Source organism: Cryptomeria japonica, chromosome 9 (genome assembly GCF_030272615.1).
Source record: "Cryptomeria japonica chromosome 9, Sugi_1.0, whole genome shotgun sequence".
In the NCBI taxonomy this organism is placed as follows: Eukaryota; Viridiplantae; Streptophyta; class Pinopsida; order Cupressales; family Cupressaceae; genus Cryptomeria; species Cryptomeria japonica.
The window spans coordinates 699995932-700140110 of record NC_081413.1 but is presented as its reverse complement, the minus strand read 5'-3'; the positions used below and the strand labels follow the sequence as shown (position 1 = coordinate 700140110).

The 144179-nt window shown below is 37.9% G+C and overlaps 2 protein-coding genes across 4 annotated transcripts; one reads left to right on the top strand and one right to left on the bottom strand.

The window, feature by feature from the left end:
- Positions 1 to 43906: 43906 nt before the first annotated feature.
- On the bottom strand, positions 43907 to 55084 carry LOC131073937 (cullin-1). 2 transcript variants are annotated; one of them, XM_058010459.2, is made up of 21 exons: positions 54800 to 55084; positions 54255 to 54314; positions 53435 to 53635; positions 53104 to 53203; positions 50170 to 50355; positions 49958 to 50005; positions 49626 to 49829; positions 49439 to 49516; positions 49092 to 49181; positions 48905 to 48985; positions 48726 to 48788; positions 48541 to 48576; positions 48258 to 48344; positions 47991 to 48140; positions 47844 to 47899; positions 45949 to 46069; positions 45687 to 45848; positions 45461 to 45604; positions 44903 to 45121; positions 44634 to 44801; positions 43907 to 44517 (listed from the first exon to the last, which is right to left on the bottom strand). In XM_058010459.2, the coding sequence occupies exons 3-21, from the start codon at positions 53572 to 53574 to the stop codon at positions 44416 to 44418; spliced, it is 2235 nt and encodes a 744-aa protein (XP_057866442.1). In that variant the 5' UTR covers positions 53575 to 53635; positions 54255 to 54314; positions 54800 to 55084; the 3' UTR covers positions 43907 to 44415. The 2 variants fall into 2 exon arrangements, with proteins under 2 accessions (XP_057866442.1, XP_057866443.1); XM_058010460.2 differs by lacking the exon at positions 54800 to 55084 and adding an exon at positions 54658 to 54791.
- Positions 55085 to 60742: 5658 nt separating this feature from the next.
- LOC131073938 (uncharacterized) lies at positions 60743 to 114443 on the top strand. Of its 2 annotated transcripts, XM_058010461.1 has the most exons (5): positions 60746 to 60895; positions 61167 to 61267; positions 61380 to 61512; positions 113342 to 113422; positions 113648 to 114443. In XM_058010461.1, exons 3-5 carry the CDS (start codon positions 61443 to 61445, stop codon positions 114016 to 114018), a joined length of 522 nt encoding a protein of 173 aa, XP_057866444.1. In that variant the 5' UTR covers positions 60746 to 60895; positions 61167 to 61267; positions 61380 to 61442; the 3' UTR covers positions 114019 to 114443. The 2 variants fall into 2 exon arrangements, with proteins under 2 accessions (XP_057866445.1, XP_057866444.1); XM_058010462.1 differs by lacking the exons at positions 61167 to 61267; positions 61380 to 61512 and having other exon boundaries at positions 60743 to 60895; positions 113350 to 113422.
- Positions 114444 to 144179: the final 29736 nt, after the last annotated feature.

Below are 144179 nucleotides of genomic sequence, written 5' to 3'. Positions count from 1 at the left end.
TCTATTTTTTGAGAGATTACCCGATTGTTCAAAATTTTTGGCCCATCTCTCGAGAGGGCATACTTGTTAGACAGTTCAAATAACCGCAAGACAACTGAGAGGGGGGGGGGTGAATCAATTGCCACAAATTACTAGAACCATTAGCAATTAAAAATTTAATACCAGAACCCAAAACATTAATACCGAAATAGCAGTTAAACCAATTAAGCATAGACAATAATCACAAAAAAAATACCATCCACATGACACCAAGATTTATACGTGGAAAACCCGGTAAAGGGAAAAACCATGGTGGGAAGCCTACCTACCCACAGTCAGAAAATACTTCTGCAATAAGTATGTGAATTACAATTGAGCAGCTTGCACTTGCAGGAAGGCCAATAGCCTAGAGCGCACTGCTCATCACAAAAGGAGCCTCACTAACTACATACAAATCGATACTACAATCTGGAGAAGTGTTGAACTGCAAAAGATAGCATCTCCTATGCCTGAGTATAGTTCCGGTTAAGCTCAATACCGGAGGACTAAATCCTCTTACATAAACCCAATTCGATCTCCAATGATTGACCAAATCCTCTGTCTGAATGATATTACATTATTCACACATTACATATCCATTTTCCATTCCTATGATGATCTACAATGGGATCTTACATCTATATGTACAAACCCTCGACCATAAACAATCAGGTCGGCCACCAGACAATAAACCAATTACATAATTACAAACCATGTCAACCTTAAACCAAATAAATAATATCCAACACATATGACATCTCGGAAACACATCAAGAGGTCCAATCCACACGATACAATATTCACAAAAATCAAATTCAAGAGCACAATTATACAACCCCTAAATAATATTTTTATTATTCAATGTCCTTAGACCTATCTCACCTATATGGCCCTGTGATATGGTGAAAAATTAGTTTGACCAAAAGATGTGATCAAACCTCTAATTTTTACTTAGGGACCACCACATCAAAGAGGGGTGAATCCAATAGATCTAGCCTCAAATCAACAAGGATAGGGCAGAGAATTCTGATTAGATTCATTGGTTGGAGTTTGATTCCCTCTTTTTAAGTTGAATTTTTGAAAAAGTTGAAATTGGGGTAAATGTACTAAAATTGAAGTAACTATGCATAAATAGTGAGCTACAGTCTTCAAACAGAGCCACGAACCTCAATTTGAGTAATATATGAATGTTTGGACCTATTCCTAGAAGGCCAATCTGAATTGTTGGGACAAGAATGACCATCGCTCTAGTCCTCCGCACTTTTCACCGCCTAAAGGGGAACTTGTTCGTCTCTGTGAATTATGTCAATCTTGAAAGTTACAGCTTTGCACCTATTCCTGCACACAGTAGAGAAGGGAAAATGGTTGGAATAGGGGTTTGCTTAATTCAAACCCCAGTTTAGGAATTAACCTTGAATGAATAAATGCAAATACTGAAATAAATAATGTTAAGATATGCCTTAGATCTGTAATTGTTGATGATGATGATTTGCTTCTTAAATGTAATCACATATGTTGTATTAAATAGAATGAACATGACAAAACCCTAATCACACACACATGCTTGCATATGAATGATGTAATTTTGCTCCATAATGGTTAAATAAAGGATATGCAACCTTGAAGAGTTCTAAAAATGCTTGATGATGAATGATTCATAGATGCAAGAGTGTTGGATATGTCAACTTATGATTCTTGGATGAAATCAGGCTGATCAAATGTCTTTATATAGGGGTATCTAGGTCTTTTACCGATTAGGCCAACCTTGGAAACGGTAATAGAGAACCGCAAAGTTGAATTCTCGTTGGAGAAGTGAGACCCTTGCCTCATTTTGAAATAGGCCCCAACTAAGAGGGACCAGGGCGAGGGCGCTCTGGTCATAGTTAGTTAGGGACTTTAATTTAGCCCCAGGGAGAAGGATACCACTCTGGGAAATCAACTAGTGGGTGTAAATGGCATCAAAACTAAAGAATTAGCACAAATTGGACCTAGATAGGAGATGAGGAGGAGACATGACAAAGTAGGGGCACAAACATAAGGTGTAAATTGGCTCGATAATAATTTACGATGCTACAGGCCCATTCTTTGGTTTCATAGTATTTTTTCCTCTTTAAGTAACTTTTAATAAAAATAGGAACTTGCTTAGATACCCAAAAAGGATAACCATAAAAGATAGACAAAATTATTCTCTTTGTTAGATCGATTTCAATGATGAAGATGTAGATTTTGTAAACCCATTTATTACAATAATATAAGAACTATTACACTAGACAATGCATGCATCTAGCTAAATAGAGTGCCAACATGAAAAGTCATAGTGAGAGTAATAGCTCCTTGCACCAACTTCCACCCTCCACTAGAGAAAACAACCTCCACAATCACATCATTAACTTTTATAACATAAAAGGTTTCATGCCCAAACAAGTATGTGCAACAAATAACTGATCCCCTTTACTCATCATTAGGAAATCAAATATAAACTCTACCACAACTATTTACACTCAATTAATAATCAACACTAAGATATACCTTCCCATCATCATATTATTCATACTTTGGAAACCACCTTAAATGGGAGGTCATATGGAAGGAAGCTCTAGATTTTGTCAACCACCCAACCCGCGTTTGGATGCATGAGTTACAAGTGCTAAGAAAAGGGCATCTACATCATCTTGAGAAGAATTTTTAGATTTATCATCTAAAACTATTTTTCTCCTATATTTGGTCTTTATAGAAGTGTCTAGTCTTGCCACAATCCCAATAGTAAACCTTGGAATTTCTAGGGGATTTGGATCAAGGCTTTTATTTCTTTTTGTCCTTCTTTTTGCCTTTCCCTTTTGGTCTTCAACAAACTATTAAGTCTTCCTTAATAAATTCAAAATATATTCACATCTTCTCGAAGAGTGAAGCAACCACTACCTCATCAATTTGTGTTTTGAGGCAATAACATTCATTGTTGTTACCAAGTGATCTCACTGTCTAGGAAAAATGTAAGTGTACAAAAAAATTCCCGTTTTCTATTTTCACTTCAACATAATGCAATTGGTTCATAATTGTTAGAGTTATCTTGTATTAGCTAATAATTATTTATTTAATTATTAGTCTATTATACTCTACGCTTAAGCTAAACTTAGCATTTAATAATTATTCTAATTATTAAATACACTTTGTCCCTTTAGGGTTTCTTTAGGGTTGCATATTCTCCTTTTATAAGGATTGTATTGTACTTTTCTATTCTATTCCCTCTCTGAATGATAATTTTTTTCTTTAGAGCCATTATTGTGTTTTTTGTCTCCAATCTTCTCTTGTGATAGATATTTTGCTTGCAGGTGCTCTTGGGATCTTTGAAGTTGTATTTTCTCAACTTCTTCATGGTATCAGAGCCTACATCTTCTACTGCTTGTTCTTGATTTTTCACAAGATGTTTTTTGGAGGCAAGGGTTTGAGTTTTTTTTAGAGTTTTATTTATTTTGGATATGGGGTGCTTCTTTGGTTCTGGGCATTTTGAGCTCAAACAAACCTCACCATTGAGCTCAAAATACCCAAAAACCCCCCATTTTCATATAAAATTTGTCCAATTTGGACAAATTTGGCTCTAGGAATTTTTATTTTATTTTGGCCCTTCAAGGGCATGTTTTTCGAGAAAACTCAAAAAAAAATTATTTAGGCAGTTTTATGGCTTGCCTAGACCGATCCGATCACAGTTGAGCCATTGGCAATCTGCAAACCGTTGGGGCTAGCTTAGCAGTTACTACGCGTTGGGAGTTACCCGCCGGCCTCAAGCGGTCTCCTTAGACTTCTACCGGCAGTCTTTAAACTGCCAAGACCGCCAGCAGTCGAGATTCATCGGCCCCCACCTCACTGTTACCATGGTGGTCAACCAACTCTACCACCCCCATGAGCCGCTCTCCACCCGACCGTCGCTCGGGGCTAGCCCACCGTCGCTCAACCTAAACTCCACCTCCCTGCCACCAGCAAGGGGGCCTTTTTTTCTTTAAAGGGTTTTTTGACAGGCTATTGGTTTTTTTGCCAAAACTTGGGCAAACAGAATCAAGTTTTGAAAAATATTATATCACCAGAAAGCTCTTTTCAAGCTCTATTCAGATCTGGAGGTGAGATTAGTTGATTTTTTCATTTTGTACCTTCTTTTTGCTGTCAAAGTCAAAGCTCTTTTTTGCTCTCCGCGAGCCATAAGTTGGGCAAACGGACTCCATTTTCGGCAAACAAATAGGCATCAGAAAGGTCTTGAAGAGCCATCTTCAGATTTGGGGTTCATTTTTTTCTAGAAATCTTACCAGGTACACAAGATATTTGTCTGAAGCTTTATTTTCTCTTGCCTTTCTTTCTAGCTCTCAGATTGTACTGGGGTTTGGTTTTTCGTCTTGTGGGGGGTGTTATTTCACTACTTTCTGTAATTTACGTCAGAAAATTAGAACACCTAAAACTCAAAAAAAAAAACCTTCTGCATCCTCTGTCTAGTCTGAAAGATCATTTAATTTAAAAAAATCAAGAGTAGGTCCAGGTACAGGTACACATGGAAGATTCTTCAGTTGATCTTCTTACATCCCAGAACTATCACCTCTGGAAAGCTCGTATGATGAGGCATCTCATATCATGAGGGTTGTGGTCCTGTTTGGATGTGGATCAGCCTCAGTTGCAGCATCTTTTTGAGATTCTTTAGCACAGGAATAAGATGATGGAGGCTACGAGTGTCATCTCCTTACATGTTTCAAATAGCTTGCTTTTTCACCTTGATGGTTTTCTCACTCCTCAGGATATGTGGTCCAAATTTGATACTCTCTTTGGTACTATCAATGAGTTTAGAGCATTACAAATTGAGGCAAATTTCTATTCCTTGTTACTTGAGTCCTTTCCTCACATTGAGGACTTTCTGAAAAAGTTTAAAACCACCAGATCTATCCTCCATAGTTGTCGTAAAAATAAGATAGACACAGAGTGTATCTACTTGATTCTCTCTAAGCTTCAAGGTCCCGATCATATATTTGCTTCCATATTTTATTCTACTATGGATGCCTTGGGTACACGCTTCACCGTGCCTAGTTTTGATGTGTTCTGTGATCGCCTGACTCGTGAGAAGGCTTACCTATCTTATTTGGACACTCTCACAGGATCAAAGAACAAAGCATTGGTTTCTTAGACTTCTAAAGAGAACAAGAAGCAGAAACTGGAGCCTAAGAAGGATTCAACTGGCAGTGAGAATTCCTCCAAGCCACCACCTAAGTCTGATTATAAATCGAAGTCCTATCCCAAATAGGAGAAATCTTCTAAGTCTGGTGAGTCTTCTTCCAAGATTAAGAAGAAATTAGATGAACTTTGCAGTTTCTGTGGCAAGGAAGGACATCTAGTTTCCCAGTGTTGGAAATGTTTAGAGGCTTTGGAGGAAGCCATGCAACAACATCATATTTCTTCTCCTCAGCCTCCATCTTCCTCTTCTATAGGGAAAGGACATTCTCTTTCTGCACGATCTATTACTTTGACATCCACTTGGATTATTAATTTAGGGGCTTCTCACCATATGACACACTCACAATAGCTTGTTACCTCACTTGCTCACAGTGATACTTTACAGATTGCAGTTGGTGAATCAGCACAACTTTCAGTTTTAGGTTCAGGTTTTGTTCCATTGACAGGTGGTTGTTTTTTAGGATGTTCTTTTGGTTCCTGACATTTCGATGAACCTCCTCTCTGTTTATCAAATTTGTCATTCTGACTCTGGTAAAATAGTTGAGTTCTCACCACATTATGTGGTTATTAGAGAACTCCATGATCCTAATTTGGTTGTGGCTACTAGTAGTGTTGATCTCGACTCTCAGTTATACTAGTTCAATGGATTTGAGAGTCCATATGGTTTAGGTGTTTCTCTTGTAGCACATACAGATTCAGTGAGTAGACTTTGGCATGAGCTTTTTGGCCATGTCAATTACAGATACTTACAACAAATGAGCACACAGGCACTTGTGATTGGGCTCCCTCAGATATCTTGTACTGGTGGTGTATGTCAAGGTTGTGCACTTGGCAAGCATCATCGGGATCCTTTTTCTATAGGTAGAGCCACATGTGCTAAGGCACCCTTGGATTTGGTACACAATGATCTTATGTCATTTCCGACTCCCTCTTTTTCAGGGTCCAAGTATGTGCTCACATTCATTGATGACTTCTCCAGGCGTACATGGGTGTACTTTCTTAAGTACAAGTTTGATGTCTTTGATTTATTTTGAGTCTTTAAGACATTTGTAGAGAAGAAGTTTGGTCTTTCTATCAGGAGGATACACACAGATAAGGGAGAGAATATGTGAATCAGGCTTTTATAGATTTCTGCACAGAGCATGGTTTGCAGCATTAGTTATTAGTTCCTCACACTCCTTAGCAGAATGGTGTTGCTGAGAGAAAGAACAAAGCACTATGGGAGATGGCCAATCATATGTTTCAGTCATGTTCTATGCAGCCTACTTTTTAGGCTAAGGCAGTTAATTGTGCCACTCATATTTAGAATTGGATGCCTCATAAGGCATTGCGCCAGATGACTCCTGAGGAGGCTTGGTCCCATGTCAAGCCTGATGTTTCATCATTCTAAGTTTTTGGTAATGAGGCTTGGGCACTTATTCCATATGCTCAGAGGAAATCCATGGAGAGGAAGAGTCGACCACTCATATTTGTTCGCTACTATGAGGATGTGAAGGCGTACAATTTGTTTGATCCTGATTCCCGAGAGGTCCTATTTAGGCGGGATGTCCAGTTTGATGAGCGCCTTCCTCAGATAGATTCTCGAGCACCAACTTCTCCCTCACTACCTCCTCCCCCCTCTTCATCTTTTGAGGATTACTTATTCTTTGAGGATGATGCAGATGATGGTCCACCATCCCCACCACCCACAGGTCAGCCTTTTCCCAAGTGGGTCTGGTTTTCAGTTGATCTTGCTAGTTCTATGGTAGGTGATCCTTCAGACACTCATTGTACTTGTGCAAAGACATCTGGTTCTAGTCTTCTGAGTCATGCCATTTTAGATGATCCTCATAATTTTCATAGGTGACAGGTCACCCAAAGTGGGATAGGGCCATGGATGAGGAGTATTCTTCTTTGATGAAGAATCATACTTGGGATCTTTGTACTCTTCCAAAAGGAAGAAAGTTGGTTTTGTGCAAGTGAGTGTACCATATCAAGTATGTTGCAGATGGTTCTATTAATAAGTATAAGGCTTGTCTTGTTGCGAAGGGGTTTTCTCAGGTGGAGGGTATTAATTACTCCAAAACCTTTTCTCTCATCGCCAAGATGAGTTTTATTTGCTTTGTACTTTCACTTGCAGCTTCACAGGGTTGGACAGTTTTTCAGATGGATGTGAAGAGTGCCTTCTTGCATGGAGACCTTCATGAGGAGATCTATATGGACCAGCCTCAAGGACATGTGTAAGATTCCTCTTTGGTTTGCAGACTTTGGCATTCATTATATGGTCTCAAACAGGCTCCTCGGGCTTGGTATGAGAAGATGGACTCTTTCTTGCTCTCCACACTCTTCACACGTTGTTATTATGATCCCACAATATATATTCAGCATCAGGGGGATGATATAGTTATCCTTGTGCTCTATATTGATGATCTTATCATTACTAGTAGCTCATCCTCCTTGATTCAGGATATTCAGAGAACCTTGATGGAGCAATTTGAGATGAAAAATCTTGGCCTTTTGCACCATTTTTAGGGCCTACGGGTTATTTAGTCTTCCGATGGGATTTTCATACTTCATCAGAAGTGTGCTCTTGATATGCTTCACAGATTTGACATGCTTGCTTGCAAGCCTGCACCCACACCATTTCAGTCAAGTGTTCTTTTGTCTGCCACTTGTTCTACATCTTCCATGGATCCTACCTTATACAGGCAGTTAGTTTGTAGTTTGTTGTACCTGACACATACTCATCTGAATCTTTCCTTTGTGGTTGGTCTTGTCTCTAGGTTCTCCCATGATCCTCATGAGAGCCATTAGCAAGCTACCAAATGTATTTTGAGGTACATTCGAGGCACTACTCAGTTTGGCATTCACTATACTTCAGGATCCCTTCACATTGTTGGCTTCACTGACTCAGATTGGGCTGGTGATGGTCATGATTAGAAGTCTACTTCTGGATTTGTTTTTTGCCTCGATTTTGGTCCTATCACATGGTCTTGCAAGAAGAGATCCGCTATTGCATTATCATCTATAGAGGCTGAGTACCGAGCAGCGGTGTTAGCTAGTCAGGAGGTTTTATGGCTTCGATAGTTGATGACTGATTTTGGGTTCCCTCATGATAGTCCCACTCTTCTTTGGTGTGGCAATCAGAGTGCCATTCACATTTCCCGCAACCCAGTGGAGCACCAAAGGACTAAACACATTGAGCTTCACATGCCTTCATCAGACAGTTGATTCAAGATGACTTTCTCATCTTGGAGTACATTCCTACAGAGGAGCGAGTTGCTGACATCTTCACTAAACCTTTTGCATCTTCGCGCTATCTTCAATTTCGCTCTATGCTTGGGGTGAAGGAAGTTATCCTTGGAGGGTCTCATTAAGGCCTTCCTTCCTTCATGTTTTTTTATAGCATGCTTTTCCCATCTCTTTTTGGAGTAGAGTTTTTTCCCATGTGGTTTTCTCTATTTCTCCGGTTCATAGAGATTTGGTTGTGATTGGGTACCTCATCGGGCCTTAATGTCAGGACCCAAATTTGCCTTCTCATGTAGTTGCTTTTTGCTTTCATGCATTTAGTTTTTTAGCTACTCCTTAAGTTCATCTTAAGGGGGGGTGTTAGAGTTATCTTGTATTAGCTAATAATTATTTATTTAATTATTAGTCTATTATACTCTATGCTTAAGCTAAACTTAGGCATTTAATAATATGGTAGACATTTAATATGACAGGTTCTTATCTTGGTATTTAATAATGTGGTAGGTATTAAATACACTTTGTCCCTTTAGGGTTTCTTTAGGGTTGCACATCTTTAGGGTTGCATATTCTCCTTTTATAAGGATTGTATTGTACTTTTCTATTCTATTCCCTCTCTAAATGATAATCTTTTTCTTTAGAGCCATTATTGTGTTTTTTGTCTCCAATTTTCTCTTGTGACAAGTATTTTGCTTGCAGGTGCTCTCGGGATCTTTGAAGTTGTATTTTCTCATCTTCTTCAATAATCATGTTGAACATGTTTAAATTCTCAGATACAGAACCACCATCATCAGTTGTCAAGGTTAATGGATTCTTTCTTAGGAAAATAAATTTAACTAAATTTTAAGCTTGGTACAATTTTTCTGATTTCTTCTAAAGAACTTGTGTGGTGGCTTCTTGATATAAATTCATTTAAATAAAATCCTCCAAATAGAGCATAATCAATCCCTTTGCCTTTTTTTCTAATAGATACTAGTTGTCTTGTGACATCATAGTGGATTTAGATCTAGATATAGTATCCCATAGATCTTTACTACAAGTATGTCTTCCATCTTAAGATTTTACAACTCAAATTTGGTGTTTTTGAACCTTTATATATCTATCTTCAATTAGTTTTCTATTTTCATACAACAAGGTCTCCTTTTAAGCAAGCTCCCACTCAAACCAAGTTTAGAAAAACAATATTGTCCCTAACACTTAAGATGCAAAATGATCAGGCCTTGGTGCCAAATGAAAGGAAACAAAGGTGTGGAATATGCTTCCTACTCTATATATTAAAGTTATGTGAAAAAATTAAATTGATTATACAATTAGAAAGAAATAAACACAAAAGCAATATTTTACTTGGAGAAAACCCTTTTGGAATAAAAACTGACAAAGCAAAGTAACATTGTGTATTATTTAGTAATCAATTGTTATGATGCACACATAGAGTCTATTTATTTACAAGAGTATTACCAATAAGATATCTAAATCAATTATAGTAGAATAACAATAGCAATAAAACTCACTATATAACCTCCATTTCAACCACCCAATAAAAATGGAAATAATATATGACACCATCAAATGGCAATTAAGAAACCATGAGTTAAATCTGCCAAAAATATGACACCCAATCTAGTAAAATCCAATGAACAAATTCTAATTTTATCCATAGACTAAAATAGCATACTCCTTCCACCTACCATAAGCTTGTCATGAGGAGCCATTCAAAGTTCTTATCTGGGAATGTCAAGGCCACAGGAGGAATGGCGATCTTATGGAACCCGAGATTGATTCAATTGAGTTGATTTTATAGGAACATACCTGGTAACTTATTAAGCTGAACCCATATTTTTTCAATCTTGTGATTTTTGTCCTGAATGTTTATGGTCCCAATCAAAATCATAAAAGAGAGTTGTGGACAAATCTTTTTGCAGTCCTAAAGGATGTAGTGGACAATATTTTCTTAATTGGTGGGGATTTTAATGTCACGGTTCAAATTGATGACAAGAAAGGGGGTAAGGCTAGTTTGGGAGTTGTGCAGAGGGATTTCTAGGAATTTATGACTGAAAATGGTTTGTTTGAAGTAAAATTTAAGAATGGCATTCTCACTTGGAATAGCTGGAGGCCAGGGAGCTGTAATATTGTGAAAAAGTTGGATCGTTTTCTTCTATTTGGGAATTAGGCTCTAAATTCGCTAATTTTTTAGGCATGTATCCTCCCATGCCCTGGTTCACATCGCTTTCCTATCTCAGTTCTTCAAAAGGATTCAGTCTCAATTAGATGCTCATTCAAGTTCAAGCATATGTGGTTTAGAGCTTATGGTTATTGAGCTCATTTTAGAGTGGTGGAGGAACTATCCTGAGTGGAAAAATAAGAAATCTTTTATTTTTTAAGAAGCTCTAGTACTTAAAGACCAAATTAAAGGAGTGGAATCAGAGGTTCATTTTAAGGATATTTTTTAAATTGAAGGAAAAATGGAAGTGCTCCATAATAGGATTTCCAAGAATGGTATGGTCGAAATTGATTTTGAAGAGGGAAAGGCTTTAAATGCTATGTATTCAAAGGTTTTGAAGAGAGAAGAGATCTTTTGGCATTAGAAGTCAAGAGAATGTTGGTTGAAAGATGGAGATTGTAACACTAAGCTCTTTCATAATATTGTTAATGTGAAGTGGTCCTGGAATCATTCAGATGGGAAATGGTAAGATGATAAGGAGGATATTAACATAGAAGTAGTATCTTACTTTCAAATATTGTTGGCCTGTGAGGATGGGGATCGAGCTTTACAACAGGCTGGCATTTTGAATGTTATCCCAAATCAAGTTTCTTTAGATCAGAATAATATGTTGTTTGCCAAAGTGACTTTGAAGGAATTGGAAGGTGCTTTGTTTTCTATGGGAAGAGAGAAGGCCCCATATTAAGATGGTTTTTCTACAATCTTTTTTTAGAAATTTTAGAGCATTTTTAAAGAACATATTTGGGAGGTGGTTGAAGAATCCAAAACTCATCATGCAGTCCTAAGCAATCTTAATAATACTTTGATTGTCTTAATTCCAAATAAAGAGAAAGTAGAATCTTTTGATGACTTTAGACAACTTTCTTTATGTAACATCATTTATAATATTATCTCAAAGGTGATTGCTAATAGGTGAATTAAGGTTCTCCCTTCCATTATTTCTAAGGAGAAAAGCAGTTTCGCCCCTAACATGTCAATTGTTGAGGGTATTATTATAGCGCATGAAGCAATTCAGTCTATCAGGGTAGCAAAGATGAAGTGAATGTTTGTCAAACTAGATATAAAAAGGGTGTATGATCAAGTTAACAGAGGCTTCTTGATGGAGGTTTCAGAGAGGTTTGGCTTTTGTTAGGTGTGGGTGGATTGGGTTTGTGGTTGTATTGATAATCCTCGATTCTCAATTTTGGTCAATGGAAACCAACAATGTTTCTTTCATTCAACAAGAGGTCTCAAACAAGGAGACCCACTCTCACCGTTTTTGTTTATAATAATGCCAAAAGCTTTTGGGTGCCTTATTGCTAAATAAAGAGAGTGTGTGTAGTGGAACAGGGTCAAAGTAGCTAAGAATGTGGCGGTACTTTCTCATCTTCAGTTTACAGATGATACTCTTTTAATGGGAGAAGCTTCTTTAAGGGAGGCTAGGTGTATTAAGGCAACACTAGATGCTTAAAGTATTGCTTCAGTGCAGAGAATTAAATGGCAGAAGTCAAAAAAATTCTTTTTCAACATAGGAGGGAAAAAACAATGAGATATTACAAAAAGCTTGGGCATCACACTTGGGTCCTTACGTAGGAAATATTTGGATATTCCCTTATTTGGTGGAGCCTCCAAATCTTCTTTGTGGAAACACTTGGTAGACTATTGTCTCAATAAATTGGAGGAGTGGAAAAGCAGATGGCTTACTTCAGCTAGGAGAATTCTCATGTTGAAAATTGTGGTCTCAACCATTCCTATTTTTTCTATGATGTGCAATAGAATTTTGTCAAAGGTCATCAAAGTTATTGAATAAAGAATGAGAATTTTTTTTGGAATGGTAAACAGGAGCAAGATAAGATTTCTTTGTTGACATGGGACAATATTTGTAAATTGAAATTAGCAGGGGGCAAGACCGAGAAATTAGCAATTGATGAACAAAGTCATGGGTGCTAAACTAACATGGACTATGTACAGTAATCCAGAGCATTTGTGGGTACTAGTTTTGAGTGAAAAATATCTCGGCAATCAAGTGAGGGAAAGAATAGTGACCATTCAGAATCCTTTGAGAGGATCAATAATATGAAATTTCATGATCTTATGCAAATCAACTATCACATATTTTCTTGGTGCTTGGGGGATGGGAAATCTATAAATTTATGGGATTATTCTTGGAAAATTTAGTGGGTCACTAAAGAAAAGTGTGGATCGAAGGTGGTGGATTATTTGAAGAGACCCTTGCCCTTTTATTCAGGGCAAGGTGGAATGGAATTGGAAATTAGTAGAGGAATCAAATATGGATCTAGAGAATACCAAAGCCTTTCAAAATATTTTTAAATCTAGAAATATGTGTTTTTTAGGAGCTCGAGAGGAACTTGTGCAGTGTGGACCTAAATCTAGAAAGTATTCAGTAAATGTTAGGTATAAATTATTGGAGGTGGAAGTAGATATGGAGTATTGGCTGCAAGATTTGTGCTGGAATAAATCATGTCTTCCCAAAGTTGGCTCTTTCTCATGGATAGCTTTGAGAGGTCGTGTTTTAACAAGAGAAAGATTGAAAATGTTTGGCTTTATTGGTCCTTTTAAGTGCTTTCTTTGTAATGAGGAAGATGAGACTCTGGATCATTTATTGTTTTATTATGAATTTACTTTAGAATGTTGGAAGTATGTCTTGAACAAGTTGGGATGGGAAACTCCCCTACCCTCAACATTAAAGGATTTTTTAGAGGGTTTCGATCAAATAAGATTTCTACTTTCTCTAGTATTTGGCAAGTCTCCCCTTCGACTGTAATCTAGAAAGTGTGGAAGGAATGCAATAGAAGAAAATTCCAAGACAAATCGGATTCATTGAGGAGGATGTGTAGAAGAATTGAAACAACTATTTCTGAGTTGGTTAGTTAGATTGCATCTTAAGTCAACCTTAATAAGATCCATTTTACTCAAACGGAAAGAATTATGCAACTCAAATGATTGTTGATAAAATTTTGGCCCATTGATGGGCTTCCTCGAGTTGATCCGAAGTGTTAGGACATGGCCAAAGTGGAGTGGAGGAAACTGGATCGATGATGAATGAAAATTAATTTTGATGGTGTGTCAAAAGAGAATTTGGGTCCATCGGAGGTTGGATATGTGGCTCCTGATTGGAAGGGTGATATTCTCGCCCTTAGCACGAGATGGCTTTCGGTAGGGGCGAATAATGAAGCCAAGGTCCAAGCTGCACTTTGGGGAGTGAGGATGGCCAAACAACTTGCAGTTTAAGTTGCATCTTGAAGGGGACTCATTAATAATTGTCAATGCCTTAATGAAGGAGGACGCACCTTCGTAGAGATTAGATAAATTTATAAAATTATTATTAAAAAAATTAAAATTTCACATACCTTGCAAGAGCGTAATACCAATGCAGACACTCTATCCAAGGAAATATATCATTAAATGTCATGCAAGGAGAAGAGATATGTGAGGTTTTTTGAGGGATTAAGATGGCATACAAAGATGAGAGTATGCACCAATGTAGATATAGTGCCGATGGTGGTTGTGTGAGGTCTAAAATTGGGCAATAAGGAGGAGGTGGAGTGGGTGCTTTGAGCTTGCGTATCGAAGGTTTATCTCTTCAAGTTGAAATATTTGCTTACGAGAGAAGTCCTAGGGAAAGGCTTGTGAAGGAATGTGAGTGAAGGCATTTGTACTAGTGAAGAAAGTGCAGAATCTAGGCCTTTCATTTTGTGGAGGGATGGTGAGAATGGAGAAGAGCGATGAGAGGATGCCCTAATTGGTTGGGAGAGTCTAAAGAGTTCATGCATGAGAAGGAGATTTAGAGGCAAATGGCTTGAGAGGAATTAAAGAAACAAAGTCATCAAGGCACGGAATGCAACCTTGAAGATTATTGGGATAATGGCCTAGGTAATCCAAAGTTGCAGGGTTCCCGATGAATGGTGCCAAATTGAGGATGGAGCTGGTATTTTTTTTTGTCCTTAGTTTTATTAGCCCTCAATTTTCTAATGTTTGTAGGGTTTCTGAGAATACGTGATATTTTTTTGGTAGGGGGATTCAAGGGGTAATGTTTTAAAAAAAATTTGCGGTATATGGAGACCATTTTTATAAGAGGTCATGTGTTAATGGCGTAATTGGTGAATAACTATGTTTTTTGTACAATATAATTGATAAAAATGTATATGGGTCGGGGTTGTTTTGGAGGGTGGCAAGTCTATAGGGTGTTCTTTGTTTTAGTCATAGAGGGTTTTGGACAGATATGTCTTTGAATATAATATTTAATCCTTTATTTTTATAAATAATAAAAATCATATATTTCCAATTTAAAAAAAAGAACAATCTACTATAAATTCAAAATTATAATTGTACTATTATGCAAGGCATTATCATTTAACTTATCCACATTGTTACAAAAATTTATTACATGCTTTATTTCACAAATGTTTGGTTTGCAGGACAAAATCCTCCACCTCAAAACAACACAAATGTTCCTTCTAATCAAGGTCGCATCACATCTCATGATGAACCTAGACCTCGTCAGCAAAAACAGAAATGCACATACACTCCCTTAGGGGAACCCATTGAAACAGTGTTGCGACAACTCATTTCTCAAAATTTGGTCACTCTACCTAAGCTATCAAACTATGAGCCTCAGGTAAAACCGGCATGGTGGAGAGATACTGAACACTGTGAATTCCATCAAGGAAGAGGACACAAGACAAGTAATTGTCACCGATTGAAAGATCTCATTCAAGATCTTATTGATCGAGGAGAAATTGAAATTGAAGGACATAATCCAAAAACAACCAATAATGATCATCTGATGTTCAAAAATCCACTTCCATCACAAGATCAAAGGGATCCTTCCACTTCCAGGCGAGGCACTGATACCACAGATTATACGCAGGCTGCATACAATTACATCGTAAATCATCTGTATGATGCCAATGAACAAGTTGCAACTATAACCTTCAAAAATCCCAACTCAAATTGCAATGTTGTTACACGCCGCGGCAAAGTTACCATAAAGGCAGCTCCACAAGGCACCACCTCTATCCCAAAGCAGTACAATCTTGTGGAACAATTAGACAAAACCCCTGCGCTTATATCCATTTTAGAGCTTTTGCGTCTATCGCCATCTCATAAAACTATCTTGGATCAAGCACTCCAAGAAGCGTCAGTCCCCGCAAATCTAAATACGGACCAATTTCAAGCCATGGTTGGAAGTCTAAAGTCATCACCTTGTCTCACTTTTTCTGAAAGTGACAACTCTTCCTTCCAACAACCACATAATGCCTCACTCCACATCGAAGGATTTATTAACCAGCATAGGATCAAGCGAGTCTTGATTGATAATGGAGCAGGCCTGAATATTTGCACACTACAGTTGGTCATAGCATTGGGATATGCGGTCGAATCAGTGGATCCTCATCAGAAGATCACAATCAAAGCCTATGACGATGCGGAGCGTTCATCCAAAGGAGCTGTGGTACTACCAATCCGAGTGGGCCCCATGGTAAAGCACATCATTTGTCAGGTTCTGGACCTTCCTCTGCCATACAATCTATTGTTAGGAAGACCTTGGATACATGCCATGCAAGCCGTTCCATCTACCTACCATCAATGTATCAAGTTCCCACATAACGGTGTAGAGATCACAATTCTGGGCGATGCAAACCCCTTTACATTTTGCCATAATATCAGCCATCAACCAGAGATTATTGTTCCTAATAATAGAGAAGCCATTTCCTCCACATCATATATAAGTCCAGCCTCTCTTGCCAGTTCGAACACCACTATACCAAAGCAAGAAAAGCTTAAGATGAAAATAGCAGAGGAAGGTCCCAGGGAATACAACTTGAGTCAACTCTTTTGTGTGGGACAGATGCCCACTTCTCCTAGAACTCATGGTAAACCACAGCAGGTACTCCAGCAACCACTAAACATATCAGCATGTGCTTTGACACCTTTCGTTCTTGGAAAGAGTCAAGAGGAAGAAACACAAGATGAGGACCTAGCGGAATGGATCTATAAAGATCCCATCACCACTGATAAACCACGAGTTACACTTCCTATAGAACAGTATGGCAAAGGTCTCCTCATTATGCAAAGAATGGGGTATGATGGTCAAAGTGCTTTGGGATATTGCAAACAAGGACGACATGAACCCCTGCTGCCGGAATTCAAGCCCAAAGGTAATACAGGCCTCGGCTTTGAAAAAGAGATCTTTCCTAAACTCAAGTTCAAAGGAAAACCCAGCAAACCATTTTGTCCACCTACTGCAAAGCGAGCACCTTTCATAATCAAAGCACCCTCAAGCACCATCCCAACAGCCCCACTGAGGCTCAAAACCCCAACACAACTATCACCAATGCCACTCATCCCATCAAACGAACTCGTCATCTCATCAGTTGCACCATTAGTAGCAGTAACTGTATCAGCACTCGCAGCAGCATCTATAACACCAGCAGTCCCAACAGAAGCAACGGAATCAATATTACCAATACTCCCTATAACAGATTCCTTGATCCCCCTCAATCGCCCTGCAGCACCGATCATTACAAAGGTACATCAACCAATCACACCTGCGGTATTTAACTCAAAGGACATCCCAGTATGGTATAGTAATCGGATGCTGGAAAGTGATTCAGAGACTGACTCACATGAGTGGGAATTTGATTCTGTACAACTTAACACTTCAGATGAGGAAGACACATCACCACCTCCACCACGCAAAGATATCCCTGTTTACGGAGAAGCACAGATAAAGACCACTTGGGTTCCTGAGTTGGAAACGTCTTCCACAGACCCTACGTTTCATCCTACGCCTGATTCTGACAGGGAGAGTACCATTAACGACCTTCACCATAATGTCTTAACCCTCACTGATACATCTAACACACTTAACCTAATCGATGAAGTAATGCCCATTATCCACCCTGAACTCATCGAATGGAACCAACCAAATCCCCCATGTCTTGACTTCTTCCAAAACGATGAGGCTATCATTGACTTTTTGGAATTAAGGGATAACCTACCAAGCGGGGATCACAAAGCTGGATTCGCCATTGAACTTAATAGCGCAGCATACTTCGGGGCGGATGCCAAACCTTTCAGCTGCAAAAATATAACACTAAAACATGGATCTTCCAGTGAAAACCACACTGTGGCACTGTTTGATCCGACAAAAGTAAAAAGAAAGAGCGTATCCAACGGTGAAAACCTCTCTGAGGCGCTTGAGGATGAAGGGTTTGACATTCTCCCTGATAATACACAACAGGAACGATCAACAATTCTCATCGAGGAAACCAAAGAGTACAATGTGGGGACTCCTGAAAATCCTCATATCATACATCTGGCATCTCTTCTCACTCCAGAGGAACAGCCTGAATTTATAGAGTTCTTCCAGAAGCGTCAGATCAACTTCGCATGGTCATATGCAGACATGCCTGGGCTTGATCCTGATTTAGTCATGCATCACCTCACCATCGCAGAAGGAGCCAAACCTGTCAAGCGGAAGCTTCGTAAGATGCATCCCCAGATTGCAGTGCTAGTCAAAACAGAACTCAAGAAACTCTTAGATGTTGGTTTCATTAGACCAATTGATTATGCAGAATGGATCTCCAATATTGTGCCAGTTGGCAAACCAAAAGGGGGCATCCACATTTGTATTGACTTCAGAGATCTAAATAAGGCCTGTCCTAAGGATGACTTCCCCCTACCAAATATCGACATCATAGTGGATCTAACAGTGGGACATGCCATGCTTTCACTCATGGATGGCTTTTCAGGATACAATCAGATAAAGATCGCACCAGAAGATCAACATAAGACAGCCCTCACATGTCCATGGGGCACATATTGCTGGAATGTAATGCCCTTCGGTCTCAAAAATGCAGGAGCAACCTATCAAAGAGCAATGACCACCATCTTCCATGACATGATGCATACTATGATGGAAGATTATGTGGATGACTTACTAGCAAAATCACTCACCAGAGAAGGGCATCTCCACATCTTAGATAAAATCTTTGATAGACTGGAACAATACCATGTTCGACTCAACCCAAAGAAATGTGTCTTTGGAGTAACCTCCGAGAAACTTCTAGGATACATTGTCTCAAGCAAAGGTATTGAGGTCGATCTAGCAAAGGTTAAGGCAATCATGGATATGCCACCTCCAAAGAATATCAGTCAACTAAGGACCCTACAAGGATGACTTCAATCCATCCGAAGATTCATTGCACAATTGGCTGATAAGTGTCACCCATTTACACATCTGCTACACAAGAACATCCGCTTTCAGTGGGATGCCCGATGCCAGCAAGCATTTCAGACGCTTAAAGACTATCTCATGAATCCACCATTGTTGATGCCACCAGATCCAAGTAGACCATTGTTACTCTATATCTCGGCAACAAGTACAGCATTAGGTGTATTACTGGCACAAGATAATGTAGAAGGCAAAGAGTGTGTTGTATACTACATCTCTCGCACACTAGTTGGCTATGAACTCAATTACACACCTATTGAGCGAGCTTGCCTAGCAGTGATCTTGGCAGCCACAAAATTGAGGCACTATCTGTTGACACACAAGGTACAACTCATTGCAAAGATTGATCCACTCAAGTATTTACTCAGCAAAGCAGCATTAACAGGTCGCTTGGCCAAATGGGTGATGATTCTAAGTGAATTTGACATCGAGTACGTGGACCGTAAAGCTATCAAAGGTCAAGTTATTGCAGATCAGTTGGCTGATGCACCTCTCATAGGCGATCATCCTCTTATTTCCAATTTTCCAGATGAAGAGATATTCATGATCACAACAACACAACCATGGAAACTCTACTTTGATGGCTCGTACACTAGGCATGGCTCGGGGGCAGGCATTCTGTTTATCACACCTCAAGGTGATAGCATCCCGAAGTCTTACAGGCTCACATTTCCATGCACAAACAATATAGCCAAGTATGAGGCCTTGATCACAGGACTCAGGTTAGCCATCCAATGGAAATTACAAGAACTGCAAGTATATGGCGATTCCCAACTAGTCATTAGACAAGCAACAGATGAATATCAGACCAAAGATGATAAACTCATGCCATAAAAGAAAATGGTGGACACTCTAAAGACATCATTTACTACTATCACTTTTGAGCAGATACCAAGAGATCAGAATCGAGCTGCTGACGCCATGGCTACCATCGCATCTCTACTAGATCTTCCACAGAATTCAACACGCTACGAGTTCTTGGTAGAACAGCTTTGGATCCCCGCTTATGATATCCCTGAATCTGAGATGATATGTCACCTTGTCGGTTCTTAATCCCCATGGTACGGTGAGTTCTACACCTATCTTCACGATCATACCCTTCCTCCCAACCAATCGAATAACCAACGAAAAACCTTCATTCGCCAAACTGCTCGATATACCATTATTGCCGAAACCCTATACCGACGCGGTCTTGATGGTACTCTCCTTCGATGTCTGGAACAAGGTGAGATAACAAAGGCTTTGGAAGAGGTGCATGAAGGAATTTGCGGGACTCATTCAAGTGGTCCGTCACTAGCCAAGAAACTCATGCGAGCTGGATATTATTGGCCATCTATGGAAAAGGATTCCTACTACTTTGTCAGAAAATGCAAGAAATGTCAAGTTCATGGCGACCTGATACATGCACCAGCCCAGGAACTGCAACCAATCACAACACCATGGCCTTTCTGTCAATGGGGCCTTGACCTTGTGGGTAAAATCCATCCATCTTCATCCAATGGCCATAAATTCATTATTACCGCCACCGAATATTTCACAAAGTGGATCGAAGTTGTTCCACTTACCCAAGTCACTGGCAAGCAGATCGCCTCATTCATCCTCAACTACATCATCTGCCGGTATGGTGTGCCCATGTCCATCATCACAGATAACGGTCTCCCTTTCAAAAATCAGGATGTTCGTGAACTTTGTGAGAAATTTCATATCCAACACCGCTTTTCCACCCCCTATTACCCACAAGGCAATGGTCAGGCCGAAGCATCCAATAAAAACATATTAAGAATCCTCAAAAAGATAGTCAATGATGTCGGCCGTGACTGGCATGTTCAACTAAATCCGGCACTATGGGCATATCGAACTAGCATTCGAACCCCTACAGGTGCAACTCCTTATTCATTGGTCTATGGTGCAGAAGCTATCTTACCTATTGAGGTTGAGATACCATCATTACGGGTTTCCTTGCATAATCTGATAGATGATGAAGCTTACAGAGTCTCACGATTTCAGGACTTAGAGTTACTTGATGAGAAGCGACAAGCTGCATACAACCATCTCAAAGCCTATCAGCAGCGCATGAGCAGAAGCTACAATCACCGAGTTAGACCTCGTACATTTGAGGTAGGTGATCTTGTTCTACGAGAGAATCCTCGCAACCAACCAAACCGAGAACATCAGGGCAAGTTTGAATCAAACTGGCTCGTCCCATATGTTGTCACTGCTGTGTTCGGGTCCGGGGCATATCAGTTGGCTACATCAGAAGGAGAACCGCTTGCAGATCCAATCAACAGCATGCACCTCAAACGGTTTTATACCTAAGCTGCACAGAGCATCAGGCTCCCCTACATACCAGAAAATACCAAAAACATTCAGAAAAATGTCCTGAAGAAAATACAAAAACATTCAAAAAAGTAAAGAAAAATCATGCATCCAAACGGTGAACAACCACTCCGGTGGCACCTTGGGTAAGTACGATGGTGAAAACCTGGCAAACAGGTGCCACTCGTAAAGGCTATGGCTCCATTGTCTTTCAAACTTGTTGCGATCACATCTACTTCATACATACATCCATCCATCCAAAAACCATGGCTTGTTATTTCTCTGCAATTAGGATAAATACTTCATACGTCTAAGCATCCCGCTTTTTCATAGTCATGTCTAAAACTGGGGGCAATGCCTTTAACCTATTGATGGAAGTGGATTCTACATTGTCTTATGATTCATTAAGTTCTTCATTCAAGCAATCATCAAAATACCAAAAACATTCAAAAATGTCTCAACACAAAATACTAAAAACATTCAAAAATATCTCACAAAATCCAAAAACATCAGAAAACATCAAAAATCACATAAAAACATGGCAACACCTTGTACATACTCATCCATGCAGATACCAAAACAAACATTGACAAAATACTCACACAATGACCATTTACCAATCAAACCACACAATCAACATCAACACTCAAAATTGTCTTCAACAAGGATGCATCCTTCCTTACCAAAACAAAGACAAAAGTGACGTTTTCTTTGACAAGAAAATTATGTTAAGCTATCAAATACTTGGGTGATTTGTGAGTACAATCATTCGTTTATCTGTATCAGGATCTTTCAGCATCGTTTTGTTTACGCATTATTTCCGATGAAGTTCTGGGGCATGTCCTAATGGTGTCTACGTGGGAAGTTCACCAACCTACGTGATCTTATGCCAAATGCAGTCATAGATCATTACGGCTTGCTGACTACAGTGTATACCTCGACCATATGGGCATGCACCATTACCAAGGATCCTTATTCTTTATTCTTTATGTATATACTGTTTGTTTGCAGGTACAATGCTCTTCCTTTGGTTCTTCCTACCTCATCCAAACTAGATAAAGGTTTTTATCTCTTAGTATGGTATGCACTTGTCTCAGGATATGATCAGCCTAAGATCAAGGAGGATGATCCAAGTCATGCATGAATAGAGATAATCCTTGTCTGTTCCGCAAGCAATACTCTGGTCAACTTGATCCATTATATCAAGTTGCTTGTATTAACTTGCTATATCAAAATCCATGTAAGAAATACTCTGGTCATCTTGAATCTTTATGTCAAGTTGCTTGTATTTTCTTACAACATTTTAAAGCTCAATGATGAAAAATAAAGCACCATGGATCATCATTCCATCTCATTTGTATATATTGCATTCCATCCATCCATACATTCATAAATAGCTGCATATCATTCATACATAGTAATGACAATGGATACTCTATTTTCCTCTTCTTCCATAGGAATGTAATAGGTCCTCCATTTCTTCTATCTAACATTGAACCCCCCCCCTCACCCTCCCTATCTTGATCATCAACATCATCCTAATCCCTTCATCGCTTCCCATCCTCACTCATCCACAAAATTAAGCCAGTTACTCTGTCTACACAGATACATCGACTCCCACACACCTAGACTATCAACAGATACTCTGATCAAGTATCTTCGGATCTCAATAGGTAATCGATCATGGTAATCCTAGACTACAGCAGGCATTTATCATAATGACCTAGTCTCAACGGGGCTGCTATGATTCACCACAATCATCCATCCCACGCACACACTATCAATTGATCAACCAATCAAACACAATCCAATGGACAATTACATCAATTGTCTAAGTCTCAACGAGTATTTTGCTTCATATACCTTGACTTCATCGGGCAATTACATCAATTGTCTAAGTCACATCAGGTCACTTTGATTCACTTACTCAGACTTTATCATGTCCAAGCGACCAACTGACATCAACTGTCACGCTTTGACTTGACCGAGGCAATTAAACCGATTGCACTAGATTGTCTAACCAATTTTGATCAATTGTATAGCATCAATCCAAACCCCACACTACATCTGCTATGTATCTCTTGCATGACCTCAGGGTACCCACTGGCTTGTTGTTTCTTCATATTCACTCCATTTTCTCCCATTCTTTCATCATTAGTTCTAATTTCTTCTATTCTATCTCCTCTGCACTTTTCATTCTTTTTCGAGAGATCGCCCGATTTTTCAAAAAAAAAATTCGGCCCATCTCTCGAGAGGGCATACCACCCATTAAATTTACATTTTATGGGGCATTTCTTCACACCTTTTTTTCTTTCTTTGAAACGACGTGATAAACCGCACCGTCTCAAAGAGGGGCAAATGTAGTCACATAAATCTATCCACTTAATTAAATGAATACTTAGTATTTATTTGATTATTTAACCATCAATTAATAATTAATTAAATTAATTAATATTTAATTAATTCATCTTAACCCTCTTCTCCTATTAATTAAATAAATTATTCAATTTATTTGATTTAATTCACTTAACCAAATTCAAACCATTAATTAAATAAATAAATCATATTTATTTAATTAAATACTCTCTCACATTAATTAATTAATATTTATTTAAATCCCCCAAAATCCCACCTCTCACATTTAAATAAATTAACATTTATTTAAATCACCTTTATCCTCTACCCACTTGTATTTTCCTACAAAAGCAAGTTGCACAATTATTTTAAATAAATAATTTATTTAAATCACCTTTATCCTCCACCCACTTGTATTTTCCTACAAAAGCAAGTTGCACAACTATTTTAAATAAATTATTTATTTAAAATCCTATTTATCCTCACCCACTTGAAACCTTTAATGATTTCCCTTAAAGTATTCAAACTTGATGGCTTTAAAGTCTTCAAACTTGATGGCTTCCTTCTATAGTCTTCTTAAGACTTTAATGGTTTTCCTTAAAGTCTTCAAGCCTTTAATGGTTTCCCTCAAAATCTTCAAGCATTTTAATGCTTTATCTTCATTTTTCTCATTTAAATAAATTAATATTTATTTGAATATTTATCCAAATGCAAATTACACCATTTAATTGAAATAAATGATTTTATTTTAATTGAAAATACCAAAATTTCTCCCACTTGCATTTTCCTACAAAATCCACTTGCATGCCTAAAACCCTTCTAGAATTTTTTAATCACTTCTAAATAACCTAACCCCTTCTCTAAACTTTGTCACATTCCTAAGCAAAAGGGAAGTCACTTCTCAAACCCTCAAAGTCTTTGATAACCATTAAAGGCTTTCAACCTTCAACCACTAAATGGCTCAAAGTCTTTGATAACCATTGAAGGCTTTCAACCTTCAACCACTTAATCCCCAAAGTCTCCAATAACCATTAATGGTTACCTCAAACCCTCCCACATGGTTAAAACATTTGTTTTGACTCAACCTCTACCCAACCCAAAGGTCTCATCAGGCCATTAATGCTTTGACCATGATTATCTCTTAAACATTTGCACAAAGGTTTATCCTTGGATTAACTCTTAATCTAGTGGGTAATCTTAATTTGGACTTGACCCTTAGCCTCTAGATAACCATGAGGTCTTCTCGGGCCTTTAATGCCTCCAACCTCTTCTCTCAACCCAATCCTATGTTGACACTTGTCACCATTTTATTGGTGTCAATTGTGCACATGGATCCCCAACTTTCAAACTTGGCCCTTGATTAAACCATTCAATCTTAACCCTTCATTTCCCCATTTCTTCTATAAATAGAACCCTTCTCCTCAAGCAAAAAAGAGAAGCATTAGAGTATTGTTGTTATACTGGTACTAGCATAGAGCTTTCTCATAGCATCACTATCTACACTTGCATAGCATTTGCTTATCATATTCAACTATCTTGAATCTCCATATGGCATCCATGGCTAGTGCTAAAAGCTGAGAGCTACACTCATTTGGGACTTGGAGAGGAGAGGAACAAGGGAGGAGCAACTATGAACATCTTGATTAGCTATTTTATTCTATGTTTATATGCTTTCTATTTCATGCTTAATATCTCTCTTGATATGCCTGTTTAGGATAATCTTTTGTTGCTAACACTAACGTTTGTTTCTTGTGCTCTTGTGTGTGTTGCCATCAAACAAATTTTCTAATCCTTTTTGCAGAGCATCAGCTATCAATAAAGTATATAATATAAAAATTCAAAAAAGTTTAGTACAAATCCACCTCCAAGACATAAAAGCAAACTGTCAACTCAAATCATGATGAAGCAGCAAAAGCTATGAAGAGTGGGTTGAGAAAAAAAAATTGTACATGAAACTATTTTGAAATCTGGCTTGAGTTAACATGATATTAACCGCGTAAAATTTAGTGGACTTATGAGACATTGACCATTAGTGTGATGTCTAACACAATTAGTGGGTTTGTGCTATTTTCCACTATTAATCATCAAGAGATTTCACAAAAATATAAATGCTAAGTATATATAGTTAAGAACTCTTGCTTGTGACCATGTTTTTATATAAATATATATCTATATATAAAATTACATAAATATATATAGTTACATAAAGATTTCCAAGGAACAATAGCTATCAATAAAGTATAATTTATAAAAATTCACAAAAGTTTACTACAAATCCACTTCCAAGACATAAAAGCAAACTATAAGCTCAAAGCAAAAGTTGTGAAGTGTGGATTGAGAAAAAAAATATTTGTACATGAAACTAGTTTGAAATCTGTCTTGAATTAACATGATATTAACTATGCAAAATTTAGTGGACTTATGAGACATTGACCATTACTGTGATGCCTGTCACAATTAGTGGGTTTGTGCTATTTTCCACCATTAACCATGAGATTTCTCAAAAGTAACTGTCACTTTAGACAATCCAAGTTGTGAGTTCAGCTTCAACTGTTGCATTAGATAATCTAGGTTGTGAGTTCAGCCTCGACTGTCTAGACAATCCAAGTTGCAAGTTCAGCCTTGTCTGTCTAGACAATCTAGGTTGTGAGTTCAACCTCATTTGTCACTTTAAACAATCCAGGTTGTAAGTTCAACTGTTGATAACAACAATAGCTACATAGTATAGTGAACCTATGGGTCGGTTCACTCAGCCTCTGACTATCGCTTTCTTTGGACAATCCAGTTTGTGAGTTCAACTCTTGATTACCGATGGGATCTACTACGCACCACCTGATAGTTTATAAGGAGGGTTCCCTTCCGATTCTTCTGTCGGTTTCTTTTAAAAAAATAAAATCTCCTTAGTATAATGTGTTGGAAAGTATGTCGGTTTCTTTTTAAAAAAAAAAATCTCGTAGTATAGTGTGTTGGAAAGTATGTTGGCAACGGTAGTTAAAAACGGAAGAGAGAGAAAAAAAAAGAGAGGTGAAAATGTTAGTTACGATAAGCGTGCAGATGCTATGGCAAATCTATGGTCCTCCAATCCACATAAGTCGCTCAAAGAAAGAAAACCCGAAATGAAATTTCCAATCTAAGCTAATTAAAATTTTGGAATTTTACGTCGAATGTTAACGAGATAGAAGAAAGTCATATGGAACATACTTCGTTCTTAAATTTCTTAAGTTTTGGCTAAGCCTGGTTGATCTAAATGAACTGGTTCAAATACATGAAATACAAGAGAGTTTCACTTTTCAATGTACAAAAGATATTTTCCTTGTGATTTGGGAAATCTAAAAGACATGGAAATGTGGTTTCAAGAGGAAGGGGAAGATCACGATCATGCGAAAAAGCTTCCCTATGTTTGAAACGATGGCATCTAGATTTTAATCCATACAAAGACCTTTTCAGTAACTTCGGTTGGGTTTAGATTACCTATCCTGCATCTGCAATTTTGCAGTGCCACCAACCACTCTTCAATTGGTAGTTCCTTAGGGGATACCCACTGCAATATCAGACAAATTGAATTCCATTTGCATTTCATCTTTGATCGAATTTTTGGCTCAAGGAAGGTAACAAAAACTGGAAATATGAAATAATTGCTTTTAAGGTGCAAAATCATGCTACACCGTTTTGTCCCTTTTTGGCGAACATAAGAATTGAAATAAAAAATGATCAATTATACCTTTGCAAGTAACTTGGCTAACAGCTACATTTTAAGATAGTTAGGAGTTGGGGTATGTTATACAAGCTTGCCAGGGATGGACACGCCAATAATGTTGGAATCAACCAAGCGCCAGATGGCCTTTTTGCGGGGAGATATCTGACAAACGGCTGTTAGCAGTCATGGCCACCAAGCATCCCTTCATTCTGCATGTTGTGAAAAGGATATTGGGTGGGGAATTTCTCAGAGCCTATCATCGGTATCGGGCGAATTCTGATATCCCGGCCATGTTTGTGGCCATGTCGATCTATATGGGAGTGAGCAAGCAGCGAGTCAAGAAAATGACTCAAATGATCTTCAGACAATGTTTTTTTGGGTGAAATTGACACAATCCTGGATATTGTTGATGCCAATCTTCGCACCCCACTGCTACAAAATTACTATATGTCTCTCGGAGCGAGTGTGGAGGTCAAGAAATTCGTGGTGGTGCAAGCTCTTGACCAGGTAAGTCTGGTCGTTGAATGGGATGTTAAGGACCGGAATATCTCCTTCCTGTTAAGGGCTATTGGCATACTGCCCAGGTTTAGCAAGTCATGGAAAAGGCAGTATGTCTTGGTGGAGGATTTGCATGGTAGGCAGGACATCGGTATCCAGGAAAACGACAAGGTAGACCCGGATAATGATTGGCGGTTTGGTCGCGGGGAGGAGTGGAATCTGGATGACGACCGACTTTCTAAGGAAATGGCGGACTCAAAAGCCCATGCAGATTGTGGACTGGAATGCTCGGTGGTCCTGCGAGTGGTCTTGGTCCAAAAAGCAAAAGCCCAAGAGCATAGCTCGGAGGAAGAGGCGGACGACGACCCAAAATTCGTCAGCCCCGACGATGCGGATGTAGGAAACACTTGACCCAGAGGATACAGGTTTTTTTTTCAATTTTTGTTATGTCTTGTTTGGCCTCTATTGCATATAGCTAGGATGTAGGTTGGTCAATTTACGGACTCTGGCCATGTAGCTTTAGCAGGGATAATAGCTTTTAGTATATAGCAGGATTTACAAATCTGGAAGACAATACATCGTATTAATCTTTTTATATTAATATAATGGGTGCTGCCCTTCTTCAACTATTTTCTTATTAAAAAAAAAAGTTAATTTGGCTAATAGAGTCAGAATAACAGGCAATTGTCTATCCACGCTTCAGAATGCACATTTGACTGGTATTTATAGTGAAAATCAAAATACTACTTTTTTATTTTCAATTAATTAATACTAACAATCAAAATGCACATTGGAACATAGTTTCCCTCCATAGAATTTTAAGGCTTGACTGCCCCCTAATATTCTAAAGGGCCCCCTAATCCCCTACAATTCTATGGGGGAGGTAGCTCGATCGTAGGAGGCTAGCACTTTCAAAAAGTAGGGGGTTTCCTTATACCAAATTCTATGGTAGTTCTCGATTCTAGCCACTATCGAGTGCCCCGCCCCTAAAATTTGATGGTAGGGGCAACACAACTTTGAGAAGTTCTGCCCAAATAGATATAGTTGCATGGGCATGTTACGTATAGAATCTCGTCATCACTCTAGCAAGCTAATTAATTAGGGGTGGAACTAGCCTGAGCCTTTCGATTCTATGCGTAACATGCAAACTTTGTCAGGTTGGGTGGTTGAATAGGCCTGGCTAGGAATAGGCATCACTCTAGTAGTCTACTCAACTCGAAGGCTACACTGTAGGGGTTGGTGAGAGGAAGCGGCAAAGGTAGGACGCGTCTATTCTGGCTCCAAAACAACACTGTCGTACAAATGACATGCATCTGGAGCCCATTGACATACATCCCTCCCATGTCCACTTGCTAGGATGGCGTGGAGGTAATGGACCCACACAACCTATGACATGGAGACATATGGCTCATCTGAGGTCGGGAAGTGTTAATCGCACTGTTTCCGTCCGGTTAGACTTAATGGGCAGCATGCGTCCACCGCTCACCGGTGTCGTTGCCGGTTTTTGTGCGTTTGCAGGGTAACGTAAACGTCCCGTCCCATACTCCGCCTTTTTTTTTCATTTGGGCTGTGGGGTTCGGGACGCATCTATTATGGCTCCAAAATGGCACCATCGTACAAACGACATGCATCCGGAGCCCATTGACAGACATCCCTCACATGTCCACTTCCTAGGATGGCGTAGAGGTAACAGACCCACACGACCTATGACGTGGAGACATCTAGTTCATTTGAGGTCGAGAAGTGTTAACCGCATTGTTTCTGTGTGGTTAGACTTAATGGACAGCGTGCATCCATCGCTCATCGGTGTCGTTGCCGATTTTTGTGCGTTTGCGGGGTAACGTAAACGTCCCATCCCATACCTCGCTTTTTTTTTCATTTGGGTTGTGGGGTCCCTCACCTCCCGGCGCTTTATTGTTTTTAATTAAAAAGCTTAACTAAACCTATTTAATAAATTTAAAATTTAAATTTAAAATAAATTAATAAATTTATAATTTAAATTTAAAGTAAATTAAAATAATATAATATTATATTTAATTAAAATGAATAAAAATATGAACTAAATTAATATCATATATCTGATTATGTTAAATTATTTTTGGCCATCTCTTATTAATATAATGGTAAATTATGTTTTTTATTAGTTAATTATAAGTTTTTTGGTCAAAATTTTATACTATTTCTCTATCCTTTTTTTTTAATATGTAGGTAATCAATGTGGTAAAAAAAGTCAAGCTATAATATTTTTTCTTGTTGATAGTTAATGTAGTCAAGATGAGAAATATTTTATAATAAACTTCTATTAATTAATTCATAGGCTTATGATAGCCAAAGTTATGGCAAAACAAAAATTTCATATAGGTCTTTTAGTAATATTTATGAACAAAATTGATTTTAGATGTAGTCCTAAAATTTGATCCAAGAAATAAGTCATATGTATATTTAATTATGTTCAAGGATTATTGGAAAGCAAAATTATAAACCCTAACAAACTCAACATTGTATATAATTTCCTTTCCATTGAAATCACTAAATGCAAATATGCAACTATATCTAATGAATAACCAATTCATATGTTTTCTTTAAAACTCTAAATATCATATATGAACTCATCAATTTTGTAGCATAAATACAATAATACACCAAAGTGTACATATAAGTGAATCACAATAACTTCATTCATCCCATAGGAGGCAACCCTCCTAAATCAAGAAGGTGATAATTCAAGAGATATTGAGTGAATAAGACAAAGAATAAGGTATAGAAGCATACCAAAATTTACTTAAAACCTTTTGAACAAGCTAGACAAGGAAATTTTCAATTCTCTTTCGATATTTCTTAAAGAGAAGAAAAATAATGCACAGATCAACATAAATTATGGTCAAGAATATGTAACAAAATATCGAATCACTACAAGCAAGGGTTGGACCAAAAGAACACTTATGAGGATGTTCTTGTTATTCTACTAGGCACTTAATTAGTTTTTTAGTATTTTGTATCACACTTCATTGTGATTAGCATGTGGTACTTAAACATTGTGTGAGATAATTGGATTGAATTTATTATGATTTTAGTCCTCTTCTCCTCCATCAATTGATAGCTAATGTTGCAAGTGTGACTCTATATTTTGTGTTGGTGTAAATAATTATTCATCTTGGATATTATTACACTTACTTAAGTTTACTTAGGAAATGCATTTCATAGTAGTTTGGGTATGAGACACTTGGGTGTTTGTGCCACATTGGGATAGTGTGTGTAGGAGAAATTCCACCTTTTATGGTGTTGATCTTGTTGTTACACTCCACATTCAGTGGGTGATCCACCTCATGTGGACTATTATATTATTTCTCCTACCTACCCACACCTATTTCCTACCTACCCTTGTTTCTTATTGAGCCACATGTCATGTTTGTGTGCTCACATATCCCTAGCCTTGCCTATATAAGCAAGCTCATCTACATTGTATGTAATTTTGACATTATTATTGATCATTTTCTATTGATGATAATACAGTTTATTCTTGTCCTATATTGTGTCTCTATTTTGTACATTTCATTGAGCTCTTGATCTTGGCAAGATCTCACATGGTATCAGAGCCATTGGGGCTTCATTGATTCGTCTTGAAGAGGCATTATTGCGACGTCAAGAGGCGGATCTGAGGAGCAGTATCTTTTGGAGGCGTCCTAGACCAAATCCGACCCCGCCATTGCGTCCAGAAGGCCGTTTCCATGAATTTTGGTTATAAAGTCGGCCTATTTTGGTGAGAAAAAAAAATTTCGCCAATTTTACTATTATTGTATGAATTTCGAAAAAAAATTATATTTTCTGAAAAAATTTCAAAAAAAAAAATCAAAAAATTTTCGAAAAATTAAAAAAAAAAAGGCAAAAAAAATTTCGGAAAATTTCTCAAAAAAAATAAAATAAAAAAAAGCAATTTTTGGGGGGTCCGCAGACCCCCCCGTGACTTGCCGTACCCTGCAGGTCTGCAACACCGGTCCACATCACCCGTGCCGCTGCCACCTCCGGCGTCCTTAGCTGCGGCCCCGTCCTCCCGTCAGCCCCCTCGGCTTCCGTTCTCCCATCGGTCGCATCACCTGCCGCCGCCACCCGCGTTGGTACTTGTCGGTCTCTGCTCCGGCCGCTTCCACCCCGCCGCCCAGCGATCGCTCGCCTGCGCCACTCTCCGACGCCCGCTAACACACGCCGCCAGCGAAAGTTTTTCGACGACCACCCAGCGTCCGACCCCGCCACGCGGAGCCCAGTCGGCTACCAGGACCCCGCCACGCGGCTCTCGCACAGTCGTCCGTACGACACGTCACCCGCCACGCAGAGCCACCAGGTCATCGCACACGTCACCAAATCTGTACAGTACGGCCTGCATAGTCATCTACCCAGTCAGCAGTCCATACAGTACAGACACCCAGTCAGCAGGGAGGCGAAGTTTTTGCGACAGTCATACGGCCGTCAAATTTAACCCCGCAGTTTGCTGATGTCATCATTTTTCAAAAATTTTGCAGGCCCCTCTCATTTGCATTTCTGATTTTGCAGTTCAACTTCAAACGATGATATCTTACTCATTTTTGCTCCTTTTTTCGAGCAATTTTTTTTTAAATGGGCTAGAATTTTGTGCTCTCCACAATGGTGAAGAAATTTTTTGATTTTGATGCACTGATTTTTCAGAAAATGCAGTTTTTGGTGACTGTACCTGAGTAATCCCAGTTTTTGCAACTTCAGAGGCTTCGTTTAGGGTCATACGACCTCCTTTTCAGGTGTCATTTTGTTTGAAAGTGCGTATTTTTTCATCTACTTTCACATGATGCTATCAGATTGATGCCATTGTAAGTAGAAATTGTACTTTCAGATTTTGGCCATTTTTGGCTCTCTTGGTACTTGTATATTTGCTTGAATCTCAGTTAGATTCATTGCACTATTGATTGAAGTCTCTTGTATCTCATTTGAGAAGTTGTAAAATTTGCATCATAAGTCCACTTTGCCTTGTTTTGCAAGTGGCTCATTGTAATCGCACTAAGTATAAAGTGCCAAAATCATCACTTTGGGGGGGTACTTTGATTGAGTGAATTTGGGGGGGTGTCTCTTGTTCTTTTGTGCTCTTGTGTTCCTTCATTTTTGTTGCTATGGGTTCTTCTAAGTTTCCTCTCTTAACTCCTCATAATTATGCTACTTGGAAAATTGATGCATGGAGTAAACTTATGGAAAAAGGACTCACTCATTACATTGATGGAACTATTGTTGCTCCCACTGATCCTAAGGTTGATCCAGTTGGTCACTTGGATTGGCTCACTAAAAATATCATGGCAATTGGTACCTTAAGAAAGTATGTATCAAAGGATCTCATTTTTCATATTGAGAAGTGTACTCTAATCAAGGATGCTTGGCAAAAGTTTCAAGACTTGTATGGTCAAGTTGATGAGATTAGGGGATATCAAATTGATAGTGATCTCACCATGTTAGATCCCAAGAACTTTGATACTATACAAGATTATGTCACTAAGGCAAATGAGTTGAGGGCACAACTCAAAGATTGTGGCATTGATAAGAAGGATACTCAATTGATATTCAACTTGATAGGCAAGCTTCCACAAGAATATGCAACATTTGTTTCTAGTTTCCAAACCCATAGGATGACAATGGGTTCAAGCTACAAAATGCCTACATTTGATGCTTTCAATGAAATGTTGATGATGGAACAAACTAAGTTGATAAGCATGGGCATTCTTAAGGCTTCTAAGTCTCAAGCATTAGTGGCAAATCAAGGGAACAAAGGAAATCAAGGAAAGGACAACTCAAACAAGAAGAAATGGCAATCAAAGCCTAAGGACAAAGCACCATCTTCTCCACAACAAGGAGATTCATCCTCTTCCAAGAGAGATAATTCACCAAAGAGGGAGAGACCTACTTGTGCTTATTGTAAAAAGATTGGTCATGAGGAGCATCATTGCCATTCTAAGAAGATTGATGAGCTTACACATATCATCAGAAAACATAACATTGATTTGCCTAAAGTCTACAAGAAGGATGATTCATCAACTTCCACTTCCTCACATTCAAAAGGAAAAGGGCAAGCATTCATGGCTTCTACAAGTGGGAAGACTCACTCTTTTGGAACAAGAAAAGGAAAAGCTCTATGTGCTACTATTAGTCATAATTCAGAGAGATGGCTTCTAGATTCAGGGGCTTCTCATCATATGGCATCTTCGCAGTCTATGTTCTCTACATTTGAGCCTTGCACCATGCCACATATTTTGATGGGCAATCATACATACATGGATGTGATTGGGAAAGGATCTATTGACATTGGGGATAACTCCTTCAATGATGTGTTGTGTGTACCCCACTTGACAAACAATCTCCTTTCTATCTATCAAATCACACATGGCGCAACTAAGAGAGTTGTGGATTTCACACCTGAGTCAGTTTTCATTAGAGACTTGGAGACTAGAGCTATCATTGCGACTAGGGTGGTTGATCATGCATCTCGGTTATACTCCTTTTCAGATTTTGTTGATGATGATGATTTCACATTTGATGATTCTATACATGATGATCACACTTCTTGTGATGGTTCAGATTTTGAGGAGAACTTTGGGCACTTGAACATGGGGATTCTCACATGTGACCCCATTCTTGAGCCTTGTATTTCATCTCCTCATATTGATATCACATCACCTATTGCACCTGATGATGTGGATAGTGCGACAGTTTTGCCTTCATGTGATTCAGTGCAGCAGGATATTCATTGTCTTCCAGCTTCAGATTCATGGGATGATTACTTGACAGATATTGCAGGTTTGTTTGTGGAATCCTACATTGCAGATTTGGGAGACATCATTGATGACATTCATCTTCTCTTTGATGAAGGTGATCCTTCTTCGATTGTTGCGAGGGCACACTCTGACCCTCTTATTCATTCTCTACATGATCATTCTTTTGAGGTTGACATGATTGTGGATACTTATGTACAGCAGTTGGAGGAGGTCTCTTTATGTTTTGAGGAGACATGTGAGTCTTTGGGGACCCATCTTGCATTGCTTAGTTGCATTGTAGACTTAAGTGCATTCCCCTAAGTTGCACTTAAGGGGGGGTGTTGGTGTAAATAATTATTCATCTTGGATATTATTACACTTACTTAAGTTTACTTAGGAAATGCATTTCATAGTAGTTTGGGTATGAGACACTTGGGTGTTTGTGCCACATTGGGATAGTGTGTGTAGGAGAAATTCCACCTTTTATGGTGTTGATCTTGTTGTTACACTCCACATTCAGTGGGTGATCCACCTCATGTGGACTATTATATTATTTCTCCTACCTACCCACACCTATTTCCTACCTACCCTTGTTTCTTATTGAGCCACATGTCATGTTTGTGTGCTCACATATCCCTAGCCTTGCCTATATAAGCAAGCTCATCTACATTGTATGTAATTTTGACATTATTATTGATCATTTTCTATTGATGAGAATATAGTTTATTCTTGTCCTATATTGTGTCTCTGTTTTGTACATTTCATTGAGCTCTTGATCTTGGCAAAATCTCACATTTTGGGTCATAAGAATATTTTTCCAATAAATTAAATGTTCACTATACAATTCACAAAAAGTATATTTAAACAACTAAAATTGACACATCATCATTCCAACTCATCTATTGTCATTTTATTTCTAATTAATCATTTGTATTTGATTAATTATTTTATTTTCTTTCTAAAATTAATTAAATAATAAAATTTATTATTATTGATTCCTATTTCTAACGTTTACTCCACATCATTTTTCTATAAGCTCCCTTAGGTAAATAAATCTCTATCTCACCCCCATCTAAAAATTCAATAAACACTAGAATATTTAATTAATCAAACACCTAAGAAAAATTAATTAATATTCCTAATCATTTGTGCATGCCTAATAATAAATATTCAAATATATATGTTCTCAATTTCTCAAGTAGGTGCATATGTCATATCACTTGTACACTTGCAATACTTAAGGCATAGGAGTTATTTTCACATCCCTCAAAAAAAATACTTTTTAGATCCTTACCATCCACTCTATCCAAGACACGTGTCACTCACCCTTGATTCCCCTTGAATCATGGAGAGACATTGAGTTCCTTAATTACAAGCATGAAACTTGTTCTCTTCTTATGCTCCCAATCCTCTCAAGCCATGAGAACCTTTGGTCTCTCCAACTAATCTAGGCCCTCTATTTTCTCACACAAAAATCTATAAATTTGTTGCAAACCAATCCATTTGAACGAAATTCTTAGATGTTACACATTGTTGTATTGTCATTATGAGAATTTAATATTATAGTCTACCCAATTTATATCCTTGGATATGAATATCATAGCTTGGTGCATTGATAAGGCACGGTGGACAAAAATATTTTGTATGCTTTCATTATATTAATTTTCTTTTGTTGTGACTAAATTGTGTGTCTATGTGAGCTATATTGGTTAACTTCATACTTTAATTGTCTATGTATAGTCACATTTTTGTGTATACAGCATATATAATCTTAATCCTAAATATGCACAAATGGTTTAACATCAAAATTGATGGAATCACACACACACACACACACACACACACACAAAATCATTTCTTATCTTTGATCACAATTGGACACACTAATATGTGCCCCGATATTCAATATCTTGGTGACAAATCTCCCCTCTAGTTGACATCACATGTTGTTGATAAGTGAATTCATTGTCTCATTTACACTCATCGTGAATGTAAAAACTACAATCATGAGCTTGATTTCTTTTATTGCATGGTGTTTTTATTTAAAGCTTCAATATTATTTCTTTTGAATGAGTCTTTCAATGACATAATCTACACTTGCTCTAGCCTACAAAATTTTATATTTTTCTATAGACGTAGCTAATAGAGATAACATGTAACCAATCAATAGAATCTGAACTTGTTATTTGACTTCTAAATGGATGATATGATGATGTTCCTATGGTTTGTTTAAAGATCCTTCAATTTTGTCTCATCTATGCATTTTCAAGGCAAGAAGTGTCATGTTAGTAGAGGTTGTAAGTTGTGTTGAGTGTTTTGACAAGTTGAAGTGAATACAATCATTTTCCTTCAAGCAATTATTGAATTTAAAACTTTCCTATGAATCAATTATATACTACATGTTTCTAATTTGAGTTGCGAATGAAATTTGACCTCCATTGAAGTTGATTGTGATTTTAGGATAGCAAGTAGAATCTCAAAATTTTAGTGCATCACCTCCTAGGGCTAGTAGTTTTCAATTCAAAAGCAATCTTTCTATCGTTTTCTCTTGTCAAGTGCAATAATTTTAGGAGGTTTTCCAAGGGAAGTATCCCATAATATGGAGGTTCATCCTTGTTTTAGGTCACTCATAGCTTGAGAAAATCCCCATGTTGTGCAAGATTACTGAGTTTTACATCTTAGCATTTGGGCACAATCCTTAGTAACAATAGCAAATTCAACTATTCGTCGTTTCGCGGGGCAAAAGGAAATGGCGGCCATGCAGCCTACAAATCAACAAAAGCAACTAACACGCTATGTTAGTCGAATCTTCCACCAACACGCTACGTGCCTAAACAATGTTCCATGAATCTCTCTCTCTCTCTCTCTCTCTCTCTCTCTCTCTCTCTCTCTCTCTCTCCCCCTCTCCCTCCCATTCTTTATCTCTGAAGTCTCTCCCTCTCATCCTCTCTCTATCTCACTCTCCCCTTCTCTCAGGTGTATCTCTCTCTTATTCTCTCCCTCTCTCCTCCCCCTCCCTCTCCCCCTTCTCATTACCTCTCTTTCTCACTCTCTCCCTCTCTTCGCACCTCTCTCTCTCTAGTCTCTTATACTCTCCTTCCATCCCTTCCTCCCTCTCACTCAGACTCTCTCTATCTGACACCCTCTCTTTCTCTCTCTCTCACCTTCCCTCCCTCCATCTCTTTAGTCTCTCTTTCTCGATCTTGATCACGATCAAAGTCGCAGCTAAATCTGTTGATCGCGATCAATGATCTATAATTTTTTTTAAATTTCGTGTTATTGACTTTTTGTTTGATTGACGTGTGGTTTTGGAGCCAGTTTAGCTGCAACCATCGTATAACATGAAGGTAACCATGAGATAACATTTCCGATTATTGACTAGATTTCGTATAACACGAAGGTTGCTATAGGATAACATGACAGATTATTGACCATATTTTGTATAACACGGAGGTTTTTTACATGAAAAAATGGTAGACTGCTCACAAGATTTCGTAATATAGTCAATAATCTGTCATGTTATCTTGTAATAACTTTCGTGTTATATGAAATCTGATCAATAATCTGCAATGTTATCTTGTGGTTACCTTCATGTTATATGACATCTTGTCAATAACCTATCATGTTCGAAGACTGTAATATATCCCAGATCTGAGTTATGATGAACTCAGCATAAAAAAGAAGAATGCATGCATAACACGAAGGTAAGTTGAAAATAACAGATCTCGACGAAGTTTATTTTTTGAGTTCATTATATTCTTATTTACTTTCTGAGTTCATATTTTGAGTAGATTTAGTATTTCTCTCCTCTTCTGCATCCCTCCTCTCTCTAGGTATCTCCCTCCCTTTCTTTCCCCCTCCCTCTATATCTCCCCATCTATACATACCCCCATATCTATCTTGGTACCCCAGACTCTTTTATTTTGTCTTCCTCTAGTATTCTCTCTCTACTATCTAGGTCATCGCCTTTCTCTCCTCTCTCTAGGTCTCACCCCCTTCCTCTCCACCTACCAACCTCTGCATCCATGTCTCATTACCCACCTCTCTATCCCCCTCTATCTATCTCAATCCTCTATCTCACCATCTAGGTCTCTCATCTCTCTTTCCCCATCTAGTTCTCTCATCTATCTATTTGTCCCATCTGGTTCTCTACCTCTCTCTCCCCCTCTATCTCCCTCCCCCTTTACACCTATCTATTTCTAAAATATCTCCTTCTCTTCTCTCTCTTTCCTCACCTCTTTATCTCCTCCTTCCCTAGGTCTTTCACTCCATCCATGTCTACCTCTCCCTCAATCACTTCTTAATCCTCTTATTTCTCCTCTTATCCATCCCTCCCATTTCTAGGTATCTTCATTCCTTTCTTCCCTTCTCCCTTTCTATATTTTGAAGCTTATTATAATAAGAGCAACCCCTTACCACATTTTATAAGGAAAGTATAGGGCATTTTATAAAACAATGTGTTTCAAAACATAGTGTGTTTCAAAACATAACGTGCTTCAAAACAGTGTGTTTCAAAATATAACGTGTTTCAAAATACACTATTAATCTGCATTTCACAACATACCCAACATCTATTATCTATGCAATTCCAGCTCCAAGTGCACATTCCTATCACTCATCTCAAATGATTGGTTTGGTATCACAACCTTCCTTTTCAAGTATCAGAGGTTTGCACACCCCAAAAAAATGAATAATATAATTTTTTATTTTTAAAACATTATTATATTTATTTAATATGAATAAAATATTCCTTCTTGAGGTCTTTGAATCACTCCCTCCCTCATTTTATCTATCTTTCTCTTTATTCTTCCCTCTCTCCTCTTATCTCTCCCTCCCTTGTATAGGGTTTAGATAATAGGTTGCAGGATATAAGGTTTGTGGTATAGGGTACAAGGTTTAGAGTACATAGGGTTGAGGGTATTGGTCGTATTAAAATTTTTGCATGACATATTAATTAATTAATTGGACGTGGCTTAATTAATCAAATTAATTTATCCAATAGAGGTATGTGCACCCCAACAAAAGTGTATTCCTTAGGGTAAGGGAAATGTGAAATATTCTATGAATGAAAGGGAAAATAAGATGTAAATATAGCATACTGCAACACATGTACAAGATTAGTTCATGATCTATCAAGCTTAGCATCCACACACATGTCTTTTTTCATGATGGCTATTATATGTTTTTTTTTACCTACAATTTACAACATACCTAACCCATGTGAAGGAGTGGAATGTGAGAGAGAACCTTGAGAGAGAGAGAGAGAGAGAGAGAGAGAGAGAGAGAGAGAGAGAGAGAGAGAGAGAGAGAGAGAGAGAGAGAGAGAGAGCCCAAGTGAAAGAGGGAAAGAGAGGGAGGCTCAAAAGGATTAATAGACCAAGGATTAAAAACAATGTGGAATACACTTTTATGTAAAACATAATGTGGAATACACTTTTGTGTAAAACATAATGTGGAATGCACGTGTGTAAAATATATCTCAAACGATTGGTTTGATATAACAACCTTCCTCTTCGAGTAATAGAGGTATGTGCACCCCAACAAAAGTGCATTCCTTATTTTATGTTGTTGTATGATAACTAACACATTTCTCAAAAAAATGTGACTTGTTCATAACCCTAATATTCAAACTTCATATTGTGAGGCTTTGAGAGTAGCTAAATTTAATGAGATGAGGCTTCAAACAAATTTTCATAAGCAAGAAGGGCAAGAATTTTGTTTTCATAAGCAAGAAGGGAAAGAAATTTGGTTGAATAGGTCAAGAAATTATGTTGGATGTAGTTCATGTTAGGTTATTTTTTAGTTGGCTAAATTCCTCTATTAACCAAAATGACTTAGGACACTTGGTAATCTTGAGAGGTAATCTTTTAATTTATGATTATATGATTTTTTGTTACTATCTAGAGTATTATTTGAAGAGGTTACAAAATATGTTTCTCTACTATTGGTAATTTGAATCCTTCTATTGAAATTTTTTCTTATATCCGATTTCTTGAAAATATGACAACTTTTAAACATTTTTCAACTATTGAGATGCCCATATTAATATAATGTCTCATTTGAACTTTTAGCCACTAAAATCTAATTTTACCCATCATTTTTATCCTTAACCAAATTATATAGACAACAAAAAAATCTAAACTATTTCAATTACACGAGTAATAAAAGATTATAGAAAATGTGAGAAAGAACAACTATATTTCTTTGTGCTTAAAGATACATAAAATACAACATGAGTCATTATTCACTTTTTATTATCAAATGAATAAAAATATTATCTTCAATATCAAATACTCATTTGTAAGCATCAAATGCATAAGATTGTATAACCTGTCACCACTACAAATGTGCTTTTTTCAAACCATTTATGCAATCAATATTTATTCTTCCATTATTAAAAAAGAGAAAACGGATAAAATCACAACAAGAATTCACTCCTGCAAGCACTTTTCACCATTCAAAAGCCTATCATATACAACATATCAAAACAATTTTTTGTGTTGTTGGACCTGATAATAACCATGTCACACACAACCCACAGAAATAAAAAATCTGACAGTTGTTTAAATGAAGATGCCACTAGATATAAAATGAAAAAAGCAAATCTTCTTTGATTTTCTTAAAAAAAATTGCCACCATTTTCTACACCCATTCTTTGTATTTACCTCTCCATAATATGCACTCCATCCAACGAACTTGCCACACCTTGACCCACAAATCAGTTGTGCATCATCTTTTCTCTCTATGCACTCCATCTTTGTATCTACCCAATATTGACCCACAAATAGTCTCCTCTATTCCATCCTACAAACACCCCTAAAACATACTCTCTTCTATTCCCTCTGCTTAAATATTTGAATATGCTTCGCTACCATTTTTATCCGCTTGTGTCCCATATTTTCTTACTCCCATCTAGTTTTCTTTTCATGGCTGCTTCTTTGGCATCCCAAATGGCAAAGCATGGTTATACAATGAACGGGTTAGAATCTATAAAAAAAATTGATACTTATAATTAATTTTAAAAAAAATCTTACAAGAACTTGAATTTCATGTTTCCTAAAACAATGTCCAAATTGTGGCATAGAAGAAATTTGACCTGCAACAATAGAAGCATAGTGGTATTTGCATCCATTAAAAAATCAAAAACAATACATTTATAAAATAAAAATTTCCTTTCTAAATGCAAAGACAACAAAAAATAAATTAAAAAAATCATGTTTCAATGGCATACCTGCTTTCAGGGTTTCATGGCTCGCTGCTGCTCGTGACCGTGAGAGTGGCCGACAAATGTTAGCCGCGTGCAAATGCTTTTTCGCCAACTGCAAAATGGCAACATACCTCCACGTCATCCCGATGGTGGGTTCCAGAATGTGTCTCATTGCATCATGAGAGGGCATGCAATTTTGGAGCGGCATCATGACATGGCATGCCGTTTTGGAGCCAGGATAGCTACAACCACAAAGGTAATGTTGCACAGGTCACCAAATAACAATAACAATTTATTGCTCCTTCGAAGATTTTAACAAATCTGGTTTATTTGGCACCATCTATATCCCGCAACAATTTATTGCTCCTTAAAATCTAACAGACGCCACAATTCCTATTAGCTTGAAAAAACTATGGTTTCTTTTGAGGGCCCTCTTCCTCTAGACATAAGCTTTTCCCGAAGGGAGATTAAGGCAACCTTCCTCTGCTACTAAAAGTAGAGGAGTCTGCTCATCGAACTAATTTGATATCTCATAGGCAACTCATTGAAGATTCTAAGATAATAAATTTGGCAGGCAACTCAAATAATATACTTATCCTCTAAAATAGATTTAAGGACCCATTTTAGATGACTCCATCCCCGAGTTTTTTTGTTTCGTTTGTAGTTTCTATTTTGTGTCTTTAAGGGATTATAAGGATTAAGTTGATTAAAGTTTGAAGTGGTTGTCGGACCTCTTTCCTTAGATTGGTTGGTTCAGGCAAGCTAATGAAAGTATAGCTGAAATTGTCTTTTGACAATTAATTTAAAGGAACAGGGGCTCTCTCTTTCCTTAACTCAAAATTGCATTACCAAAGAGTAGGGAAAAGAAGCAAACTCTACTGCAAGCTTTTAAATCTTGTTTTGATTAGGTTCAAAACATTTTACTTGCGATGAAAAACCATTTAACATAAAATGATTGTAGTGGAAAAACGTCAGTACCCAATAAGACAGAAGTATCAATATATGTAACCAAATGCATGTGTACAGTAAACTATAATTTTGAAGCATTGTATGTAAACTCTGCTGTTTGTGGACAAAATGCAGGAAATAATAAATGTTAGAAAACAAAACTCTGAATTTTAAAAATATAGAGTTCACTCCGTTGAAAGATTCACATCCAGCATTCAAATTTGGCCAACCCATAAGTTAATCAATATTAATCACAATTGCAAACAAAAATCAAAATAGATCGAAAACTTCATGTGCCATACATAATCTTCTGTTAGATCATTTTTAACCTTACTCACATCAGACCACAATACTAAAGCAAAAGCAGTTATCAGTAACAAACAAACTTGGACGATAGTACACAACCAAAAACAAATTTGATTAGTAAAGGTCATCTTTAATGGTGAATTTCTGACAACATTAATGACTTGTTCATCCAATCGGCACAATAGCAATTATCGACGGTTTGTTTGTACCATTTTTTATTAAACAGACGTTGTAAGCGCAAAGGGTGGAAACAAAACAAGGTAACCTGGGTCAATAACAGACATCTATTTGGATGCAGAGGCAATGGCTTTTGCCTACTAGAGAAGGGTTTATATTTTTTATATTAATTTCTGTTAAATATTTATTCTAAATATAAATTACATCTTGAGCAACTTACTATTCGTTCAATTGATGATCTCATTATTTCGTCAGAAAAAAAAGATTAATTACTATCGACAAATAAGGTGAATTACACCACCAGCACATCTATGTAATGTTTTCCAATGCCTACTAAAACATCAGCATTCTGCGAAAACCGAGGCCATTTTCAAGGGTACCTTCAGCTAAAAATGGACACTTGCATGTCTTTTAACAGTGATTCCAACAGCAGAATCGCAAATTAAAAAAATATTGGTTTCCAACATAACAGACTAAGTATTTGTATATATCATAGCCCATCACTAGCTTTGCTGGCTGGAATACAAGATAATATTATTGAAATCGTTGCCCAAAATTCACATTGCTTCCTTCAGTACAAAAACCTCTTTTGAGGTTTAGAAAGTATAATGGTGTGCAGACATGAGGATGTTGCAACACTAAGTTTTGATAGCAAATTTATTACCACAAAAAATCATAAATGCTGGACTAAAATGTTAAACATTTGTCGTAACCAAATGGACGAATACCAGAGTGAATAGAACTACTAATATAAACATTTTAATCTTTTGAGATTAAATCCATCATATCTTATCAAATTCAAAAATTTGTGAGTTCATAATATAAAAAATTTGTGAGTTCATAATATTAAAAATTTGTGAGCCAGCCCATATCCAACCCCATATTAGTTGGAGAAAATCAACTACACCATGGTAGGCATTGAAGCATCTGCTGTCTCTGCCGAAGGACCTAACAGAACAAATTCTAGCTAGGACACATTTTCAACCAATAACACACTATCCAAACAATGAATCGACCATCTTGGTCGAACAATGAGATTCAGGGATATTCTCCAATCACGACTTCTCAAGAAACTGACCTTGTTACCAAGGAGCTCCACATCCTTCACTGCTTAAATAAGAAATGATATGCCTTTTTGTGAGCTTTTTTATCACGACTTAAAAGGACTTTAATTACAGCCCAGCCTTTTTCTGAGATTTCGACTTCTGCATGAAGGATGCTTAAACACCCATTTAAATAGTTTCAGGCCAAATATCTGAAAGTGTTAGGATTATCTTTGTCCCTTTCCAGGTATTCCCGTGTGATCAGGTCTTCAATTCGCTTTTTGATTGCCTTGAAATCAGGCTGCATGAGCAAAATTTGTTAAATTTAGTAAACTAACAGCCTTATTTCGTAAGCAATCTAATTCATTTTGCTACTGTTAATGTAATAATATATTCAGCATCCAATCATTAACTCACCTTGAACATTCGTCCAAGTTGCTCAACGCATTCCATAACAAGCTGTTGGTGAGCCAAAATTTTTCTACTCTTCATGATTCTTACAATTGACGCATCAATTGCATAACGTCTATCTTTATCCACATCCTCGATCACTTTTTTTTTCTCATCCACTGGTGGTAATGGAATCTGCAATCAGGTACAAACCAGTTCCCATGTGATCCACACACATTACTAGTTGTTAAAAACAAACAGACAATAGAATACAATTGTTGTATTAGAGTTCAAACCTTAATTCTCCTCATCTTATCAGTGAACTTTGAATTGAATTCGAAGTAATCTGTTTGTGATACAGTTTTTGTGTTTGGCTCTTTATTGAGAATTTTATGTTTTGCGCATGAAAGAGAATGTAGCAATCTGACAATGTCTTCATCAGTCAAATTCAATTGAGTCTTAACTTCTGAATAACTTAGCTTTTCCGATGCATTGAAGAGCAACAGTGCAGATGCCTGTGTATCATCATCACATAGAAAGAAAGTAAATTACATAACACGATTTATTCATTTTTCAGATTTCTAGTAGAGCCATTCTATAAGCCACCAATTATGATAACAAAATGTAAGTTGAAACCAGTGCATTCGTAGAGAACTATGCAAAGAATCAATGTAAGGTCATCACCAATTAACCATGACATTAACCTTGCTTTAACTTATCCTATCCAGCTAATTCTGAACAAAATACTGAAATAAGGAATTTACAATATCGACTCTAGTAAGAAATGACCTATAATGCCATTTTATATGAATTAAACAATCCAACTGCCACTAGTCAACCAAAAAAGCAATTACCTGGTATGTAGTAACAACAAGTTCCATAGGCTTAGGGTCAAACTTCCCGTTAATATTACAAGTACCCAGAGAATATATCCATGTAAGCTTTCTATGCTTTGTCTTTGTCTGATAGAACTGCTTGAACACCTCTACGCATCTTACCTGTATTAAGTAGCAAAAGTCAATAATCTAAGGTGCAGAAATAGGTACACCTAGAGGTGTGCTATATACAAAAAGGGCATACCATTTCAGCAGGCAGATTAAGATCAAATGATTTGTAACTGGGCCAAAACCCAGTTGTCAAAACTGTCACAGTCAAGTCTATGCCAGGATGTGCATGAGAGTTTTCGTTAAGATAATCATCAAAATTCCCTTGGTTCTCCTTTGCTAATGTTAAATCTGTAACCTACATACAAGCACAGATATTTTGGCAGTGCGTACAGTAAAATGAAGTTTATATAAGAATCATGGATTGGAAGTTTCTTGCTTAGGCAAATGTGACATACCATGCCCTCCATTTTAGAAGTAAACTGGCCACCACACTGTTGCTTCAATTTTGTCAATATGCTTCTTTCATGATCATCATTTGCACTTTTATCAAACAGAAGTCTACGTGCAAGCTTCTTCCTGTATTGTCAACAAATATAAGTATCCCAACACAAAACAAGATATGTTAGTCATTTAATATGGCATCCTATGGTCTGCAACATAACATTTGCAGTTCACCATGATGTCAAAAGAAAATTGGATAATTCTCCACAACATGTGAAAATAATTGACTGTAACATGTCATCACACCCTCATTTAAATTAGTCTCTCAAGTCATAAACTAGTATTGTTAGATCCATCTACATATAGAGTAAATCCTATACTAGAATTAGTCAACAGAAGCTACATGTGCAAGATTATCCTTGAATCTTCCATAGACTCTCTACTAAGATGAAAATCTCATGCAAAACATCAATGATGCAGACACCATAGATGTTGTAGGAGCAAGATTTCTCCTCCTTATGCAGTCTTTCATCCTAATTCTCGATAATAGATCATGGAGTGTGATCCGAAACATTGATGTAAAAGCTCACACAATCGAATCGAGAAATCGCAAGTTATCAACTCAATTGCCTTTGAGAGACTGTGCAGAGCAAAGCATTCTCATACTATCCATTTTTTGAAAAAAGGAGTATGTTAGCACAAACTAATGTACAATTTTTAAGAAATTGTCAAGACATTTCAAATGATTATGTTACTAAGGAATGAGAGCAAGGACTTCCTGCAACTCTGGTTTTATCTCAAAAACCTAATGACAAGTTTACATTAATCACAAAACTGTGGCAAATACATTAATTGAATCTTAAAACCAGTTCCAACAATGGTTATACTACCAACTATTTTAGACAAACGTAAAATCAAAATTGCCATCAACTTGCACATAGGTCATCTGAATGTTTTGTTTGCAGCTATATCTAAAACAGGCAAGCAGATTGATGGGTAAGGTTTGTACCAATCAACTGAAACAAAAAATTATATGAATGATTGATCTTAATTCTCTAAATAAGTTGCCTATCGCCATTGTCATTAAAGTTCTTACATGAGTGCATCAAGCCAGAGGCTGATTTGTGTTGAAGTTAGATAGAAAGATAGTGAAAAGAGATTAGGGACAGATTTTTTCTCTGCATCCTGACATTCTTCATTATTAACAAAGTCGGATTTAAATATAAACAAGATAATTTGCTGTAATACAAAGATAGTGAAAAGAAATTAAAGACAGATTTTTACTCTGCATCCTGACATTCTTCATTATTAACAAAGTAGGATTTAAATATAATCAGGATAATTTGCTGTAATGTGATCAAAGGCCCTGGTCATTCATTTTTGTCACATGGCACTTTTGCTCAATTTCAATAGTGTGTTGATTATAAGCTTGCTACAAATATTTTAATTTCAACAGCGCAAAGAGAATAAATTATTCTTCATAAAATGCACTAGACCCCACTCTTAACATCACATAGTATGCTGTTGTTTTAATTTATGATTTCAGCACACCTACCACCATTCCTCTCATGTAGTTTGAAGAAAGATATTTAAGAAGAAAGCTAATTCCATATTGCGTGTTGACTATAATCTTGCTATGAGAATACTGATTTCAACAGTGCAAAAAGCATGAAAGTATTCTCCATAAAACGCACTGGGACGCCACACTTAACATCATGTAGTATACTGTTATTTTAATTTCTGATTCTACATTTCCTCCCATGCAGTTTACAAAAGATATTTAAGAAGAAAACCAATTCTATGGTACACAGAACTAAGAAAGAAACAAACTAAACACTACATTGTCTTTTTTAGACACTACCGATTAAAGAAATGCTAACAAACATGTAGCCTTTCCATGGAAATTTACCTGTAAAATTCTGCAAATAAGTCTTTATCACTAATGTATGCGAGGAGCTTGACAACCTGAAATCATATGAGACAATAAGTTGGTGTATACAAAATCATTGGACAAGAACCAATATTGAAGCATGTCAGACAGAAATGCAACACAAACCTTTTCCAGTGTATCTTCAATATCTTCATCGCTCAATTTTTCACTGCCACCTTTTTTTAAGATATTGTCACAAAATGTAGCAAGCAATTCAGCACTTGTGCTTCCTGCAACTCCCTTGTTACAGAACACCTCAAATGCTTCCTTCAGTGCCTATAAATGGAATTAAGAATCCATAAGAAAGGTGCTTACATATTCTGCATGAAATCTATAAAGCTTAACTCAGCCAACTTGGATGAGCAAAAGGATGAAAACTATACTTTCACCTACCTTGTGGAAAAGGGAATGGTTCATAAAACATTCATTAACATATTGCAAGTACTTGTCATGCAATTCAATAACCTTCCTCACGAATGCCTGAAATGCAGGATAAAAACTAGTTATTATTCTACAGAATAACTCAAGGAATGAAATTGCATGCATATCTTGTACATGCCAAGCTAATCTCATTGTGCAATGTTTGACATGTACAAAACTCATTGCTACGACGTTTAAATCAGAAATGCCATGTATTGAACATATCCGCAGTTAAAAAATGCAAATAAGATTTTACCTGCTCCTGTGCACCAACCATGTCCTTCTTTTCTGCCTGGAATTCAATGTAAAGTGGAACTAATGTCAGCTGGCACCTAAAAGATGAAAAACTAAAATCTACTTTCAAATAAAAACTTGACATATTAGTCTGATCGTGGACTTATGCGAGAGAAGACATCAAACTAAATACAACTACAATATTACCTTTTTATTGGTGGCTGCATCTTCTGCATGCTTAACTAATGATGTTCCCTCACCAGTTACATGCTGCATTACAGAAAACAAGAGTAGGAAATCAAGTCATACAGAAATTTACTTATCAATAGAAAATATTGTGAATTCGAAACTAGACATTTTAGCAGATTATAAATCAAAATGTATACCTGCTTGAAAATCTGAGCCACAGGTTCCAAGCCTTTCGGTATCCTATAAAATAGCCTATACATCCTTGAAAGATCATCCACCTGTACCAAATTCAAAAACAGTAGAAAATTGGGAACAACAAACATATACTCGAAAGCATGGTCACAACTCCCATGCATGCAGCAATATTAAAGAAGAAAGTCATACCTTGTCATCTCTTAGCAATGCATGGCAACCTGAATGTTCCTTCTCCAAAAGCTGACTCTCATACTGAGATAGTAGTTCAGTTTGTACTTTCTGTAAAAAAGATCACAAATAATGGTAACCTTTTTCATCTGATTTTGAATTGTGGTTTCAAGTTAACTACAAATGCCAGTGCTTGTCATTTGTGAAGCCCTTGGGAGGTAGAATATTAAAACTTCTTTAAATTCTAAAACAAGCAGTTCAAATTGCAAGACTTAGCTAGTGGAAATAACTTTTCATTGACAACTTTTTATGGCTGGTTGAATCCACAGATTCTGATTGACATAATGAGCATTTAATAGAAAGCTTACCTCTAGCAATTTCTGTTCACTGCTAGAATGCAAATAATGGGCAACTCTCTCTTTTTCTCGCTTTAAACATTCCTCAGCCTGCGGTACAATAAAATATGCATAAACTTCTAGATGAAGTCCATTTTCAAAATTAAAATCAAAATTGTCAAATCATGCTCCCTATTCTAACTTCCCTTTCAGTACCGACCTTGAGCATATAATCTGGGCAAGAATCCTCTAGAATCCAGGAGGCAGCCTTTCGAGAATAATAAGAAGCAGTATCTTCCAACATGGCTACTTCAAAATCCTTTTCATAGAAATCCATGCTACCCATCCCAATCTCTACAAAGATGCCAAGAACATTTTTCAATAAAGCCCGATCAATTTGTTCTCCTTCACGTTCTCTATCAATCTGAGATAACATTAGTGGATTAGAAATTATTTTGTTAATGAAATGAAAATATCAAAAGGGTTAATGAAATGAAAATATCAAAAGGTGAAGGAACTTCTGATAATTTATCAATATTTGTGCTAACATACCAGAGTTATCACTGCATCCTTCACATTATTCCTAATTTCTTGGTAGACCTGCAAAAAGAAAAACATTATTCCAATATTGTTAATGTCATTTAGCATATTTAGGCTACTCACAAATATCCTACTTCCTTATATATGGTCTTTAAGTGAAAAGTAAGTTCAGAGTGAAAGTATGAACAGGAAGATCTCAGTATTGGATATCATCTCATACTGACCAGATCACGGAAGCATGTTAAACCAACTTCATTTAGAGCTGGCAGTGAGCGCCTAGCTATGAAATAGCGGTCCAAGTAGTTAAAAAAACGAGAAAGCCACCGAACCATTATTTTGTGATTTTCCCATCGCCTTACTAGTTCTCTCAACATAAACTCATCGTGCTTCTCCCTTAGGGCTGGTAGAACCTGAGTTTGACAATTAAGAGAATTGAAACAAAAACAAAGATGCACAGTCCAATGAACAACACACAACATCACTAATAACCAACAAAAAAATAAGGGAAAAACACGTCAAGATGTTTATAACAATAAAATATCAAAAGAATCAAAACTGGACACTGCATCAGAAAGTTAATGCATGATCACACGACATGGAACTTGGCACTCTGAAAATTCTCTATAAGATAAAAACAAAGACTAGTGCACCTCAGCAATTGACATACAATTAGATCTATCAGGTTTAAATACAAAATAATATGCAAATCCCAGTCATAAGGTCCGAACCAGCTCATTATGTCTGAAGCATTTTCTTATTTTTGAGCAATGATTAGCAACCACAATTTTCTTTTTATCCAGCAATTCTTTCTTGGGACCAAAATCCATATACATGATATTTATTGAGAACCTCTCTATCTTAGAGGACTTAGTTGCAAGATATGCAAGAATTATGGAGTGTTTTACATATCTAAACCCTGCAACCCATCTGCAATGGTGAACAGGCTATGGATTGGAAATTCATTTCTTTGGAAAAATGTAATCAACAGATGTCATGCAACCAAAACAGCTCCATTTTGAGGACATTACCCGATGTTGTGTGTCCCCTGCAATAGTTTACTCTTATTTTTGCATGGCATCATCATTCTGCAGTATGCTCTCAGACCAAACATCCAATTAACTTAATCACAAATAGGAAAACACAAAGACTAGAAAGCATCAAAATGTTACAGAGGTTTCTGTTTACTCATGTATTTTCTTTCCACTAAATATTGCATGTCTGCGCACAGATATAATAAAACATCTGACACTGTGTTGCCATATTGCATTACATCTCTGACACAGATCTCCGATTTTTCAAATTCGTCAAAAAACAGTGTTGGTACCTTTAGACTCTGTTCAACGAGTTTTACTCTTCTCGGGCAAATATTACAAACCTTTGGTTCCCTCGATATTAATTATTGTAAAGCTTTTTCCCTCCTTCCCTCAAAGTATATAGGTGCTTATGGATTTAAGTTATTTCCATTTAATTCTATGTAGTTGAGGAAACTTCGCTATATTATAACAAAGAATTGAGGTGTCTAAAGATTTACATTACATGAAAGGGAGACATAAATTCTTTCAAAGACCTATGCCAATTGCACAAGCATGAATCCCAATAACCATAGGCAGTGATAACTATGCACGGCCATTGAAAAATAAGTAGATAACAAATAATATTTATGAAATTTGCCCAGCGTCAAGATGCAGAGTATAGAATGTAACTCAGCTCATAACATGTTCAGATGTTAGAATTGCTTATTAGGTATAGCATGCGTTATAAAATGATACAGGGTCACATATGAATGCCTAGAATATTATACAGTTGCTTAGAATAAGAATGTGAAATGATGTCCAACTTATGAAAATGAGCCTTAATGTGTAGAAGCGCAATCATAAAATTCCAGGAAATGCTATGCAGTAAAAAATCAAAAACAAAACTCTGTTTGGGAGGTGTACAGTTACATGACAGTAACAACTTAATACAACTTTCACTTGCAAAACATTCCAACATGTGTACTTTTGCTACAACTATACAAAACTACAGCATTTTGGAAGTAACTCAGCTCATAACATGCAGAGTATAGAATGTAACTCAGCTCATAACATGTTCAGATGTTAGAATTGCTTATTAGGTATAGCATGCGTTATAAAATGATACAGGGTCACATATGAATGCCTAGAATATTACACAGTTGCTTAGAAGAAGAATGTTGAATGATGTCCAACTTATGAAAATGCGCCTTAATGTGTAGAAGCGCAATCATAAAATTCCAGGAAATGCTATGCAGTAAAAAATCAAAAACAAAACTCTGTTCGGGAGGTGTACAGTTACACGACTGTAACAACTTAATACAACTTTCCTTGCAAAACATTCCAACAGGTGTACTTTTGCTACAACTATACAAAACTACCGAGGATCTCATATAATTCTGATATAAGTTGTATCTAGAATATTTAATCCACAAAGGAGTTTTGATAGCTGTAGCATATGATCCATGCTAGAAAATTAGTGTACGAGGTGCACTTTCCAAGACTTCTCAACTCCTAAAGTTTGAACATCCACAGTGTCCATGAAGATACATTTGTTATTGCAACTAGGATGAGGTCATAGCAAAAAGTTTTGGCAAATCAGCCTCACAAATGTAAGAATAAAACTTAAGATGCCAGGCTCACCACACTTCTACATTCATTTGTGGAGATGAACAGATTTAGTAGATATCAACAAGGTAGATTTTAAACTACGAAGTATAAGAATAAATATTGTAACAATAGCATTTAAAAAAAAATAAGGTACATTTGCCCACTTCTTTACCCATATGTTGAGATAAATGGCTTTAATTGGTTTTAACAATGGATACTTTTCCGAAAGTTAGGGGCCATTAATATTCATTTCATGTTGAGAAATAATTGTTATATGGACATAAAAAGAGACTAATCAAAAGGCATTTACTGAGGATATTTAGGCTCACAGAGAAAATTAATAATTTAATCATACTCAAGAGTGTGCCTAAAAAGCAGACTACTCACAAAGTTTATTAAATCACTCGTGATTATCTTACCTCCAGCTATAACTACAGAAACACACAAATCTAGCACAATTACAATCTAAGGAAGCAATGCTACATACATCACAGACTAGTAAAAAACATTAGATCAGAGCTCTAGAAAATAACCAACCATCGTAGTGATATAATCTTCAAAAGATTCCCTGTATCTGTCATAGAGTTGCTGCGAATAATCCTGGGGAGGCTTCTGCGTACACATGTTATAAATAGTCCTGTATTTGCAGTTAAGAATAGCAATAGCTATGTATTGTAGACATGATATTTCCCTAGTCAATGTAAATGATTGAAAATGCTTCTACTAATACTGTGTAAATGTTTTTTTGCATCAATAATAAAACTGTGTACACAAATTTCATATTAGTTATGTACTCAATTTCAGTAATTAAGCACCACAAGCATTATTAAGCCAAACAAACTTAACAACAACAAATCACATGGGATACGTGTAAAGCATCATGTACTCCTCCGAATTGAATTGCTGCTCAGGAACCCCTTCCAAGATGTTAATGAGCTTCTTGATTCCTTTCTGCATGAACTCCCACCCCTGTTCAAGATCTATGGTCTTCCTGTCAGCCATGGTCATTTTCTTGGAAGCTCAGCTCCAATCCTAGACGTTATTAACTTCTTCGAGTATCATGTACACCCTGAATCGAAAGACAAACACAACATTAAAACTGTAGAGAAAACCAAACAGTAAATGACCGCCTAAATCATACAATGGAGAATAACACGAACCAAAAGTTTACCTCAAATAAAAATCAAACTTCTTTCACAAATGAGAATCCATATGACCATGTTCCCTAACTACACTTTGAAGCAAATGGTAACAATTTATGGCATTCTATCAAAACTTATACAATGCAATCATAAAAAATTCTCAGCGTAATCTGTGAATAATACAATACAAATATACAATTGCGACGCAAATCCTTCTAAAAGCCAATAAATTTATACAGGAGACAACCAAATTTGGCACAACGCAGCGACATAAAAACAGCTTAAGAAAAGTTAGAAAACTATTGCTAGGGCTAATCTACTGAAAACCGACAAAACTTATGATAAGCCACCAAATTTGGGTAATGCCAGAAGAATAAATGCAGCCTATTGAGACAATTCTAGAAGAAGCTAATATATTGTAAGAGAAACTAATAAATTAGAAAACTTAGGGTGGCAACAAAAACTTTTCATCATCTGAAAAGAAAAACAGTTCGCAGCGTAAATATAACAGAAACTAAATAGAACAGACACCAATAAAGGAAGTACCTGGGAGAACCCGGCAGTCCGGGACACCTTAGAAAGATAAATGTCGCCGCAAATCCAAATCTAGCAGAAGCCCATTTATTTGTCAAACAATGGTACCATAAATTCAGCGAGAAAAACTACTTGTAAATCCACCGGTAACGAGCACTTTTAGCAAGTAACCCCTAAATTTGTCAAGTTAGGGTATCATAAAATTCTAGAAGAAAAACATAAGTTAAACCAGAATAACTCGATATTGTAAAACTAGGGTTGCATAAAAACATCTCAGATAAATAATTAAAATCTAAATCTAGCAGTGGCCGGTAAATTTAACCACAAACCCCCTTAAATTGCCATCCTAGGGTTGCGTACATGCAGCCAAAGAAATCAATTGCCACCAAAAATCGAAATCTGAATCCATTTCTACCTGAAACCCGTAAATTTAACGAAAAAAGGCTATATTTGACTCTATCGAACGTTGAGGTAGCCAGCCGTACTTCAGGAGGTCCAGGGTTTGAATATCGTCATAATGAAACATCGTCGAAATGAATGAGGGTACAAAGACGTACCTTTGACTGCAATTTAAGCCGCAGCCTCCTCTCCTCTCCTCCCCTCTTAAAACTTGTTTCTTCGTTTGTTTGCAGGAAAGCCAGGGATGATCCAGGACCGCGCAAATAAAATTCGTAGGGCAACCTTTGGCCTATGTTCACGTAATCATGATGAATATGAATGGTCTGTAACAATGGACGCTTCTTTTTATATAAATATATTGGTATATTAATGAGTTATTCTGTCTTAACAAGTCGGTTTTTATTCAAAGTTTTTTTAATGTTAGGTTTTTTTTTTTATTGGTATAGTCAGTTTTAATTTATTAGTACAGTCGGCCTATATATAGACCATTTCTGGGAGGTGCAGGGGTTTAAAATGGTAATTAAGGGTGAAAATATTATGGGCGCACTCAGATATAAATTTGGTGTGGTTTTTTTTTAATTATTTACCAAAAAAAAGTCTAGAGGCATCTACACTTACATGATAGATCTTAAAGATTTATGTGAAGAAAAATTTCACAAAATTTAATTAGATTTTTATTTATAATTGAAAAATAAAAAATATTAGCTTTCATTTTATGTTAACAAAATGTATTTGTTTTCATTAAATTTTATTTTTATACATCATGAAGATGCGGTTTTCTTTTATTTCATTTTTTTTTCTTTGCTCTCATTTTAAGAAATTTGAGTGGTTTTAAAACCCGAGGTCAAGATTTTTAATTTACCTACCTTAGCATTTTTTAAAAAGATATCTTCCATAAATGTGAAGGTGAATGGTCATCCTCCATTTTTGCTTCCTTGAGCTTTTGCTATCATTATTCAAGCTCAGATTAGTTCTCTTCGTCGTTATTGGAGCTTTGTGTTCTCTTTGTTCCTCTCTTTTCCAAATTGCCATTGGTTTCAATCTAAAAGCCCGCTTTGTTTGTCTTCCTAGGGTTAGGATATTGCCTAGTTATATTGATCTTCCTTGGTTATCATTGTTGTCGTTTGATCTATGCTTGTGTTTCTAGAGTTTGAATTTAAAATACCTTTCTTGTGGATTCCTCATTGCCTTGTTTTGGTGGCGAGCATTTAATGTTCTTATTATGAGCAATTAATATCCTTCAGATTATACAACCTTATGAAGACCTCGAGTAGTGGAGAATTAAATGTACTCTAACAGGCAATAGATGTAGTGGTCAAAGATAGTGCTAAGGCAATGAATTTGGATTTTGAGAATGGTAAGTTGGTGAAAGAGAAGAACTCCTCGTCTTATGTCATTCTCAAGCCTTCCTACAGTGACGCACTCAAAGAAAAAGTTAGTTGGTGCTCCATTCTTGTCCTCAACAACCTTGAAAGTTGGAGATGAATCATTACTAGGGCCTCGGATAGTTGGAATGGGAGATGCAGGCATCTACCAAAGTGGAGACAATTGAGTAGGAGAAAATGGTAAGTCTCCTACTCTTGCCAAGGTTCTCTTTATCTCTCCGAACTCTGACATGATTCAAGCTATTAAATCAAAATAATCTCATTTGTGTAGTATTGCAATCTTTTTTGTTTGCTTGGAAACTAATTTTCTTCCTTTGAGAAAGTTTTTTGATGACTAGACAGAAAAGTAGGAGCTCGATATATATGTTTCATTTTATGGTATGCTACCAAAAGGCCTCTTTGTGGTTTTCTTTTGTAGCCATGGTATACATGAAAGGGTTCTAAAAAGGTAATATTGGAATATTGACCAATCCATATTTAGGGCTATCTCTTGGTCTCTTAAGCACGAGACATAAGAGGTGGTAGCTAAGTGTGCTCCTTAATGGTTGGAACTAAGAAATGTCCCCCCCTCCCTCGCCACTTTGAGAAAATTTATACCTCATATTTAGAAGTCTTCAAGGATAATGTATTATAAATTGAGGAATCTAGGGTGCTAATGTCTATCCCCCTTAGTGTTGAAATACCAAATATTATTTTAGTACACTTGGAAAATAAATTGATTCAATGTGAGGTCAGTCTATTAGGTACCTTTAATTCTTGTTTTTTGTGTAAGAATAGTGGGCATCTTAGAAAGAATTGCCCCGATTTGGCTTCCAAACTTACTGGCTCCTTTAATGAGGTAGACACACAAATTGACTCAACCCCTTCTTTGGCCAATAATGCAGTTAACCCCTCCATTGGTGATATTGATTAGTCTAGCCCTATTGAAGAAGTTAATATGACAGAAGGTAATCCTATTGTTGACAACAATAGCCTGAAAGATGCTCTTGAACTTGAAGTAGAAAAATGTTCACTCTCAAACACTCTTTTTGATGGTGAATTAGTTGTTACAAAGGTCGGTGATCCCAAACACCCCCCGATTTGAACAAGGATCAAAACATGGTTGGCTCAATTGGGTCTTTCACCCCTGAGAATGCCCAACAATTGACTTTGGATTCTATTAAGACTAGGGCTAAAAACATTATAAATTTTGTTGCTCCCCATGTCCTCCCAGTTGTTGACAGAGGCTCCTCCCAAGAATATTAATCATCTTAGGGATCCAAGTAAGGTTATTTTGGATAGGTTTAATCTTGTATTTTAAGTCTTTGGTCTTGAACAGGGCAATATCGAGGAGAAGGATTGCTTGTCCAAGGATGAAAAAAAATGGATAGGTCTAGAGGCTCTAAAAATAGAAGTGAAAAAAAGAAGTTCCAAAAGAGGTAAGGAGGATAAAATGTTTTAATAGGTTGTATAAGAATTAGAAGCCCCACACATCGTCTCAATTTATGGTTCAACATTGTTGATTGCAATGTCAGGGGTCTTGAATCCCCTAATTAGAATTGTCTTGTAAAATCCTCTTCTAGAGACGAACCAAACTTGGACTTTCTTTGTCTTCGAGAAATTAAAGTGATTGGTTTTGAAAAAGACATTATAATCAATTTTGTTTAGAACAAATAAAAAGCCTTTTTCTACCCAACACGTGGGAGGCAAAGGTGGATTTGTTATATTGGGTAGCCCTAAATATTGTGACGTTGTTGTCAAAAGGGGTATATCGCCTTATGTTAATAGACTTGTATGGATTATCTTTGAGGTGGATAATAATCAGTTTGGTATATCTTCCCTTTATGCTATGAACGACTACAAAGAAAGGTCAGGTTTATGGCTATGATTGTCTTTTAATCTCCCTAGGGTCCCTTGGTTGCTTGTTGGGGACTTTAACATGATTGAATATAGAAAGAGGATAATACTGGAGTTAAGGATCTAAATTGGAAAATTAATTAAATTTTCTACTAGTCTAGGACAAGAAGATAGTTATTTCTTGCTATCTCATTGAAGAAGCTTAAATCACATTCCAAGGGCATCTGATTCACCTTTTATAATAATTAGGCTCGAGTGAAAAGGATTTATTTTAGGCTTGACAAATTTCATGCTAACCAAAACACCTCTTTTGTCTAAGGTGATAAGGATATAATGGTCTCAATTTCACTAGTAGCTATGTTTGACCACTCTTGTATTGAAGCCGACCTTAACATTGAATTTTTTACTTAGGAAACCAAGTTTAGGCCTCATTCACAATTCAAACTGAGCACCTCACTTTTGAATGTTACAACTTGCTTCAATGGTATTAAAACTATTACTAGAAATTCTAAAGGCTTGAACCATAATTCTCAATTGTCCAAAGATGGGAGAATATTGTCTCCCTATTGACTAGTAAATTTAATGTGATTGGAAAGAATAAAGCCCTAGATATGAAAAGGTTAGAACTCTTTTTACAAAATAAATTGTTGGCACATGAGAATCATCTTCAATTGAACCATACAGATAAGGACTTTTAATCCAAGCTAGTCAAAACCAAATCTCTTTTGAGAAAGATGAAAAATTACAAACACTAAGGGGATAAATTCATGTCCAAAATGACTTGGTTGAGGGAGGGAGATAAAGGCTCTAAATACTTTTTCAATCTTATCAAGCAAACACATATTAGAGAAAGAATTGGTCTAGTAGAATGCAAGGTACCTCGTTTGATGACCCACAATTCTTGAAAGATAATTTTTTCTCCTTTTACCGAACCTCAAGTCTCTTTTGAAGATTCCTCTAGGCTAGGGAATCTAGAGACTTTTACCAGATAATTATTTTAAGTAAAATTACCTAATTTGATGTTGTCCTAATTAACATGGTTATTATTATTGATAAAATCAAATAAATCAAAGGTACTTTTTTAAATAGAAAGTCCCTTGGATGTCATGGGCTTCCTATTGAGCTCTCCATGTCTAATATTAACTTGATTTTTGATGAATTGTTAGAAGTATATTCAAAAGCTTTTCATTACGGATCCTTGGAAGATAATATTAATGAAGGCATTATAAAAATCATCCCTAAATATGGGGATAATTATTATATAAAGAATTGGATACTATAACATTATTGAATATGTCCTAAAAAAAATTGTCAAAATTATTAGCTACGATGTTAACTAATTATCTAGGTAAAGTTATATTTGTTACTAAAACTGGCTTTATCAAGGAGCGGTATATATTGGAGAATCTGATTACTAGTTGGGAAATCATGCACTAGGCTAGGACTAGTAATTAGAATGTCTTGTGATGAGCTAAAGTCTTAACGTGCATGCATTCACCATTTCTCTCAAGCCTGTTTTGTATTCATCTTAATCAGTGACTAGCCTTCAAAGTTGCAATGTCAAATGTTTCAAAGTTTTACCGCACACATCACAATACTTCAAGCAAATTCACAATTTTTTATCATTAAACTTTTCTTGATGAATTCCTTTTCTTTTGCATTTTCTTCTTCATGAAATTTCGTTAATTTTTTGCACATTGATTACTAGAACCTCCATATTATCCTTCTAGGATTTTTTATCAATTAGGCAATGTTTTTTTTTCCCATTTCATTTTCTATCATTTTCACTAATTTGCTCATTCTACAATGCCTTAGTGGTGTAAATATGATGGACGATTTTTATATATGTGACAGAGTGTTTTAATATTTTGAGTGTTTGCAGAGCTACAACTACCATTCTTTTCTAATGCATTAATTTATAAATTGTCGAGGCTTTAATAACTTTATGGCAAGTTTCTAAGATTTAAGTATATATTGTCATTATTATTAATTTTGTAGGGTTGAGGTATTTTAAATTTTTTGTTTTGAAGGTTTAACAAAGTTTTAAATTTTATCAACTTTAATCTACTAAGAACCTTCCTTTTGCTTGGTTTGAGATTGCATAAACTCTTTTTATTTTATTTAAATAGCTATAGTTTGAATTGTATTTTAATGGAGAGACAATATGATTTTAACATTTATCTGAATTAAGTATTTATTATTGTAATCTAGAGTTAGAAACGTAATTTGCATATTAGTTTGTGGTTGTTTTAATAGAGAGCTTGTATGATTTTGAAAAAGATCTATATAATTTATTTAGAAGTTTCTAAGAGATATAGGTAGTGGTTGCAAGTACAAGTTCAAGTTCAATCATACTAAAGGTTAAGTCTCTTTTCATGATACCTCTCAATGAATTTTACATAGATTTTTCAAAAATATAGATATGCTAATTGTATTTATAATTCCCACTAATTACCACTTATTCTTATAATGTGATATATCCCTTATACAAAACACTTATTCATAAAAAAAGTAATATACATGAATTTTATTAAAACACATTCATTGCTTTACTGTAATATTCTCTTTTTTCTTTTTCTTTTTAATTGTAATATTTTTTTCTATACAAAAGATAATTAATTAAAGAAAACCAAAATAAAGTGTAATTTTAAAGAACGGGTCTATTTTCTAACAATATTTGCTGAGCTATTAAAAAAAGAAAGAAAGAATATTACAATAAAGTAATAAATGTGTTTTAATAAAATTCATGTTCATTATTTTATTAATAATTAATGAATAAATGTTTTGTATAAAAGATATATTATTAGTGGGAATTATAAATACAACTGGCAACTGAATAAATGTTTTGTATAAGAGATATATTACATTATAAGAATAAGTGGTTAAATTAGTGGGAATTATAAATACAACTGGCAACTGGTAATAAATTACCGACAGGGCTGTTGTATTCGGTCCTCGACGGTGAGATTCAGAATGGCTTCTTTAGCAACAAAAACAACATTGGGTTGTGTTTACTCCGGCAATATTAACCAGGTGAGTGACCTCTATGACTCGATATAGCTCATATATCGTTCTGTGCACGTAAGCACCCACAACTGTTTAAATATACTAAGAATTCTGTTTTGGGGGTAATGCTCATAAAGAAGGGCATAGCATTAAAATTTTGCCATTGCCTATCATCAATGGTCGAGACTGTTTATAAAACATTTATACTTCAAATTAACAGTATGTCAGCCTTCATTAAGTCTTTTAATTTTGTAATTTGTTATGTATTTATGGGTTTTGTTCTGGTGACCAAACTCAGTGGTAAATCCAAATTGAAATTGTTGAATTGGAAGTTTGAACCCTGGGAATGCTCACTTGGGGATTCTCAGCCTAGAAGCAACAAGCAACAAGCAGCTTTGGGTATGGAAGATTGGTCTCTGCAAAATCCACATGATAGGATATTATATTTAAATTTTATCCTTTTTGGTTGGTTAGTTTTGGGATGTAATTGACGGTCTTTAACATGATGTAGGATAAGCCTGAACCAGATTATTAAGATTTGCCAATACGAGTCTTTTCTTCAAAACCTCATCACATGATGTTTAGAGTTAATGGGCTTCATTTTGCAATGGGCGGATTTGAACCTAGGGTATGCTCTTACCAGTGTAAGCTGCAACCTCTCTGACATGATTTGCACTGTATTTGTTAAGTTTTTTGGTTGAGATTTGGTAAGCATTTCATGGGATGGTACAGCCATACGAAGCTTCATTTTCTGCGAAACTTGGATAATATTGTTCGATGTTACAGTATTTATAGTTATGATAAGCATAGTAGCATTGCATTTACATGGCATTTTATAGCATACTGAATAAAAAATGCTAAAATACTAATAAAAACAGGGGAAAGAAATCTGCTTTGTTTTTCATGTCAAATACAGTGTGTAGAGAGAAATGTTAAAACACAAGATATGAACACAGGTTCAATGTTGTCGGAAACTCTCAAATACTAGATACGTATCAAATTTTCAATCGAGTATGGTGTACCCATAATAACTTAACTTAGAGGACAAAAAAACACTGATTTTTTATCCAGTGCAGCCCAAAATAATTTTTACCATATTTCCTCGGAGTTTTTGAGTGGAGGGATGGGTACAAAGGACCTTGATTTGGGGATGGTAGCTGGTGAGGAATCTGGAGGTAGTGCTCCTAGCAAGCTTGAGGGACATGCTCTTCACGGGTCAGGGTGCAGCAACCCTAGCAGGGTTTAGAGGCAGTACCCCTCGTGGAATTCGAGGGCAATGCCCCTTGTGCATTGATTGTTGTGGTACAAGGTAGGGTTGAGGGGTAGAGCCCCTACCACCAAGCCCGAATCAAGGCCTTTGAAACCACACAAACCTTCATGGTGCATGCTCATAAATTTTATCACTATGTTTTCTCTTACATCATGACCATACTATTTTGGTATTTGTAACCAAATTTTCATTCTTCTGAGAACTAATAGTGAAGTTGACAAATCTGACTGAGGGCTATACGGTTTTTATATATTTTAAACTAAGTTACCAGGTTCGGGTTCGGGTTCGAAGAACCGGTTCGCTGGTACGACAAATTTTTGAAAAGGGGTTTGTTTGGGTTTGTTAGTACAAAAACAATAGAATATATATATATATATATATATATATATATATATATATATATATATATATATATATATACATATATTATATAATAATATAATATTATATATAATAATATTATATATTTTTTTGCTCAGTATAATAATAATATATAATAATATATATTATTATATAATATTATTTAATAAGATATATTATCAATGTGTATAAAATCATAAATCAGTGAATTATGAATTTATAGAAAAGCTTTTAAAGTGTAAAATAATAAACCGAAAGCTAGTTAATTATCGAAGGCTTCACTGTTCGAAGCCTGCCCTTCTTCGTCGAATCCCTCCTTTCATCGACGACAACTCTATCTCTCCCTCCATCGACAATCAACTACAAACTAGTGTCGGCAACTGCAAATGGTTGTTTTCATCAACGATAACCTGCAAACAAGTGTTTTTGTCGAAGACAACTGCAACGGGGGTGTATTGACTTTATTGATTGTTGTTGAACCGAACTAGACGCGAACCGAACTCGAACCGAGACCCAACTCGAACCAGGTGTAGTATTTGGGCTCTGAGTGTCGAACTCGGTAACTTAGATTTTAAAGTTTTTTGAGTGTCTAGGGTCTGGATAGGGCCTTTTAGACTATCAGGATTAGGGTTAGTGGTCAAAATTCAAAAAATGCTTTTAAAAAAAGAATATCTTTTTTTAAGTGCTAGACGTGGGTGGATGGCTTGTTCAGGCATTGGGGGGATGTGGCTAAGTTCCTTGAGGCGCTTGGTGATGTCCTAGTGCCACGTCAACGTCCTCATTAGGGGGGATGCCCTAAAAATGCTTTCTCTTTGAGAGAGGTGGGATGAGCAGTTGTACGCAGCTCTAGTTTGTCATGGCCTGATGGCTCAATAAGGGAATTGCCATTCATATTAAAATAGGTCTATTCTTGGGTGGGTTCTTGGAGGTTGTCTCTTACTTAGTGGTGGTGTTGGGGACATGGCAAAAGGATGTTTCCCTTGTGTGATGTTGCCATCTTCGGAAATGCCATTCTTTTGAGTAGGACGTGTTCCAATGGAAGACTGATTTTAACTTTGTTCTTTTTTAAAACCAGCCATTTAGAGGGTGACAGCCTCTTGTAGAGTTGATGGGCAGTGCCCCTTCTTGGGGTGCATGTTCTCTGTTGTGGTATAGGGTGCGATCCAGGGCTAGGGGCCCCACCATCAAGCCCAAATTAAGGCCTTCGAGGCTATAACCTTCATGGTGCATGCCATTTTAAACAATTTTTTCTCTTTCAATCAAGCCCCAAATTCTTCAAAAAAATGCATTTTTAGCGGCAGGGTTAGTTACTTTTATTTGTAAAAACTGCCAAAAATACTATGGTTTATAACTTTGTTCAACAAACCATGGGATTTTGGTATTATTTTCAATAAATGTGGGATTTTGATTGTTGAAAATTCTGTTCAATGAAAAAAATGGTTGCGGTATTCCAACTGGAATAGTCCACATGCCAGGCCGTGGTTAACTGTTGTCTTTTTTGTTGACTTGGTGGTTAGTACCTCCATCGGGATTCGTGACATGTGCTTAACCGCCTCCCGTGGATCTTGTGGTGTTCGTTGATAGCTCGAGCTTTTGGTATAACGGCAGTGGTGTCCAACAATGGGTATCAGAGCGCTGGGTTACGGGTTCGAATCTCGGGAGGTCTCCTTCTTTCCATCGGTGCGGAACCCTCAGTCGGTGCTTAGGGGGAGATTGTTGACTTGGTTGTCAGCACCTCCTTCGGGATTCGTGACATGTGCTTAACCGCCTCCCGTGGATCCTTGTCTTTGGCTGCTATGGCGTTCGTTGATAGCTCAAGCTTTTGGCGCAACGGCAGTGGTGTCCAACATTTTTTTACTTGTGTTTACCTCTATGAAGATAAGTGATCTCATTTCTAATAAATTAGGATAGAATTTTGTTGTCAAATTTTACAACCTATATTTGGCTTGTTATAATTAGGATAGAAAACTCTTGGTAACTAATTTCTAGGGAATCAACTTGAGTTCTCTTTTGAGAAGTCAGATGAAAACTATGGTCATTCAAATGAAACTGTTTGAAAAATAGGGATGAATTGGTTTTAGGGGACTTATGGCTTTTCTGTGGGTGTAGGTTTCAGCCATTTAAAGCAATTTGCAAAGTAGACATAGGAATGTTACAGAATTGTATAATGTGATTGTTCGTGGGTCTAGATCAAAGATTGATCTGTGTATCCCTTCAATGCAATTCCATTCAAACAAATTTGTGTATGCTGGGATTTTTCTTTCTATTATATTGCTATAATATGATTGTTAAAATAATAAAATATTACTAGAATGTTGTTATGTTCTGATACTTCATCTATTGCTTGAATATTGTGATTCTGAAGCGTGATGCATGTGTATATGCTTGTAACGAATATGGGGATAATAATTATAATACAGTTTAAGGGCAATGGCCAAGGAGTTTGTAAGAAGTTTGAGGTAGTGAGGATGGTTTGTGATATGATTTGATACTACAAGGGAGGATCTGTATTCCAATTTGCACTCGTGCAATATGACTTCAAGAAGGTTAGCACATCGAGAGGCCTGTATAATGGGATTGTATAGACCAAAGGACGCATGGGTTTCTCATACTGTAGATCAGAAAGCAAGTAATAAGATTGATAAGCCTGGTTGGGTTGGAAAAGAAGAAAACCAACTTAGATGTAAATAGGGCTAGAATAAGAATACATGGCCAACTAGGGGGAAAGGCCAGTAGTTATTAAAAAGAAACCTTGAGAGCCCTGGTTTTTACCTCTGAGGGTCAGTGGGGACAAAAAGATAGATATATCAAGGATAGAGAGTCTAGCAAAGCAAACATCTTTAGTGGGAGATTTCAATTCTTTTATTGATCTAAAATTCAAATAGAAATGTCTGAAAGGAATTCAAAGTCAATCAAACAAAAGCGAAATCAATGAGCCAATAAATAACTTAATGTTTTGGCAATAAAGTGGATCCTATGTTAATAACAACCTACAGAAAATTGTTAGTGATATAATTTTATTAAGCTCTACTGTCGAGCAAGCAATAATGGGTATGATAAAGATGTTTTGGCTCCGAAGCAGATGGTTGGAGTTGCAACAAGCTATTATATCTGCAGTATAATCAAGATTATATGAACGTTTTCTAACAAATGCCTTACAACAATTAGCATAAAGGTTCAGCCAAGAGCCCACTCATTAAGCTAATTAAAAATGACTGGTTTTAAAAAGGTCAAAGCCTAAATTAGTGGAACCAATTTTAAATTTTAAATAATTATTGACAGTAAAATGATCAACCTGGAAATCAGAACAAGTAGAGCCAAGTTGCTGATTAAAAGCAATTAGAGACTTAAAAAAGCTCGTAAATAAAAGTTAAGATTAACCTACTACAAAATGGATGAGAAGTTAGCAATGAGCAAAGCTGGATATAATCCAGCCAGCTTGTTCATTATCTGGACAAAAGTACAGCAGCAAGTAAGAACTGGGTCAAGATATAGGTTGATACATACTGCTTACAACTGATTGAGGAAATGAACAGAAAACAAGATAACTAAATAAGCAAAGCAAACAAATTTAAAATAAGCAATATCACAAGTGGGATCAATGTGCATCTAGTAATCAAAGAAAATGGATACGTGGAAGACTCTTTAAGTTGATGGCTTCCTTAACTCATGATTTGGTCTCCTAATAGGAGTAACTGAAAGCAAGTGTAGCAAGCATGGTTGAATTGTAGGGATAGCTGTTGTAATGCCCCTTTTTTGAACTAAATCAAGTCAAAGGACCTGAAGCCTATTTTTATTGTCTGTAGGCTAAAGGGTGAATTTAAAAGGAGAATAATATAATAATAATAATTTATTAAGTTGTCCAAAAAGGCACTATAAGTTATAACTTTAAAAAATAACAATTTATTATAATCAAATGGGTTCAAAAGTGATTATTGAGATACATAGATAAAAAGTCAAGTAAAAACTATAAGTTGGAAAAGAATGAATATTTCATTAAAAGTAATTTAATTACGTTTAGAGGTGGATGAAAAAAGTATTAAAAAACAGTTATTGGGAAAAGAGATCCATTCTATCATTATCAATTTTTTGGAAAGCATTGAGCTTTGGTGCAGCTTTTACTTTGAGGATGAAAATCCTCATGGTTTATTTAGGAATTGGAAGATGGAAACCCTCTGATTCTCATTGTTGGCTTTATACAGCAGTCAAATTTGTGCCAATACAAGAATTTGTGTGGAGATTCAAAAAAAAATAAAAAATGTCTATTCATATTTAATATTTGGATTTATTATTTGTAGAATAATCCAAAATTTATTATTTCAATTGTTGGAATTAATAAATGTTTTGATTAGGGAAAAAACAAGTTTTGAAGGGACCCGAAACCCTTTACAACTAGAAAAAGATAGGATCTGGAATCCTCAACCAGAAAGTTGTTCGAATAAAAGGAACAGGAAAGCACCAGACAAGCATGGGTAAAAAGGACACCCATAACCAAAAACAACAAAGCTGCAGAAAGAACAACTTGCAGCCAACCAAAAACCATCCCCTACCCAAGAGCCATCAAGGTTTACATTTAGAATTGCTCTTATGGTTGGAATTAATAAATGTTACTAGCTGTACCATTTTGTGATGTTGTTTGTACCAAATAAGGATGACAACGATTAGGTTTATAAGAGATATTTAGTTTGTTTGCTGGTTCCCAGCCTATGGAAAAAAGACTTGGGAGCTCTAGGTAGCCGTTGTAGATTTGTAAGGGGTTGTGGGACGTGTTGACATGTTTTTTATGACAGTGCCTAACATAGAATAAAGTTGCCTAGCGGTCACTTCACTCTCTCTTGATCAAAGCACGATTGTATGCTAAGATTGTCGTGAGTTCAAACAATCGAATCCAAGGTTCCTTTTCGCAATGGATGTGACTCAGTCAATCTGGAGCAGTTGTCGATTGATCTTGAATTTCCATATGCACTTGCTCTTGTGAAGCTTTCTCCATTTCTCCAAGGATTGTTTCTATGAAACTATTTTGACGTGGCTCTTCTGGATGGGAGGGAAGTTCTTGCCTCTGTCCTCCTGGTTGAGTTGGCCTGTGTGCAACGCTAATGCTGAGAACATCTTGCACAAGTTTTCTATCAGGAAAATCATCTTGTGGCGGATTTAGTAGATTTCCTTGTGTGAGCATTTCCACCTCTCGCACACTGGAAGAATTGGATGGGGATTGAGCTTCTTCCACCCTTGCTCTTTTCTGTTGCGGTTCTTCTTGGTGGACTTCCTGTAGAACATTTGGCTGGTTTTCCGGTTGAACATTTGGTTGGGCTTCCTTTGTTTTCCTTGTCCTAGGCTTCTTTGGAGCATTCTTTCCTTCACTTGGTCCAACTCCTTTCTTCTGGATTTCTCCTTACCCAGCTTGGGCCTATGAAGATCCTTTTGTGGCCTCACTATGGTAATCCAGATTTCCCATTAATTGGTAGCTCAAATAGACATTTCCTTCCTTCAACGTCTTGATATGCCTATCAATCCAATACTTGGTGAACTTCAAAACTGGTCTGGCTAAAATGTCTAGATCATCACCTTCAGGTTTTGACCAATCCTGAAGCTGGATAGGCTGGTCCTTTACCTTCTCAAATTCCGACTGCACTACGTTGGGATCCTCTTTCACTTGATCCTGCACTTGAATTATTTCACTAATCCTAATCATGTCAAGGGGTAGTTTGGAAAACATCTTCTTCCTGACCTCAAGATCATCCTTGGCACTAGCCCAAAAATCTTTCAAGTGAAACTTATGCACAAACTTCATTCCAGCTACCTTCCAAATTTTATTATACAGAGAGGCATCTACAATGACATACAAACATCCGTAAAAAAATAAAATGATTTTGACTAAATTTGACGTGTAGATGACAAGTAAATGCATGCATGTTTTAGTTTCTCTATAAGTATTATTTAATTACTCTGAATAAAATAGAATCATTGCCACTTGTCTCCAAGTATATGAAATAATGAGAGTGAAAGAGTGCAGCGTTATTCAGCTCCATGTCCTTCTTGACAACTAATAAATATGCAAGACAATTATGTGATATCTCTCGGCATTATTTTATGTATATTTTTTTAGAATATAGGTATACTAGTGATATGGATCGCAGTAATTGCTGCCAGGTTCAGGCACAATTCCACATAATCACCCAAGACAATTGGGAATTCAACGGATAATTTCCTTTTCTTTTTTTGAATCTGGACACATATTTTGCAATTTATGTGGTTGGGAGGAAAATCCCCGTGTCTTGATATAAGTAAATTTTGGAAATTGCAGGAACACGGCCCCAAACTTTTACATTTGTGCCCTTGCTTCAGGTGACTCTTTCGTATGAAGCTGATTTTGCATCAACCTAGTTAAAATACATGGTGAAAGTGTCATTCACCAACTTGAATGAACTAGTGCTGGACAGGTGGAGCTGAGGATAACATTCATGAACCTTCAATTGTGCTGGCCCACATCACATGGGCCCAAGCTATCGAAGCCACCCATCCTCGCGAGTGAATAAATCACATATGAGCTCATGTAGAAGGATTGGGTCTTCTTTTCCTTAAGATTTTTCAACTGCTCATGCACGTAATGTCTAATCAACCTAGCCCAATCCACCATCCCATTGGCATTCATGACTTCGCCAATGAAGAACATCCACGTTTTAAAGTTGATGGCCTATGGACACCCTATAATCCTGCTCAACATCACCAATAAGTCCACATACTCTTGCCTGGAATCGAAAACAGTGAGCTGTTTGGGCATCTTGGAAATGTGAGGTCTTGGCCTCTGCATCCAGTTCTTGTTGATCGTTTTGGCACATCTGTCAGGACTTGCATCATATATTGCTTTGTTTTTTTTCCTTAGTCCTGTGAGTCATGGAATGACAAGTTGGAATTCCAAAGGTCTCCTCTATAGTTTCCAGAGTCAGGTTGGCAAGAAGCTGTCCACCTGACGTCAGAATTGCCCTTCTTTCTGGATTGTAGTGCGTTGCGCATTCCAAGATTAATTCTGGACACTGGATAGATGGAGGAAAACCAGCTGCCGTGACAATTCCACTCTCAACAATTTTGGAAGCAACGAGTGATGGAGCACGTTCAGCTGTCCCAAACATTTTGATCTGAAAAGTAGCCAAGTTGAAAGTTCCAAGATTCGTGTTGCTGATCTCCTTCCACTTGGACACAATTTTGGATTCCAGAGGGAATCCCTTCATCTCGTTTTTAATCTGTGCTTGCTTGGAAACAGCCGCTGCCTTACTTGCCTTCGCCATTTCTACAAAATCAAACATAAATTAACATTAGAATTGCTGTTAGGAATAAAAATAAATGGATAGGGGATAAATCCTAGGCTGGAAAATTCCTAACTAGGAATAAATTAAAACCTCCGTGAACAAAGATTTTGAAAAGGAATAAAAATTCTTCAAGTCTGACTCCTGCCACTTCTCTCCAATTCCAACTTTCTCCAAATTTGCAAGTGAAAAATGATTTGAGTTTGCTTGTTTAAATAGAATTCTTCCACCACCTTGCTAAGTTGGTGAAAGACCAAAATTGGCAGTTGTTTTAATGATGTCATACTTTCCTCTTCAACATGCCATGCAACGGGACCCTTTGTTATGATTGAGTTTCAAAATGGAATTTTCCATTAATTCCTTGAGTTATGTGGAATATTCTTTCTCTTTGAGTCGCCAACTCGCCGATTTTTCCATTTTGAATCTTGAAAAGATTTACATAGGATCTTGATTGTCTATCCACTTGGCGAGAAACCCTTGGAGAGAGAAAAATTCTTGGAGAGAGAACTTTATTTGGGAAGAATTTTCTCAAGATTTTGAATTTGCCTTGTCTTAGAGGAGATTTTTCATCAATTTTCCACAACTATTTTTTATAAAAATTTTCAAATTAGGGTTCTAGGGTCCAAGAGAGAAAATTCTCTCATGAATCCAAATCTATCATCATTTTGAAATTCAGATGATTTTTGATGTTTTCAAAATTTTCCCTGAGGGGAATTTGCTTTTTCAGTTCATCCTTGACTTCTATTTTCCTTGCCTTGGAATTTATCTTTTCAATCTTGTGCATGGATTCCCTTGATGAGGAGAAAGTTTCACTTTTCTTGGCACCTTGGAATTGGCGCCCTTTCCTGACCTTGGGCGCTATTTTGACATAGTGGAGGAATTCTTAAACTTGTTGCTTTTCCACAACCCCTCCATTTTGGTGCCCCTCAACCATCTTGGGCGCTAATTCCTCATCATGGAGGAATTCCATGTTTCTTGCATTTTTCCTTCATGCTCCTCATTTGGCGCTAATTCCTCATCATGGAGGAATTTTGACTTGGCTTAACTTTCCTTGTCCACCTCCATTTAGCGCTTCATGCTTGATTTGGGCCCTAATTTGCCTTAGTGGAGGAAATTCCTCTTGATTCATCTTTTCCTTGTTACCTTGGTTTCAACACCCAACCTCTGACTAGGGCGAAATTTCCATTGAGTGAGGGAATTTTATCCTTGACTCGCTTTTCCTGCATACCCCTTGTTTGGCACAACTACCTTACTTTGGGTGCCCAAAACACATCATGAAGGAATTTCATGTGTGGAAGAAAATTTCTCCACACCTCCTTTCTAGTGCCCATACTTGCACTTGGGCACCAAAATATTGAGCAAGGAATTTTGGGGGGTGGAGGAAATTTCTCCATCACCTTACTTTAGTGCCCAACTCTTGGATTGAGCGCCATTTCCTTATGTCTAAGGAATGATGGATTTTCCCCTTTGTTTGCTTTTTAGACATCAAAATTTTGCTCAACTGCTAGATTGGGATGCAATGTGTGGAATTGAAGTGCTTTGTTGCCAGACTCGGAAGATTTTTTCATACTTTCCACTTCTAGAATGGGCGTCCATACTTGGCCAGTTTTTGTTCACTTAGCCTGCCTTTTCAATTTTTTCGAATTTAGAAACGTTCAAGAAGAATTTGATCATAAGAAAATCAAGAATCTTGAAAGCTCTTTCACAAATGAAAAATCTCAGAGAATCAAAGAATTAGGGCATAAAGGTTTGGATATTTGGAGTGAGTTTCCATGGTTTGCCGATGAGGATTCAATCAAGTTCATTTTGAGTCGTGTTCAGAATGATTTCATGATATTGGATAAAACCTATCAAATTTCAAAGGAAGCTATATCAACAATTTCTGGTCTACATTCTCAATTATGCCAAGGATAGCTAGGACCCTCCTATATATCTGAGCCAAGTCCTCAACGAACTTACATGTGGCAAAATGAATGTTCTTCACCCATTTCTTAGTGATTTTCCTCATTTCTTTAAGGCCATCAATTGATTCCTTTGGAAGAGCTATAGGAGGAACAAAAGCCTGATCTTCTTGCCTAAATAGATGCATTAGGCATTGCACATACCCACACAGAGCTTTGTTCTTGGCTCAGATATACGGGAGGGTCCTCGCCGTGCTTTGCATAATTGAGAATGTAGACCAGGCTTCTTGTGATAGCTTCATGTGAACGCCACCTTGTAGAGACCAGACAATATGCATAGTGAAGGCGTTGTTAGCTCTCTTGAAATAAGCAGTACTATACAAGTGTAACTGAGGGTAGCACTTGTACACTTTGAATTGTCCTAGACCACATCCTATGGGTCCTTTGCTCAATAGTCTGTTGAATATGGCCAACCTTACCAACATATAAACAATGCATGAGCCCATGTAAAAGGACCGTGAATGCATCAAATTCTTCAGTTGTTTGTCCAAGTTGCCATTGATTATCCTTGCCCAATCCACAACCTTTATTGCATCCATCACTTCCTCAATGAAGTAAAAATCCATGGCTCGAAGATGAATTCATGTAGACATCCCATGACTCGACTCATTAGCATCACGAGGTCATTGTACTCTTGCTTGAAGTCCATCCCGATAAGCTACTTAGGCATTTTGGAATGATGGGGCTTTGGCTTTTGCATCCATTTACGATTGATGATACTCGTGCATCTATCCACTCTGGAACCACAAAGCCTCCCTACCCCCTCCTTTGTCTTTTATACCATGGAATCATATGTGGGAATTCCAAAAGCTTCAACAATTGCTTTAGCTGTGAGATTCGCCAAGAGCTTGCCATCAGGAGCTACAATTGATCTTTGCTTAGAGTTGTAATATTTTGCACATTCAATGATAAGCTCCGAGCACTGTATGGTAGGAGGGAAACCAGCCGTTGCCACAATTGCACTCTGAGTTATTTTCTTGGCTATAGCTGATGGGGGATGTCCATCATGACCAAACATTCTCCTTTTGAATTCATCCAAGTTGAGAGTTCCTAGGTTGGTGTCACCGACTTCCTTCCACTTTGATATGCTCCGTGATTTTGGGAGAAATCCTTTGAGTTCATTCTTGATCTGGGTTTGCTTGGACGTGCTTGCCATCTTTGACTCTTCCATCTAACTTGTTGCAAAATAAAATAATCAACATTAAAATCATGTCAAGGAAATTTAAATTCCATCATGAGAAGAATTCCACGTTGCATATTTCAGACTTGGAATAAATTAAAACCTCCGAGGAAAGGATTCCTGGATGAAAAACCCACGCGTTAGCTCCTTTGCATGCCTTGCTCTTGCTTAATCCCTTGAAAATATGATGTGAAAAATGAAATCTCATGTCCTCTTTAAATAGGGAATTCACCCACCATGCTGCCAAGTTGGCACTGGGATATTTTTAGCAATTCATTAATTCTTTCCAAAACACATTTCGTGTTTCTATTATTGTGGGAGAGCTGACTTGTTGTTCCGGTGGGCCTCACTCGTCAAACTTTGTTTCAAAATAGCAATTTCCATTATGTCTTGTGTGCCATGCCTCATTAATGAGGAATATTCTTTTTTGGGCATTGGCTTTTTGGTTTACAATCCTGCATTCGAAACTTGTCAAGCAAATTGTGGGCATACTTGGACTGTGAAATAAAGATACTGTCATCACTCTGCCAGACTTCGATACCTAAGCAATAATGAAGAAGCCCCGAATTTGTCATGTCAAAAGCTTGGCACAAGTCCTGTTTGATGGCTGTAATCAAATGTGTTGAATTGCCAGTAATGATCAAGTCATCGATGTACACAACAAGAAAAAGGATATCATCACCAGACAATTTGACATACAGATTAGTGTTAGAGGGACTGCGCTGAAAACCATGTTCAACCAAATACCGATCAATTTTGAAGTACCAAGCCCGAGGGGCTTGCTTCAGGCCATAGAGGGCTTTTACCAATCTGCAAACCTGATGTTCCTTATCAGGAACCTTGAAGCTAGGAGGTTGAGTCATATAAATTTCTTCCTGCAAGTCACTTTTGAGGAATGCACTCTTAACATCCATCTGATGAAGTTTCCATCCAAACTGAGCTGCACTGGCGAGAAGAAGACGAATTGTACTCATCTTGGCAGTAGGAGCAAACATCTCCTCGTAGTCAATGCCCTCATGCTGTGTAAAACCCCTAGCAACCAATCTGGCTTTGTACTTATCCAAAGTACCATCTTCATGATACTTGACTTTGTAAACCCATTTACAGCTGATAGGTTTCTTCCCAGGAGGCTAATCATAAAGAACCAAAGTGTTCTTCTTCAGAAGACTATGGTATTCGGTCTCCATAGCCTTTTCCCACTCAGGAATGCCTTTAGCCTCGGAATATGTCTGGGGCTCATGGATGCTGTGAATGTTGGCCATAAGTGCAAAGTTGACTATATTCAATTGCTTTCTCTTTCTATGAGCGGATCTGCCCTCAATAATATCATCATCATGAAGATCTCGGATAGTCTTGGCCCACCACTTAGGCCTGAGGGTAGAAGTACCAACATTTGGCATTGGAGGAACAACATCCCTTGGAGTTTCTGGAACAAAGTCATCTGGATGCGAATCCTGTGGAAAATCAGGTGGTGCTGGATCGGTAGATTCCTCATCTTCAGAGCCAGAATGCCTTGAAGCCCTCCCATCATAGGAACCAAGAGGTAGACGAACACCAACATCAGAAGTCTTCACAGACGAAGTCGCAAGACTAGGAGTAGTAGAAGGCATAAATGGACCAGTAGTCTCATCAACCACAACATCATGACTGAAAATGAGACGATCTGTCTCCACATCAATCAACTTGTAGGCCTTGTGGTTGTCGTTGTAACCAATAAACATAAGTGTTTGGCTCTTTGAATCTAGCTTAGCACGCTTAGCGTCTAGAACCCATACATGAGCCGTAGAACCGAAGACTTTCAAATGGCCCACTTTAGGCTTGCATATTGACCAGGCTTCTTCAAGAGTCATCTTCTTAGTGGCATGTGTAGGCGACCAATTTAGTAGATAGGCTGCAGTGTAAACTACTTTAGCCTAGTATTTCTTTGGAACAATTCTATGTTCTATCATAGAACGAGCCATTTTAGTAATGGTGCGATTCCTATGTTCAACGACACCATTTTGCTGAGGGGTGTATGGTGTGGTGAGTTGGCGCAACACAAAATGTAGAGAAGTCATTGGAACAAAACTCCCCCTCATTATTTGACCTTAGAGTGACAATTTGAGAACCAGATTCTTTCTCAACCAAGGCCTTAAACTGCTGAAATGTATTGAACACATCTGATTTATTTTTCAGAAAATACACCCACATTTTACGACTGAAATTGTCAACAAATAACAAGAAGTACCTGCAACTAGTAACAAAAGGTGTATTCATTGGCCCACATACATCAGCGTGAACCAATTGAAGAACCTTGGAGGCTCGCCAAGAATAACCATCCGAGAATGGTGTGTGATGTTGCTTCCCAGCTTGACAGGATGCACAAACTCCATGGTTTTGAGGTTGGATCTTAGGTAGACCAACAACCAAACCCTCCGGATATAACTGAGAGAGATAGTGCACGTTTAAGTGCCCATAACGTTGATGCCAAAGTGTTCTGATGGATGTACTCCTAGCAACCAAAGCATGCTCTTGAGAATCACTAGAATCATCAAGTCTATACAAACCATGATCTTCAAGTCCCATAGCGATTGTAGTATGAGTCTCCCTATCAACGATGCTGCAGATGGACGAACTGAAGACAACATCTAATTGAGGAGAATGCCTCATGATTTGACTAACGGAGAGGAGATTATGTTCCATGCTTGGAACATAGTAGACATCAAGAAAAATAAAATTTCTACCTCCTGAGTGAATTTGGACAATGCCCTTACCAGCAATTGTGTACTCTTCTCCTCCTTCGAAGATTACTGAATCTGAGAATGGTTCAAATTTTGTGAACCAATCCCGACAATAAGTAAAATGCCGCAAAGCTCTTGAATCAATATAACAGGCAGAAGAGTGTACTTGATCTGCTGTTCTCTTGGCCATAAAAGCATCGAAAGCAGATTCTTTCTGCTCAGAGTGTTCGACGACATTTGCTTTCTGTTGAGACTCTCCCTACTTCTTTTGTTTAGAAGCCAAATGAATTCGACATTCAGCCTTCATGTGACCAAACTTATGACAATAATTGCATTGAACGTTCTTCTTCTTCTTGCTGTCCTGAGAAGGACCAGAGCCTTTCGGCTGAGAAGATTGAGCCTTACCTTTGTTCTTAGCAGAAGATTTGGCAGAGAACGCTTGCTCGGTGGAGGTGGAACTGGTACTGCTTCCAAATTGCTGGCGCCATCGATCTTGTTGTAAAAGCTTGTTACAAAGATCGGAAAACTTCAAATTGACGTCAGTGGAAGTGATATTGAGTGTTTCGATGAAATGCTCATACAAGCGTGGGAGACTCTTCAGAGTAATGACCACCATATCTTCTTCCTCCATTTTTCGATCAATAGCTTCCAGCTAGTCGCGAATATCCTTGATCTTTGTTAGATGCTCTTGAAGAGATGTTTTCTCATCCATCATGATCGTGAAGAGCATATTCTTAAGAAAGAATGCTCTGCTCTTGTCAGAGGTTTCATGAAGACTCTTCAAATGATCCCATATTTCCTTCACAGTTTTGCCGAATGGTTCCTCAGGGAGCTGCTCATCGGTAATAGAGTTTGATGAGCATGACGGCTTCCTGGTTGCGCTTATCCCATTTGTCCTGATCTTTTCAGGCAGTGTCTAGACGTTGAGACATGCCTAGAACAACTGCATCAAGAAATCAGTACTCAAAAATCGTCAACATACGCTGCTTCCAGGTGTTGTAGTTGCGGCCATTGAACTTCTGGCTGCTTTCGAGCATAATGTTCATCAACGATGCCATCACGTATCCCAAGGTCGAACTGGTGAAGGCACGAATGCACAAAAACAGGGGGTTTTTAGAAACAAATTCTGCAAGTTGGATTCAGAGGCAGAAATAGAAACCCTGACACGGTTTCCAAGGCAGAAATTTTTTGGAAGACCCGAAAAATCTGATGTCAACCCAGTTCAGATCTTGAAAAACCCACAGATTCTGCAAATAATTTTTTTTTCTAACTTGAAACGAAGGAGATAACCTCAAAACCCTAGCACAGTTTTCGAGGTAAAATTTTCGACTGACCCAAAAAAATCCAACGAAGGCCCAGAAATCCTTGCGAAAAACCCAAAAAGAATATGCAATTAGAATAATTTTTCTAAAAATGAAGGGTCAAATCTGTGGGCTCAAAAAATGAGGCACGTAAAATGATGCACCCAGAAAATCCGACGACAACCCAGTTGAGCTCTCGAAAAATCCACAATGATTTAGCATCCAGGAAAATTTTTTCACCTTGAAACAGAGGGTCAAAACTCTAGGTGAAGTTGCAGAAACCTTAGACGAAAAAAAAATCTGCAAATCCAAAAAAATTTGATGATGACCCAGTTGAGGTTTCGAAAAACCCACCAAGAATTTGTGATTGAAATTTTTTTCGCCTTGAAACAGAGGTCGAAACCCTAGGTGAAGTTGTAGAAACCCCTAGGTCGCAAAAAACGTGCAGATTTTCTGAGAAAAACAGGTTCCGTGCCCTAGCTTTGATACCATGTGAAAATCAGATTCACTGGTAAAATATCTTCATTCATTTTATCTGGTAAAGATTACAATTTATAGAAATACAAAACACTAGAGAAATTAATGATATTACCTACCTCTATCTACCTAATACTGTAGATACATTAATGAAATCTAACAACCTAAGTTGACCATTAACAATATAAGAAATTAATTTTCTAACAATGCCAATAATGATCCCTTATGATAATAGCTTCAATCAAGAACTCATCCAACCAGACATGACATAAAAAATGCAAACATATAAGTGGAACAAATCTGATTTCAGGATTATTCAGTCTGCTGCTACAAATCAGAAATTCTGTACATGCAATTACATCCAAATACGTAGGCCAAATATGCCCAAATACAACTTAGAGATTTGCCATTACACATCAGACCTATCAATAGGTTTGTACATACCAGAATGACATAGAATGATGCTCAAAACCCTTTCGGCAATATTTCAACTTGCAAAGATATAACTTTGAAACTCCATGAATCTCTGCAAATTGAATAATGATGCACAACTGTGAATTCTGAGATGAATTCACCAAGTGGGCTGATCTGGGTTCTCATCCAAACAGCCAAAGCCTCTAGGGTTTCCGTCCTAGGGTTTACTGAACCTGCAAGCTAAGCTCTCAAGCTCTCAAGGAAAGTTTTTTTCAAAATAACAAGTCAAGAATAATCCAAAATGACATGCCTTCTCATCCTTATATGTCCATGAGTGAACTTTCTAGAAGTGTTTTCTAGAATATTCACTTTATTATTTTATTTTATTTCTTATTTTCCCTTTTCATAATGTGACTAACTTTATTAATTCTCCACTAATATTAAAAAGTCACTTAATGATTAAAATAGGTCCAGCCTAATTAATTAAATATTATAACCCAAGATAACTTAGGATTAATAATTTGTAATTAATTATTATTCCCTTATTACTCGAATTTAGTCTAAAATAGACCAAATGTCTCAATGGGTGATTATGAGAAAAGTGAGACATTACAAGTCCTCCCACCCCAAGATTGCTTGCACTCAAGCAATCGCTTATGAAGATGCTGCACCAACCAATCATTCCAACAAATCCCATGGCGCCACATCAATCTAGGACCTTTGCATGGTCTCACATGAAGTATACAATGCTGCAACATAGATGCGAAGAGATTCTTGAAGACTCTAACTCTCAAAAGAACAACGATCCTCTTCATGTAATCAGCAAATTTACCAAAGTTCTGCCTTGCTCCACCATGTTTATGCTGCTCTACTCTGATATAACCTGAAAATTCCTCGTAGAGACTCTCTTTAGACAACCATGGAAGCATGTGAATCATGACAAACATTGTGTGACAAACCGCTGTCCAAAAGAAACCGGCTGGTCCATTCACCCTTATACCAAGAGTGGGGTGAATGAACATCATCATATTGGCTGCAAATGAAGGGATAAATGTCCCTCACCAAATCTCCATCAGAGAATATCACTCTAGGACTGATGGGTCTCATGAAAATCTGAAAGGTATCCATCATGTGTGCAAAATCAGACATGTATATCCTCTCCATATTGCTGGTGCAAAAGGCAACAACACTGCTGGAACGAAAAATCAGACCTAGAATCATCTTGGGAGTGCTTCCACTATCACCAACAAACAAGGATCCATTGCCATTTGACCCCCTCCAGGAAGAAATCACATGTTCTCCTAGCTGGCTTAGCTATCATAAAACTGATCCATACCTGCACCTCCTTAGCTGCTATGTTTTTTGCCTCCAACCAACTCCATGGTAAAGTATCCATGACAAACCAAACATTATCAAATTGTAGGATCTTCTTGTTAGGCAATCTCTTAGTCTCGATAATCAGCTCTCTAAGACAATATGCCTCATATGATCTTAACAAGTATTCCTCCAATGTAATCATGTGTACAAAACAAGGAATATCAAACTTACTAAGGGCCGTCATACCTTGCAAGTAGCTTAGATCTACAAGCTCCTTCTTATGTACATCATTGTTGATTGATCCAAAAGTTGTAGCACCTATCTCATGACTGAAATTTGCATCTTCATGTGAAAGTTGCCCCACAGGTTTGGCTGCCTTTCAATCACTGTAGAAGTATCAAAACTCAATATCGTGGTCCTTCAAGCCTGAGTTCAAAACGAAATCTCCTTGATCATGTATCGGTGAGTGAATCAAATTGCCTTTGGGGTGATCTTAGATGACTATAATGCCGAGGTGAATTCATTGAAGTAAAAGATCAAGATTGCTGCCTCAAAATGATCTGAATTTGATCAATATCACAATTGCTGCTGTATGCACTAGCTGGGCGATCCTCATTGTATGTCCTCAAAAAACATGATTTCACCACCTTTGAAGCAAATCTTCCAATGTGAATCCCTTTTGAGTAGATATGAACTTGGAAATTTGGATTAAATTTATAGTGAAATGTGCTTTATATTCTCCGTCCTCAAGTTTTAATGGAACCCAAATATGCCACGGGTGTGAAAAGGGAGTGGAAAGGTGTAATAGTAAAGAGGATATTGTGGCAAAGAAGATGGGGTGATGTGGTAAAGAAGTGCCACGGAGGGGATAAGGTGGAAGGGATGTGGGGTAGAGTGAGGTGGATGCTCTCCCTTTTATTTAAAATTCCTTAAATAAACCTTTTTTTTCATCCCAAAATTTTGATGGTGCCTATGCAATGTCAAAGACAAAAAAAACATTTAAAATTTCCAAGCCAATGGTTAGTGGGTCCCAGCTAAAAGAATCCTTAAGAAAAATCTATTTAATTCTCCATTTTAGAGTGTGTAGGGCCCAAGATGTGATGATGCAAGGATGGATGAAGAAATGTAAGGTGTTGAGGAAAGGCCATGGGTGAAAGGGAATAAGAGGATGTTGCGGGAAAGGGAGACATAAGGGGTATGGATGTGGGAGATAGGGGATACGTGGGGGAAGGTAGATTTAGAATGTGGGAGGTATAAGGGGTAATGGAAGGAGTTAGGATATGTTGGGGAATAAAGTGGAGTGGGAGGTAAAGGGGGTAATGGAAGGGTAAAGGGGGTGTAGGCTATAATGGGATGGAGGTGGAAAGGGTAGGGTGAAAGATGAAGAAGAAATGGAAGGAGATGAGAGGGAGTGAGGGAAATTGAAAATGAAGGGAAATGGAAGGGGAGATGTGAGGGATGTGGTAAAGGCAGGAAAGTGGAATGGGAAATGGAAGGGAAGGTGGAAGGGATTCAATTGGGCTTGGGCATCTCTTGGTAGTGCTGGGAGAAGTGGAAGTGATCATGCCTTGGCTGGGCAAAGGGAGTGTTGAACCTCAATTCATCCTTAAGAGGGAGACTTGATCAGCTCTTGAGCAACTACAAACAAAAGGCTAATAGCAAAGACTCAACAACAACCAACAACTAATCTAAGACAAGTAATCTAGAAAGTGAAAAAAAAGTGGGGGTCCCCATCTGCAATGGGGCGATGTGTGAAAACGTCACAACAATCACATTCCTCTTTATTAGCCATCGGAAATAATTCACATGCATGCTGCTGAAATACAAATGAAGTCTCCGTTGAATTTCAAATATGAATTTTTTTTTGATTCAATAAGAATCAAGTCCCACAAAGCAAGGTAACTTGGCATGAATCTGAAGTAGCAATTGATATAGTGACAAGTAGGCATTCACACTGCTGATGCAGAGACACACACAGCTCAAGCTGACAATCAAACACCTCAAGCAACCAACTAGGCACCTCAACCAGCCAAGCAAGTAGCTGGAGCAAGCAGGCAAGGAGTTAAAGCAGATCAAGCAGCTCAAGCAGCTCGAGCAGCTCAACCAAAATTGAGGAAATCTAATGAATAAACAATAGCTCAAAAAACATTTAAACTCATAGCACAAGCTTGACAAAAACCACTTGACATCAATGATAAAAAGTCTAACAATCTCCCCCTTTGTCATTGATGGCAATCCCATCTGCAACTTCCACCTTCTGAAACCAACAAAAAAATATTGCTCCCCCTGAGATACTGCTCCCCAAATTACTTCTCCCCCTTTGACATCAATGACAAAACCAACCTGCAAAAAACATAAACCATTCTACAAAACTGAGACGGGGCTGAAATAATATGACAATGAAAGAACTCTCCTTGAGTTCAAGCTGCAAATCAGTGATGGAGTGAAAACACTCCCAAGTTTTGTCTCTTAATAGCTTCCAAGGTCTATATGTGCGAATAAGCGACTTTAGTGGAATAGATTCTTGGGTAGTGTATGCTGAAAATCTCAAGGGGGACTTACGTTTATCAACTGTCTTGAACTGCTAGACTTAGATGGATTTAGCAATTTTAGGCTCTTCTTTTTTTTGGGGGGGATTTTCGGGGTTTGGACTTTCAAAAGAAAGGAGAAAAGAGATAGGGTTCAAGAAGGCTAATCTACTCCTACGAATTCCAGAGACGGTATCAATTGGATGCTCTCAGGAAACCAAACTTCGCTTCGCCACACTAGGGACAACTACACAAAGCCGGTGCAATCTTGAATGGGTTGTGCTTATGATCGAAATGTTGGGATACACAGAGGATGGGCTCAGACTAACTTTGCACGGTGAAATGGAAATCATCCATACACCAAAAGTATGAGCGGAGATACACCATCAATTGACACTTATCAAATCCTTCATTCAAATTAACAACAATGAAAGCAAATCTAAATTGATTTTAACTAAGTGTTGAGGAATTTGAAACCATGCAAATCATTCAAACAATAGGGATTACAAAGTAGCGCACATGCAATATATTATTTGGAAATGACCTTATGCAACAATACATCAAAAAACTCACACCCTCCAAATGAGAGGAGGTAGCCTTATATAGTTTTTCAAAATAAATGAATGGCTGAGATCAAATAGTGATCAAGGGCCGAGATTGAAAGTTATAAACCCTAATTAGGGTTTCCCAAAATACTATTAGCTTAAATGAATAAGAGGGTGACACGTGGCGCAACTGCTAATCTCATTGAGGTGAGTGTCCACTTTTCTCTTTCAGAGATTCGACATATCCAGACATAATGAGCTTGACCTCCTCCATGGTGACACTTGGCAAACTACCAATCTGGAAGTCGATGATGTGCACGTCATCGGTACAGGTGGCGAGGATGCTCTCCCACTCAACCGCTTGGGCAAGGAAATTTTCATCAATGAAGAGAAAATTTGCACTTTTCGAGAGATCGCCTTTGTCAATCATTCCTGAATCCTTGAAGAAACTAGACTGGATTCTGGCTCTCAGATTTTCTGCTTGCAAATGTTTCTCCCTTATGCTTTCCTTTTTCCAGATCTCTGACGCCACATGGAATACCTTGCCCAGGATCTCTCTAACACTTTCCTCTGTCTCAAAGCACTTGATCTCGGATTTCTTCAGAACTTCAATCCGAGTGACCAAGGCATAGTACCATATGCTGAAGTCGTACCCGTCTCCGGCCTGTATGATAGCTGCATCCACTAGGCTTCTCTTTGACAAGCCTCGGATAACCTTCAGGTGTGGGAGTATTTCATTCTGAATTTCATCCACATCCTCCCAATTGGTGGCTAGATCCTGGATATGATTGATCAGTGAAGAGACTGAGTCGTGTGCCAATACTAAATTCTCTACCAGTGTGTCAGCACGCGCCGAAGCGTCTGAAATCCACTCCTTTGCTTGAGTGTACAAGCCCTTCATATTATCATAATCTTTCATCGATCCCTGCTAAAGAGGTTGTGGTGGAGTAACCGAGATCTCATCATTGAGTGGTTTGGTAAGATGGAGAACGTACTTTCTCCACTACTGGTTTTCTTCTTCAACCTTCTTCCTCTTTTCCTTTTCATGGGCTAGACTTGTCTTCAAAGCGTTGCAAGAGTCGTCGAAATATTGGACGTCTTGGTCCTGGGTGGGCTTGCCCAACTCTTATGGTAGTGATCTTGTAGCCATCCGCAACGACATTGTCCCTAGTCTTTCCTTCTTTGGGCACCTCTATCTGGACTGTCCTGAACCCTGCGCTGTCTCTCTGAATTAGGGAAAACTTTCTGGCGGGCTTGGGTGGTTTAGTTATAGTGGGCTCATTCACCCTCTCCAGAAACGTTGCAGTGACCTCTTCGGAACAGGCTTCCTTGGGGACCTTGGCCTTTATTCTTTCCCTCAGTCAATTCGGAATGGTAGATTGCTCTATAGTATTCCGGTCAAACTCATCATCTGCCTTTCCTGGGTTTGCTGGTATGCCATCCAAGAAGACTGTGGGCGTTTCAGCTTGCTCTCTATCTGGACTTTGGACGACCTCTTCCACTACTTCCCTAACCGGATGAAAAGGCACTCTAACTTCATCATCAATCATGCAGATGTTCATCTCTTGCTCCCCAATTGCATTATGATCGAGCACAATGGAAGTGGCACTCAGGATGGAGTGGCCTTCGCTAGACTCCCTTCTTTCACCTACAACCCTTTTCCTTGCGACCTTTGTGGAGCTTCCAACCAACTCCTTCCTCTTTCAAGACCCAACACTTTCTGGATTTCGGGCGTCACCGGCAGAGGTACAAGGATTGATGGACAGAGCATCATCTACTCCCATCAAATCGTAGGTCAAGGTCACACCTTTGGCCTTGAACTGCCTTGTCTTTTCAGACGTCCACCACCTCGAATACTCAACTACCGACCTCATGAGGTCTGCTAGATTTGACTTCTCCCCCTCTGTCCAATCTATTAAAACTAGGGGTTCATTTTTCATCTTTTCAAAGCCTGGTTGCTGAAGCTCTAGGCTTTCCTCCACTTGATCGGCAACTTTGAATACCTCTGTTGCTCTCACCATGCTCAAAGGAATGCTCGACCAGAATCTCTTCTTGATCTCGAAGGTATCGGCTGCATTAGCCCAGTAATCTTTTAGGTCTGGTCTATGCTCAAACGTTGTTCCTTCGACCTTCTTTATCCTGTGGAATGGATCGAAATTCCTTCTTGCCTTGTATTGATAGAAGGGATACCAGGCTAGCTCCTTCTCAGCGGTCGCAGTAGCTTGTGATGATGGACATGTTTCCAGCCCATTGCCAATTGTAAGTGAGGACGTTTGTGCCTTCTTCTGCTTATCCCTTTGAATCACTATATACTCCTCCAATTGTCTTACAACCTCGAGCAACACCACTCGGTTGGTAGGGTAAGCTAGAAGCTTGTATGGAGGTCTAGAGAATCCCTCGATTCGGAGATAAGTGAACTTTGGATATTGGATCTACCAATATCTGAACCGACTGATGAAGTCCATAGACTCTTGAGAGAGTCTTTGGTGCAGCCCGCCTTGCAATGTCAGAGTGATGTGCATAAGGAAAGTATCATTCACCCTTTTGAAATGGAATTTCTCTTCCATGTGAAGCTGGGGATAGCAGTCATACACTGGAAACTGGTTCTCCTTGTTCCCTACTTCTCCTCTACAAGTGAGACCTCTGTACCTGTAGGTCCTAGCCAAGGAATAGAACAAGTAAGAACTCATGAAGAAAGTCCTATTCGTCTCTAGGTTCCTCAGCTGGCTGCCTAGGTTGTCGCTGATAATCCTGGCCCAGTCTATCATTTTTACTCCATCGATTATTTCATTAATGAAATAATACATCCAGGGTTCGAATGGAGCTCCCTGAGGGCTTCCCATTATCCTATTGAGCAGGACAATCATGTCTCCAATGTCTTCCTTGAAGTATGCTCGCACTAGGCTCTTCCTCTGAAGTTTGGAGGCGCCCTTCCTTGGCTTGTCTAGCTAGGAATGGTTAACTATGGCTTCATATTCCTCCAGGTGGTCCTGATATAGACTGTCTGCTTCGTCCTTTGTCATATACACTGTGTTGTGATACTCTGGGATCCTGAAGGCCTCTCTGATGGCCTCATCATTGATGTTCGCTAGTATCCTTCCATCAGGTGCAACAATGTCTTTACTGATGGGGTTGTAATGTTTGGCACACTCGACTACTAGTTCATTGCATTGCATGGTGGGGAGGAAGCCAACAGCATGCACGATGCCACTCTTCATCATCTTTCGCGCAATGGTGGTAGGCACAAGGTTGTCCAGATCAAACATTCGCTTCTTAAACTCCCTCAGATTGATGTGTCCGAGGTTGGTGTCGCTGACGTTCTTCCATTTTGCAGCCATCCTCGACTTCGGAGGAGCATCTTTATCCACTTGGAATTTCATAGTGTCTAGGACCTGCAGACAAACAATGAAATTTTAAGTTAGAAAATAATTTACAAAATTTCGAAAAAAATAACGGGGCTGCGAATTGGCTAAGTGTTAGAGAATTTCATCTTATACTTAGTCATGAAAACTTGGGATTTCGTTTGAAAGACCTTTCAATCTCAAGGATGATCGTGATCGTCAACCAACACTGAGCGCCAAAACTTTGAAAAAACTTTTTATACTTACCAAAAAAAATGATTTTCTTTCCCAAAATTTCGAAAAAATCATTTCTCAAATTCTGGAAAATATTCCATAAATCTGCATCATGAATTTAGTTTTACCTTCGAATGGGTAGAAGTAGGGCTAGAATTCTCTCAAGAAAACTCATAAAATTCAGAAAAGGTTAAATAATTCTTCCTCGTACTAGTTGTCTTCCTCCAAAAATCTGTGAAACTTTTTGTCAAAAAGTTATCCAACTTCTAGTAATGTCAAAAATTTTCTCCAGATGATCTTCGAATTGAAATAATTTACTACGCTCTCCTCAGTAACTTCGAACTTGTTGGTGTAAAAGTGAAGTTTGTAATGAAGTATTTGTAAATAAAATTAACTATTCGATTGGAAACCCTTAAAATCTTCCAACTCATACTTCTAATTCCATCTTCACTCTTTAGGAAAGTGTTGTCATGTTTCCAAGTTTGAAGAAAATATCTTCCAAAGTTTCCAATTTGGTTTATAAGTTGAAATATTTATTAATCTTCCAATATTCTCTTTCGAAAACTTTCTATTTTGGGTTTAGGCTCGAAATCCTTACCAATCTTCCAATATTCTCTTTTTGAAAACTTTCCGTTTTGGTCTTTGAGTTTGAAATCTTGGAGGAGTTTTGTGACATCATGTTGATTTTGTTTGACTTTCATGTGTAGGCGGACTTTTGGAAGCTTACCTCCTCCTTCCTCAAACTTTGGCGAATTTTCCTTACCTTTCCAAGGCATGGCGGAGTTTTGGAGAGTCTTCTCTTGGCTTCTATCTACCTTGAGTGGACTTTGATGATAACTCTTCAAGCATGGCGGAGTTTGAAGGGTCCTCAACATTGGGCGGACTTCTAGATAACCTCCTTAATGGCCGACTTCCAAGACCTTACCCCATGGGTCTCCCAACCTAACCTATACATGGCAGAGTTTTGATACCTCTATGGCGGACTTTGAGCAAAGCTCAATCAAGGCGAAGTTTTAGCTAAGGCATAGGGAGGACTTTAGAACACATCCCCTAGGGTGGACTTTAGACCAGGCTACCACCACTTGACATGCTTGGGTGGACTTTAGGCTATACCCCTATGGCGGACTTTAAGACATTTCTTCAACATTTGAAGACCTTGGGCGGAGTTTTGAAGGTCTTCCACATGACTATGGCAGAGTTTGAAGACCACTCCCAAGGCTTCTCCAAGGCAATGGCGGACTTTGGAGCGTGTTCCCACATGTCCTAGGCGGACCTTTCAAGGCTCCCTCATGGCTTCCTTTGCTGACTTGACTACCAAGGCGGAGTTTAGACTAGCCCCTTGGCGGACTTTTGGTGACCCTCCATCAAGGCGGAGTTTGGAGGCTATTCCTACCTTGTTGCTTGGGATAGGGAGGAGTTTTGGGTGTTGGCCACCAAGGCTTCTCCAAAGCATGGCGGAGTTTTGATACCCCTTCTCCTTGGTATTCTTGATCTATGGCAGACTTCTAGAGACTCTTCTATATGGCGGGCTCTAGGCTACATCTCCACATGGCGGACTTCTAGACCTCTCCTCATGGGCTCTTCCTTGGCTATCCTCCTTCCTTGGGCAGACTTCTAGAGGGTCTCATGGATAGGGCGGAGTTTAGACAAGGCTCCCACATGGTGGACTTTGGAGTGTTGGCCTTCATGGCGGACTTTGGAGGGTCTTCTCTTCATGGCCTCCTACACACATGGCATCATTTATACAAGGTTCAAGGCAGATTTTGAAGGGTCTTCAACACATGGCAGACTTTTGGAGGGTCTTCTCTTCATGGCCTCCCGCATCATGGCGGAGTTTGAACCTACAACAATACTTTAAAACCCTTGTTAGCCAGACTTAGAAGAATTCTTAGAAAAATTTCAAAATTTCACAGCTTAATCAAATTTAACCGGATTAACTTGAAATTTGAAATCCATGCCTAGGTAGATCATCTGAGGCATCACACCCCCTAAAATGTAGGGATTTGGCTTTTTAGGTCAGAACTTGGAATTTTTGGATCCCGGTCGAGGCAGGTCAGTGGCAGCAGTGCAAACCCTAAGTACCCATTCTGAAAAAGCAAAAAAGCAGACTTTCTAAAAATAGAAAGAAAACTTTCTAAAAATAGCCATACTGGGGATTGGGCTAGAAATGCCAAAAACAAAACTTCCTAAAAAATAGGAAAAAAGCAAAAAAGAAAACTTTCTAAAAATAGAAAGTTGTCCAAATTTGTCCAAATCGATTGCGATTTTCGTCCTCTGGCTTGTCTAAGCACTCTGGTGGTGTTTGTACTCTGGAATCACATGATTTGCAAAAACTAACTTTCAATCGTCAGGGCCTGAACTGCTCAAAACTAGGCAAGGCTTGGTAAAACTGAAGCGGAAGGTCATAGGATACTAACAAAAACCCTAGAAAGCAAGAAAAGAGAGGGTCCCCATTTGCAATGGGGCGATGTGTGAAAAGGTCACAACAGGTCCCAGAGCGAAATTCTTTACCAAGTGATGTACCTTCCAAAGGGGCAAGAGCGAATTTCTTCACCAAGGACATGTACCTTCCTAAGGGTCCAGAGCGAAAATTTTGCTAAGTTGAGTACCTTGCTGAGGATCAAGGGCGAATTTATCCAAGTGAAGATTGAGAGTAAATTTTGAAGGAGAGGTTTTTGAGCAAATTTGTTGAAGTCATATACCCTGTTAAAATTTGAGATTGAACTTCCCTAATGAGTCATGTACCCTTCGAAGGACAGAGAGCGAATTTCATCATGTGTACCTTGCCAAGGTCCTTGGGCGAATTTTTGAAAGTATGTACCTTGCCAAGGTCCTTGAGCAAATTTTTGAAAGTATGTACCTTCCTGGGGTCTTGGAGCGAATTTTCAAGTAGGTACCTTCCTAAGGGTCTAGAGCGAATTTTCAAGCATGTACCTTGGAAAGGGTCCAGAGCGAATTTTGGAGTCATATACCTGTTGTTAGTGCCCTTGGCCTTCCGCTTCAGTTTTGCTCAGTTTTGTCAAGTCTTGAATGGTTCGAGTCTAAAAGATTGAAAGTCAGTTTTTGCAAGCCAAGTGATAGCAGAGTTCAGATACCATCAAAGTGCCTAGAAAGGCCAAAGGATGAAGAGCGCAGTTTATTTGGACGAATTTGAACAACTTTCTATTTTTAGAAAGTTTGCTTTTTTGCTTTTTCCTATTTTTTATCGTTTTTGGCATTTTTGGCCCAATCCCCGGTATGGCTATTTTTAGAAAGTTTTCCCTATTTTTTAGGGATGCTTGCTTTTTGCTTTTTCGGAGTGGGGACCTAGGTTTGCATTGATACCACTAATCTGCTTCTATTGCGATCAAGAATTTCCAGGTTTTGACCTCAAAAGCTAAGTTCCTATATTTTAGGGGTCAGGACACTTCAGATGGTTTGCCTGAGTATGGATTTCAAATTTCAAGTTAATCTGGTTAAAATTGAAGAAATATTGAAATTTTGAAATTTTCCATATTTTCTTTTCTAAGTCTGGCTAATGAATGATGTTGAGTGGTATGGTGGTCATTGAAAAGTCCGCCCTATGCAAGAAGAGTCTTTCAAAAACTCCACCCTTGAAAATCTCTTCAAACTCCGCCCATGCTTGATGATGAAGGTAGTATGAAAGTCCGAACATGAGAGAGGTAGCCTAAAACTCCACCCAAGATGATGAAGAGGTGGTCTTCCAAAAGTCTGCACTCCATAAAGTTGCCAAACCTTCAAAGTCCGCCCTATGTTTGAGAAGTCTTCAAAGTCCGCCCAAGGTGCTAATCATGGTGATGTTTCAAAACTCTGCCCTATGCTTGAGGTGTCTTCAAAGCCCGCCCTCTAAGCAAGCTGCAATGTCTCAAAAGTCCGCCCTGGGAGTGGTCTCAAAAGTCCGCCCTCCATGAAGTGGCCAAGCCTTCAAAACTCCGCTCTATGGAGATGATTCTAAAACTCTGCCCAAAATGATGAGGAGGTGTCTTCAAAGTTCGTCCTCTTGGAGGTAGTCATCGAAAACTCCACCCAAGCATCAAGTTGGAAGCTCAAAAGTCCGCCTTGGAGGAAGAAGAAAAGTCCACCTTGGAGAAAGAAGAAAAATCCGCCCTAGGAGTGGTCTCAAAAGTCTGCCCTCCATGAAGTGGCCAAGCCTTCAAAACTCCGCCCAAAATGATGAGGAGGTGTCTTCAAAGTCCACCCTCTTGGAGGTAGTCATCCAAAACTCCGCCCAAGCATCAAGTTGGAAGCTCAAAAGTCCGCCTTGGAGGAAGAAGAAAAGTCCGCCTTGGAGAAAGAAGAAAAGTCCGCCATCCTTGGTGAAGCAAAAGTCCGCCCTCCAAACAACAAGAAGGTGCTTCAAAAGTCCGCCCTCCATGCATGATCATGGTGACCTCTCAAAAGTCTGCCTAAGTCAAAGGTCAAACCAATACTTGTTAGAGTATTGAGAGCAACGAATATTCTCGAGTGATGTCATCAAATCTTTGTAGAGTTCGAACTGCTAACTGATTTAGAAAGTTTTTAAAAAAGAGATTCGAAGATCAAGTTCGAAAATGAGCTGGGAAATCAAAATAGAAACTTGAGTTTTGTGAGAAATTCGAACCATGAATCAAAATTAGAAAGAGCATATTTGCAGATTGAGGCAATTTTAGACTGAGTTCCAAATTAGAAACCTTTTGGAAGATGCCAATCTACAGGTCTAGTTCGAATATGAAGTAGGAAAACAAATTAGAAAGTTGTAGAATAAGATTTTCGAACTTGAGGAGATGACAGTGCAACTCAAAATCAAATTGGAAACTTTCTCAAGGTTGAAATCGAATTTAGAAACATGAATTGGAAGGATATTTGCGTGTTTCTAATTATGAAAACCAATTTCATTACAAATACATTCTTTTCTTCTTCATTCTCACACAAAGAAGTTCGAACTTTTTGAGCAAGCTAAGGAAAACATTGAGAATTATTTTTGCAGATTGACGGTCATTTGGAAGAAAATTTTGTAGATTGGAGGTGTTGCAAGGTTATCTCTTGCAGGTTGAATGAACTTTTTGAAGAATTTTGATTTATCAACTTCATTTTTGTCAAAGTATCTGCAGATTTTTAGAGTTGAACTAGCTGGTAGAAGGCAGATTCGTCAAAATTTTCTGAAGTTTTCCTAAAATTCCTTCTATCTTCTAGCCTTATTCTCATTCATTCGAAGGTGAAGTTGGTTTTAAAATGCAGATTTATTGTATTTTCCGAGTTTTCCAGATTCGTTGGAAGTAATTTTTGTGGATTTATTCAAATTTTCAGTAAGAAAGATCATTTTTTGCCTAAATGGAATGAGAGTTTTTGAAGTTATAAAACCTGGCTTTTTGGATTGCAATCATAAATGTCCTTGGAGTGGAGAGTTTACATGTGAAAATTCCATTTTCATGGCTAAGTATGAAAGTGAAGTAAAAGTTCCAAGCACTTGGCCATTCGCAACCTCGATTTTCTTTAATCTAAGATCTGATTTCTAAATTAAGCTTCATGTTTATTTGCAGATTTTAGGCACGATGAAGTTCCAAGTAGACAAGGATGCTCCTCCTGAATCGAGAATGACCTCAAAATGGAAGAATATCAGCGATACTAACCTTGGGCATATCAATCTGAGGGAGTTCAAGAAGCGGATGTTCGGTTTAGATAACCTTGTGCCTAGCGTGACCGTGCGAAAGATGATGAAGAGTGGTATCGTGCATGCTGCCGACTTTCTCCCTACCATGCAGTGCACAGAGTTGGTAGCTGAGTGCGCTAGGCACTACAACCCTGCCAGTAGGGTTATTGTCGCACCGGATGGAAGAGTATTGGCGAACATCAGCGATGAGGCCATAAGGAAAGCATTCAGAATTCCAGAATATCATAATGCTGTGTACGTAACCAAGGATGAAGCTGATCGCATGTATCAGGATCATTTGGAGGAGTACGACGCCATTGTCAATCATTCCTGGCTAGACAAGCCAAGGAAGGGTGCCTCCAAATTATAGAGGAAGAGCTTGGTAAGGGCATATTTCAAAGAGGACATTGGAGATATGATTGTCTTGTTGAACAGGATAATGGGTAATCCCCAAGGCGCTCCATTTGAGCCTTGGATGTATTATTTCATAAACAAAATAATGAACGAAGTGAAGATGATAGATTGTGCTCGAATGATAAGTGATAACTTGGACAGCCGTCTGAAGAATCTGGAAGCGGATAGGACCTTTTACATGAGCTCATATTTGTTCTATTCCCTGGCTAGAACCTATAGATACAGAGGCCTCACCTGTAGAGGGGAAGTGGGAAACAAAGAAAATCAGAAGAATCTGGAAGCGGATAGGACCTTTTACATGAGCTCATACTTGTTCTATTCTCTGGCTAGAACCTATAGATACAGAGGCCTCACCTGTAGAGGGGAAGTGGGAAACAAAGAAAATCAGTTTCCTGTCTATGATTGTTATCCCTAACTTCACATGGAAGAAAAGTTCCATTTCAAGAGGGTGAATGATTATTGGGCTAACGCAGCCGATAGTTTCGAAATCAGGAAGATATTTTGGTCAAGGATTCCCTTGAGCATGGTAAGAGCAACATAAATATTCAGAGTTGCTGATCAAGTAGAAGACAGTCTTGAGCTTCAGCAGCCAGGTTTTGAGAAGATGAGGAATGAGCCACTGGCCTTGGTTGATTGGTCAGAGGGAGAGAAGTCAGATTTGGCAGAGGTCATGAGATCAGTAGTCGAATACTCCAAGTGGTGGACATCTGAGAAGACGAAACAATTAAAGTCAAAAGGCATTGCCCTGGCTTATGATTTAATGGGAGTAGATGACTCTTTGTCCTCCAACCCTTACATCTTTGTAGGCAATGCTTAGAATCCAGAGAGTGTTGGGTCTCGAAAAAGGAAGGAATTAGTTGGAAGCTCTGGAAAGGCCAGGGGAAAGAAAGTCGTCGGGGAGAGACGTGAGTCTAACGAAGGTCATTCCATTCTAAGTGCCGCATCTGCTGTGCCTAACCAGAATGCAGTTGAAGAGTAAGAGATGAACACAAATATGGGGAATGATGAAATAAGGTTGCTTTCTCCTTCGATCGAGGAAATAATGAGAGAAGCTGTCCAAAGCCCGAACAGGGAACATGTTTAAATGCAGCCACAGAAGTTGAAGAGTCTGAGCCCCCCAATAGTGTTCCTTAATGGTATAGTTACTGGACCAAGAGGGACAAATGATGGATTTGATCAAAATACTGTGGAGCAGTCAACCATTCCTGATTGGTTGAGGGAAAGGATAAGGGCTAAGGTCCCCAAGGAAACCCATTTTGAAGAGAATACAACAACATTTCTAGCAAAGGTGAACGAACTAGTCATAGTCAGGCCACCTAAGCCAGCTAGAAAATTCTCTTTGATTCAGAGGGATAGTGCAGGGTTTAGGGCAGTTCAGATAGCTGTGCCAAAGGAAGGAAAAACTCGGGACAATATTGCCCCGGAGGATTATAAGATTACTACTATAGAGCTGGGTAAGCCTACTCAGGACCAAGAAGTCCAGTACTTTGACGACTCTTGCAACGCCCTCTGTTGGCATTTTTTATTTATATTGTGATTGTCATTGATGGACACACACTTGTATTGAGATCCCCTTTATATGTATGAGCTTGTGCTCAACCGGTATTTGTTCCAACCGGTATGTTGTATTCTAGTCTTTAGACTAGTGGTGATTTTGCAGAATGTGTTTCCCGGTTTGAAGTGGCATGTCGACCCCAAGCGGTTCGTAGATCCCAAGCGGTACGAGGGAGCAAAGCAGCACAACACATTCTTACCAGTCTTCATTTTTGCCAAACCGGCAACCGGTATTTTGTATGAACTGGTAATACTCTGTGATGAGTTACCAACCGGCATTTTGTGATGAGTTACCAATCCACCGATTGTTTGATGGTGCCGACACATTGACGGTGCTTTTTGTGTCGTGTTACTGAGTATGTCTAGATTCATTGAACCTAGGAAATTGTAATGTAATCCTATTGGACCGACATGAAATCAGATTCCTTTAAAAGGACATCATGTCTAGGGTTTTAAGTTGTTGCTGAAAGGGTTAATGTCGTGCTAGGGTTTAAGGCGGAAGTTGAGTTGTTGTGAGAACGATCTTATCTGAGAAGATCAAGTTGTAATTGTGAGAGAGATAGAGAAGACTGAAGTAATGTTGGAATGCATTAACTATGAGCAATACTGGATCCAACCAAGCAATTTGTGCTATTAGATAGATCAAACACTTGCTGATTACTCACATCTTTGACAAGTCTGTAGCCCTTAACCGGGTAGGCCTCAAAGCCTTTGTAAAATCCTCTAACAAGGTGGTTCACACTTGTGAATCTAAAATCCTCTAACAAGGTAGTCTTTAATCGGACTTATCTCCTAACAGAGATTGAGATTCCTAACAGGATCTGTTCTGGTGAAGAACATTGTAAGACCTTAACCGGTCTGGTTTCTATTCTGCAAATAGTGACTTGTGAGTTCCATCTCACCGTGGGTTTTCCCAGTTGGGTTTCCACGTCAAATATCTTGTGTTATGGTTGTATTGCTTTTGTGGGTGAATGCTTTATTCGCATTTTGGTTTGCATGTGTGGTAACCGATCTGATTGTTAGACTGCTTTACCGGTTTATCTTTAGATTGTGTAAGTGTTTTAGTGCAGTGATTTTTGGCATACTAATTCAGCCCCCCCTCTTAGTATTCATCAATTGGTATTAGAGCCTACCTTTCTATAAGTTTAACCACTTGGAAAGAGATATGGGGGAATACACCATGAGGGAACTTACTCAACGGCTCACTAAATCTGAGCAAGCCTATGATGATCTTATGGTCAAATACAAGGCATCTCAAGCAAAAAGGAGAGAACATGCAGAGAGGCTGATGGAACTATCTGAAAGTAGTTCTGAAGATGAAGCTAACATGGAAGCCATGATTGCTGAAGTGAATAAGCTGAATGATTCAAACTCCAATCTGAGAAAGGAGTTGGAAGGACTGACTATTCGGTTTAGTTAAGAGCTTGAGAACCAGAGAAAAGCTGAAGGTCTAGTAAAGGACAAAGATCATGAGATCTCCAAGTTGAAACAAGAGATTAGTGCACTGACTACTCGCCTTCATGAGAGCAGAATGGAAAAGGAAGACATGCAAGGAGAACTGAACATAGCCATCTCGGAAAATGCAAGTCTAATGGAGACAAACACTGCTATTTCCAAAGAACTCTCTAAGTCAAAGGAAATACTTGCTAAGTTTGGCAAAAGTACTGTCAAGCTAGAGCAAAAGCTTGAGTCATCTAGACCGGCAAAGAATACCAATGGTCTTGGTTTCTCTGAACATGAGGAAGGAGAATCCTCAGGAACAAATGCTGAAGCATCAAAGAAGCAACCGACACTCAAAGGAAAAGGTAAGCAAAAATTCAAACCTATTTGCTTTAACTGTCTTAAAGAAGGACACACTGCCAATGTATGTAGGAGCAAAGCCTATAATAATTTTCCATATTTTATCAACAATGTACCTAGATCCAATAAGTTCAATGGTCATTGTTATGCATGCAACAAGTTTGGGCATAGAGCATTTGAATGCAGTTCTGTGATGGATAACACTGGAAAATATCCTCAAAGGACCCAAGGAATTGGTCCTGAATCTTTTGTGAACCGGAACCACAACCGGTTTAATGTTTTCAATCATCAATCGAGAAGCGGTGGCCATCAAGCAGCAACCGGATGGAGAGAAAATTGTATGATCTGTCATGGTCACGGTCACACTACTGCAACATGCAGAAGGAAGAATGGAAACATGTACAATGGACCTTGGAGAGCACCTAGACTTGTTTGCTATCACTGCAACAAACCGGGTCACATTGCAAGATTCTGTAGAAGCAGAAAAAGTATATCTGATGATATATCGGTCACTCAGGAAGGAGAAATCGATGTTGAAAGAGTTCAAGGGGACATGAACAAAACCTGGAGGAAGAAACCAACAATGTTGGAAGAGAAACCAGTTTCTGCACCTAGTGTGGAAATATCGGAACCAACAAACTAAGCCTCAAAGGCTTAGGGGGAGCAAACGGCGAAATGCTTTCGAACCCCCGGTTGACACCGGTAAAAGACCTTAACCGGTATGCGATACCTGTCGCTTGGCAGAAGACCGGAAACGGTAAAAAGGCAAATTAGGGTTTACGCCCTAATAGAGGAGCATTAATGGCGGTGGGTGAGAGACATGTATAAAAGCATTTTTCAAATCATTTCTCACTATCTGTTTTCGAGGGAAGAGAAGTTTTCAAGTGCAGAGCGAAGAAAACGCGATTTGAGCTAAGATTTCAAGAAATTGATAAACCTTGAAAGAGATTCAAATCCAGTTTGCAAGCGGTAGTGGAGAACACAAAGCGGTGATTTGGCAACCGACGGAGAGTGGAGTGAAGCAGAATTAGGAAGCCCTAAATTCGCGTTTGAAAGGTATTTTTCGTGTTTTTGAAATACTCTACAATGGCTTCTGCATCTCATACCAGTTCGAGTACATCCATAGAGTCGGAAAGTTTTATTCAGAGGAAGTCCAAATATAATGCTTTATCACAAGTTCCGACTAGAGTCATAGTTGAAGAGGGAATTTCTGATTATATTGATTGCAAAATAGAAGACCTAGGGTATTTAGCTATTCACACTCAGTTAGGTCTATTTTGCGGCAAGGACAAAAAGATCAAACCGGAGTTTAGTGTCTTAGAGAAGAAGAAATTCCATAATGCAGTATATTTTCTGGAAGATTTTACGGAAGATCACATCAGGATTATTTTGAGCAGAGTCCACGGTGACAAGATGTACCTGGAGAGGACGCATGATATTACGCCTCAGGCAATTCATGCAGTCACCAGTTTTTGTAACATAGGGGAAGTGCCAAGCTCACCGGTTCAACCAGTGACTCACGGGGTATGACAGTTAATCCCATCAAGGATGATCTGGTGAAATACGCCTGTATGGTGATAGGATACAGAACGTTTTTAGCTAGCAGGATTAATTCTGTATCTGCTGCAGTGGTAAATGCCGCTTACCGGATGATATAAGAGGATACATCTTTTGACTTATGCACCGGTATGCAGAGGCAACTCCTGTTGAACCTAAAGGCAATCAAACAGGACAATGCACTGAGATTCAAGTTTGGACAACTACTGGTAGGGTTGTTCTTCTATTTCCAAGGCTACTTTCCTGGAGTAGGAGATGTCCAGTGGTCTCCTGACCAACCGGTAACCAAGCAGATTAAGGAAAGCGTACAAGCCATTGGAACCGGTTACCCTGAAGTACTGAACAAATATTTTGATGAGTTCAGAAGAAAGATGAGTCAGAGGGTAAGAATCTCAGGTAATATAGTGAAGAAATATGAAGATGACATCTGTTTCACCATTCAGGTGGACAAATGTTTAATGGAGGCTGTTGAGCCTAGAATGGAGGAAGTGGAGCCAATGGGCTATGAGGTTATGTATGACATGCTGGAAGGGTATGCTTCAACCCTTATTGCCTCGCCTCTTGATCCAAAGGCTAAGAGAACCGGAACCTACTTGGAGAGAATTGCACCGGCTGAAGAACCATCGGTTAAGAAAGGAAAAGAATCGGCAGCAAAGAAAGCCAAGGCAGTGCCTGCAGCATCGGCACCGGCTACCACTGCAACTCCAAGAGTGACCAAGCGGTCACCGGCAAAGAAGAAACCGGAGGTAACACCGGCAAAAGTCTTCGAAAGAAAGAGGAAGACTAAGACAAATGAACCAGACTCCGAAAAAACCGAGTCTGATGAAAAACCAAAGAAGGCAAGACAGACAAAGAAGATGAAGAAGAATGAACCGGCAACATCCGCACCGGTAAATATTGACATCTCCTCATACAAACCTTTGACACATTTTCAAAGGACAGTTAAGAATATTAGGAGAAAATTACTTCATGATTTAGTAGATTACTATGATGATTTTAGTGATGAGGAGAAGGAGGAAATACTACAGGAAATCATTATTTATTTATGCAAGAATGACCGGTCGCCATTAGAGATTAAATCTTAGACACTGGCTTCTTTATTTAAAGCATTAGATAATAAATGGCGCATTGCCATTGAAAAGGAACAGGAGATTAGGGAGAAAGTCTTTTCATAGTACTTTCCCGACCTCTCGAATTCAGAATTGTTTGATGTATTGGATCAAAATAAAGGTCTCTTCTTCACAAGGAGAAGAAGACACTGGCTGTTGGAGGGAAGAATTGATGATGTGGAAAAAAACACTCATCAGCACATGAATCATGCTGTTCTAGCTCACAAAGCACGAATGGCCAACTTCCAAGTGGAAAAAGAACCGGTTATTTCCAAACCGGATGAGGTTTTTGATGAGGAAGGAAACCTGGTGGAAGAACCAATCAACACTATCGATGTCGATGCCCTGGATGTAGAAGATGTCACTCAGGACATACCTTTTGAGGGAACTGAACAGGGGCAACAAGCCGAACAAGGCGGTGAACAGGCTAAGGACACACAGGAAGCGGCAAAGGAACAGGAAGAGAAGAAGAAGAGGGATGAAGATGAGAAAAAAGAAGAAAGAGGAAGAGAAGAGAAAAGAGGAAGAGAAGAGAAAAGAGGAAGAGGAGAAACGAAAAGATGAAGAGAAGAAGAAGCAAGAAGATGATAGGAAGAAGAAAGAAGAAGAGGATAAGGAAGAAAAGAAGAAGAAGGAAGAGGAAGACAAGAGAAAGAAGGAAGAGGAAGAGAAAAAGAAGAAAGAAGAGGAAGAACAAAAGAAGAAGGAAGAGGAAGAACAGAAGAAGAAGGAAGAGGAAGCAAAGAAGAAGGAAGAAGCAGAGAAGAAGAAGAAAGAAGAGGAAGACAAGAAGAAGATGGAAGAGGAAGAAAAGAAAAAGAAGGAAGAGAAAGAGAAAGAAGAGAAGGAGAAGAAAAAGAAAGAAGAAGAAGACAGGGAACAAGAACAAAAGAAAGAGGCAGAGAAAAGGAAGAAGGAAGAAGCAGACAAGACAGCTGAAGCAATGAAGAGCACACAGATGGAGACTCCTAAGGCAACCGGGAGCCAAGCCAAACCGGCTGCTATCTCGAGTCCTATTGATCTCCAATCTGCAAGTGAGTCTGAGCTTATGCAGAGCATCAAGGTTGCCCAAGAGCGCCTTGAAGTCATTCGCAGGAAAAAGGAACAGGACATAATCCAGGCGGCTGTAGACACCCTTACCGGTTTAATCCCCGGTACTAATCTTCCTGACACTGAATCATCACTAGCACAGCTCAAACTTCTATGTACTGTAGTGGATGATCAGGTGCAGAGTCTGGAAGAAGCAGCAGAGGCCAATGTCAAGAAAGAGCACCAAAAGGCTCTTAATGTTGCTCTGGTGAAAAAGATGAATGAGCTTAGGACTGAACTGTTGAAAGACCAAAAGGACATAAGGAATGCCTTGGATGAGGGAAACTTGCTACTCAGCAAAATCTGTCAACCTCATCTGTTCTGTGATGATGTGCTAGCCAAGAAGCAAAAGCTTCAAACGGACTTACAGTCCTACTTGGGCACATTTAAGACACCTTATGATTCCTTTGCAGCATATGGGCAAACCGTTCATCGGTTCCAGATCCAGTCAGCCAAGATGGAGCAAGAGATTAGTACACGGTCTAGGGATTTGTAGGAGCTTCAACTGGTTTTACTTCCTCGACTGCAAATTCTTCAGAAGTGTTATCTGAACCTGGATGCCCTGACAGTCACACAGGAACTGAGCACAGTAGATGCCATGGAGGAACAGGTATCCCAGATGCAAACAAAGAAGGAAGTGGCAACCTCCCTACTTGAGTCCCGGTCTCTATCCATGAAACAATTTTTGTAGGACTATAAATCGGTTTTTGACAAGTATTATTCATTATTGTCATAAACTTTTTTATATATATATGGAAACAGGGTTATTCAGCGGTACTTTGTCATTGTTGGCAAAGGGGGAGAAGTATCTGGTTTTTGGTTTTAAAATTTTGATCTTCTGACACAGGGGGAGAAGTATCTGGTTTTGAAATTTTGATATATGCTTTGATATATGCTATATGCTCTGATGTCTCAATGATTATGCTCTGTATGCAAAATTGCTATACGCTGTGTTGATTAAGGGATAGTGTATATGCTTAGGGGGAGCAATTTTGTTAATGGCAAGTTTTTGTTGTAAAACACTTAGATGTCAAAATTTTATTTTCCTAAGTGTTGCCATCAATGCCAAAGGGGGAGATTGTTGGCATTTTTAATTTATGTTGTGATTGTCATTGATGGACACACACTTGTATTGCGATCCTCTTTATATGTATGAGGTTGTGCTCAACCGGTATTTGTTCCAACCGGTATGTTGTATTCTAGTCTTTAGACTAGTGGTGATTTTGCAGAATGTGTTTCCCGGTCTGAAGCGGCATGTCGACCCCAAGCGGTTCGTAGATCCCAAGCGGTACGAGGGAGCAAAGCGGCACAACACATTCTTACCAGTCTTCATTTTTGTCAAACCGGCAATTGGTATTTTGTATGAACCGGTAATACTCTGTGATGAGTTACCAACCGGCATTTTGTGATGAGTTACCAATCCACCGATTGTTTGACGGTGCCGACACATTGACGGTGCTTTTTGTGTCGTGTTACTGAGTATGTCTAAATTCATTTAACCTAGGAAATTGTAATGTAATCCTATTGGACCGACATGAAATCAGATTCCTTTAAAAGGACATCATGTCTAGGGTTTTAAGTTGTTGCTGAAAGGGTTAATGTCGTGCTAGGGTTTAAGGTGGAAGTTGAGTTGTTGTGAGAACGATCTTATCTGAGAAGTTCAAGTTGTAATTGTGAGAGAGATAGAGAAGATTGAAGTAATGCTGGAATGCATTAACTGTGAGCAATATTGGATCCAACCAAGCAATTTGTGCTATTAGATAGATCAAACACTTGTTGATTACTCACATCTTTGACAAGTCTGTAGCCCTTAACTGGGTAGGCCTCAAAGCCTTTGTAAAATCCTCTAACAAGGTGGTTCACACTTGTGAATAAAATCCTCTAACAAGGTAGTCTTTAATCGGACTTATCTCCTAACAGAGATTGAGATTCCTAACAGGATTTGTTCTGGTGAAGAACATTGTAAGACCTTAACCAGTCTGGTTTCTATTCTGCAGATAGTGACTTGTGAGTTCCATCTCACCGTGGTTTTTCCCAGTTGGGTTTCCATGTCAAATATCTTGTGTTATGGTTGTATTGCTTTTGTGGGTGAATGCTTTATTCGCATTTTGGTTTGCATGTGTGGTAACCGGTCTGACTGTTAGACTGCTTTACCAGTTTATCTTTAGACTGTGTAAGTGTTTTAGTGCAGTGATTTTTGGCATACTAATTCACCCCCCCCTCTTAGTATTCATCACCCTCAAGGCAAGGCTAGTCCAGGAGAAGGAGAAAAGAAAGAAGGTTGAGGAAGAGAATCAACAATGGAGGAAATATGTTCTCCATCTAACCAGGCCACTCAACCATGAGATACCTGTCACCCCTCCGCAGCCTCTTCAGCAAGAGTCAATGAAAGATTACGAGGACATGAAGGGCACATTCACGCAGGCTAAGGAATGGATTTCAGATGCTTCGGGACGTGCTGACATACTTTTAGAAAATTTAGTATCAGCACATGAGTCAGCCTCTTCATTGGTCAGCTGAATTCAGGACTCAGCTGCAAATCGGGAAGATGTTGAAGAAATTCAAGATGAAATACTTCCGCAATTAAAGGTTATCCGAGGTCTGTCAAAACGAAGCTTGGTGGATGCCGGTGTCATACAAGCTAGGGATAGATATGACTTTAACACTTGGTATTATGCTTTGGTCACTAGGATTGAAGTCTTGAAGAAATCCGAAACTAAGTGTTTTGAGACAGAGGAAAATGTTAGAGAAATTTTGAGTAAGGTGTTTCATGTAGCATCAGAGATCTGGAAGAAAGAGAGTATACGAGAAAAACACTTGCAGGCAGAGAACCTGAGAGCCAGAATTCAGTCGAGCTTTTTCAAAGACTCGGGGATGATTGATAAGGGCGATCTTTCAAGGATTGCAAGTTTTCTCTTCATTGACGAGAATTTTCTTGTCCAGGCAGTTGAGTGGGAAGGCATCCTCGCCACATGTATTGATGATGTGGACATCGTCGACTTCTAGATTAGCAACTTGCCAAGTGTCACTATGGAAGAGGTTAGGCTCATCATGTCTAGATACATTGAATCTGCAAAAGGGGAAACTGGACACTCACCTCAGTGACAATAGCAGTTGTGCCACTTGTCACTTTCTCGTTCTTTCAAACTAATAGAGTTTTGGGAAACCCTAATTAGGGTTTGTAACTTTCAATTCGGGCCCTTGATCACTGTTTGATCTCGACCGTTCATTGATTTTTGAAAAACTATATAAGGCTACCTCCTCTCATTTGGAGAGTGAGGTTTTTGACATATTGTTGCTTGAAGGTCCTTTTCAAGTAATATATTGCATGTGCGCTTTCTCTTAAGGCTTTGTAATCTTTGTTGTTTGAATGATTAGCATGGTTTCAATTTCCTCAACACTTTAGTTAAAGTTAATTTAGATTTGCTTTCATGTTGTTAGAATTGAATGAAAGATTTGATAAGTGTTAATTGACGGTGTATCTCTGCTCATACTTTTGGTGAATGGATGATTTCCATCTCACTGTGCAAAGTTAGTCTGAGCCTATCCTTTGTGCATGCTAACATTTCGATCATAAGCACAACCCATTGAAGATTGCACCCGCTTTGTGAAGTTGTCCTTAGTGTGGCGAAGCAAAGTGTGGTTTCCCGAGAATACCCAGTTAATACCATCTCTAGACTTCGTAGGTTTAGATCAGCTTTTTGAAACCCTATCCCTTTTTCCCTTTTTTTGAAAGTCTAAATCTCGAAAATCCAAAAAAAGAGAGCCTGAAATCGATAAATTTAAGTCCAAAAGCTTAAAAGACACTTGTTAATGTAAGTCCCCCTTGAGATTTTCAGCAAACACTACCCGAGTAGCTATCCCACTAAAGTCGCTTGTTCGCACATATAGACCTTGGAATCAGTAGTGATTTTTCAGGAGAGGATAGAATACCTTCGGGTATCTTATCCTAATGTTTGGTAGATGATAAAACAGACACCAACAGTACCTTGCTCCAAGTTTGGAGCGAATTTCATCAGAACAATGGTAAATTCACAAAGGAAGAAAGGAACTCATCAAGGAGATAGCAAAATTTGCTTAGAACCAAGGGGTGATCTCCCCTAAGACTGCACCTATTGGACCTGCAAATTATACAAAATCAGAGATTATGTTAAATTAAGAGATTATATAACCTATATATCAAGTGTATTTGATACTTGCTTGTTTGTTTTGTAGGAGATGAAGAAAGAAATAAGGAGATCACACAAGATGCATTCATTTGCACAAGGACATGATCCACAACATCAATGACATGGAGGGAGTTACAAGAGAAGGAATTCCAAAGGAGAGAGACAATGCTAACATCAAAAGTTCATCAATACTTCAAAACTAAGATTTATACTTTGCACTTCCATGATCAAGACATTCGAGAAGACAATTAGATGATCATCACCATCATCGCAGAAGCTGGACAATGTTGAAGTATAGAAATATTCCTTCACGATGATCTATCCAGTTTACAAAAGTGCAAGTTAAAGGTGGCATCCTATTCATCATCCCAATCACTATCTCTACCAATCTATAAGAAGTTCCACATCAACATGTCTAGATGCAATGTACTTGACTAACCAGTGATGGCACAAACTCTGAGGCACCTACCCTTGTTATCTATTGGTCCATACTTATTGAATGTAATTTTCCCATTGGCTAAGGAGAGTTTGTCAAACCCTAATTAGGGTTTCATTGTAAAATCTTGGCCATTGATGAAGATTCAATCCCGACCATTCATTGTAAATGAGCTCTCTATATAAAGCTCAAACTCTTCATTTGTAAAGGTTAATTGTTAATAGTGCTAGAATAGGAAATAGAGTAGTGAATATAGCTAAGATGATAGATAGATTAGAGTAGAGTAGGAGGAGAAGGCAAAAATTGTTGCCTAAGTTGTAAATGAGCTCCATTTTCATTGAAGTTATGGTGAAGTGTGTTGTTTCTTACAATGTGCATGGTTTCTTGTTGGATCTTCACCTTAGATGATAAATAAATTAGATAGATTGAATGGAAGAATTTGGTGAATGTATTAATGTGGAATCCGCCTAGTCCATACCACTAGCCTCTTATTGATTGTAAGTGCGTGTTGCGTGGTCAACTGGAATGATATGAGCTTAACTTCAAATCGTTCTGTTGGTGTTGGAAATAAGCCACACCCGGACCGACGATGGACTGGTCCAAGAGGGGCCATTAGCTCAGTGGTAGAGCACTCCAACAGCGTATGGAAGGTCCTAGGTTCGAGTCCTAGCTAGTCCATGTCTCAACATGGTATCAGAGCCAGCTCCAGGCTAGGAACCCCAAGCACACGAGAGGTGTGGTTTAAGGGGGGGTGTTTGTGTTGGTGTTGGAAATAAGCCACACCCGGACCGACGATGGACTGGTCCAAGAGGGGCCAGTAGCTTAGTGGTAGAGCACTCCAACAGCGTATGGAAGGTCCTAGGTTCGAGTCCTAGCTGGTCCATGTCTCAACACGTTCTACACTCTTTGTTTATGCATTAACTTGAACGGTGATCAATGTTTGATGCTATTGATTCGAACATCTTTGAAACGTCCTTAGAAGATTGCACTGAGCTTGTGTCAAATTGTTCAAGTTGATGGTAAGACCTTGCTCAGTAGGATTCCATCTAATCATTCATCCATCTTCTCACATTCAGGGCTTTAGAATAGACTCTCTTAACCCTTCATCTTTTGCCATTTTTTCAAGCCCAAGTTAGTTTAGGACAAAAGCATCACCAAATTGTAACATCAGATGATCTAAGTTCCAACAAATCAAGCATTCATGCATTCACATGTAAGTCCCCTTGTGATTCCAGCATAATGACATCAACCAACAAAGCTTATCCACACGTAGTGACTCTACATTCATGAACCTTGGAGTCTTCTTGAATGATCCTTAAGCTAATCTTCAGCATCCGAGAGATTTTTTTCAAGAGAGGATAAGATACTTTTAGGTATTTTATTTTGTGTTCGCATGTGTGTAAAAAACACATCAACAAGACCCTCTACAAATTACACATTCTCAACCTCTATTTTGCCATCATTCAATAGAAGAGTACCTTTACCCACTACCTTTGTAGAAAAATCACCTCCAAACCTTACCTTGCCTCCATTTAACTTCTTGAGAGTCAAAAGCTTACTTTCATCTCCAGTCGTGTGTTTGGAGCAACCACTATCCACGTACCAAATATCTTTTTCATCTAGTGCAATAGGGGCTGTTTGCACAATCAGAGATTCCACTGGTACTTCTCTTTCTTCTTCCAAACCTTAGCAATCTCCTTTGCCTTTTCCACAATCTCACCCTTCTTGCTCTATTTAGAAAAATCTGCCATTTCATTTTTACAGACTTTGGCAATGTGACCAAGATTATTACATCTATAGCATACCACATTGTAGCTCCTTGGAGGAATAAAATAATTCTTACTCCTAAAACTGAAATCATTTCTTGAAAACCTTCTACAATTGATGGCTTTATGTCCAAAATAGTTGCAAGAAAAACAATAACCATGGAAAAAAGAATTACTGAACCTGTTCATATGTCCTTGCCTTGAAATAGGATTGAAAGTATTATTTCTGACTTTTGATGATGAATTCATTGTGCCACTAGCATTTGTCTTCTGCTTGTTGATTTTATGGTAGTGCTTGTTAACCATAGGCAAACATCAGATCGGTTGCCTTCCCAACCATAGACGATAAGCTCTTATCGTCACCCCCGAGCACACTACATGTCCTTCATGTTCTTGAATTCATATCATTGATGCAATCATGACCTTGCATATATATGAATCAATACTTCCTAATAGACCTAAGTCGTCCATATGCTTTTGGCACCAAGGATAGGGTCAGACCTATATATTACAAGTTACATATGAGTCTCCCTTAGTTGCAAGTTACTTTTAACTTAATCATAAGTTACATACAAGTGGTTCGCCTAAATAGGGCCTGCCCCAAATTAGACTCATACAACTGAGATATCCAAATGCCAAGGCCGACAGGCCACTTGGCATTTTGTGCACTAGGTCGGCCCTAGAAGGGATCCAACCTAGCTACACAACAACCGTCCCTCTTAGCTAGGGAGGATTCCTTCTGAATAACCAAGTCACATAGTGACTACCACCATGGCTACTCCCATGAATAATACGTTCACCATAGCTACTCCCAGAGGGTGAACAAGCACATAGGGAATTTCTTCCATGATACCCACCATACCTACTCGCAGAGGGTGGGCTCACCATGCCTACTCGTAGAGGGTGGAAGAGGGCTTTCAGCTCAACCTTCTTCTAGAGAAGGGTGCATTACCACCATGCCTACTCGCAGAGGGTGGAACGAGGGCTCTAACCTCAGACTTCTCCCAAAGAAGAATGCATCTCCATCATGCCTACTCGCAGAGGGTGGATCCACCATACCTACTCGCAGAGGGTGTAACGAGGGCTTTCACCTCAAACTTGTCCTAGAGAAGAATACATTAACAAGGGATTGCATCTCGAACTTCTCCCTCACAGAGAAGAACTCACTAACAAAACTTCATGATGACGTGGCTCCCTCTGGAGCTGAAATGTCAAGCTCCCTCTGGAGCTGAAATGTCATGCTTCTTTTGAAGCTGAAGTGTCAAGCTCCCTCTGGATTCATTTGAATACCAACTGGCTTATTTTGCATTGCAAATGTGGCATGATCCAGTTTGATCTCCTCTAGCAATCTCTGGTTCGTCCTTTGTGAAGGGCATTACCGCGAAGTTGACCAAACGTAGAGTCCTGGGACGATGTGGCTGGGCGTATGTCAGGAGGTGGCCACCAACTTGGCAAACGGGGCATTGAGGCTTCCTTCCTCACACTCCCACGCTTCTCTCTGTGCCTCAGCAGCTCCTTTTCGCTGCGTGATTCCTAATCGCTGGTCGCCAAAGGACTCAACCCTTTACCGTAAGAAGCAGAGCTTACCTCGGCCCCTGTGCAACGCCTACTCACCATAACTTCCTTTCCAGCGAGGCTCCTATCTCTTCGCCATACCCAAGACCCGTCGGTTCTCCATTCCCTAATCCGTGCCCTAATGAATTTGTAAACCATGGCAGCAAACACTGAACAAAGCAGAGCGCCGAGAAAGAATTGGATAGTGGAGTAGCGCACAACAATTGCAAAACCTTGATCACTTATGATTACGATTTTTCACAAATCTTTCCAGAATTTCGATACTGAGCCTTTGAGTCTTAAAACGGCGCTCCTGAAGTTTTCTCCGCTTTTTACTACCTCTGTTGCTCCTTGCCTCATTCTTTTTATGTCAAATATAATAATTTCTATTTTGTATCTTATTGTGGGTAAATGAGACAAATTCGCTCCCTTGGGCTTGGTCATGAAGTTCGCTCATATGTTGCTCAAGTTGAAGTTTGCTCATATACCTTGATTCTTGAAGTTCGCTCATGTACCTTGATTTGTGAAGTTCGCTCATCCTCTTGAGTTCATGAAGTTCGCTCTTGGGTGTTTGAACATGAAGTTTGTCTCAAATTGAATCAACTCAAGGTAAATGCTCTCAAATTTCCTTCTCTCCTTTACTTCCAACATGAATTTCGCTCTGCTCCTTCAAATCATGAAGTTCGCTCACATGCCTTTAAACATGAAGTTCGCTCATGTGCTTTGATTCTTGAAGTTCGCTCATGTAGGCTGATTTGTGAAGTTCGCTCATGTGTCTTGGATCTTGAAGTTCGCTCATCTCTCTCCAAACATGAAGTTTGCTCATCCACCTTGATTTGTGAAGTTCGCTCGTCTCCCTTGATTTGTGAAGTTCACTCATAGATGCTTGAACATGAAGTTCTTTGAACTTCTACCTTTCATCTTCTCAACTCAAAATGACTCTTTCCAATCATTTAATTTGCTCAAGGTAGTGGTCTTGTAATCAATCTTACAAATTCACCTTCAATTAGGAACACACGGAGTAGAGTTCATTCCATTCGCTCTTGAAACTCAGTTTGTGAAGTTCGCTCATGTACTCCAATTTGTGAAGTTTGCTCTTTTCTCTCAATTTGTGAAGTTTGCTTATCTTCCTTCAAACATGAAGTTTGCTCATCTACCTTGATTCCTGAAGTTCGCTCATCTCCTTCAAATCATGAAGTTCGCTCGTCTGCTTTGATTCTTGAATGTTCGCTCATGTAGGCTGATTCTTGAAGTTCGCTCATGTACCTTGATTTGTGAAGTTCGCTCATGTAGCTTGATTTGTGAAGTTCGCTCATGTAGCTTGATTTGTGAAGTTCGCTCATGTGGTCTGATTCTTGAAGTTCGCTCATGTGGCTTCAAACATGAAGTTCACTTTTTTCACCAAGCACATGAAGTTAGATCCTATCATCCATCACATGAAGCAACTCTTGAACTTCGCCTTTAATCGTGCTCTTAAAACCACTCCTTCCTTAGTTTGTGAAGTTCGCTTCTATGTTGCTCAAGATGAAATTCGCTCATCTATCTCAAATTGTGAAGTTCGCTCATCTCCTCCAACTTGTGGAGTTTGCTTGTGTCCCCTCAAACATGAAGTAAACTTGCCTTTCATTATCCCAAATTCGAAATCATTCTCTCCTAAATATGTCAAGGCATCAAATCAGCTTCAAGGAAATGATTTATTACATCTTGTTGTAGGCAAATGAAACAAATTCGCTCCCCTAGAATTAAACATGAAGTTCACTCTCCTCCTTGAATTCATGAAGTGAAAACCAAAATAAACCCTTCCTTCATTATTTCATTGTTTTATCAATTCAATCCTTAAGTTTCTCAAGCTTTTATTCACAATACCATGTCAAACTTTCCTTATGAGATGAAGTACGCTCTTGAGGGTAGTGAATGCTCTAACTCACCTTTGCTCTCTTTCGCTCTCTCTCTCAACTTTGATGCATCGTGCAATATTCATCATGTAGTCTTAGGATGAGTTTTCGCTCTGTGGGAGAATTGTAAGAAGCCCGCTCTACAAGGGATGTACATGAAGTGAAGTTCACTCCTTAAGAGGAGCACTTGAAGTGACCCTCTAACTAGCGATCCTTCACTCACGATTGACTCTCATGATAGCTAGACTTTACAAACTCACTCACTTCACACTTCACACAAGGTTATCCATCTGAATCCTGGCTTCTTGACCACGTATACCCCTTCTAATGCAAAGGCTAATAGTTAAGGATTCTAAGACTACCTAGAAAGCAGGAAAAAACTGGTGGTCCCCATTTGCAATGGGGCGATGTGTGAATACCTCACAACACTTAGCTTTCTCTCTAATTGGACAAAAGTGAAGTGCCTTTGAAACACAAAGAAGACATTGCCATATACGGCAGTTGAATCACCATAGGAAGTGAATGTGTTTGATCCTACCAAACCCCTAGCCAGCCCAGCCGAGCTTTCTCCACTGCTTTATTGCTTCTAATGTTTGGCACTGTCAACACTGTGAAGGAACAGATTGTTCATTCACATTAACATAATTGAAACATGACACATGAATTGTAGTGGTCGGATACACAACTTAATAGAAGGTAAATGGTATTGGTAAAAGTAGTTTTTTAGGCCACAGGCAAATAATACACCAAATTGGTGTATGAGACCCCCTTTGTGGGATTCCACAAGTGATTATCCAACCCTGCCATCCTCTGGATTTGAGCTTGTGACCTCCTGTATGGAGCACACGACTTCACCATAAGGAATGGATTTCTATTAGTTTAGTGCAGAAAGCACCTATTTACATGCAATCATTAATTAGGGTTTGATGCTCTCTCTCGAGAAGTCTCTTGTATGATTATAATAAATGCACTATAACGACAGCAATATATTGAAGGCCCTCATGTGCTGGTCTAAATGAACACTTCCCATGGTTGAGAGCAACTTCATACCAAAATAACAAAATATTAACAACTTACATTTGGCAGTTATATTTTACTCTTTAGCCGATAGGCTTGTATTACATGGGCTTTCCCATGGGAATTGTCTCACGCAACAGTTTTTTTGCCGGTGGTGAAATTTTTGAATTCGGCAATATGCACCAACAAGAATTCGGGAGTCTCATGCCTGAATTTACGTCTTGCAATCTTATTTTCTTCACTAAAATTAGCAGTGGCATTCTGCAGCTCTTTCAGAGTGAAAATTCTCCATGGCTTCATGCTCCGGCTGTATCTTCTGCATCAAAATAAGGATCGGATTGTTTTCTTAAGCCACACAGAGAAAGCAAAACCACGTTGAAAAACAGAGTTAGGACATGGTTGAGATATCTTACAAGGACTTATCATGCAGTCCTCCACAGCAACATTTGAAGAAAGTCATCAATGTAATGTAATCGATAAGTGAATTCAAAAATCTGCTATCTAATTCTTTTGCTTGAAGAGAGACCAAATCACAAGAAAATTCCTTTCAAGTTCTAGATGTTCCTTGCAAGATGTAAATTTCTCTGGTGCGAGTAAAGTCACATTTGCCGTATGATTTTTGAAAGGGACAATTTTTTGATAATAGTCTGCAAATCATCCGTAGAAACAGGGGATCTGCATTGAATTTCTCAGAAGTTGTGCATTGAATTTCTAAAAAGTGTAGGATATACCAGATCCCTTTCACTAAAGTGAACAGGTTTATTGGTGTTTTCAAAATATCTCATAAAAATTGTGTATTTTATCAAACCCACAAGAGAAAACATCATTTGCAGAGAATAATCAAAGTGAAATTGGAAAAATGGGACACTATATGAATTTTCAGTGTGTACCACAGTGCACAGGAAGCTCTTAAACAAATGATGAGCTATAGTTTGGACTTTAGCTGAAAACTAATTAGAAGTCTTGGGCTTGAAAGGCAAGGTCACAGGATCAAATCTCAGTATTATTTTTGGGAACCTCAACTGTGGAACTCTGGTCTTGCAGGGATCCCTCTCTGTGGAGGCATTTTCTCCGTAGTGCAATTCTGCAAATATTTCAATTTTAAAGCTTGTAATAGCATACTATCTCCTTTACGTCATGTAAATCTGGTAAGATGTCAAAAAAACCGATCCAGTTAAAGGCATCATATTCGATAAGCTTGTTCCCTTCAGATGCTTTACCCACAAACAGGGAACGGAAACATATCCCATAAAATGTGGTCTCCTACAGAATGAAATAGCTAAAGTGTGCAACAGACATGATATATATTGATTAATCACAAAACCCCTTCTCCTCATCAAATCAGACCTGATTGAATGAAGTGAATGCACGCAAAACCCCCTTTACTCAAAAAAGGCAAGGATGCAATAAATCTAAAACTTGTCAAATTGATGCAATCTTTGAAATTAATGCCATCAGGAATAATCAATATAGATGGGTATTAATAAAACAGAGAATTTCAGCTTCTCATCTTGAAACCACTCAATGATATCAAAAGAAAACAAATTCCATTTGAGATTGACATATATAATTGAGAGGTTAAAATTTACTTGCATTTTTGACACTGTTGAGGTTGAGTTTCATTAGTATTGCTGACTTGATTGTGTAGAAGTGTACTTATATTGGTATCTACATTCTGAACTTGGTGACCTTGGGGAGTTGAGGTGTGAAACTCTTTTATTGTTTTCAAACAATTTGAAGTCATAAAAACAAAAATTCAGTATGTGTACATTTAGCTTTAGTGTCAAAATTTACTTATTTTTAGTATCTTTTGAGATGCAGATAGAATGTTTCAAAGCTTTAGTTCTCTCACCATGTAGCCAACTTAGACTACTTGTTTTCTTTCTATTATTTTTTTATCTTCTATGTAGTCTCGCTGGCATTTACAAATTGATTCTTATAGATTTTTACATTTTTTGAATTTTAACATAGAGGATTCTACGGATAGACTCATTGTCATGTGTTCCAAGTGTGGGGAAAAAGATTCTAGAAATACTCATGAGAAAATAAAATATGTGATTTAGATAAGTGGGCCAATCAAATAAAATTTGAGGGTTAAATAAATAAAAAGAAGTAAAATTGTTTCTTACTTTACAACTTTGTCATAAATTTGATGTTTTTGTGTATTGCAAGCAAGTTTTAAAATGGATCCCATAGTTTCGAATTAATTTGCATTCATTCCTACTTAGATTTTCATACATTGCAAATAATTATCATTAATAAATTCGATTTTTAGTTATGTAATTGATGCTTCTCTTTGGCCATTTCGTTTTGAGTGGTGATTCATCATTGATGATTCTTTGACACTCTGATTTTCTTTATATATTATTTGTAGTTGCATACATTACTTATTTGCACCATTATTTATTTAACAAAATCAAACAGATCCTTTTTAAGGGATTTAAAGACTTTGAGAGCCTGTAAAATGTCCTTACGTATTTGTGCAGAGAAAGTTCGTTCGTATAAGCAATTTTGATGTTTCTATGCTCATATTGAGGATGAGGTATTCTCTTCACTGACATGTTAGCAATTTTAGTGCTTCAAGGGCTGTGACAAGAAGATCTGTTTTGTGGGTTGCTAATAAGATGAATTTCAACTTTCACTTTGAGATGGTTTACCATTCTACTTTATTTTTTTAGCCTGTTTCAGCAAGAAATCCACTCTGGATAGCATCAGCAATTCCAACTTTGGGATCACACAAGATTCAAGGTTTCAAGTCTTGTGAAACAGTGATTGAGCTCCTAAACTTCCATCATGATCCATGTTGATATAGTTTAAGACACCAATTTGCTGATTGCTGGTCTATCTCCACCAACTTAATGCTTCTTTCCTTTATGATACAATACAATTTTCTTTGTGTTAATTTATCAGGCTGTTATCATGGTTACATGGGCTTAGTATGTCATGGTATACTCAGTCATCCTATGCCATAACTTCCCTGTTGACTTTTTTTTCACGTACACATCTTCAGTTAAACAATATGCAGATATATCCATGAAAAGTTTCAAGTACAAAATGTGATATTATTCCACTTAAGCAATGGCAATTATCAAGCCGTTTCTATGTAGTAATACTAATTTTAGTGAACATGCGATGTTGGGTAGCCAATTTTTTTTCTTAAATCTAGGGTTTTCTATTCACCATTCAGTTAACTTATATACAACAATGCTTCTACCCTTAATTCATTGCATACTTTTTTGTTTTGATCTTCAGTGGTCAGTAGAAAGGAACATTACTATACAAAATGGAGCTAACAAGGAAAGAAATCTAACTAGATCTGTTTCAAATACAGCTTCCTTTACTGATTACTTTTTAGTTTAAGAATGCTGTACTGTCTGGTGAATAATTTATGTCAATTTGCTTCACTTGGTTGACATTGCACAAAGGTTTCTTCAGGAAAGTTGTTTAAAAAAATATACATTGGTAGATGAGATGTAGACATGGGTTTCTTAAAATGAAAGTTTGATGACTGTTTCTTTGCTTGCTTGTGAAGTTCTGCAGCAAGAAAACCAGTATCGGCTGAGAAAGCTGTTGAACTTTACCAGCAGACAAGCAAATATGATGGCATGCAGAGGTTTTTCTTAATTCCATTTACATTTTAGTTACCCATCTAGTTTGTCTGTGTAGATTTTTTAAACTTTTTATGTTGCCACCTTATGCTCTAAGAATAGATGAACAATTAAAAACTCTCAGCTGCTTTTTCCTTAACCAGTCCTTTGTATTTCGTTGCCTAAAAATCAAAAGTTGATATGACTTTGATGGCTTATATCTGACCCATAGAATGTATTGGCTACTCCAGTTCATGTCAGTTTAACCCACAAGCAAATGGAGTGTAATTTTATGGTACGACAAGGCAATATAAGAGAACATAAGAAGCGTATGAAGAATGTGTTAAGCTTTCCAATGAGGCAGGTGCTTGTGTTTGGCACCGTACCTGACAAACTGTTTAGACCTTCACTCAAATTCAATACCTTCTTGCAGTTTAATGGGTCTACTCTGGGCACTATTTCTTCTTTGCTGGCATACGGACTAATTATTTCAGAAGTATTAAATAGTTTCCAGCTGGTGTCATCGGGAGTTTATATATTGGCTGGATATTGGGTTGGACCAGATTTTGAAGATGGCTGGGGCTATGTTGAAGCTGCTGTTGTTCGTGTCTGTTACCAGTGACGCCTCATGAGGTTGTGGAAATGAGTCAATGTATGAAGTTAATGTTAGAGCTTAGTTTTGTATTACTGAGGTCTAATGCAAGAATGCCACAATGATAAGAACTAGAAGTGATGTTTTTGTTTTGCGATCTTATATTTAAAGACATGAAAATTCCTAATAGATGTTAGTCAAAATCTGTACCTGAAGCAGTAGCTAATTCCCAACTAGAAGCATACAAGACACTAAATGGTTAAATATTGAGGGCAATTGCTTCGAGTTGGCATTCAGGACACTCTTTCTTGTTCTGCCATTTTAGCATCATTGGATTATATTTTCTTCTTGGATTGTATATCATTCATTCATATTATGCATTCTGAATCAGAAAATTCAGATGCTTCTTTGCTTATTTCTAATATGGCACTAGTACGAGAGGACTATTCAAAGTATTAGAATGTTTACAGACCTGGATACTAATGAAATGTTATTAGTAACAAATCATAATATGGGTGGTTTGTGACATGCATAGTGGGAAGTATGTATGCTAAAAATTTATCTGTTTGATGACATAAGTTGTTGCAGAAATACAAGAGAATTTTTCAGCTGAACTTATTTCATTGAAATTAGAGTTCAGACCGTGATATTATTTGTTTGCAGTTTGCATTGTTTTTCTCCCTGTGCTTTGGTCTGCCACGTAGGAAAACTGTTGCAGGATAACCTTGTAAAATTTCTCAAGGAATGCAGATCTTATCAAGTTGCTAGTAGGCTTCTTTGCAACAGAGCTTTAGCATGAACTGTGAATATACATTGGCGTTGAACCATTTTGATTTTGTTGCATGATCCACGATGTCTTGAGGTCCCATGTTAGTAAGGCAACAACAAAGGAAATATTATTGGGAGAGGTCTAGTATGCAATAATTCTAAAAGATACAAGGGAATAAAAGTTCATTTCCTTGCAAACCAATAATCAATATGATGTTTATTTGAGTATGGTTATATTTGAGTATGGTTACGTACACATTGCCTTTGTTTTTGATTAAAAAAGCAGCAAAACAAGGGTGCTTACCCTTTACAAAGACAAGCCAAAGAGGCAAAAAACAACTGGTCAAGAACAGACCTCTGACAGCAAGGGCCTTTGTTGCTTGGATTTTACCATTTGTTATTCCATTAACTACATGTAATTTTTTTTTGGCTTGTGCTTCGCAACCATTGGTCAGTGTTCACAATAATGATTAACTACATTCAGTTCTAACAAATGCTTCACTTGGTGAGAAGCCAATATAAGTGTCTAAGAATGTTCATAATGGATCAGTGGATTTTGTTGCTGTTGGAATTGGGTTGTTTTCTTTCCTTGATCCCAGTACAGTGATTGCAGCAGGATATATTTGCAGCCTGTTGCATACACAAATGGAAAGGCATGCTGATACTTTCTAAAGAACCCAACTAATGATTTTGGGGTTTAAGAAATATCATATTTGTGTTGTGTCAATTATTTTCTGCCAATGTGTTTGAAATAAGCTCTTTTGTCTTTGGGTGCAAATCATTAAGAGAGATTGTAGTTGAGAAATTTGCCGGAAATAATAAATAATGTTTTGTTAGATTATAATTGGCAGTGTAATTACTTTTGCTTCCATGAGGTTGCTGGTTGTTGCAGTCTTAACCAATTGCCTGGCACTATATATACTTTGATTGTTGTATCAAAAAACATTCATGATTCTATGCACAAAAAAGAAATCTTTTTGCCATGTTCTGGTGTTGATTACTTCCTCTAGTATTATTGTGTGATTTGTATGGTATGTTTCTATATCTTGTTTACTTTGCGTAATCAAGTAAGTTTCTTTTGGGAGTAAACATTTTGACGTCATTGTCTATTTGAACTCAGAGATCTAAGTGACTAAGAATGGCGACAGATAAGATGGCAGAGTAATGGGCCAATTGATTGAATGACCAAATTCATTTGAGGAAGAGGATGAGCCAAGGCACGATGAGTTGATGCAGGATTTGGTCTATTTGTAGGAAGTACCCGTCGGCCAGTATGTTTGATAGGAGGCTCGTGAAAATGAGGTTCTTGAGAGCATTGTACAAGACAACATGACAATGATCGATGCCGTTGATCATTTCCTTTCTAGATTACCAAGGTTGTTGGCACAACCTCATTGTGCTCTAGGACTTGTGCAAGGAAAGAAATCAAGAGACGTGTCGACAATAGATACTGCAATGGTATGAGGAGAGAAACCGTGGGGAGAAAGAGGAGCAGGTTATGAGTAGACGTTGTACTCTTGACAATTATTGCCCCAATGACCAAACAAGGAAAGAAAATACATTGCAAACACTTGGGAGGAGAGAGAGGGATCGATGAAAAAATCTATCCGGATCAAAGCTCAACAAGAAGTAAAAGTGTCAATTGAAGTCATAGTCGAGAGAGAGTGGGGAGGCACAACACTGTGTACGTCGAACAGTGACAAGAAGTTGCCAGGAACCTACCACTCCCCAACAAAGTAGGCGAGGACCTTGCAAACCATGTAGCCAACTAGTTTGTACAATCAGTATCAGACAAAAACTCTGAGAGCGAGTCCACAAAAAGTGGAAGTGGAAGTGGAAGTGGAAGTGGAGTAGCCAACTAGTTTGTACAATTCGTATGCGTCAAAGAAGAGGAAGGATAAAATCACAAGGATGAGGTTATCAAAATACTTGAAAACAATCTGCATCGAATCCAAAACTTATCTATAGCAAACAGACCGAGAATACGGGGTCTTGAGCCAAAGACCTTGGGGAGAAGGGAGTCCAAGATCGAGGAAGGTAGCCAAGGTGCAAAGGATGTAAATGGTGGATGTGTAGAGGGCTCACATGTTGTCAAGAGTGCAAGTGAAGCACCAGAATGTCGAGAGTGAAGTAGTCCAATCTAGTCTTGGGCACTTGATATACATTGTTTGAGGATGATAGTGACCCCCGTGACGAGTCCAATTGTGGACAAGCATTAACTTCCCAAGCTCATTGATAACGAATCGAAGGATCTTGTAAGGCACTGCAACATGTGAAACCATATGGTTGGCAAGTGGGCAAGATGACAAAGACTACTAGTTGATGCCATTATTTGCAACATTAAGGGGAGTGGTGATTGATTGGTTTTTAAAATTGGAAGTGAAACACTCAAGTTCGTGGGATAGCTTGAAGAAGGCATTCAAGGAGGAATTTAAATTCCTATGGGATTACAATGAAATTGTGGTCAAAATCTATAATACCAAACAAAAATAATATAAATTTGATCACCAACTTTAACAACTTAAAACTTATCAAGCATATAAGAAATATCACCACATAAGCCAATGCCCAATAAAACAAATTCCACATAACAAAAGATTTATACCTGGAAAACTTAAAAGGGAAAAACCACGGTGGGAGTTGGTACCCACAAGATTCACTATCTGCAAAATAGAAATCTTGATCGGTTAAGGTCTTACAACTTTGCCATGTTAGGAGCAGACTCGATTAAGAGTTACCCGGTTAAAGGATTTGAATGATAAGCCCTGTTAGGAGCAATGACCTATTAGGTTCAACTTTGCAAGAGGATTTGAGACTCTGATATAGAGCTACCCTATTAAGAGATTTATAGTTTAAGGCCTGTTAGGATCTACCCGGTTAGGGGATTTTGTTGCTGCAAACTGTTAGGAAAACAACAATGAAAAGATCTTCAAGTAACACCTTTTGCGTCTGATAAGATCCGCTTCTGATCCTCAAAACTTCAACAACACTTCATTACAGAACTTCCCTAATCACTGCACAATCGCATTCACAATATTCGCTCATTAATTTTCTTTTTACATGCACATACTGACTTTATACTTCATCACGCTTTTTTATAAACATTTACATTTAGTCGGTTACAATCTTGGAACAATTTCCTAGGTTCAATGAATCTAGACAAACTTACATCGCACACTTTACATATGTCGGCTATTGACATAACAAATTAAAACTTCTCCCGTTTTATCGATTTAAGTGATTATATAATTACCGATTAAGTGTTCTACCAGTTTGTCTATTCTGTACATCAAATCTCGCTTGTCCAGTTGAATTTGCCAATGCGGTTGAAAACATAGCTCCAAATACTTGTCTCCATGATCGTTGTAAAACCGCATCATCCATCTCTTCATGAATCGCCTGTACCGGTTGTCGGAATGCAACTCTGTCTCAATTTATCGGTTGAGATCCTAATTACCGGTTCTCTGTAAAATTGTCTTGTGTACTGGTTGTACCTTACTGGTTGGCTTCTAAGATTTAGATGACTACAAAAACATTGTTGCTATCAATAACAACACAAAACCTAGTCATCAAACACGAATCTCAATCTTTTCATCACATTCGCTAACCAATCATATATCGGTTGCATATCAACAACAATTTTTACCAGTTCAATCAAATGCCAACAAGAAGGAGAACATGAGAATGTGAGAGCTTACAATTGTAGGTTCAAGGAGCTATTAGGTGAACCAATTAGTCAACAAATAAAAGAAGTGATGGTTCATAGAGGGATTGATTCCTTTGCTAAGGAAAAAGATGAAGGTGGTGCCCCTGTCCTCGTATGCTCGGGCTATGGACATTGAAAGCAAAAGCAAAACATCAAGGGGGAAAACAAGTCAATGATGATGAAAGTACAAAGGATAGTGGTAGTCCAAAATTGTGCAAGCCCTCAGACATGATACACTATGAATGATGAGAGAATTTAAGGCAGAGAAAGAAAGTACTAAATAAAGAAATGTGGTTCACTGACTATAAGGTAGAAGGTCACACAAAAACGACTTGTCCAAAGAAACTGTTTTGCGACATCTATCAAGTACTAGGGCATTTCATCAAGGAATGTTCATACAACCTAAAGACAAGAAGCACACAAGTGCTCTTCGCCCAAGGGGAACAAGCAACCCCTTCGACCACACCTCCAAAACCAAGTGCCAACTCCAATGCCTCACTTGGTGGTTGTCATAACAATAGGCGTGGGAATAACCACTGCAATATTTATAACAATAATAGAGGCACAAGGAGCAAAATACAATTTGACGCGAAGGGGAGACCCATTATATAGTGCGGAAAATGTAATGAATGGGGTAACTTCGCGAGAGAGTGCCAAAGTAGTCAAAAAATACGAGGCTATTGTGCAAGTGGTGTGGACTTGGAAACGACAAAGATGTTGATTGTTTGAAACGGTAAGGGGTAAACATGCTGGCTGTGGAAGAGCTAGATGAGGAAGTCCTAGCGATCACTAGGCTACAAACAAAGAAAGCAATATATCTAGACCCTCGTACAGAGAAGGAAAGGCTTCGGGAATCTAAAGTTGACATGAAATGGGCAATGGTGGAGGAAAGAAGAGCTTCTAATGAAATTGCCACCATTAGTACTCCACTACGATTGGAGTCTGAGAAAAACATAGTAAGATGGGTGTTTCAAACTATGATACCCATGCGAGTAACCGACCTACAAACCATGCCACAATTAAAAATGACCATCACCAACATAATCGGTGATGACACGGTCAACTAGGAACAATGCAAGGCACAAAAGAAATTGATTGTGAAGTCACCTAGCAACCTGGCCATTGATCCCATGTTGACGATGAGCATTGGAAGGAAGTCAATCGTCATTGAGATGAAGATAATGGGAAGGAAGATGACAAACACCATTGTTGATGTAGGCTTGAGTGTGAATGTATTGTCAAAAGAAATATGGAAATGTTTGGGGAAGCCAACATTTTGGTCGCCAACCTTCCATCTGGTAGGAGTTGACTGTTGGCCATTTGGAGGAATTGATTATGTGTTGCATTGATGTTTTGTCATTGATGTCAACACTAGCTGTTTTGATGCTTTACTGACATCCTTTTGGTCCCGGTAGGTTGTGTGGTTTCTTTCTGGTTGGTTTGGATCCAATATGATCCGATATGCTACAGTATGTTTGGGTTATGAAATTGGCTTATTCATGTTCATATTCAGTCAGTTGGTTTTTGTTTGGTGATCGGATGCTATCCTTCTTTCTAGCAAGCTTGGTTTATGGTTTTGGCAAGGGTTTCACCGACAGAGCTTTGATGATATGCATAAGTGGTGTTGGTGTGGCTTCTAGTGAAGATTCAGGATGCTGATGGTGATCATGTTTGAGACTTGGTTGATGGAGATCATTGCTTTAGCGTGTGTGGACCTATATTGGGTCCTGATTGATCTAGGTTATGGATCGACTTAATGTAACATGTGGATTGAACCCTTCAATGTGTTTCCGAGATGTCTTATGGGTTGGATATTATTTGTTTGGTCTTAGGCCGACATGTTATGTAATTATGTAATTGGTTTATTGTCTGGTGGCCGACCTGATTGTTTATGGTCGAGGATTTGTATATATATGATGTAAGATCTCATTGTAGATCATATAGGTGAGGTATGAGATATGTAATGAGTGAATAATGTAATAATCATTCAGGTAGAGAATTTGGTCGATCACTGGAGATCGAGTTGGGTTTATGTAAGAGGATTTAGTCATTCGGTATTGAGCTAAACTAGAACTGTATTCAAGCATAGGAGATGCTATCTTTGCAGTTCATTCATTCTTCCGAATTGTAGTATGAATTTCGATGTAGTCAGTGAGACTCCTTTTGTGATGAACAGTGCGCTCTAGGCTGTTGGCCTTCCTGCAAGTGCATGCCCCTTAATTGTAATTCACATACTTATTGCAAAAGTATTATTTGACTGTGGGTAGGCTTCCCACTGTGGTTTTTCCCTTTATCAGGTTTTCCACGTATAAATCTTGGTGTCATATGGATGGTATTTATTCTTTGATTATTGTTTATGCTTAATTGGTTTATCTTCTATTTCAGTAATTGGTTTAAGCATTCCAGTACTAATGTTTTGGGTTTCGGTATTAAAGTTTTAAATTGCTTAAGGTAGTTGTCTTCGGGTTATTTGAACTGTCTAACACTAACCAACACAACATCAGGCCACTCGGGACGTTGATGACATAGAAAGTGACAATTCACACACAATATTTCTTCTTGGAATTTGTACTCATTTTGTTGGAAAAGAAGGCATAGGATGCTCTACTCGAAAGGGGTTGGTTGATTACCGCGAAGGCGAATCACAATTGGAAGCAAAATACATTCTCCATTGAGAGTGAAGGAAGTATGTGATTGATCTGAGGAATCAAGTGGTGAGCAAAGAATTGGCATCCTTTCACTCAAAGTCTGATGGTGGATATTTTGGGATGGATGAAGGACAAAAAACAATGAAACCCAATGATGAAGGAATACTTGAACTAGAAGACTGCTTGGAGGATGAGGCAACTTCTTTAAATGGGTTGTTTCATTGGTATATGGAGGACTACAAAGTCTTCCACTCAAAGTGTAACATGTTGCAAATCACAGAGATTCCAAAAGTTGACAAGGGTACATAAAGTACTACTTGGTGGGAGTGTTAAAATTTTGCTTTTGTCCATGTTTTTTGACCTCTTTGCGAGTTTGCTAAATAGGGTTTTAGGGCTTCACAGTTGTTTTCTGTAAAAACCTTAGCTCTGTTATAATTCTTTGTTGATCGATGAAGGCAGGTTTGCTTCTTTTAAGTTGTCATAGGAAGTGTCTTCAATCGTGCGATTACCGACCCCTTATAACGTGCCTAGCGGGTTTGACCGGTAATTTCAAATGAAAATTCCTCAGGCTTTATGCTACCCGTGGCTAAAACTCCCGAAGTCTTAATGTCCTAGTGCTTCCCCTCGCTACGACCCCTCTTACCCTCTATAAGTCTCCATGTCAACAATAAGTCCACATAAATGTGGGCCTTGACATGTTAGCCATGCGGGATAGTTGGATCAACCTCTAAATGTTGAAGGAGCTTACCCTACAATGATCACATATCATGGTTTTGGGCCACGCGAGATAGCGGGGAGTGTTATTGCTAAAGGGAATGTTCACCTCGTGCAACCTTCATATCTTAAAAGATGACCATGTGGGCTAAGAAGTCACTCAGTAGTGTTTAGCTCGCATGGTATCATTTGGTTGCAGTTGTAAGGGAAACAAAGTGACAAAGGCACCCTGCAGGATAGTGGGGATTGAGGAATTGCGTTGAGATGTTTACCACACAGGAGTCACAGGTTGTATTCATTGGGGTTGCGAGCTAAGAATACAAGTGAGGAACAAGTGTCCCCCCTACATCGCATGACTGTAAGATAAGGTAAAATCATAAGGCGATGCAATCCTTATCCCACAAGGGGTTGAAGAATGGAGCAGTGAACACTGCGGGCTAAGCGACCAAAGGGAATGAGGAGGTCCCAGCTACTCCGTAGGACCATCAAAGATGTCTCTGCTAGAGTGGAAGAGAAGACTTAGGAACCCCGTGCAGGGTAGAGGGAAGAACAAACCGTTAAGGATGTTCTTGCCCTGCAGGGTTGAAATGTGTAAACATGGAGCGATGCGGGGAGAGAAAAGCTAAATAGGTCCTTTCTCCTCGCTACCCCACAGTGATAGAAGATCAATGTCGGGGAGTCTTTTGTAGCAAAAGTTGAAAGGTAATACCTATGCGGGATGACAGAAACAAAGACAACCAAAAGAGATTCATACCCCACAAGGTTCCAACACAAAGAAAAGAAGTGGTGCGGTGAGAAGAGAGCTAAGGAGTTTAGTACTCCCCACCATCCCATATCTAATGGAGAACGAGGACTACGAAGGAAAGAAAATACAAAATACACAAAGATGAATAAAGCGACTCGCGGGACAACGAGAACTTATAGAAGACAAGCAAATGCTTACCCCACGAGGGTAGAGGAGGCCCGCGAAGAGCGACGTGGGATAAAAGGAAAAAAGGGGAAATAGTTGTCCCAGCTATCTCGCGGCGACAAGGCCTAGTGTAGAATGGAAAGAACGATAAGAGAAGAAGATGATACATCGTGGGACAACGAGATGTATGTGGATGCTAAGCAAGATTATCTTCGCGAGAGGACAAACAAATCCCAAAAGGTGATACGGAGCAGCGAAGGATGAGAGGTATAAGTCTCCCCGCTATCCCGCGAGAGTGAGACTTAAAGGGTCGCAAAGCTTTTGAAAATCAGAAATAATCAAGGGTGGCACAAAGATGAATCATATGTGCCATGTCAACAATCAAAGGACAATCAAAGAATGATCTCAACCGTTCATCTGTGCATCAACGGTCGAATTCAAATTTTAGAGCTACCAACCCAATACGCCATGCACGTAGGAATTAATGGCGATCAACCTGAGCGCCATAAAAGCGAAATTCAAGGGCATTTTCAAGCACCCAGCATTCGAAGAGTGATTCTAGAGAAATTCCAGAGCAATTGAAGAGCAATTGAAGGTGACCAGTGCATCCCTCAAGAGTTCAGAGCTATCAAATTGTTCTTCTAGGTAAGTCGATTGCAAGCCCTACATTTGCATTTTGAGAAAAGAATAGTGATTGTGTGTAGGGATTTCGGGAAGAAATTTGCATTTTGTGCCCTAGTGGTTTGGGAGGGGGTTTATTTTAAGTGAATTTATTGCATTTCCTTGTTTAAGAGCAATACATCATCCTTTGAAAATACTCCCTCTCCATCCGCCACAAAAGCTTCTGAGGCAGGAACAAGCTCATCCATGGTTGAAATTACCCATGCTATCTTGCTAACCTCAATTCACCCCATGCTAGAGATTGCTAATGCATCTTCTGTAGTGTCCGCCTTCGCAACCATGCCCCATGCGTCCCCAGAAGCTGAGATGAGTGCTCCACCTAAGAAAAACCCTCCTCAAGCCAAAAGGAAAAGGGTAGTCAAAGCAATTGTTTCAATTGATGATGAGTCATCAGATGACCCAAGCTCGCCCTCCCCCGAAGGCTAGGAAGCCCACTCAAAAGAGAAGGGGAGCTACTAAAAAATCTTCTACCAAAAAATCATCTTCAGAGGCTTCTCTTGTAGAAAATCCATAAGCTGAAAAGTCAAACCCGCAGGAAGAGGCCCTGAAGCCTAAGAAAAGGAAAACCCCAGCAAAGAATGCCACACCTAGGGGTACCAAAAAGGCTAAGCAGACTCTTGCAGAAGAAGAACAAACTCCTACTCAATCTGGTCAACCCGCACAATCTTTAACCCCACTTGCCTCATAAAAAACAACAGAGGAAATTACTATGGAAGTTGAGTAGATTGAAGAAATGGAACAACGGAAAAAGAGGGAGGGGAGGTGTCTTCATCAAGATCTCCTTGAATTGTTCCAAGGTTCAACTATGTAGGAGAACCTCAAGACTGCATTCAATGTTCATCAATCTAGATGCAGAGATGCCCATACCAATGATCGGGGATGGGACACATTTTATTTCTTTTATGGAAATAAGGACAAATCCATCCCGGTGTCAAACCCATGGAGGCTCAACTTGGGAAAACTAGTGGTCCCAAATGTTTTCATAGAACCATTGCTGATCAAAGAGCTGGCCAAAAAATACCACCCTCAAAGCATGACCATCAAGACAACAAGTGGCCATGTATAAGTAGATATAACAAAAGAGGCCATAATTGAATGCTTTGAATTGTATAGGAGTGCCCTTAGTGACATCAATAAAGACATGTTAATAAAAGAATATTATGCCAAGAAGGATTTTTATACAAATAAGATTTTGCCTCTTTTCTTGAGGAAATTGTATAAAGGGGGAAAAAGCTACCTTTTGGAATCAGAGAGTGAACCTTCAATTTGACCCTCTTAAAGGATTATTTTTCAAAAACTTGCTATACTCTCTGTAAGATTGTGGGTGAGGATTGTGGATTGACAGTAATGCTAGTGGAGTTCATGATGATGGAAATAAGGATCCAACATTCAGATACCAATGAGTTATATGACTTTGCTGAGATCATTCAGGAAAAAATGCATGATGGGTTAATGAAAATAAGGAACCCTAAGGAGGGTTTTAACTTCAAACATTATTCCTCATTGTACCACTTAATTCTCTATCAGAACAAGACCGGATGGGAGGAATCCTTCAAGGTAAATCTTTTTGATCCAAGGACACATACAAGTTGGCCAGTGTAGAGATGGACTCAGATGTGGGACAAACGGTCCAAATTTTCTAATTACAAAGCATTCTTTGATTGTTTTGTTATGAGGGTCTTAATGATGATGGGGGTTACATTAACTAGGCTCCTAAAAGATATAATAAAAATCTTGAGGATCAGAAGTGCCAAAGCAAACAATGCTGAATACCCTAAGGGTGCATTTACCCACAATTTTGGGGATTTCTTCTTTTATTCTAATTGCACATTGATCAGAGTGTATGGGTGCAATCAAGCACCTCACATTTTACCCATTACAGTCTCTCCGAGACTTGCATTCATTGAATTCATTTGGCAAATGCCGTGGTTAGAGAAGGACCAAATAAGGACAAAAAATAAGGGGCAACACCTTCCCCGAGTTACAAAGCTCAATGAATTCACTGTGGGGTGTGACACCCTTGATAAAGTGCATGATTTTCTTGTTAATAATTACAGGCTAAAGGTCGGCCAAGCTAGGCATTTTTATCTGAAGAGCTATATAAATGATATGAGGGTGAATAATCTAAGAGTCAGGGGTTTCACTTATCACTTTGATGAAAGAGAGGATCTAATTAGGAATGCCAACCCCTCTGAAGCCTTACAGAGAAGGAAGAAATGGGAATATTTGAATAAATTGGAGAGAGAAAGAAGAGAAGAAGACCCCGAATTCTAGGGATTTTTGGCAAATATTTATAGTGAATTTGCAAGAATGTCATACAAAGTTAGAAATTTTGATGAGTTAATTGCAAGTGAATTGACCCGAAGGTAGGATAGACACCCTGATAGAGTACCAGAAGAGAGACCTGCATATGACCCCTCTATGAAATATAAGGGAAAGGCAGTCATGATGGGGGAATCTTCACAAGATGTACCCCAGTAGGGCCCTGAAGGAACAAAGCAACCATCTGCTGGAGTAATAAGATAGGTTGAGTTGGGGGAAGCTAAAGTTTCCTACTTTGCTGATGTAATTGAAGAGGAAATTGATTCTAGCGTGGCACCACCTTCCCCTCCCCATGATACCTTTAGAGAAGGTAAAGCTACATAAGTGTTGATGGATATGGACAGGGCAATCATCGCTAGTGTAATCCCAGAAGATGAAGTCACATATGAGAGGGTAATTGCTTCCAAAATATTCATGTCTGATGACAATTTCATCAACACAGACGAATTCAAATCTTTTTGGCTAAGAGAAAAGTTAAAGGATTTATCTGAATAAATATAGAATTTAAAAAAAATAAATATTAAGTGCACTCCTCAAGAAGGTAGGGAGCTGGTCAAGAAGATTGGCATCCTCTTGGTACCGGGATGGGAGCTTGAGAATTTTTTTTGTTTTGGACCAGGTGATGAGGCAAGAGGACCCCATATATGCACAAGAATTTGGAGAGCATGGGTTTGGGGTCAACCCAAGTATAAAGGCCTTTGCTTTGTGGTCAAAAGCCCCTAATACAGATAAACAAGTAGTTTTGAAGGGGGTGGAACATAAAACAAGTGATGCAATTGTGAGAACTCTGGTTGATACAACTACATCAGGGGCTGCCACTGTGTTAATGCATGCAACCCATTTTGCCAAATTGGTTGTGGAAGAGAAACAAAAGCAACATGAAATGCTAAAGGCCTTACATGTGGCCCTTAATGCTGATCAATTTGGACATTAGAAAATCAACAATACTGTAGATCTCTAACAGGGTCTTAGGCAAATTAGATGAGGTCCACACGTCTTATTCTTTAGTGTCACAACTATGTGATCAAATTGATGAAATTCTTTCATTTTTTCAGCCTATTAGAACTACTTGGTTCCCAAAGGCTCAACAACTAAAATAAATTCTTTTAGCAATTAAGAATGACCCCAAGGCACCCCAAGTTGTGGGGGCCACATGGAAGAATTACAATTTATTAATTAAAGAGCTTCCCCACGTGGAGGAGAAAAAGATCCCGACAGAAAGGATTTGGTCATTCAAGGTTTTGCAAAAGCGGGACATCCCCGCAATTTTGACAAATGAGGGGCAAATAAAAGATGTCGCTAGATGGGGAGAAGACTTCACATCAACAGTTAATGTAGTCTTGGATGCATTATCGAATGAACCCAATCAGAAGAATGCATATCATATGATAATTGATAAAATGATCGATGTGGACTCTCTCTATCACAAACTTGCATTGGAAACTTCATCTATGTCATCCCCACAAACAAAGGATGCAATGAATAGACTGTAGAGCCTGAAGTCCTTTGTATGGCCAACCAATAAAGTTGAAGTCCTTTGTATTGCTCCTTAGAAGAAGATTAGCCTGAGGAGATGTAATTAAGGTTGCATCAATTTTGGTATTTTTCTTTTTGATTTTCCTATGCAAGTTCACATTTTTGGCAATATGATCGAAGCACTCATCCACCTCGTACCTGTCCTAGTGCACCTACTCGAGCCTCAAAGTTTGAAGTCTCCATCACAGCCGGTACAAGTACAAAAGGACTATCCAACTGAATTCAAAAAATGTGCAACTTCATGTTCTAGAAGCAGTCCTTGTAGAAGTTGTAATTAATGAATCATGAGGACCTGCATGCAAAGAGAGCTATGAGCTACTTTGTAGCATTTTGTAAAATGTAGCAAATAGGATTTTGACATGTCACATTCGGCCTGAAGTTTGTTTTGCCCCCTTATTGTTATAAAAGGGAATTTAGGGTCATTGTGACAAGATTCTAGAATTTTGCAAAGTAGTATGTCACATAAAAATGGCTATGAGCAATTGGATAAATATTAAATATAAATATTTATTTAATAATTATTCTTCTATTAAATAGTTAATTTGAAAAGATTAATTAATTTAATTCATTTCACATCCTTCTATTAATTAATTTAATTGAAACATTTTATTAATTAATTCATTTCATCCCTTTCTTCTTACTGAATAATTAAACATTTTTATTTGATTATTCCTCTATCCACTATCCTATAGTCTCATTAATTAAATAATTTCTTAATTATTCAATCCCTTTCCAATTCACCTTTCCATCTCCACTTCATCTCCACTTTGCCAACTCATCTATCATGTGGCTAAATTAATTCAACAAATTTAAATAAAATAAATCATTTATTAGCCACTTATCTCCAACTTCGAAAATAAATGAAATATTGTGTATGTACACATATTTCCTAACCTTCTTCTATATTATCTCCAACATCCCTATATCTTAGGAGGACTTGAGTCCATTTGTCCTCTCGTTCCTACATCTTCTCCAATTATCCTATATCTTCTCAAGTTTTCAACTCAGTCAAGGTGAGATGAGTGACACTTGTCTTCTCCTTCCCCCTTTCTCTCAACGTTCAACTTCTTAGTCATAGCCATCCAATTTGCAAAATTTGATCATGACTGTTGATCTCTGCCACCTAAGTTCATGCACTTAAAAATCTATAGATAGAACTCTCTTAAGCCATTTTGAAACTAATATATAATCTAATAGTCAATTATGAGTCTTTATCTTACTTCTGTGAGTTTGAGTTTGAAGCAAATAGCATTTTAGAGTTTTTGAGCATAAATCATTTTAATAGCATTATAGCTTAATATCATTTGCATATCATAGTATCAGTTAACTAGCAATCCATTCTTCATATGCCATATTGGAAGCTACCTGTGCTTGTTTGAGAGCAACATTATCTACAACCAAGAACAATGGAGTTAGGACACAATGAGGTTTAAATCATGGAAGGTATAATTTTGTTTATTTTATTTATTTCATGTTACTTCATTGGTTGAAGCTAAATTTCTTGTAGCTTTCTTTTATGTTTTATGATGGACTAACAAGTTTCAGGATATTTCTTTGCAGTTCAACTTTAGCCTCAACATTTTTTGCACCCACTGTGGGGCCCATGCCTCGCACTTACCTTTCTAATATCCTGTTTGCTTCTCGCAGAATCAATTTAATGCTTTTGTAAGTCAGCTTCACGCATCTGTGAAATTTGACAACGCATTTGTTAAATAGGTTAGCGCTTTTATTGCTTAGGTTAATGCCTGCATTAAATAGACCACCGCTTTTGATCATGAATTAATGCATTTAAGCAATAGGTTAGTGCATTCGTCACACAGGTTAATGCATTCGTCATGTAGGTTAGCGCTTTTGCGTTTTAGGTAGTGCTTTTGAAGTTTTACTGCTTCTGTTATGTCAGTCTGCAAAGTTAGAATGTTTCATAATCTGACAGCTAACAATTTTGCAGGTCCGAATGTCCAAGACTTTAAATTTTAAAAACTACTGACATTTGTGTGTGCAGGGTTATTTTGAAGCAAATTTCATGCATTTCCTCACCTAATTTAATTAGGAGTTATTTTGGAGAGTAACATATCATATCTTCCTCATCTAGTTTAACTAGGAGGATAATTAACAACATGCAACTTGCATTTGAGTGCCTTCTTTAAAGTAGTTGCACATAGATTTTAGAAGACTTAAAATAAACCTGTCTTCCGTGCTTGTTGAAGTAGTAGGCGAGTATGCTTTCACCCTCATACGGTGATCAAAAAATCAGACCTAATTTCTTTGTGTAACCTTTAGAGGGCTTGCCTTCTCGAGCTGCCTTAAGGGGGCCAGTGAGAGGGGAACGACCGGAGTGGAAACGGGCTAATAATGAGTCTTTTCGACCCACTCTAAATATATCGTGTTTGTGACGAAAGTCATAGACAACATGTGCTGATTAGTTCACACCGACACTATGTTTCCTTATAAACCCTATGGAGTGTAACCTCTATAGGCTGGGAACATTCTGTATTTACAGAGTGTAAAGTGCCACATGTATGGCCACATGACTGAAAGCCCTTACTAAAAACCATTTGTATCTAGCTGCCAAAATCCTTCTAGTTGTTGGCGCAGGAGGTCGGACTTCTGAAGCGACTCACACACATACGATTCTTAGTAGAGATATGAAATTTACCATGGGGAGTTTTCATGGAAATTGGTGCTTGGCTGCCCTAGACAAGTGAGTGCCGAGGGTGGAGCCAGTGGGGTCAAGCACCTAAATATCCACTCTGAATAACATAGCCTTGGGGGAAACCCCATGTGAGATTCAACAATTATTGTCTCGGCCTACCATAGGATTCGTGCTTGCTTGTGTATTTTATTTTTTAAAACATTGTCTTTTGTGTCTGCAAAACATGCTCAAAATGGTCAAAAACTTGAAAAATCATCTTGAAATGAACAAAAATTCGACAACTTTATGGGAAAATTAAAAAATCCTTTAACACAGTCAGAACAACACTTTTGTTGCACAGAGCAACACATTTATTGCGTAGAACGCTTTTAATCAACAGTATAGCCTTTTGTTCCCTAGAATCACGCATTTGATAATTGAAACAACACTTTTGAACCTGAAACTGTTCTTTTATACCATAGTTTTACGCTTTTATTCCACAAAGTAGCATTTTTATCACACAGAGTAGTGCATTTATCGCGTATGTTAGTGCTTTTGACAAATAGGTTAGCGCAAACATTTTCCCGCATTTGAAATTGAGGGCACTTCTGCATATCACACCAAAATTTCAATATCATTTTTAGATACCCTTTTTCGAGTAGATTGATTTTCAACTATCACAGGTCTTTAAACTAGTCAGATAATCAGGTTACCAATCCAACAAACTATTTCCAAAGGTTTTCATAAGCATAAAACATTCAACAAGTTAGTGATTCAACCATCTCAAGTGCAAAAATCAACATCATTATCAGTTTCTCGTCAGGATATATCAAATCCTTTATCACGAAACTTGATTATATCAACGTTTGTTCATTATCTTGGATATATCTTTCCTATTTGAACCTAGGTTATATCAAAATCAGAATTGCACTCACATTGGAATCAAACAAACTTGTAAATCATCATATGCTTATATAAATTTTAAATATCGCCTTAAGAAAAGAAAACCTAGTTATAAGGCTACTTTGAAGAGGATAAGATTCTTGTATATCAATCGCAAAATCTTGTTAAAACATAGGACATTTCTACACCGTTTTCGTCACTATTTACGTGGTTACTGAACAAAATTTGACAGAGAACTTTTGCAAAAACGTTTTTCAACAAAGAGACGTTTTATCACAATGCACTAATAATAGTGGTAAAATCAACAAAGCTTATCTTCCTAAACCAATAATCAGTTATTGAGTTGTTTTTAGAAGGTCAAATCTTGGGAAGTTTTCGAATCAATCACATGCTAGTTTGGACTAGAGCTCAATACGAGCAATTCAGAAAACAACAAAAATCGATGGAAGAAGAAAATCGAATGTTTCATCAATTTGGATACACAGATGTTGATGAAGAAGCAATCAATAACACCATTAGAGACCTTGAACAAGATTTTAAAATTGATAAACTAATGGAAAAGTTATTGGAGAAACAAAAGGATAAATACCTTCTAATGTTGGCAAAATCAGAAGCTAAATTGCCACAAGACTTTAACATAGAAGGTTTGATATAAGATGCAGGAACAAGTAACCATCAAAACATTGATGATTCCAATAACGAGGATGTTTATCAAGTAAATCATGAGGAAACAAGAGGAGACCATGATGATACAAGGAGAGAGCGTGGTGAAAGAACAACTTATGAGGATGCAATAAAAACTTGTATTGATAATCCTTTGTTAACTCTCACTCAACAAACACAAACCTTGGAACAACAAATATAGGATACGCAGAGTGGAACAAGTTCTAAGAAATATTCATTAGAGGGCACCTGCCCATATCCTTTTGATAAAAGTTTAAACATGATACCATTCCCTCAATATTGTGAAATCCCTAAATATGATAAATATGATGGAAAATCTGATGCTAGAGATCACATTAGGTAATTTTGCACTATGAGTATGGAGTTTGCATACGATGAAACTTACTTGATGCAACTATTTCCTAGAAGCTTAAGTGGACAATCAATTGAATGCTTCTCAAGATTACCATTTGTGATTAAATCTTTTTAAGAACTTGTGAACAAATTTATCTCACAATACTCCTACAATATAAGAAATGAGATAACAATGCTAGATCTATGTAACGTCAAGCAAAAGAATGGTGGACCTATCATGGTCTTTTTACAACGATGGAAATGACTGTTAAAATAGGTATCCAAGAGATGTACCGATCAAGAGAAAATGGACATCTTCATTGACAACCTTACCAGTGAAATGAGTCACCGTCTTAAAATGCAATGTCCTCCTTTTGCTAAAATGATTGAAAATGGTTTAAAGATGGAAGATGCAATGGTAAAGAAAGGAGAGTTAAAAATCTACAATAGTTCCTATAATAACAACAATCACAACAACAATAACAATGGTAACAATAATACTAACAAACCTAAATTTTGGTCAAACAATAGGAATGTTACCAAGGGAGGAAATAATGACAACAATGATATCAAACAACGACCAATCTTCAACTTATCAAGTCAACCAACAAACAACAACAATCAAGAGAACATTAAATCCAAGTCTTTCTTCTCCAATCCTCACAGGAGATTCACAAACATTGGAGAACCATTGGAATCAACTTTGAAGACACTTCTTGCAAATAAATTGATTACCTTACCGGAAGCAAGGAATTATGAACCTCAAGTCAAACCTAATTGGTGGAATGACAATCATATTTGCAATTACCATCGAAACAAAGGACATCAAACCAATGATTGTCAAAGATTGAAGCACCTTATTCAAGACTTGATTGATAATGGAACTATCACAGTGGACGACCATAAAACAAGCAAATCACATTTAGCATTCAAAACTCCACTTCCAAAGTATGAAAAAGGTGAACAATCCAAACCAAAAGATGACAAAGGCAAAGCTAAGATAAATTATACTTACACATATGATGATGTGGTAAATGTCATCATTGTTAAAGGCAAAATATCTTCAGAACCAATCAACGTCATTACAAGAAGCAAAGCAAAGGTTACATTTCTGGGTATAATAAATGAATCAACATCCACTTCAAGACAATACAATTTAGTGGAACAATTGCAAAATACACCTGCTCAAATTTCAATTTTGGAGCTCTTAAAAGTTTCACCTATGCATAAGGAAATATTAGAAAAGGCTCTAATGGAAACAACAGTCTCAAAAGACCTGGATGTGGATCAATTCCAAAACATGGTGGGACACCTCATAGCCCCTCATTGCTTATCATTTTCTGAAAATGATGACGCATCCTTGCAACACCCTCACAATGCTCCCCTGTATATTGAAGTCACCATTCATACAACTTGTGTCAAACACATACTCATAGATGGTGGAGCTGGCTTGAACATTTGTGCATTAAATTTAATAAAGGCTTTGGTATATTCAAAAAATGTAGTGGATCCAAAGAAGAAAATAACTATCAAGGCTTATGACGAGGAAGAGCGTTCTTCCAAAGGGACTGTGGCGTTACCAATCAAAATAGGACTTGTGGAAAGAGATGCATTGTGCCAAGTTCTAGACTTGAATTTATCTTATAATATTCTTTTGAGAAGACCGTGGATTTATGACATGCAAGCGGTTCCTTCTACATATCACTGATGTGTTAAGTTTCCTCATAATGGAGAAGAAGTCACTATAGTCGCAGACTCCAGTCAATATTGCAATAATCTGAAACCAACACAAGATGCAAGAGTTCCACATAACAGAGAATCGATTTTTCCCACCAAAGAAATTCAAAAAAAATTATGGGAAACCTTTGAGAAAAAGCTTAAATTAAATGATGAAGGAATGGGAAAGTATTCTTTGCACAACTTACCACTTTCACCTAAATCATATGGAAAGCCTACAAATGCTCAACCACGGATCCCAGAGAAATCAGTTGAAATGTTTGATAGAGCATTTGTTAAAGCTGGGACATTCGCAGAAGAAATTGAAGAAAAGGATATTCTTAGCTAGTTGTACAAAGATGAAAATGAAACTATAGGAACAACTGCAGAAGTTAATATTCCCATAGAACAATATGACAATGGTTACAAGATCATGCAAAAGATTGGATATGAGGGAAAATGACCAATTGGCAAATGACAAGAAGGTATTTCATAACCTATTTGTCCTCACACACAATCTAAATAAGATAAATTGGGACTTGGATATCCTAAATCAAAGCAAAAGCAACATAATTATCAACATCCAAAGTGGAGAAAGAAAGCAGTTCATAATGAACCATGGCAAGAGATGCTATACCAAGCAGTATAAACAATAGCTAACAAATAGAAACAAGAAGAATATGAGAAACAACAGGAAGAACTCACTATCAAAAGAGAAGAAGAATCTTGTAAAAAAGTTCAAGGAATACAAGCAAACATGGAATCTGATCAAGATATTCTAGAAGCAGTGAAAGAACAGATGTCTCTTCTCACCATATAACATTCCTGTTAGGTATAGTGGTGTGATTCTAGACAATGGTTCAGAAACAGATTGAAACGAATATGAATGGGGTCCAGATCCATTTTCTGATTTATGAAGTGAAGAATATAATGAAGAACAAGCAACTATTACAAATGAAGACTCATCTTTCACAAAACAAAGAATAGAGTTGGAAAAAAGACAAGAAGAGATTAGAATTTGTTAGGGGTCCCACAGATATTGAGAGGGGGGGTGAATCAGTATCTAATTGGTGATTAGAATTTCTTGAATTAAAACATGCAGAACATAATATAACAGTGTATCGGTATGCAAGAAATAATGCAATAAACAGAATCAAGTACATCCACATGAAAAGTACACCATAACACAAGATGTTAACGAGGAAACCTGGTGTGGGAAAAACCTCGGTGGGATTTGTGACCCACAATATTCACTCACTGGCCAATAAGAGAATATTACTTACAATAGGGGCCTGCACATGCAGGAAGGCCAACTGCCTAGAGCTCATTGCTCAATGGGAAGTCTCACTGACTTACAATAAGGATTATACAAATCCAATATCTTGTACTGCTTTACAATAACATCTTCAATGCCTGATTCAGTACCGGTTCCTGCTCTGTTCTTTACATATAACCTTGACCTATATTTCGCACATTAGGTCTGCCTAATATTTTCCTTAATGCTTCTACTTCACATTATTCACATTCTTTCATAATACAAAATGTCTACAATGATCTTTTTTATATATAAGAGTCATTTTACAATTTGCCAAGTCGGCTTACAATAATAAACAAAATATTATATATAACAAAAATCCTGTCGGCCTCTGTGCCGGTATACTTCCTTTATTCTGTGCCGGTGCCGATGTCCTGAGTGTCGGTGTAGAGTGTGATCTGCTGATGCCAGTATAATGTCTTTGCCTGTGCCATAGGATTGCAAGGTTGCCATCAGTGACAAAACCTTCAATCACATACAATGTCTCATTGGAGTGTGCATATGCCAACAATTTCCCCCTTTGGCATTGATGGCAACACTCATGAGAAATTTCAAAAAGTGTCCAAAAATGTTACCAAAAATGTGTGTGCTCCCCTTGAGCATATGATTCTTGTGATTTGAATTTTCTCATCCCACTACTCCCCCTTTGGCATCAATGACAAAGGTTGTCAAGATGTCAGTAGAGTTTGTGGTTTCAACCTTGTAGCTGGGTAGTTATAATTTGAAAAAGGTCTCCCAAAATCAAGTTTATACTGTCCATAAACTTTTTGCTATCCCTAATTGATGTCTCTGTTCTCTTTACTGTACTGGTGAGATGCTGCAAATGCTCTGCTGGTGTTTTGTTTCCCTGTATTAGTAGCTAAAAAATTCCTTCCGCAGAGATGCTAGATAGTCCAATCTTGGACTTAGTTTAGATCTCAAATGTTTTGCCTTATTTATTATTCTTTCTTTCTCTCTTTCCAATTTGAGTAGTTCTTCCTCAAAATTTGTTATCTTCTTTTCAAAAATTGATAGTGTATCAGGTGAGTTGACAAAGTTGTCTGCAAGTTTATTTATCTCATCCTGTACCTTGCTCATTTTCTTGTCAATATCTACAGTCAAAAAGTTTGTTTTACAGACATCTTTATACAGATTTTTGTATTCTTTCAATAAATTACATAGTTCCGGTAGAAGTGTGTCAAAATCTCTATTACACTTCTTTATTTCCTCATCAAAGAATTTCTGTTTTTCAATTTCTACCTTATCCTTCACTGACTCTTCCTTTATTTTCTCAATGTTTTCTGAGATATATTTACACAATGTATCCAATTGTCCTAAAGAATCTTTGTTATCTATATTACAGTTGGGAGCAATTACCTTCAAAATTGGTATGGAATCATCAATTGCTTTGTAAGCTTGTGAGCCACAGTCGGTTATTTTCTTGATAGAATCTAATAACACCTCAGTCACATTTGTTGATTTATATCTTGATGACGATCCAACAATCTGAGTACCAGAGGAAGTAACCAAGCTTGTGTTGACCTCTGGTAGGTCTGTTTGTGTCTGCATTTCTTTAAGCACTGGTTTTCCTACTTCACTAGTTACCGGTGGCACTGTTTCCTTATGTACCTGTTCCGGTTGTTGTTGTTCTGGAGCCTTAAGCTTTGTTTGTTTCTCAGTATGTTGCATTGCCTTTGTCTGTGTTTCAGTCTCTACCTTTTGTTCTTTATCTTCTGCCGATTTATCTGTTTCCCCTGCAGCCGGAGGCTCACTAGCCATATCTGACTTAACAGTTGTATCTTTGTCTACTACTATGTTGATCTTCTGAGTATCAACATTCACAGTATATAGGACTTCAGGATTAGGATTATTATCCTCTACATCCATACTCTCAGCTACCGGTTGATCTTCAGTAGTTGTTGATTTTACTGGTGGAGTGTTTAAAGAAGGTGGGGGTAAGTTGTCTCTAACCTTGATATTTGTTGGTCCACCAACTTTACCTTTCCCCTTGTCTCTATCTTTCTGATATACCTTTATAGGTTTAGGGTTCCTGTACTCTTCTTGTTTTTTTTTCTCAAACAGGAATATATCCCATCCATCTTCTGTTTCCTCTGTCACTTCATTAACTCTTCCTACCATTAGTGAAATATGCCGATGTGGAGTAGAAAATACTGACCGGTTGGCCTTTGCAATCAGATCATCAATTTCTTGTGGAGAGTTTACCGGATATACAACAAGTAACTTCTCAATTTTTATTTTCTTATCCAATTCTATCACCGTCTGTCTTCTTGCCTCTAGTCTTTTGAATAATTCATCAGGAATTTCATTGACTACTTCCATCAAAAATTTCTTGTACATATCCATGTGCAATATAACACTGTTTTCAACTTGTTCTTTTTCATCAGCTGTTAGAGTGTCATATATTTTCTCTATGTTTTTTAGTTTACCTTCCTCTGTGATTTCATTCAGTAGTATATCAAGAGGGGCCAAGTCTTTGTTTGTCCTTTTCTTCTTCTTGGGTGTCAGTTTCTTCTTTGGTGTGGTCTTTCTAATCGGAGATCTCACTGCTTGTTGCTTTTGCCTTGTCCTCCTAGGTGAAGGTGTGGTTGTCGGTGAGAGATCTCTTTTTCTTACAACTCTTTTAAAAGTTGCAGGTATGCCACTTCCTGAAGAAGTACCTATCGGTGATAGGTGAGTTTCAGGTTGTGGAGCTGCTAACTCATCCTCTGTTATGCCGGTTTTCTTCAATACATCTTCCTTGATGGCTTTTGCTTGTCTGGACCCTTTCCTTACAACCGCCTCAACCTTTTTCACCCTTTTCATTGATTGAATTTGGCTTTCTATGGTTTTAGCACTACCAAATACTTCTTCTTTTGGTTCTCTGGGGGCTTCCAGAAGTGCTTTGGCATATGTTTCAACTATGTGATCATCTGTTTCATAGCCCATCTCGGTTACCCAAACTGTCCTTGGGATGACTGCTTCCATCCAGATTTCATCTTTCTTGATGACAAAGCATATATCATCTTTGTATTTGTCTACAATCTTCTGTGATAACCTTACTCTTTTCTTCATTTTAGCTTTTAATGCTTGAAAGAAGTCATTAATATTGTTTTCCTTGTTCTCACCCATGTTATTGAATAGTTCAGTCAATTGTTTGCCTACCGGTATGTCATATCCAAGTTCTTTGTAACCTATACCAGGAACCTGTTTTGTTATGTGTAGCATTAGGCATACCAACAAATTTCCAAATCTGAAAGTGCCTTTCTTGTCCTTCTTGATCTTTCCAAGATTGTCAATTAATTCATCCTTTAACCATTCACATATGTCAATTTTTGCATTATTTGTTACCATATCATAAGCACTCTTAATGCATAAACTTGAAACTGAATTTAGTCTATTAGCACGAGTTTCTTTATACCCTAATATCATACTGATGAATCTCACATTGATATCTTTTACATCATTAACCCTTAGAGACCTCTTGTCAAATGTTGCACCAGTTAGGTCTATAACTAGGTCATTGGAAACCTTCTTGGTTTTATCTGGTCTTTTACCGGTGGTCGGTAACCCTGTGACAACTTTCACAACTTCCTTGGTGATCTTATGGATTGCATCTATCCAGAAATTTTTTCCATGTACCTTGCTTAAAACTATCCTAACCACATCCTTTGGAAATTCAGGAATGCTAAGGATCTCTGTAAATCCTAGGGTCTCAATGATTTTGTGTTCATCTTTAACATTGCCGGTATTATCACATATCACGGTTTTATACATGGTTTTAATTTCCTCATTTCCTAACTCTTCAATGTTGCAGTGGATGTACATTCTGGGGTCTTCAACATATACAACTCCCTTAAGAATTTGAGAAAAAACACCTAAGGTATCATCCTTCTTTGCTATCTCGGGAACTAACTGAAATACGGGCCTAGGTCTTTTTATTATTTCAACAACAGTAGGGTTTGCTATGTATTCAATTGCAGAGGTGGATGCCATGATTAAATACCTTTTACTGCCTTAAATGGATGATTGCTTGGAGTGTGCTTGCTTCTTGCTCCAAATGCCTTAGCTCGGAGTCTTCGCGCTTTTCGAAAATTTGAAATCTCGGTGAAATGAAATGGAGCCAAAACCTTAACTTTATAATGTCTCTTCGCCATCTACCACATTAATTGCATGTCAGTTAAGTATTCACTTAACATTGTTTGCCGGTAATAAGTAATTTTCAACTTCTTATCTCTAACCGAGGGAGTAATAGCACGTGTCATTAGATTGCCAAACCCTCAAAGAAATTTTCTTCAATTAGATGAAGAACTTCCTGCCGGTGGAGCACTGCTATGTCCTTCCGGTGAAGCATCACTCTGTCCTGCCGGTGAAGCATCACTCTGTCCTGCCGGTGAAGCATTGGTTGGTTCTACCGGTAGAGGAGTATTCCCAATATTTAGATCAGCTTTCCTAATCTATTGTTTTGAGAATTCTTTCTTAACCTCTTCAACTTTTTCTTTACCTTTCAAGCTAGCACTTTTGTTGTCTACCGGTGTTCCTTTACTTCTACAAAATTTAGCAATATGCCCAATCTTGTTACATGCATAACAAGTTACATTATTTTTCTGAATAGCTTTCCCATAACCTATGCCGGTTTGTGTTCTGCATTGATTAGATAAATGTCCAAATCTTCCACAAACATAACATCTCACATTCATTCTGTAGTTTTCAAAGTTGTGACCTACTTTGTTGCATTTAGAACATTGACCGGTGGGTGTGTTGATATTTTGATAATTTCTAGATCTACATTCATTTTCTCTATGACCATACTAATTATAGTTAAAGCATTTTCCATTGAATTTATAAGCATTAGGTTGTCTTACCGGTTTGCTGTGATTCTGAGTATTTACAGTACCAGAGCTTTCACCAACTTCAAAGCCAATTCTAGAAGTGTCACCTTTAGGTTTTTGATTCTTCAGCAAGGTGCCAAGTTGCTCTGAGCTTTTCTTGAATTTTTCTGTGTGTTGATTTGCAGTTTCCAGTTCTCTTTCCAAGATTTCTTTTTGTCTCATCAGTTCATTTGAGTCATTCTGAGTATACATCAGATCTGTCTTCAACATGTCATTTTCATAGCTAAGTCTTGTATTTTCATTTGCTGCATCACTTAGTCTTTTGGTCAATTCTTCTTCATTCTTCTTCCTATCCTCAATCTCTTTGCAAAATCTCATAGTCATATCCTGCATTTCTTTTTTTGTTGTCATGATCTCTTGTTTCAACTTGCTTATCATATCATTAAGTGATTCCTTTTCATCATTCTCATTTTGCAATTTTTCACAAAGTTCTCTTCTCTTATTTCTTGCTATAGTAAAATTTTCTTGAAGTGCGTGAATGATATCCTGAGCTGCCCTCAAATCATCTTCTAGTTTGATATTTTTCAATTTCTCTGCATCATAGTCTGTAAGAGCTCCTTCAAGTTGCTTCATCAGATATTCCATCTTTATTGGTGTCAAGATCTTCCTCAAGCTGTTAGGCTTTTGAAAATAGAGGACCAAGCTCTGATACCAATTGTTAGGGGTCCCACAAATACTGAGAGGGGGGGTGAATCAGTATCTAACCGGTGATTAGAATTTCTTGAATTAAAACATGCAGAACATAATATAACAGTGTACCGGTATGCAAGAAATAATGCAATTAACAGAATCAAGTACATCCACATGAAAAGTACACCATAACACAAGATGTTAACGAGGAAACCCGGTGTGGGAAAAACCTCGGTGGGATTTGTGACCCACAATATTCACTCACTGGCCAATAAGAGAATATTACTTACAATAGGGGCCTGCACATGTAGGAAGGCCAACTGCCTAGAGCTCATTGCTCAATGGGTAGTCTCACTGACTTACAGTAAGGTTTATACAAATCCAATATCTTGTACTGCTTTACAATAGCATCTTCAATGCTTGATTCAGTACCGGTTCCTGCTCTGTTCTTTACATATACCCTTGACCTATATTTCGCACATTAGGTCTGCCTAATATTTTCCTTAATGCTTCTACTTCACATTATTCACATTCTTTCATAATACAAAATGTCTGCAATGATCTATTTTATATATAAGAGTCATTTTACAATTTGCCAAGTTGGCTTACAATAATAAACAAAATATTATATATAACAAAAATCTTGTCGGCCTCTATGCCAGTATACTTCCTTTCTTCTGTGCCGGTGCCGGTGTCCTGAGTGCCGATGTAGAGTGTGATTTGGTGATGCCGGTATAATGTCTTTGCCGGTGCCATAGGATTGCAAGGTTGCCATCAATGACAAAACCTTCAATCACATACAAGATCTCATTGGAGTGTGCATATGTCAACATAATTAAGGGGAAAGAGGCATATGCAAAACAACAAAGGAAAGAGAATGAAAAATAACAAGAAGTAACACCACAGGAAACACAAAAAGTTATTGATCAATCATCAAAAGATCAACAAACTATCGGATCTCTATCAGATGTTGAGCAAGAAATACTAAGGTATGGAAGAACCATAGAAGAACTAATAGATAGTCAAGCAACATTGACTATTAGTCCAGAAGAAGCTGAGTTTGAGAGAAGACAAAAGATAACAAAAGAATCCTCTATGCCATATGCACAAGTATGCCAACTTCAAGAGACAAATGAATCTATTGAAATTGATCAAGAAGGAACCCGTAGTATCAAAGATGTATGTGTTGATATAATGCATTCATTAGAGGGACAAACGTCAGATGATGAGTCACTTGATTGTGAATGACAAAATACCAATCCTGATTCATTAGAGCTAATTGGAGAGCACTCAGGAGAGATTATCCTCAAGAGAGTTTTGTCTATGACATTAGCTATTCTACGCTAAACTATGACTATTACGTCATGGAAAAAATATGGAAAAAATACAATAAATTTAGATGGTGAAAACTTGGTAAACAAGCGCTATCTAAAAGTGAGTGCTTCTGTCTATGAGATCTCTTCGCGCATCCACTCCATCCTAGTACACCTATCCACTCCATCCTATTTGCATATATCGCTTCCATCTATCCTAGTCTATTCATTTCATCTTTCGCATTCATTGCTCTGAACCATTAGCAGGAAATATGCAACTTATCAACAGTTATCAATCTTTGACATACTTAGTGTAGTCACTATCTTGGATTTTATCAATCATATCCGCATTATATCCTGCCATGGTTTGGATTTTGATCATCCTTTTGTACATCCGTAATAAAGTTTGTTTCTGTTGGGGGCAAAATCCTAATTTCCTTTTGTTAAGGTGATATTTTAAAACTTTAAAAATCCAAAACATTCGAAAAACTTAGAAAAACCAAAACACCTAGGGTTTTGAAATAGATAACGAACAACAAGGCAATGAAGATCAAGGCAGTTGTAACGAACTGAATCATGAAACTCAGAATACAAGGGATCAACTAGCAAGTAATGAAGGATTATCAATGATTATTCATTAAGTTGATTATATCAATTAATGACCATGAGAACATGTGTATGACATACAAAATTTAATGTTTATATCTTGATTTTCGCTAATCATGTGTCCAACGCAACTCAATGATATCCATGACTAGAGTAGCTATGATGGGGCATAATTATTTTCTTTGTTTGCTGTCTGTGGTTTATCTCTTATTAAGGTATGTAATTGTCTAAGGACATGATCGGTAAAAGATCAAGGAGGATGTTCTGAGTCATGCATGAAAAGGGATAATCCTTGTCTATTCTGCAAGAAATACTCAGGTCAACTTGATTCATTATATCAAGTTGCTTGTATAAACTTTCTATATTAAAATCCATGCAAGAAATACTCAGGTCGGCTTGAATCATTATGTCAAGTTGCTTGTATTTTCTTACAACATTTTAAAAGCTCAATGATGAAATCAAGCATTGTTATAAGACAACATATGAAGAATGGAAGTATCATTTTAGTTAGATCATTATTCATCTACATTGTAAGCATTCATTGTCAGCTGCATTATAAGAATTTCATTTCATTTAGAGATCAACAATCATAAATAAAGATTGAGTATACTTGGACAAACCAAAACAATTTGCATTTAGGTTCATTCATTTCATTAGGTTTTCATTTTGATCATAATCATTTGCATTGCATTAGTTTTCATTTCATTAAGTGCTTTTCATTAATCATATGTAGTATATCATCATCATTATTATTTGCATTAGGATCATTATCATTGTAGTTCATTTTATCCTTTAAGGTCCTTTAGTTGCATCTTTGCACTTAGATTCATTTATCATTATAAGCATTTCATAAGCATTACATATAAGCATCCATCACATAAGTTTGATCAAGCATAGCATCTATAACCATTAAATTGCATCCATGATCATCAAAATAAAAAATCAAATGCATTATTATTTCATAAATTATCACATCACATAGATCATCATCATTATCATCAAGGCATATAGATCATCATGAAAATGAAAGAAAGGAAATATCATCATAGCATCATCCATGTAATTACTGGATATATCATATAGGTCATCATAATAAATCATGAATCATCAACATCATATAGAGTCAATGTCTGCATATCATCATAAAACAATAAACAGTCCAAGTATACAATGATATCAAAGAAATAATCAATAAAATACAATTTCCCATGATACAAATCAATGTCTCATATCAATATGTCAACTAGGACAAAGAGCAACACTCTTTTCAGATGTTGTAGGCCTCCCAAATCCTCCTACTCCCCTCTGGATGAATCAATACATCTAGATCCTCCTGCAACATGATATCAACAAAATGTCAGTTCTTGATCCAATCAATCGCTTTGATCAATCAATCAACTATCCTATCCGCAAACTTGAGATTTTTATCAATCTCTTTGATGACATATTAGTGACACTCATTCATCATGAGGTTACGCATCTAGTCTATCCAATCTTTAGTTTACATCATTGACATTCATCAATCATGAAGTCAATCAAACTCTAGCCTATCAGATCATCAAAGCTTTGGGTTTATATCATTGACCCTCATCGATCATGAGGTCAGTCAAACTCTATCAATCATCAAATTAAGCAATATATCAAAGTAATCAAAGAGTGGACATTTTCATCAACCAAAGTTGTAGAAATTTAAATCAATTATCGTGAGATTAATCGCTCATCCAATTTTTTTAATAATTTCATGATTAATCTCCTCAAGGGGCACACAATCAGGATTTTTATCTTCATCAGGCACATTATCAAGACTTGATTTAATCTTTGAAACAATGTTGTCTCAACATCATTTCAAAGACGGGCAAAATGTATACACATAAAAATGGCTATGAGCAATTAAATAAATATTTAA

Coding starts and splice junctions, on each gene's coding strand:
- LOC131073937 (XM_058010459.2), bottom strand. CDS start 53,574: ATGACCATGGCTGACAGGAAGACCATAGATCTTGAACAGGGGTGGGAG. Junction 49,182..49,438: donor GTGAACAGAAATTGCTAGAG/GTAAGCTTTCTA, acceptor TCTTTTTTACAG/AAAGTACAAACTGAACTACT. Junction 47,900..47,990: donor TTGAAGATACACTGGAAAAG/GTTTGTGTTGCA, acceptor ATATGATTTCAG/GTTGTCAAGCTCCTCGCATA.
- LOC131073938 (XM_058010461.1), top strand. CDS start 61,443: ATGATGTTTAGAGTTAATGGGCTTCATTTTGCAATGGGCGGATTTGAA. Junction 61,513..113,341: donor TAGGGTATGCTCTTACCAGT/GTAAGCTGCAAC, acceptor TTGCTTGTGAAG/TTCTGCAGCAAGAAAACCAG. Junction 113,423..113,647: donor AAATATGATGGCATGCAGAG/GTTTTTCTTAAT, acceptor TGGCTACTCCAG/TTCATGTCAGTTTAACCCAC.